Source organism: Adiantum capillus-veneris, chromosome 18 (genome assembly GCF_014529385.1).
Source record: "Adiantum capillus-veneris isolate H3 chromosome 18, ASM1452938v2, whole genome shotgun sequence".
In the NCBI taxonomy this organism is placed as follows: domain Eukaryota; kingdom Viridiplantae; phylum Streptophyta; class Polypodiopsida; order Polypodiales; family Pteridaceae; genus Adiantum; species Adiantum capillus-veneris.
This window is the reverse complement of record NC_140948.1, coordinates 18,783,327-18,898,839: the sequence shown is the minus strand read 5'-3', so window position 1 is coordinate 18,898,839 and position 115,513 is coordinate 18,783,327. Positions and strand designations below refer to the sequence as shown.

Genomic DNA, 115,513 nt, shown 5'->3' with positions numbered 1-115,513 from the left:
GGGGGGAGGAGAGAGAGAGAGAGAGAGAGAGGACATATACCATGCCTCCCCTGTCCTTCCATCATCTGCCCCGCTCTGCTTGTCATGTCCTCCAACACAGTGAACGAATTGTCTCCCACTCCGCTGCTGCTCTTATCACGATCACCCATAGGATGCTCTACCCTCGGACAAACATGAGAGAGTTTAGGCCTCTACCAATACACACACACACACACACACACACACACACACACAAACTCCGTGCCTACCCCTTGGAGACAAACCAAAAAGAGTGCTCTCCTTTATCACCACAAGGTAGAGTGTGTTGTGTGTAGGTAGAGAGAGACCATGCATGCATGTGGTCCTCCACACACACACACACACACACACACACACACACACACATATATATATATATATATATATAGAGAGAGAGAGAGAGAGAGAGAGAGAGAGAGAGAGACTAGGCATGCATGTGGGACGGGCGTGAGAGAGACATATGCATCACCTACACCCCCAAAAGTCCCCAAAATTTTGTCAATCTCTGTGTCTTCCTCTCTCTCTCTCCACCACATGCCAATTCATCCTTTTTCCTTTCATATGTATGGGAGCGTCTCCCTTAGATTCTAGTTAATTAAGAAGGTAAAAAGAAAATCATTTGTGAGACCTAGATCTCCAAAACTTAACTTTGATCCAAACTTGATCTTTTTATTTTCCCTGTCAAATTAACGTTTCCCTTTTTTTTTCTCTTTTCAATCCTAGAATCTCTTGTGATTCCCCTCAATAAAAACTTTTGGCACACTTACTCCCCTCAAAAAAAAAAAGCAAAAATCGTTTGGGGCACATACTACTGGTCTGTTTGCGATTGTATTAATTAATTACATGCCAAGATTCCTTTTGCAATCCTCGGCAATGCAAAGTATTGCGTCTTTGGCCCTATTCCCACGTCCTGTTTTTTCGCACAAGCCTTCACGCAGAACCTCCATGGCCTGACACAGAGCGGCGCCCACACTAGAGACATGGCCGCATGTCTGCTCAGCTGAGACATGCGCTCTGTTCTGCACTCCCTGCGTAGCCTCTCCCTGCTGTCATCCGCCTCTTGTAGTCTCTTCCCAAGCATTGCGATCAAAATCTCCTACTTGCCTTGCCCACCTGCGTAGCCTCTCCCTGCTGTCATCCGCCTCCTGTAGTCCATGCACCTTCACCATCTCTTCCCAAGCATTGCGATCAAAACCTCCTACCTGCTACAGGTGCCGCCCATGCGCAGACTCAAAATTTCCTACCCGCTACAGGTGCCGCCCATGCGCAGACTGCCGCAGAGCGAATGTCGCAGCTCCCTTGGGATCTCCCTCCCTCTCCCCTCCACCTGGTGACTAGCCGCGGCCTGGACCCGAGCTCAGCCCGCTCTCAGACCAAAACAACAGGGAGATTTTAACGTCGTACGAAGCCATCCCGAGAGAAAGAGTGTGACCACCGACAAATATCTCCTTGATCCGCGTTTCTCCCTACTCAACCAAGAGAATCTCCATAGATTTTTGCTAATGAAGAAATGAAAAAGTAGTTTTTGGGTCCTACTGGACCCAACTTTCACTTTTCAATACATAGTATCTTCCCAAGATGCTTCGGCATCTCGAGTTAGCTTTAAAAGCACCCCTAATCTCTAGGATTTGACCTCAGCATGTAGACACTAAAAGGACAAGCTTAACCACTAGGGTATTCGCCTTGGCTGCCCTTAAGGCTCCCTTAAGCATTAAAAAAAAAACAAATTCCCCCCCCCCCCCCCCCCCCCCCAACAACACCCTAGCCTACCCCTAAGCCCCTTTCTCCTTTTGCTTTTTTTCCCACCCTTCCTTTTTCCTTTCTTTCCCCTCCCTCCTCCTCCTCCTCCTCCCCCCCCCCCCCCCCCCCCCCAAAAAACTAATTAATTAATGGTTTGTAAAAAAAATCGTTTTGGCTACCTATGGTTCTACTTCAAATGGTTCAAAAATGAGAGATGTAATTTGCATGGAGCATATTGACTAGGCCCTCAAGGACTAAAGGATTGCTTGTTATGCCATATTAGAGGTAGCACAAATCTCTTTTTTTCTTTTTAATTGCTCTTGAATTGCTTAAAAATAAAAAGTTACAAAAAGCCTTGGCATATCTTTTGCACAAGGTTATCCAAGAAAAAATACATCAAATGTGATCTGACCATCTTTATATCTTTACCTTATTACAATGTAATTTCCACAAGCATGCTTCTAGAACAACATTAGAGTCTAAGGGCTCACACTTTTCTAGAAACAGTAATGCATTCATGGATTGACAAATAGCTCTCAATAATGTGGCTCTTACTAGGCAAATTTCAAGCAAAAGATCCAAACCATCAATGAACCTAGAGCCCATAGAGGTCATGCCTAAAGAAAGGAGTTTCCAGAAGTGGGTGTACCTTCTTGCAAAGAGCGCCCGTGAAATCATTGATTTTTGGACATCCACAAAACAGGTGCACGAGTGATTCATTCGGGTGCTTGCATCTGATGCAAGACCCTTCGGCAAGACCCCTAGCTTTGGCTTTGTCACCGCTCCGGATGAATCCAAACAAAACTCTCTAGAGAAAGACTTTGTCCCTTTCATCATACCTGACCCTCTACATATTCCCAAGAATTTGGCCCCATTTGCTTGCAACCCACTTTTTGGATCAAATCATGTTGAGGGGATCAATCCACTCCTCCTCAAAGCATAGCTTTTTGTAGATAGTCTGTCCTGGGCAAATTAAACAGTCTCTCTCCTGGCCACTTCCATGCTTTCCAATCCCACGGTGTTGAGCAGGGAGAAAGGTCAGGATTGAAAAATTTTCTAGAAGCCTTCCGACGAGGACTTCCTCCTGGAGTGTTAGGTTACAACAAATCTTTAGATGCACTAAGGTTTGCCTATCCCCTTTTTGTTCATTCCATAGAGTATCCAAGGTGCCAAGATCCTTGTTACTCAAATTCCTGGCAATTTCCAACCAGTCGTTATCAAGGCTCAAATCTTCTACAATTGGGTCCCACAGAGACCAGTGCCTAGTAGTCCCTTTCCAGTATCTAATTTCCTCTTTCCACTTGAGCGCACAATAGCTTTACAACATTTATCAATAAACTTTTCCCAATAAAGCCACCTACTTGAGCCTTCACTCCGGAGGGGGGAAGAAGTCTGTTTTGGAGGCTCATATTAGACCATACCCCACCTTTGGATTTCATGCAGGCTTCCATTAGCATCTCCCTTGCCATGATAGCCCAAATTTCATTAGAATTGGCGAAGGTGCAGAAGAATTTAGCACATAGAGTTAGGTCATGAGTAATAGGGTCAAGTATGCCCAGTACACCCTGAGCTCTCGGTTTGGCGATAGCCGTCTATTTACCCCATTGTCAGGGTCTACTAGCAATCAGCTTATTCCTCCATAAGAACTCCTTGATTGGTTTCAAAAATGACCTCCAATTTTAATGATTTTTTATGCACATCAAGATTAGGCTAGTAGGTTTGCTCAATTTTGAGTTTGGGCTTCATTAAAGGGAATCAAACGAGATCCTTTGTTATTTTTTAAAGCAAAAGTAAGAGTGCATAGCGCGCGTGGTGGAAAGACAGGAGGAAAGAGTAAGAGGTAGAGTTTTTGCATGGCTAGGGCCATATTAAGCACATTTAACATCGGGTTGGGCGGATTTTGTCCCTGATGCTCCATTTTGAGCAAGGAGGCACGCGATTGATAGCTGCAAGAAGGGGCTAACTACAGCATAAGCGCCGACGCAATCGGTACTTCATAGAGGGGGATATGTTGCAATCATTGTCGTCACAACAAAAAGGAGGGCGGATAGCATGACTGCAGGGGCCTACTTTTAGAACACACTGCCAACACGAATCGAGCGCAGATCCGACGGTCACGACTATTTTCCAGCTGAGCTAATCATCCAACATGCCGCGTTGAGTTGTGCAAAGACCGGTGTTCATTTGTACTTAAGTTGGAGGTAGACGAGTCCATTCACTGAACCCGTCCCATTACTCGCCCCATTGCTCTAGTGCAAAATTGAAGTGGTAAGGTGCATATAAGAAGGAGGCATTAGTAATTGATAGAGAAATGTCTCCCACTTAGGTAGCTTCTAGCCTTTCCATGAAATACTCCTCAGACACTAGCTGGACTCAGTCACGAATTTGCCTAAAAAGGAAAGCTATTATAAACCTAGTGTTGAGTATCAATCCAAATGGTATGTCACACGCCTCCAACTGAGTGACAACATGACCATGTCATCCAACAATAATACATCATCTTCAATTGATAACATAATAGCATCCAAACCACATCAACCAATCCAAACCAATCAATAACTTTATCATCCAACTTGTAGCATAGTAACCAAAGTACATTAGCCAATCAAAACCAATACTAATTCAAATTAATTTTACAGCTTGCATGGTAACCATCAAACCATATCTAGATCTAACCCAAACCTTAAAATTTATAAATTGGTAAGGAATTCATATCTCATTCAAATACTGTGCTCAAAACATAATCCACAAAGTAAAACCATAGAAGCGGATTCAACATAACCATACTAAGCAGTTCAACCACTTCTACAGGCTTCTAGAGCATGAGGACCATAATTTGACAAGAGAAAATCTGGCTTGATTAACCATGAAACATGATTTGAATTATCAATCCCATCAAGTACAGCTTTCACAATACATGCTTTAACAAGTTTTCATAACAAATCCCAACCATATTAGCCAATTAAAACCAGTAATAGTTTTTGGAACTTGCATTATAACCATCAAACCATAGCTAGCTCTAACCAATCTTACAATTTATAACTTGGTAAGGAATTCGTATCTCATTTAAGTATGCTCAAAACATTATTCTTAAGTATAACCATAGAACGGGTTTCAACACTCAGGGGGTCACTATATGTAATGCTTATATATCGCACAATTTCAAGAACTATTTATAAAAACCCCGTAGCCATGAATTGGTTGCCAATGAAAGTGATCATTTTTCCATTCAATCTGATTTTTAAAAACTTCAATATCATTTTTTCAACATCCTTCTGTATGTAAAAATGTGAAGAAATATAGAATAAAATAATCCCTATTGTTGAACACATGTGATAGGAATTTTTTTATTGTAGTGAATCCCCCCCTCCCCTGCGAGTTTCAATATAACCATACTAAATACTATACTACATATTGGGTCTACTTTAAATATATTAGGTCGAATCTTTTGATATGCCAAGCCAAAAACTCAATAACTTAGCCCTTCCTCCATCGTTCCCTTTGTCCTCTGTGCTCCCTCGTTCCTACACCACACCCTCCCCCCCCCCCGAAACCATGGTCAGCCCTACAGCTCATCCCAGGGCAGAGTGACACAGGAAGGGAGCCTCTACAGGCAGCAACGAGGCCGCACGTAGCTTACGAGAAGGCCTGCAAGCCTACCAACATGCTTGTTTTCCACTACGGCACTATTGCCAATTCCAGATTGAGCGACCTTCTACAGTACTCGCTATTTGATGCTCTTGCTCACAACATTCCTACAACATGATGCCTGGGTGTGGCTGATCAACCCTCTCCATTTGCCTTGCACACACCTCCCATCTAATTGTTCTACTCTTCAACATCTACTGCAATGACCCTCTCCATCTGCCTCATGCACACCTTGCATTTGGATTCTCCCACTCTTTAAGAGAATTTAGAAGCTAACCATAGAGTTAGACGATATTAGGTGGACCCTACCAGAGGTTGCAATCAAAAATATAGAAAGTAAGTGTTGAAACCGTTGGTCGTGGATTTGTCTAACATTAAGGATGATGAAGTGAAAATCATCCAAATGGATTATAAGATAAGAAAACGATGGGAACATTTATCAAGTGTCATACTAGATGGAGAGGCAGGGGTCAATATATTGGAAGAACGTGTTTAAAAAAAATTCCGAATTTAGGAAATGAAGCTAGCGCCATTCAGAATAAGAATGGCTGACCAAAGAGTTCACTAGATTAGTGGGAAACATGCGGATCAGTGTAAAGAAAGAGAAGTTCAAAACCAACATTCTAGTAATTGGACATTCAAGGAGCATATAGTACACTATTGGGTCGGTCGTGGCTCAAGATTATGGGAGTCATTCATGGCTACAAAGTGATCATTCAGGGATCCAATAGGGGTATCCAAGTGAGGACCAACAACACCAAAAGTTGGAAGAAAGCTATGAGACTAGAAGAATTGTATAGGAAGTATGGGACAAGAAAAATTGAATGAATGAATGCTTGCATCAATGAACATATTTACCATATCAAAAGACAAAGGCAACAATATCCTTACAACTTCATTGAGTCTAACCAGGAGAGAGACTAGTGACTTTGGACATGACATTAATAGATACATCACATGCAACGAAGACTTCAGATGAGAGGAGGATTAGAGGTAGACCAATACAAAGAGTTCTAACCAAAGTAGTGAATGGATGGACATGGAAGCAGGTTTAACTAAAAGAAGGAATCCATTTAATGAGTATGCGGTAGGAATATGAACAGATAACGAGGCAAAATTGTTGGCAAAAAGGAAAGGAGGTGGAGCAAATTGGTTATTGCTAGAGGATCAAGAAAATGAAGAATGGAATCTCAGTTTAGAAGAGAATCCCAAAATGGTGAAAATCAATAAGCATTTGAAACCAGAGATTAAAGAGAAGGCCAAGAAACTATTTCAAAAGTATAAGGATGTGTTTGCTTGGGTACATACAAATCTAAAAGGGATAGATCTAGGGGTCTGTCAGCACACAATATCGTTGAAACTAGATGAAAGACCAGTAAGTCTCCTGAGGAGCTCCAGAGGTATAGGATGAATCCTAATTATGCTAAGAAGGTCAAAGAGGATTCATCACCGAAGTGGCAAGTAGTGATTGGTTATAAGGAAACTAAGGGTGTGTCTTGGTTATCAAAAGTTGAAAGCTTAGACAATCAAAGACCCATTCTCGCTTCCATTCACTAACATGATGTTGGACAAATTTGCTCACCATGAAATGTATAGTTTCATGGATGGATACAATGGCTATAATTGTTGAGAATAGCACCAAAAGATAGAGCAAAAATGATGTTCATTACTGAATGGGGAGCATTCATGTACTTAATCATTCCATTTGGATTATATAATTCTCAAGCTACATTTCAATGATGCATGATGGACATATTCATTGAGTTCTTAGATAATTTTTTAGCTATATTTGTGGATGATTTCACAATCTTTTCAATGGAAGATATGCATCTCCTACTTTTGGAAATGGTATTCAAGAGATGCAAGGAGAAACAGATTTGTCTGAACCCCTTATAATAGTCTTTATGGTCTAGAAGGGGCAACTTCTAAGTCATACTATATCCAAAAATGGCATTGGGATGGCCGAAGACAAAGTACAGTGTGTACAGAAAGCTAGAGCACCAACAAACGTGCCTGAATTAAGTTCATTCCTAGAGTACATCAACTTCTATTGAAAATTCATTCATATGTTTGCAATTAAGGCCCTTCCATTGTATGAATTGACCCAGAAGGGAGTGAAGTTCATATGGACCCCGAAATGTGAGGCTAGTTTCTAGTGCTTAAAAAAAGCAATCAGCATGATGCCAATCCTTTGTCAACCAATTTAGGATGTGATATTTCATGTTCATGTGGACGCATCTGGAATGGTGATCGGAGAAATATTATCTTAGCATGATGGGAAGACGGACTACTCAATCTACCAGTCACATGTTCAGTATAACCGAATAGGGATACTCAAGAATGGAAAGGGAAGCACTAGGAATGGTATTCATTGTAACCAAGTTTACACACTATTTGTTGGGAAAGCTATTTCACTTTTATATTGATCATCAAGCACTCCTCATTATAATTAACAAGGTGATAATTCAAAGCTGATTAATCGTGTGGATGATGTTCTTGATGGAGTTTGAGTTCAAAATCTTCTACAAGCCACAAAACACTCATATTGGTGTAGATTTCTTACCCATAAGTACAGAGGAATATCAAAAACATCCATGAGAGATGAGTTGAATTATTCTAGAATATGGCAATGGATGGGCGAGATTGGGAGTGGTAGGATATATAGGACTTCCTCCCATTTGAGGGATGAGTCTAGAGGACTGGTCCCAGTCTAGTAAGAAGGCACTGATTATAAAGAGTCTAAAGTTCAGCATCATAGAAGAATCATTATATAGAGTGGGAACTGATGGGATGCTTAGAGATGTGTGTCTATGCAAGGAAGGATGCAGAGTAACCATCCCCATGGATATTAGGTATTGTCAAAGGCATATTTACAAGTTTGGAATACGCCATAATTCAAAGAAAGGGAAGGAGGAATGTAGACGGTGGGGCCCTAGTACATAGTTAGACCACTTAGTTGGATTTGGAAATTATCGAATATATTTATCACCATAATTGTATAATGTACGATCAGTTAGAGTCCAGCTCGAGTACATATAAATAGAACCCATTACTTCATTTTGGGGATGTCATTCCATAGGCGATCTAGAGTCAGCCCTTTTAATCGTTGAGCAGCTGCTTCTAGTAATCATTGCGCCCTCTTTTAGCTTCATCTGATGCTAATTGTATCATTTTCAATATATGAATACATCAATTCCAATCTCTTGTTCAGTTTTGTCTTTGCATTTCCATTTCAGTCTTTGCTGATTCTCTTACTAACTGAAGTTTGATATGAACAAATCATTAACTCCAATCTTCAACTTGGAATACCTATTAGAAGTGAGCACCTCATTCTAGAGTTCAAAACAAAGGCCATATTGGAGCTCAAAGAGGATGATGGAGAAGGTCACAACCTATACATGGAGCACCCACATGTACGTATGCACACAAACATTTGATAGGCTCTATAGCAGCACAAGGACCTTACAAGAAGAAAAAATGTATCTTTTGTATCTCTAAGCCCCGGGGTTCATACTTTTTCTCAATCTGAATGCTGATCCAAAAGAGTGAGATTACACATTAACAATATCTTTAATGGAAGTAATACATCAAAATTAATAATTTTGAAGTTAAATATACTTATACCGTCCTGTTTAAGGGCTAATACTTAGGAGGATTACTTTTTGATATATGTATGAACCTTAGTCTATTTTTGTGACTTTTCACATCTTGAAAAGTAGAAGGTCGTTTGGTCTTTCATGAGAGGAGGATGATTCAGTTATGTAGTGTGATGGTGCTGGGCAGATTTACTATGTATCCATGGTGGAATTCTAAATGTTAGATGCAATTTGTCAGATTGTCTGTTTTATTGTCTGTCTTGTTCTCTATCTCATTCTCTGTGTAGTCTTTGTCTTTGAGTATGAATCAAAATGCAGCAGTGTTCATTTGCAAAGGCATGAGTACTCGAAGTAATGTTGTGCAAAAGGCAGAATTCTTAGGTTTGTTAGAGTAGAAGTTAGATAGCATTGTCAGATTTTGGGAAGGCAAAAAATTGTTCTTGCTCAAGCACATTAAACATTGGTGATCACGGTGTTGATGGTGAGGCGTTATGGGCGAATTTACTTTTTCCTGTGGGATTGACGAGAGCCAAGAAGATTGTCAAGCAGCAGTTATGATCATGGTTAAGGTGACTAACAAGAAGGCACGGTTTACAATAAAGAGGAGATGAACAAACTCAGAAAGAAGGCAAAGTGTTTGCGAAGCAGAAAGCGGAAGATGATCAGAATACATGGAGAAATCTGATTTGCAGATATGGAATCTGATTTGTAGCCACAATGTAACTTTCTATATCAAGGTTTCCAAGAAGAATCAAAGTATTATCAACTTAAAATATTTCAATCAATTTAAGCAACCAGTTAAATGAACTTTGCGGATCCCGGTATAGCATCCGTGGCTCTCTGTTTAGCAAATTTAATGGGTCTCGGATTGGTGTGGCGAACCTTTCTTGAGGGTTGAATATGATTGTTGTATTTTAATAATGTGATCATAATGGGGGGTAAAAAGAAGAAGAAGAAGAAGTGTGAGATTTGCATGAGTAGGAAGCATCAGGTGGATGATTGTCCATGTGCAATTGATGAGTGTTTGAAGGGAGATGCATGCAAGAAATGGTATATGGTTAATCCATGCACAAAGTTTCATAAATAATTTGTAAAGTGCACAAAGCATCAGATTGGGGGGAAATGAAGAATGCATTACAAAGGTTAATTGATTTTGAGGATGACTTGGAGAATGCATATGAATGGTTGGATAATCATAGAGGGAACATGTGAAAGTCGTGTTCAAGTAGGAAAAGCCTTGGACGGTTACAAAAAGCATGTGAAAAGTTGAGAGATACATCTGAGGATGAGTTTGAGTGTCATTTAAGTGATGATGATGACATTTGGATTGTCATGGAGTTTGAAAGTGACCAAGTGGGAGTAGCAAAGATGGAGGATAAGAAAGTGCAAAACGAGCTTGGCCAAGAGAGCCTCAAAGAGCCCTTAGCTACTCCTAACCTACCACTAGAGTATGCTCATGCAATGACTAAGGAATTTCTACCAAACATATCCACACAGGAGGATTTGCAATCGAACGATGTTGTGGAATGGATACATGAATCCCATAAACAGATCTTGAAATCAAGAACCCAGTGCACTGAACGAACCTTGAAGGAGTTTACATCTGTCGATTGTGATGGTTTGCAAATTCAAGAAAAAAGTCATTTTATTGTGTCTAATATTGTAGTTTGTCAAAAGTCATTTGATAAATCAGAGAAAAAAGATGCAGATCAGAATTCAATTCAGGAGTCAGAAGTCAGTCATAAGTCTAAGATGAAGGAGGATTTCGATTATTCAGAAGGGGAGGTTACACTAGAGGAGGCAATCACTAGAGTTGAGTTATTGTATGATAAGCTGATGGAGAAGGTTTCACGAGTAAAAGAGGATGATTTACAGGATTTGAATATGGGATTTGAAGTTAATCCAAAAGTTGTCAAAGTCAGAGTCAACATAGATGACAGATTTAAGGAGGATCTTAAGTAGTCGCTGCAAGAGTTCATTGATGTATTTGCTTGGGATCCAAGAGTGTATGAACATCAGATCAATTTGAAGGAGGTGTTTGACTACACTAAGGAGCTTTGGAACCAGGCTACAAGACCGTTTCAAGAGCATTTGGCAATGCCCATTGACAAATACAAAGCATGGTTTGAGGCTACAGGACAGCATACAATCAAGGGGGAGAATGTTAAGTTAAAGGCAAGGGTTGCAAAATGGGAAATTCAAGTGGAAGCAGTAAGGAAGGAACGCATAATGCAGAGGACCAATCTATTGTTTGAGGTTCAGGATAAACATGTTGAAGATGATAAAGAGCTCGAAAAGGAATGTGACGGGAAGGCAGTAGAGCTGATTGAAGATACGGATGTAGGGCAGGAGTCAATGGAATGTCGAACTCTTATGTGGGAAGTTACAAAAGTTATCGAGGATCCAAACTCTATTTTTGAAGTATCCAAATCTTTGATGTTGATGAGAAATGTTCAGTCTAACTTTCAAGATGTTTTCATTGTGAAGAAAGTTGGTGATCAAATTGACTACTTGGCAAATTTGAGTTCAGATTTATTTGACAAAAGTTGTTTTGATAGCATTCAACTTGGAGGATGTCAAGTGCAAATATTTGAAGGATGTGAAGCAGTTTTTACAAGTCCAATTATGTCAAGACAGGTGTGGATAATTAAATCCGATTCAAGGAGGAAGCATGAGGTGGAATTTTTGAGTATTTCAAAATTGTTGTCTGATTTGACAATCAAGTTTCTTTCATTCATCTTGACAAGGGAGTATGGTCCGATTTTCAAAATGTGCAAGAAGCATTTTTTTAGTGACAAGGCAAGAAGTCAGATAAGTAAAAAGTCAGCAGTGTGGCAAATCGATGGAAAATTAGTGGAGGATTATGTTGCAGATAGAAAGTCAGAGGATTTGCAAAATTTCAAAGAGGAGGATGTTTTGATGACATTTATGCTGATTTTGTTTTATCTTTGCAAGATTCTTTTCCTATCTAGTTTACGGATCAAGGGATTGTGGGTCCAAAGTAAGCCTTTGGCTCAAGCCACCGAGTTGTGCTAGGTGTTTAAGGGCTAATCCTTAGGAGGATTACTTTTTGACATATGTATGAACCTTAATCTATTTTGGTGACTTTTCACAACTTGAGAAGTAGAAGGTCGTTTTGGTCTTTCATGAGAGGAGGAGGATTCAGTTACGTAGCGTGATGGTGTTGGGCAGATTTACTGTGTATCCATGGTGGAATTTTGAATGTCAGATGCAGTTTGTCATATTGTATGTCTTATTATCAGTCTTCTTCTCTGTCTCATTCTCTGTGTATTTCTTTTCTCTAAGTATGAATCAAAATGCAGTAGTGCTCATTTGCAAAGGCATGAGTACTCAAAGTAATGTTGTGCAAAAGGCAAAATTCTTAGGTTTGTCAAAGTAGAAGTCAGATAGGGGCAGTCAGAGTTTGGGACGGCAAAAAATGTGTTCTTGCTCGAGCATGTCAAACACGTCCCATGAATCACTGCCATCTAATAGGGCAAGCCATGGGATGAACTTGACTTTTTCTCAATCGAAATGTTGATTCAAATCAAAAGAGTAACATTACACACCAGCAATAGCTTTAATGGAAATAATATATCAAAATTAATATTTTTGAAGTTGAATTTACTTGTACCTTCCTATGAATCACTCCCATCTAATAGGGCAAGCCACGGGATGAACTTTACCATTCTAATCTTTAACACTAGATGATCAAGTGCATGGGGTAGGTGGGCTAAGTGACACTCTCATCTTTCCTATTACAAGGAAAAAAAAATCAACAAATATGATACCACAATAATCATTGCCTAGCTGTTTCATGCAAAGAGGTCGTGTTGTGCATCTTCTTCTATATTCCACTTAAAGAAATGCAGCTTATTAAAATTTTCATTGACATATTTATCAATTCACTATTGAGGATGATGTATCACATCTCACCACCAAACCCTCTTGAGAGAAAAAAATTTATATAGTATTATCAAAGAGTTAGATTTTAAATCAAACACGTAAATGTATCACCTTAGATCTTTGAATACTTAGCCCATATACAATTGTATGAAAGTTTTTTCTTAAAGGGCAATACTCACATACTGTGAGTAGATATAATTAACTTAAAAAAGAATTACATAAAAATCCATGGTCCATCAAGTAGCCATGGCATCCACAAAGCATTCATCTGACCAGCTAACAAGGGAGCCACCTATCAAGCAAATGAGACAAACCATTCTAAACCAACATGATGGCTAACAAGGGAGCCACAATGTTGAGAAAAATAGAAAAGACAAATTAGCACGAGGAAGCCACCATACGTGGGGAGCTACCACCCCACCCAAGCATGTCCAGCAAGCCACCAAGATACTCAAGAGCACATCATCAGAGGCATCCACAGAAGCCAAATCCACCCACCACCGTCAAAGACCCAAGGAGCATCATCAACACAGGAGTTGCACCCTCGAGCACCCCTAGAAACACCACTTGGCCACCGTGCGGCAAAGCATGATTAGAGCCCTTCTTTAGAATGTTGCAACCCCTCCCTCTCGATCATGCAACTGCCCATGACAAGCACATCACCTTCATGGAAGTTGCCCCTCCTCTCGGTGATCGTCAAAGCGTCATTCCCATAGATATTTGAATACTTAGCACATATGCAATTCTATGAAAGATTTAATTTTATTATTCTATTCAAAGAAAGACATCACTATTCAGGTGTTAAGCCTCCTACTTTATCCATTTTGCTGGACAAAGAGAAGCCCTTATCCAAGGATAATACTAATGTTTGGTTTCAAAGATTGATCTCTTGCCTACCTTTCTCACATGAGAATTCTCAATCTCAATCTACATATACCCTTCCGTTGGAAACAAGATCCACTTTACGAGCAAGGATACTTAAATATCAAATAAACAAGGAATCAGCTAAAACCAATTTACCTTAAATCATGAGAAGATAACCCCCTAAAACATCATATGATCTTCTTATCATCCTAATTATAAATAAATCATTATGATAGGATAATAAATCCCAAGCATGCAAAATTATATCTACTTGTGTAATTGAGCCACATATCATCGAACCACCCATCCACCTGCGGTTCTAGAGATGCAGACACAACTTGGAGAATATGAATATGCTCAAGGAACACAACAAAAAGTGTATTTCTTAGTGCGCAAATAGAAAGATAAATTACCCCTAGAGTGATGGGCGTATATACAATGCATGGAGAAAAAACCTCCTAATGAGGAAAAGAGTGCTTCGATGGTCCTAAGTGTATTCACATGCATCACTATCACGTATATGGTAACTCCCTATAGACAAAGGGAATCTCACTTTGCTAGGACAACGTTAGTATGCCACTTATCTTGATGAGAGATGGCACTAAGTGTAAGGGCCCTAAGGGCATGATCAATCCACAAAAGGAAGCAAGCTCAAAGCTTTGCAAAAAGCTTCAAACTTCTCACAAGGCAATGCCTTTGTGAATAGATATGTAAAGTTGTCTTGTGTCAGCACATAAGCCAAGCTTATCTCTCCTATTGAGAGTCTCTCTCTGACATAGTGATAATGCACTCAATGTGCTTTGTGAGAGCATAAAAAGTTGGGTCCCTCTCCCAATTGCCAATGCGCTTAGACTATCAATGTAGATGATGCTGGGAGTGTCTTGTCTAATACCCAAATCATCCATAAGACATATGAGCCATACACACTCAACCATAGCTGTGAATATTGCCCTGTACTCAACTTTACAACTAGAAGTGGCCACAAGAGGTTGCTTCTTGCTCAACCATGATATGCATGAACTGTCGAGCATGAAACAAAAACCGCTTGTGGACACTCGTGTGTCATAAAAACCGGCCCAATAAAAGCACACAAATCTGGTGACGATCATCCCCCTTGGGATAAAACAACCCAAGATGTAAAGTGCCACTCAAGTAGTGAAAGATTCTCTTAATAGTCTGCCAATGCGTAGGCCCTGGGCTCATAAATCTACTGACCTATGAGACTGCAAATTGAATATTTGGCCTCATACTGTAGACACAAATAAGGCATCCAACAATAGTCTCATAAAGAGTGAAATCAACAAGATCTCTAGTACCATGAAGACTCAATTTCATATATATTTCCACTAGAGTAGCCATAGGTTTGCAGTTCTCAAGTCCAAACGTACATAGTAATGTTTCTATGTATCTTGCTTGACACAAAGCAATTCCTCCATCACATGCTTAATTTCGCCCAAGTAATGATGCAAAGGCCCCAAGTCTTTCATCTTTAAAGTGGCATTCAATTCAGCCTTAAATTCAGCAATTTACTCTTAATTGGAGTGTTATGAAAGCCTTGTTTGACCAAATGAGTGTAATGTCCTTTCTTAACAAAATTGTGAGGCTTTGTTACATGTACTTCTTCAAATATATCACCATTCAAGAAAGCAGTAACAATGTTTGATTGATGTACATTCCATCCAAAATGAACAGTAGTCATACCACAAGTGAGAGCAAAAGTCTTGTCATAGTCAATGTCTTTAGATTGTGCATAACCTTTTGCAAAAATTCTAGCCTTGTAGCAATCAATCTCACCATCCGGCTTACATTTCAACTTGTAAACCCAATTCAAACCAATGGAAGAAAATCACCATGTGACATTCTCTATAAGTGCATCATATTTTGATTGCTTGGCAGTAATTTAATTTTTTGAATTTTGTGCTTCATTAAACAAAAGAGGTTCCTTTTTGTCACATAAACTAGAAACAGCCAAAGCATAACAATTTGATACATAAGATGCATCGTGAGAACCTGAACGAGTACGAGTAGACATAGGTGCATTTGATTTACTATGAGGCACCATCCATTTTGGCAAACCTCTAGCCTCTTCATTCTCAATCCTTTTCACATCAAGTACATCATTTATATCTGAATCAGTAATCAGATGATCCATAACATCTTTTGAAACCCCCATTGGTTGTACATACACCTCATTGGAAGTTACATTCAAGATTCCACCATTAAAAAAAGGCAACAAAGTGTCATAAATGTCATGTGAGCTTACATTATTGTCTCTGGTATATGAAAACAAGCGCTAAACATAATCTTCCACAAATACACCATCTAATGAAACCAAGATACATTTTATTTGCAAATGTTATAACCTGTAACCTTTCTTTCCAAGACCATAACCAATAAAATTTCATTTGACAGTCTTATCATCCAATGTTTTGTGTTGCATTCGTGGCACCAAGGCATAAGCTAAACGACCAAAAATGTGCATGTGATCAATAGATGGCTTCTTATCACGCCATGCTTCATACAAAGTCATAGACTGCAAGGCTTTTGGTGGGTCACATGTTAAGTACATCAGTAGCACACATGATAGCCTCAACCCAAAACAAATGTGGTAAAGCTTGACCCTTGACCATACATCGTACCATCTCGCTAAGCAATCTATTTTTCCTTTCAACAACACCATTTTGTTGCAGTGTATAGGGGACAATAAATTGGTCTTTTATCCCACGTCAAGCCAAAAATGCATTGAATTCATGATACATATGCTCCTCCCCTTGATCTGAACAAAGGATGCCTATCGTACATTTAGAGGCATTTTCAACCATAACCTAATAAAATTTGGAACACATGAACACTTTGGACTTAGCTTTAAGCAAATACACCCATGCATGCATGGAGTAAACATCAGAACTACGAGTAATTACCCAAGGATGGATTTTGCTTAGGCTCACAAACATCAGTATGCACGGGTTGCAGCCTGCATGTAGCCCTTATTGAGCCATCCTTTGGAAACTTTGAACGCTCCCATCTTACCCAAAATATAACCTTCACAAACATGCTTAGAAGGTGCTTCAAGAGCTGGCAAACAAGCAACCACTTTAGATTTTCGCAAACACAACAAACTCGCAAAATTCAAATGCCCAAAAAGTGCATGCCAAAGGTTGGCATCTGAAATAGCCTTTGAATCCACAAGTGCATTTGCAAAGTTTTTCCCACACTTGCCATACAAAGTGAGATTATACAACCCACAACACAATACATCTCTACATCCACAAATTTGACTACAATACCAAGTCTTGCACGTTTAGATATAAAAAAGGTGCTTTTTGATCCCCGGTACATAAAGTGCATCAACAAGTGTGAACAATTGCGATTCACAGTAGTTAGCACAATCTTCCCAACTCTATTAACTGGATAAGAGGAGTTGTTGGTACAATTGATCGTATTCCCGTGAGGGACAATCTTGAGAGAGGCAAACAAGTCATGATGCGAAGTAATGTGCTTTGTAGCACTGCTACAAAGTACCAAATATGCAACTTTGTAGCGAGTGACATACATGCATCATGGACAGAAGGATCATAAGTACACTATGCGCTAAATTCCCACCACACTATATCATAAGTACACTATGCGCTAAATTCCCACCACACTATATCTACATCAGCATCACCATCTCCATTTCTAGAAAATTGTATAATAGTTGCACTACGAGTAGATCCAGCCTCTTTCTTCTTGGCCTCTTTTGCTTTCAACTTAGGACATTGCTTTATCAAGTGATCACTAGTCTTGCAATGATGGCGATGCATCTTCTTCTTGTCTTTTTCACCAAAATTCCCATACAATTTGATGCCAACAGAAGCATTAAATATAAGTGATTTGCTACTCACTAAAGAACCATGAGAAGTGGATGCATTGCTATTACCACCTTTTCTTTGAGCATCAACAAAAGACTATTCAACTACACACATTCTAGCCATGTTCTTTCTTGAAAGTGACTCCTGTAATAGCAATGTGCATTATGCATCAAACTTGACAGCTTGAGGGTTTCCTTGGGTCATAAGTCTCTAAGCACTCGCAAAATTATGGTAAGAGTCTAGCAACACATCGAGAACAGTCTGCACAAGTGCACTGTCAAAAATAAGTTTTGCTCATTGTTATCCTTAATACCAGCAACATTGTGACTTGCATGAAGACCAGCTAGAGTATTTCAAGCCTGTTATGTAGATTTTGGTGAGTGAATGTGAGGAGTAAAAGTGCCATTTACATATAATGCAATCAATGCATGAGCTTGTGCATCTCTTACATCCCAATGAGATTGCTTAGCCGTAGGCAAAACAACTCCAGAAGCAACCGGCCTGCTAGAACTTGTTGCAACATCCTCGACAGAGCCTCTATCCATAGACAATGGACGTACATCAATGCCTTGCACGACATTCCCAATACCCTTTGACACAAGAATATGTGTCATCATGTACGCCCACGTTGAGTAGTTATCCCCATCCAGTTTCTCCTCGGGAGCAAACAGTTTGAAAACATTTGTGTTGTTGTCATCCATGGTGAGTGACTACACTTGATGTGAAAACTGCTTTGAAAGAGGAAAAACAAAGTAGGAGTGACATATGCTATATAGCACAACCCAAAGAGGATTGTAAGGTGCCTGTTTTGCAAAAAAATTGCATTGACAAAAAATTTGTACAAATGGAAAAAATTGCTAACGCAATACTCCATGTAGTGAAAATGGAGGCTAAAATGAGCCCGAATCAAAATTTTGAGCATGTCTGCTAATGCTCATCGAAGCTCATCCAAATCAGAGAAAGTGAGCAGGAGGATGCTCACAACACTGGCGACTTGCCCGAGAGGACGCAACCTCCTCAGATCAAGTTGTTGGAATTAGGGTTGCAGAGATGCACACGCAACTTTGAGAATATGAAGAAGCTCAAGGCACACCAATAGAGAGTGTATTGCTTAGTGCACAAATAGAAAGATAAGTTAGCCCTAGAGTGATGGGCATATATATATATATACAATGCGGGGGGGGGAACATCCTAGTGAAGGAAAAAGTGCCTCGGTGGTCTTAAGTGTGTTCAGACACATCGCTACCACATATATGGTAACAACTTATGGACAAAGAGAATTTCACTTTGCTAGGACGAAGGTATCATGCGTTTAGGCACCCGCCTCTTTTAGGAGCACCTCGGATCCATACTGCATCCAACTCATGGCCACTTAGCCATAGGATTGGCCCTTGAAATCTTCTTAACTCAGTATATGAGATACCCATGGATTATAGGCCAAACAAATCATGATCTCCCCTCAAAGAGGAAAGCGATCATAAACCATAAGGCATGTGTATTGGGTATAACCCAAAATAATATTCCACTTGCATCCAGCAAGTTGATAATACAACAATATCATTAGATAATTATAGATTATTTGCAACTAGCAGCATAAGAGCCAAACCATAACAACGTCCAAATGAATCAATTTCTTACATTTACCCATAGCTACTTCATATCCGAAACTCGTAGCATAACAACCAAACATAGATATACATAGGAGTTGGATGGGCTAGATCTTGAAAAGTTGCTTATAATCTTCCTATCATAATTTATGAGCATTAAAGAGAGTGAAGAAGCACATAGGTGCACATAGAGAGGGAAGAAGAAGTATATATGAGATGCAAATTTTTTCTGCTTTAGCTATAATAGATAGCCATGAGAAGAGCTATGGTAGTAGAGATAGAAATATGGAACGTACATTCCTTTTGGGCCTTGTTGTTCCTTCTCAAATGCCTTGAATCGATTCAAGAAATTAGGCATGCACGTAGAATGAATCACTGTGCATTGTAGAGACTAACAAAGTAGGAAGAGTCTCACAAGCTATGTATAGACTGTGCACACACCCTCAAAAGGATCTGGAATAGAATGAGGAGTCTTCAAGAAGCAAGAAAACTTAGTTTCTATGTTTGCCAACCCTTATTTATAGTAAAAAATACATCCCAAGGTTCATAATGTACATCCATGCTATTGAAATGACTAACTTTGGGTTAGAAATATGATTAAAAAAAACTTTTTGTGTGATACCTAGCGCAGTTTGCAAAATCTAGTGTTCTTGGGCATGCAGATTTTATGCTTTTTTAACCAATCACGCTTATCATCATGGCCACCAACACATGGGATCTACTCCTTTTAACCTTTCCAATTTGCAACTTTTAACTTCTCACAACATTTTACTCTGATGGAGAGTTTACTTCAAAAATCGATAGAAAATCTCCAAAAACTGAAGAGAGATTTATTAAAAAATCACACAGAGTACGAGTAACATTTGGCAATTTTTAAATGTAAACTAACATTGGATAATAAAAAACCACAAAAGGCATTAAGTATCTTTACAATTGAATTTCTATTTTTGAATACCCATAACATCGCAGATCCTTGAATTTTGATTGGTGTCTTACATGTTCTTGGCTTTTAAGATGTCATTTGTTGGGAAAACTAATAAAAATGAAATATCTAAAATTTTAGATAATAAGAGAGAATTTCATAGCGATGATGTCAAATTGCAATCCTACTCATGAAAGATAAACACTAAGTGCGTGCATTCTTGTGAGAGAGAGAGAGAGAGAGAGAGAGAGAGAGAGAGAGAGAGAGAGAGAGAGAGAATCAATCTTGATTCCACATTTGCTACTACTATATATTGAACGAAATTGCCATAATAAAGTGTGTACCATAGAGTGTAAGAGTGTGGTACTCTTACGTGACCTACTTTCGGACATGGATGTACTAAGGATGTGAATACTTTGCAAAAAGTTTTGTGCAACATTGGTATTGTTGGTTGTTGCATAACATATCCAGAAAGTGAAGTAGGAATAATGCTATGCAATAACAAGTTTCTGTTTATTGATTTCCCTTGCACTGTCATGTGAATATCCCTTTCTTTGTCCACTGAGGAGACCATAATATGCTGAGGAGACAACTAGAGGGGATTACTTTTGCTAGAAAATATATACTTTACATTCATATTTAAGAGTGGTGGGGTCTTTCAAAGACACCCACAGTGTAAATATAGCATGTATATAGAACATGAACTATTTTCATGATCACAACCTCCTTGTGTAGTGCATTTTATGTGCTATTTAGAGGCATGTCTTCATAAGACCTAAGTTTGGTACCTTTTTTTCTTGGCAAAACTCACAATTGTGAGTGAATTATATTAGCAACCCAAAGAATTCAGATACCAGTCATGCTCGTGTCTAGCCATGACGTCTCCCAATGACTATAGTTACATCGGCTGATGGGGGCCCACCCCACAGCAAAGGCAAGACACATGACTAGAGCAAGAGCATATACTTACCCATGTGGGTCACACATTGTGGCACCCATAGCCCTGTTCCAATCATCAAAGTTCCTCCATTTCCCATTGGTGACAATCGCTTCCTTGATTTCTTGTATGATCTCTGTGAACCCTGCAATTTAAGGGCGTTCTCGAAGGGTCGACAATTCCTAGCCTTCCACACGTGTCTGAAGTAGCATAATCTAACAATTTGTGTACTAATAAGAAGCGGTTGGCTCTTGAATACCTTCCCCCCCAGGAAGAGATCGTTCTTGAAGAACCAATCTTCCATGTCTTTTGTACTCTTTTGCAAATCTCTCTTGTTATGCCATAGATCATCGGGCATTCCTTAAATAAGTGAGGGAGGTCTTCACTTGCAGTTCTGCATTACAAGCATTTGTCTAAACCAATACCTCTGGCTAGTGCCTTCACACCAGTCGTTAAGGCTCCCCATAGTACCTTCCATAGAAAAACCTTCATTCCATGCGGCCATTGGGGCACCAGATGTTCTTAACAATTGCCACCCCATCTTGATTCCGGCATTGCTTGCCCCACAGCTTGTTCGGGAGGGGGAGGGGAACGAATCCATCAGGACCATCAAGGTGTTGTAGACATCCTTGGCATACGGTTTCAGGAAGTGTCTATCTGTAGGCCACCGCCATGCTTTCCACTCAAATAGAGACTCATAGATCGGTAGGCAGCAAAGGTCTGACCGTTCTAAGACTCTATTGGCCAACAATCTTTCAGTCCCACAACTAGGAGGCCAATTGGTCCAATCCTTTCTAGCCTCTATTGTCATTGTTCCAAAATTGGCCCAACTGATGAAGTCCTTTGGAAAAAAAAAAAGAGACCTAAGTTTGGTCTCTTGCTTGATTTAGATCGTTGGGAATTGCTCACATGTATAAAGCTTTACGTGTGCTTAGCACTATCGTTAATTAATTGTAGGGACATACTACTCGGTCTATTCTATTCTACATTCATTAATTAATTAAATCCCAATATTTCCCACCCAAGCCTTGTAGAAGCAAAAGTCCTCAGCTTCGACTGTTCCCACGCACTTCGTCCTCCTCTACGTTCCCCCCTTCTTTTGTTTGTCTCTGCGCGGCAAACTTCAACTTCTACCATGCCTCCTCCCTGCACCCTATGCGCCATTGCCATCTCTAGCAACGAGAGCCCTCAAGGAAAGAGAGAGAGAGAGAGAGAGAGAGAGAGAGAGAGAGAGAGAGAGAGAGAGAGAGAGACCAAAGGCAGCTTGCATCTCCTATCCTCGCAAGCTGCCTTCGGGACCCACATATTTGCTAGCTCAAGTTGTCAACACCGCAGCTTGCATTACTGCCCAGACGCAGAGAAACTCGCTTTGCAGCCATCTACTCACATGATCCACTGTCCCCTCTGTGTCCGGATTGTCCCCACACACAATGCAGTGTTAGGATTTGAAGGGCAACCTATTCTTTCAAAAGATGGGTTGTAGAAAAATGCACCCTTCCCTATAGAAGGGTCTATTTTCAATTTGCCCTTCCAATGAGAAAATTTCGCATAATTTACAAGGCAAGATACTATATTCTGTCAATGAGTATAACCAATATACATATAGACATTGTAAATGAGCATTAATATATATATAATGTTTTTTAATTAGCCCTTCCATTGACATGTATTCTATTTTTTCACCCTTCTCTATAGAAGGATAATTTTTGAACAAGCCCTTCCAATGACAGACTAAAAAAAACTTTGGCCTTCATACGACCGGCAAAATGCCTTAAGAAGGGCAGATGGGCGTCAAATCCTATCATTGCACACATGATCGATCTTCCTCTCTTCAGCTGCACCGTACCTGCCAATGGCGTCGCCACATACCATGCTGGACTTGCGGACAGAAGCCCCCGCTTCCCACCTTGAGCCTGGATCGACCTGGACCACCGCACAGAAGCTACCGCTTCCCACCTCCTCCACTAATCTGTCTGCTCATCCCACCTCCCTGAGAAATACAGACGCCAACCTGCTGTCGTTTTTTCTCTCTCTCCAAGCGTCATCATTCTGGCCTCGCAGACGAAAAATCTACACGCAAGCATACAAAATTACTTTCCTTGAATTTGTGGAGAGGAAATTTTATAAAATTAAGTTTATTTTTTTGGGTTTTGAGACGGAGTTTCTCGCCCTCAACTGGCATTTTTGAAATTGAAAACGGCACAATATTTAGCCGAGACAAAATTTTCCCATACATTGGTCCCTCCAAAAAAAACCTCATCCACGTGCTATGTCCATGGAACTCCCTCCCCTTTCCACTTACTTTAGCTTCGATCCAGAAAGGATCTTCAAAGATTCCTACAAAAAGAAATTAAAAAAAGACCACTAGTCCACCTACTCTGCTCTTATTAAGGGGAATCTCGCCAGATCCTTCCCCCTCTCTCTCCTCTCTCTTCCCCCCTCTTCGCCAACGTTGCCCTTTGCGCCCCCGCGTCCTTCGCCATGGCTGGTCGAGCCTTTGCCTACACAGCGAACGGACATCACCTCGTCCAGGTCCATTACGACTGCTCTTTGGTGCGCATGCGGGCAGGGTATTTTGCAAGGGCCATTTTGGTGAGGGTTGTGGGGCTTCCCCCGCTTGCTTCTGAACAGGAGCTCCCTGTAGCTCCATCGCACTCAAATCTGAGAAATGCTCCTACTGTCATTGCCATGAAACCCCGTGCGTAGCCCTACTCAGCCTTCCCATTGCCCCCCTCGCCTTCTTGCCTACATTCATTCATAGCTCTACCTATGCATCTACTGCTTGCGTCCCCTTCTCACACACATTTCCTTATGCCGCCCTGCTTCCGACCTGAACTCGTTCTGCTCTGCGATGCTGGCTGTCGAGTGCGAGATGGAGATGAACTCGCAGCCGCAATGTATGCAACAGGCCCGGAGCATTTCTTCCCAAGCGACAAAGAATCTGAGTTTTTTTCCCCCGTCGACATGACAGATGTGCCCTCGTTCTCTCTCTCCCTCTCTCCTCCATATGTCATAATCCACCTTTTTCACCTCAAGGCCTAACGGAGCATCTCATGAGATTCGCTTAAACCCGACATGCGTACCAACCTATTCTGATCCTTTCCCTTATTCTTACTAGCCCAAAAAAAAATTGGTGAAAAATTTTATTACACTAGCTCAAAAAAAAAAATTTGAGATTTTATTCTACATTAATAAGACCTTGAAAATGCAAGTTTTTCTCACCTCAAAAGGGCAAGAGTCTTTGCAATCAAGAGAATGAAACATGGGAACCAGATGATAAGCAGTAAGAGGATTAGATGGTAGCGCATCCGAGGGTTCTGACAAACAAAGAGAACCGGATGACAGCTCATCACGAGATTCCGGAGCAATAAGAGAATTAGATGGTAGCGCCTCCAAGGGTTCTGACGAACTAAGGGAACCAAATGCAAGTTCATTAGAGGATTTCGAAGAAGAGCAGGGATCAGAAGATAGTGCATTTCAAAGTTCTAACGATTGAGAGTGACCTGCCCAGCAGAGAGAGGAGGCTAGTGAGTCTACCCACAAGTCTCAAGGCACAAGGAAAGAAAGGAAAGGGAATCAATTGGTGGATCAGAGAATTACACAAATTTAGATTGAGGTGCCAAGGACAAGGAGGCTAACAGGGCAGGTAAGTCTAAAATGATTTTGATGAAACTTTTCGATATTAGGCGAGAATAATTATTTTAAAGGCAAGCTTCTAGGCAGAGTGGCTCAAGTATCTTTCTACTATTTCCATTTGAATAGCCAACTTTGAGTAACAAGGGAGAGGAGGACTAGCCTATAAGAGGAGACCATTAGTAAATATAAATTTTGATGTAGTCTAATATTTGCCTCTTGACATGCAAGAAACAAGAGCACTCTAATAAAGGGCCTCTTTTCTTCGTCAACGTCTACAACTCTCAAAGTGGTGCTTAAGCACAAGGAGGTTTTCTCTTGGCACGATGCTCGACAGATCTCTTGCTTGAATGTGTGAAATGTTCCTGTGCAATGTGGTAATGGAACTATCAAACCCTAGCTTAGGCCCCCCTATCACGCTAGGACGGGTGCCAGTTGCCTTTTTGAAAGGTGGCCAACTGTTTTGTGTCACACAAGTGCAAAAGCTTCGATCAAAATCCAACAAATGAGCATTAGCTAGAGGGAAGTGTTCAAATCTAATCAGACGTGATCCCTCGCACCATTTTTGCAGTTGGCCTTCTACTCCAAAAGATGGATGGGCAAACAAGGCTGCCCCTCTGACATACCCTTGTGACCAATATCCACCTTTTGTTGTGGCGAATAAGCGGTTGTCAACTCGACTTGGGTCTCGATCGCTTGTCCCAATGTGACAAAGGCCTTAAGAACATGCATGAGAACTAGAAAACCATTGAAGACCCAAAAGCTAAAGCTTATTGGATTGCCAATGGGTGGGGACCTCATTACTCGGAACCGAGTAACTTAAATGAAGCATGAAAGGGAGGGAGGGATCATGTGTTTCTCTTGATGTTAGCCTACTCCCCCTCCCCGGGCGCCCCCTCTCTCTCTCTCTCTCTCTCTCTCTCACAAGTTTGTCCCACGTTAATTTTTAGTGTATAGTGCGTCACTAAAAACATCACTTTGTCTAGATGCATGCTTTTGTAGCACCTCCCTCGCTCTCTCTCTCTCTCTCTCTCTCTCACTCTCAAAGGGTGTGCATTAGGTCTTCGAAACACAGAAAATTTTCAGCTTGCTAGTGGTTAAGGTGAATGTGTGAGTGCGTAAAGACACATGTCCATGTCCATGCCCGATATCACATGCACATTTGACGGCCCAGATCACCTCAACCATCGATCCCATTAGAGCATGCCGTGCGAGATAGTGTGGAGGCAGCACCATCTTGCAAGCTTCACTATTCTACATGCCACATGGGGGGTCCTTCAAAGAGGTTCTACAGTTTCAATCAATAACTTGATGGTGGGGTAATCTCCATCATTGGAACAATTAGGCCGCCCATAGTTCACGTTCTCAATTCGACTTGCGCACTCAGCGGGCCTGCACTTCATATTTTTATTCCTCATTAAAAATAAAAAAAGTCGATCCCGGACCACATTGATTTGAGGGTTGCAATTGTCTAGCATTGCCCAATTTTAACATCGCAGGTACTTTTGAAGGTCGCTCGAGTCTCCATAGACCACCCTCCTAGCCTATATGTGAGTGTCTCCATCTCATATCTCTCTCTCTCTCTCTCTCTCTATCTATTATGGCTTGATAAGTTGATTGTAGTGTACCTCAAGTTGTCCTCAACTTTCCCTCTCTCCCAACCCGTGCTACTATCACCTTTACACGCACTCTCTCACTAGATGTACCGTGCATGTTCACCAGAGAGAGAGAGAGAGAGAGAGAGAGAGAGAGAGAGAGTGCATGTAAAGGTGATAAGTAGCACGGTACATCTAGGGAGGGGGAGGACTCACATAAGGCCATTCTCTCTCTCTCTCTCTCTCTCTCTCTCACGAGTCACAAGGCAATGGCGCCTGGGTAGGCTAGGGAGGGGGAGGACTCAGGAGCATAACCATCCTTGTCAAGAGCATGATTTGCCTTTCCTGTAGTGCAAATAGTGCTTTTTTTTGCCTTCAAGGGCCTGGCCCCATCCCTCTCTTTTCATCGGCCAAGCAGAGCTTTCAGTCTACTCTCTCTCTCTCTCACACACACACAAGGCTCTCTCTCTCGGCCCCTTACGTTTAAAGAGCCTGTAAAGCCATCACCTTTTTCGAAGTTTCCCATCTTGCTTCTCTCTCTCTCTCTCTCTCTCGCGCGCGCGCGCGCTCGTGGGTAGATCTCTCCCTAATTCTTCCAATTTTTGCGGCTTTTCTTCTGATCCTTGCCAAGCACTGAGCAGCAGCTTTCAAATGACCGCCCATCAGCTAAGGAGGTTCCCCAGGGGGCCTGCCTGCCTTCTAGCAAACCCTGATGGCGGCAGCGACGGAGGTGCCAACATTACTCCTGCACTCACCATCGCAGAAGAGCTTCATCAGCTGATGAGCGACGAAGAGCTCATCCACCTGCACGATCTCGTTCGCCGGTACCATACACACGCATCCACCTGCACAGATCAGTGTGCATCAGTCATTGTCCAGCATGTGCACGCTCGTATCGATCATGTGTGGCCCATGGTGCGGCGGTTCGACAACCCTCAAGCATACAAACAGTTCATCAAGAGATGCTCCATGAGTGGGGATGGGAAGGTGGGGAGCACAAGGGAGGTGGAGGTAGTATCGGGCCTCCCCGCTGCATCAAGCACTGAGAGGCTTGAGATCTTGGATGAGGAACAACACATACTGAGTTTCAAGATTGTAGGGGGGCAACACCGGCTGAGGAACTACCATTCAGTCACTACTCTCCATGAGTCCATGCTTGAAGGCAAGCCATCGACCATCGTCATCGAGTCGTATGTTGTCGACATTCCTCACGGGAACACAATCGACGAAACACGGGTCTTCGTCGACACCATTGTCAAGTACAATTTGCACTCGCTAGCACGCAAGGCCCAGCATCATGAGAGGCGTGGGCAAGGCGAAGCAAGGCACAGCAATGGTGAGTAAGGTTGGGTTATCATGCTCTCATGTAATTTTTTTTTCCAACGAGAGCATGTTTGGTGGTTGTGTACCATCATGATAGGTTGTGGGCTTGGGAGAATTTTTGTTTGGTTATAATGGAATTCTTTTCTACTTAAGAGAGGTCTGGCTATGAAAGTGAGGCTCTTCAAAGGGGTGTCTTTTAGAATAGATAGGGGTAGGCTTCTCTGATCACCTATCCAAAACCTTTGTTTATTTGCCAGGGTTTTTTTACATACTAGGCATTTGAAAGTTGCATTGCAATCCTCATGCTGGACAGATGCATCAATGAATACAAGATTGACATTGCTTTTATTATGTCTTCTCAACTTGGATAGAATTTCTAAATGGGAGATTAATCACACTTGAAGGCTATACGAGTACATTTTTAGCGCATCGCAAACTGACGACGCTCACACAGGATCTAAGTATGTCCCATTAAACTTTTTTTGGTTTATGATGGGGGTGGAGCTCATCAGTGTTCATTGGCCCAATGTTCACAAAAGACATTTTATCCAACAAATGAGGTAAGGATACATTGGGGAATTTTTGCCATTTTGCGCGGCAATATTAGAAGAGTTTTTGTTGGTTTTTCCATTGGGATTTGCCATTCCTTGAAGACAAGCTCAAAATCTAGCTCGGATTTTGGAAATTTGAAGTAGTGGAAACAAAACTAATGGTCGATTTTTTCATGATCACAACAACGGCCCCTTCCTCTTGCCCTTGCCTTGTCTCGTCCTACCCTTGCCAACGATGTTTACATCATGGGAAATTTACCATTTGTTGCTTTTGAAGAGCTTGTTAAAAGGGCCTATCGAAGATTGGCTAATGTAAATGGTCTATCAAAGGCAACCTTGCCTAAAGGATTGTTCAGTTAAACGTTTTCTTTTCATGAATTTGTTCATGTTTGTTGGAAAGAATGAGAAAAAGGGATGTGAGGAATGCATGGGAATCCAAGGAAGGGGTTTGAGAGCAGACAGGCCTGCCGGATACAAAAAAACCCCATACAAGAAAGTATCACCTCAAAACTGTAGTCACCATTGTCATGAAAGACTAGTTATATCCATGCTTTGTTCGGATATTGGTTCTTTGTTTTCAGTGTAGAGCCTATTTTTGGGTTACATTGTTGTAGGAATGTCATGTTTTTGAAGATTTACTTTAATTGTCAGATAGAAGCTCTAGTCTCTAGATGTGAATCTTAAAGATGCATGTTCTGAGGATCAATTTTGAAGGGGTTCAATCCAAGATCCTTGAAAAGTGACATTTCTATCTCATTTTTGACTTAATATTGGCATGTTAAGCTATGCCTTAGAGAAGAAGAAAGGTGTACAAATTTTCGATTTCCTTTGTTTCATTTGTAAATGGGTCCCTTCGTTTAAGGGCCTCCAGGCCTCTTGATTTCCTTTTCAACTTTTTGTTTTGAAATGAGAAGTATCTTGTTGGGCAAGAGCAACAATGCACACGAAGGAATGGGGGATTTGCGGTGTCCAAAAACCCCTCCAAACAGCATTGGAGGGCTTTGTCACCATGAGCTTCAAGATTCAAGTAGCTTCAAATGACTTAAAACTAGCGTATGGATGAATTTTGAAAATTTTGATGATACTACGTGCAAAAAAGTTTTGATTGTTATAATATATACATGCTTATGTGCCCTAGCAAACATGAATCCATTTGTTGGCACTCCCTTTTCCCCGAAAGGGGGGGTAAATGTGAGGGAATTTTAGCCCATGTACAATAGAGCACCCTTCCAATTTTTGGAAGGTTTGTGTTATTTTTCTCCTCTTTAATCTATAGTATCCCTTCTTTGTTTCCTTATCTCTCGTGCCCTCTCCTTCTCTCTCTTTCTTTATTCGGAGTGTAAGACAATGCCAATGTTTGTCTCCATATGCCTTGTTTTGTATACACATCAGTAACCTTGTGGAGTTAGAAACACCAAGGGAATTTTGTGACTTAACATTACTCAAAACGAAGTAAATGACAGAAATTGTTTTCATTAATTTGAACAGAGACTACAAAGGAGACGGATGTCTTATAGATTTGCGTTGTTGGAAGCAAATTTCCTTGCACGAAAAGATGGGGTCCTTTCTCTTGTGCATAGACCTCCCATCTATGAAAACAGTGATAGTCACCTCTCAACTATTTGTGAAGGTTTGCCAAACTTCAATTATCATTTATTAAGATGTCTTGAACATCATCTCCTTGCATGCAATCTAAAGCTCCACCTATTTAGCATTGATCATGTAAAAATTCATAGCCTCACTTTCACCTTGTAAGTTTCTACCGTCTGAAGGGAAGAGGATAATGGAGAGCTGTCGTTCAGCTACTTTCTAGTGAATTGCTACCCTCTCAATCATCACCATAGACATGATGGTGTTAATCTTGTGTTTAACTGCCTTTGATTGCCATGCATTTAAAAGAATGGAGGTTAGTGCTCCACAATCCACATTGTCAACGTGTGATGCACATTACTTGTGTCAAGAAAACCACATTGTAATGGCATGAAGATGATAATGGTTGCATGGTGTGACCCATAAGTAGAGTCCATCACATTTTGGATGTCATTCTCAACCCTTAGATAGTTGAATGTCATTGATGCATGGTTAGGGATTGGCCACTCAAGGCTAGCAAGGCAAGCACAAGCATTGACTTCAACCTCCCCCATCCACTACTTGATGAAGAAACATGGTGTGGTGCAGCATAGAAAAGACCTCTCAATAAGATTTGATGCAATGCACCTTGAGTAGACTTACTTTCCAAAGTCGGTGTGGTGCTCCTCAAAGGTTCTTGTTACAGCTTCCAAAGGCTCCCGTTCTTCAAAGGTCGACATAAATTTTATTGCATAATAAGCATAAGAATCTCCACATAAACATAGACGTACACAAAGATGAGTTATTGATAGAAAGCAAGCTAAACCATTACAAGAAAACCTGTGAGGCTTATATTGACATACACAAAGATGAGTTATTGATACACAATGACAATTCTCCCTTAATGGTGTAGAAGGCCTCAATGCTTGATAGAGATCTAGGATCCATGGTGGTGGCTAGATGGTGGTTTCTTGGACAATGATGAAGGATTGTCTGAAGGATTGTCTAAAGGAGAATCTAAGTCACTATTTGATGTTGGGTGTGATGTGCACAAGAGAGTATTTATGGACCTTGAGCTCTGTTGCAAGCAAGGAGAATCTTGGATAAGGAAGGAAGAGAAGCTGAAAGAAGAAAATGATGGGAGGAAAAGAAACTATGTAGAGAGCATGTGGAATGTAGGTGAAGCTTTCCATAGCTGAATTTTGGTGTGGCATCTTAGATCTAAGCTTGGGAGTGGATGGAGAGGGAGTTGAGACTATATGGAGGGCAAAAAGCTACACTTCCATTTAGAGAGAGAAAAATGAGCTTGGTGTATGGAGAGAGAGAGAGAGAGAGAGAGGCAGAGAAAAAAAAAAGGTCGCTTCAGAAGGTCACTCCAAAAACACTTTTGGAGCAAGCTTTTTTTAAAGATTGCGATGGTTGAGAAATCTTTAAAAAAAGTTCACTCCCAAGCTTGCTCGAAAGGCTCGCTCCATACCAACTCTCTATGTTTGTAACATTTGGAGCTTTCTTTTGTTTGAGCTCCTAATTGGCACTCTTTAGCTGTCCCCTTCGAGAAGAAAGATGACTATGGAGATCACATCTCTAAAGGGTGTGGGAAATTCACTCTGGTAGCACACGTCTAATGTGCTCAGGTCACCTATTGTAGGGGTGGAAAGAGCTGGAGGGGTTCAATGGGTGCGAGCTTATTTTGTAAAAGAGGAAAATTTGCACTTGATCCTACAATGAAGGCCTGCTGAGATAGATCTTCATGGATGGCCACAGTATTAGATTGATAGAAACTGCTATGTTTTTCCAAATTTATGAGATAAGAGCATGTGAATTGGCAGGGAACATTGGAGGACAATCTGCAATGATAGGTTAAGGAGTATGATATCATAGAATTGAGATACATATTCCTGTAGCTGGTGCAATGTTGAGCCACATCTTTCCAAGATTTCACCTTTGGGTCATGAATAGTGTGACCCAACGCATCCTCCAGTATCCTTAAACATGAAAACATTGTTCACAGCAATGCAGTGAGAAAAAAAGATGGCCATACCAACGAAGATTCCGTAGACCTAGCATTACGAAAATTGTGAACCAACATCTATCCTTCATTTTAAATATGTCTGCCAAAAGTGCAAGAAACCCAGCAAACAGTATGCAACTAAAGCAAATAAGAAAACCAAAACTAAGTATCGCATGAACACGCCTTGCAATTACCAAGAAAACTCAAATAAACAGAACCTTCGAGAAGTGAAACTACCAGTCTGTTTCTGGCCTTTACAAGAAAAGAAATGGGTAAACATGACCCTCACTTCCATCAATGTGAAACTCGAAGTCTGACTTCAGTGAGAAAACATGGAACGCAGGAATTCAATTCTTTTATTACTTCTAAGTTGCATCGTTGAAAGCTTAAATCACATTTATAAGAGTCTCAACCATCTGCATTTGAAAAGATGTCGCAAGATCTAGAGGATAAGATGTCGTGAGTTTATTTCTCTGATACAACAGATACAGGACTACCAAACTCTTGAATCATGGGATTAGCAAAAACTTTTGAACTGCAGCCACTGAGAAAAAACATATATTAGGTCATTCTTAATACGGGACACACCCGTTTCTATCTGTGCAGCTTTACATTCTTGTTCGCTTAGCATTTACCGTAACTGCAATGGAGCTTTTACAGGGTAATAACCAGCAGGGATAACCCTTGGACCACCCCTGTCAAAGGACACAGAAGAGGAGAGTAAATTACTTCCACAACTTCACGCACTTGTCATGACTAGCTGATGCAACCATGCCAGTGACAAATGATTGGGCAAGAGCTGCTATCAGCCCATCGTGAGCAGCTACTGTCAAGCTCTTGTTTTCTTGCATTGACCACAACTCAAGCGACTGCAAAATATCACAAAAATCAACCTCATTCAAAATACATTGTAGTTCTCTCTCTCTCTCTCTCTCTCTCTCTCTCTCTCTCTCTCTCTCTCTCTCTCTCTCTCTCTCTCTCTCTCTAGCACACACACACACAATGCCATTTCCCTCTTGAATAACAAGAGGGAAATGGCGCACACGCACACACACACCTCTCTCTCTCTCTCTCTCTCTCACACACACACACACACACACAGCCTGATGAGAGGAGAGGCTAGCCAGTCTCAGAGACACATCACAGACTTCTTTAGAGCAGACACTGGACACCAGAGGAGCTACTACCACAGCAGATCTTGTCGCCTCACACCAAAGGCACATTGATCGATCGAGCGACTGAGCTAGGGTGATCCAGACGCCCACAACTGCGGAGGACTACACAACATCGACGGAAGCTACATCAAAGGATTCGGATCACTTTGGCCCGACATGCACGACGCCCGGTCAGACTATTGTCCATGGAGGAGATTGATGAGATCCGCTAACGACCGATGCTGGATTTCTTGTGACTTGTGATTTAGCTATCCCAGCTAGCTGCTCACACCTACCAATTTAGGATCCCATAGTACCTTTATTTTATCATTTTGTCATTTCATTTTGCTACTCTTGACTTTGTATCAGATCCACCACATTGTAATGCTTCGGTCTCATAGGTCATTTTGGCCTTTTGATGACATTAATATAACATTTCATCTCTCTCTCTCTCTCTCTCTCTCTCTCTCTCTCTCTCTCACACACACACACACACACACACGCCATTTCCCTCTTGAATAACAAGAGGAAAATGGCATGCCCTTGTGTCAATGACCATCTCTTTCCAGTTTGGTGTAGCACACAAGCCACAAGTAGCAGCCCCTACTCGCTACACCTTCACGCAGGAGACGGACTCTGTATACATAGATGGGATCTACAGACGCCTGTGCACTAAGGAGCCAGGGCGACCTCTGAAGGACCTTACTACTATACTGACACAACCATTGCAGGCAACAGCAGGCAGAGATGGCGTTCTGGGAGCATACCCCAGAACAGCTGGTATGATGAGGAATGCCGTGAGGCAAGAGCCAGACTTCAGAGGGAGGTGCTTTTGGGGATATCACTCTGGGGATATCACTCACAGGTAGTCAAGGATTAACCAGACGACGAAAAAAGAGGGCATTTTTGGCTCGTCTAGAGCAGAATCTACAGTCAGGACTCACGTGAGTCATGGCGACTCTTTCATGAGCACTCCCCACCCCCTGCCATTACCTCTACAGAGGCCTGGGGCTAGTACGCATCATCTTTGTAAACAGTTCTAGGACAGCTGCCCCTTCCTGACACCCCCCCCCCCCCCCCCCCCCAACATACTTGGACACTCCAAGTCAAGAATATACCGCAACAGCACCAAATAAGCATTTCAAAACAGTTCACAGTTCACAATTTATTCAACACTGGCCCGGCGGAGTTCCGTGCCTAGAGATATTGGCCCCAAAGACTGGCGCCCCTTTCGGTATTTCTTTTTGTATTAATCTGTGTTCAAAGTACAAGAGTGCGGGCAGGCGCTCACACTTAGACTCTGCATCCAGATACTTTGAGTTGTGAGTGGCCAGCCCACTTATTTAAAGATTACATGGGATGCCAAAAGCAGAGCCCCAAAAGTTGAAAATCAAAAGCCCAAAAGCTTTGTGGAAAAAATAAAGCATATTCCACCTTCTCTCTCTCTAGCTCTCTTGAGCCACAGTAAAGCACAACTTTTTAAAGTAAAGCTCTCTCTCTCTCTCTCTCTCTCTCTCTCTCTCTCATTTTCATGGCGTAAATAAAGCAAGGCCAAAAAGCTGCCAAAAAGCAAAAATTGCCGCAGTCTTTTGCTTCCGCAAATTCCGCCGCAAAACGCGGGCTTCCACGTCAGCACTTGTACGGCATTCCTGCCACGTCACGCACATCACCTTTGAAAGGTTTCAAGAGACTCACATGAAATGCATTGTGAATCTTCCAAGTGTCAGGCAGTTTCAGTCGGAAGGAGACATCATTGATCTTTGAGGAGATCTGGAAAGGTCTGTAGTATCTCATACTAAGCTTTGGAAAAAGCCTCTCCTTTCCCTTTTTCTTTCTCAGGCATGCCTTCTCAAAACGTAAGAGCACCCAATAATCCTCCTTCAATTTCAAATCGCAACGATGGCAATCCGCTGCCTTTTTCTATCTTTCCTGAGATTTCTGCAAAGCCTCGCGGACCTTGGCAAAATCCGTGTCTAAGTCGCGCGTATACTCATCAGCTTCAAAAATCTTGTCTTTCGTGCTTAGGAAGGGTGGAACCTTCGCAGCACTTTCAACAATCTCAAATGGCGCCTTCTCAAATAGTGTATCGTGTTATTGTAGGCAAATTCCACCAAATGTAGATACTTTTCCCATTGAGTCTTCTGATCTGAGATATAAGACTTCAATAAATCTAAAACCACTAAATTGGCAATCTCACATTGCCCGTCAGTCTGCAGGTGGAAAGATGACGAGAACTGCAACCGCGTTTCAATGTTCTCCCAAATTGCCTTCCAAAACAAACTCGTAAATCTAGGGTCCCTGTCGGAGACAATCGTCTCAGACATGCCATGTAATCTGAAAATCTGGGCCACAAACAGTCTCTTTAAGTGATCCGGCTTGACTGTTTTCTTCACTGGAATGAAATGAGCCTCCTTGCTAAATCTGTCAATAACAGACCAGATACCATCGTGACCACTCTGTGTTCTCGGGAAATCAAAACTGAAATCCATTGCAATACTTTCCCAGGGGTGGGTGGGTATGGGCAAAGGCTATAACATCGATGCACATTCTAAAATCGATGCACATTCTCCAAGATACGTCTTTCTTCAAAACCAACAACACTGGAGAGGAATACGGTGAAGTACTAGGCTGGACAAGACCCTTTTCCAAGAGGTCTTTCACTTGGTTCATAATCTCTTCATTCTGTGCTCGGCTCACAAGGTAAGGTGGCCGGTTCGGTGGTGTGCTTCCAGGTATCAGATCAATGGTATGATCTTCAGGACGAGCAAGTGGTAACTCGACTGGCAGGCCCTCTAAGAAGCAATCGGCATGAGAGTGGAGAAAATCTTGGCGTTCTTTATCAAGTACAGACATATTTGTCCTATCCTCATCACTCAACTCTTTCAAAAAGATCGAGTAAACAAAAAGATTGGATTTCATTAATTTAGAAATGGCAGAACCGATACAATAGGGACAGACTCGCCCTTAAGTTTTATATCGAGTACAATGCTTCTGTCCTTCTCTGTAGTCAATGTCGCTTTCCTCGCCCGATAGTCGACCACTGCGTTGTTCTTGTGGTACCAGGGAATTCCCAAGAGAAAATCACAACCTTCCAAAGGCATTATGTAAAAGTCCTCATGCCCCAAATATCCCTGACAATGCAACCGAAGTTTGCCAATGACAGCTGTAATGGCTATATCCCTGCCGGGTGCCGCTAGAACAGCCTCCGCAAGTGGTCCCATCCAATCAAGAGTGATCTCGAGCCGCGCCGCCAATTCGTGAAATGGAGTTGGCCTTGGCTCCTCCATCAAAGAAGATTAGGGGCTCTTGGTCTTTCACTTTGCCCCAAGCTCGGTAAAGTTCTATACTCTCGTCCGTAGTGTTGGGATCGATACCCACACAATCTGGAACCAGTCCTGTTTTCATCTTGCCTTTTCTTCCACGTTCCTCAACTGCTCTCGAACTCTCAGGCCTTTCGTCGTCCTTGTCGTTCTGTTCTTTCTGTGCCTTTTTAGGGTACTTCGTGGAGATATGTCCAGTTTCCCCGCATCCAAAGCACTTCCCTTCCCTGATGTAGCGAGCCTGCTCCTGAGGAGTAAGCTTGGGTCGTGCATCTTTCTTTTCTGGGTTGCTCCTCCTCTTTCTACTTTCATTTGTCGAAGTCTGTTCAGCTCTTTGTGTCGTGATCTCATCGGTGGGGTAGGTCAAACTGCATGAGTGAATGGCAAAACCCCATTTCGCATGACTCATTGACTCCTGAATGGAAGCTTACTTTTGTTTCAAGCAGTGATCTCGGATCTCTGTAGGTAGACCCAAGGTAAACTGCTCAATCTGTTCCTTAAACGAGATCTTCTTACATGAAGAGGCGGGTAGAAAAGAGCTCCAGAATCTCTCGCAATAAGCGTCCATTGTATCATTCTTGGTCATCCGAAGATAGTTCCAAGCAGTTCGTATATCACGTTCATACTCTCGAGTCAGCCGAGAAGAAATAAAAAGCCTCTTGAATTTCAACCATTTAACTAGCGCAGTTTTGTTTAATAGAAGCGTGGACCACCTAGTTCGAGCATTCCCCTTAAAGTAAAAGGCAGCTCTCCGAATCTTAAAGTGCTCTGAGTAACACCCTCCCGCGAAAGCGATGTCAAACTATTGTACAAAAGACAAAGCCTTCTAAGCATCTCTATATCCAGAAAACGTGTCAAATTTAATTGAGTGTCCACCTTCCTTAAACTCTCTGACTTTCTTGCTTTTGTCTTCCAGAAAGTCATACTGGTTGGCTTTGTAAAAATTATTCTTCTTTGCATAAAAGTTGTTGTCATCAGAGTCCGGACTGTCTGTAGACGAGTCCTCTGTAGAACTGTCACTCACGGGGCGAGATTTAGGCTTCTTTGTCTTTTTCTTGCCCTTTCCAAAGCGTTGCTTTTTGCTTCGCTTTTTGCCTTTTCGGTCTTCTTCGCTCGAATCAGATGAGCTAGAAGAACAAAAAGAAGAACAACTGGGTACTCCTTCAAATCTAACACGCTTCTTCTGCTTTCTTGCCTTTTCAAATGTCGACTGACGACCCAAATAACCCGGGAAGTCAGTGTCTTTCTTCTGTTGGGTTAAAGGCCTAAATAACCCTTTTTGTACATTTTTATACTTTGTCCAAGTTCATATTGAACTTGGACACATTTTTTAAAGGTCGCTTATAATAAAAGTGGGAAAACCCAAAACTCACTTATTGAGTTTTCCCCAAAAACGTGAGCTCTCTCTCTCTCCCTCTTCGTTCTGCTAGCGCTTCCCTTCTGCAGCACAATGCCTCCGCTTCAAGCCTCAAGGCATGCACATCTTCGGGTGCTCTATCACTTGCACACACCGCCGCGCGCTCATCAACTGGTATCAGAGCAAGATTAGGGTTTCAGAAGCTTTGCGCAGGAGGCTGGATAGCAAGCGTAAGGCTTCTCTCGCGTCAAATTTCCGCTTTCATAGCGAAGCCCCTTGCTTCCAGTGTCACGTAGGGTGATTAGGGTTCCCAAAACAGCCTAAAACAGACTGAAATTAGGTCAAAACAGGTAAAAACCAGAAAATTACATGTCAAAACAGCAAAACGCAAGTGTTCTAAATCGATTCCCGTGAATGCCCCTTGCTTTTCCCACTCAAAACAGGTCCATTTGATCCCAATTGAAGCGCCAAAACAGTAAATTTGCAGAAAATTCAGAATTGGACTATTTTTATGTACACAAATTGAGGTTTATGTACGCCTCTTGTGGGTTTATGCAAGTACGCATTGGGGATACTTGTTAATTGCTGAAATTTTCAGCACATTGTATGCAACATGCGGTACATTGTGATCACTAGAAATTTTCAGATTTTGTGTAAACACTTTCTGCTGCATTTTTATCCGTGCAAATGGCCTCTACTTCCTCGTCATCTGATGCCAAGAGCACGATTTGACAGTACAGGTTTCGACCTATGGCAGGACAGGATGCAGGGGATTTTGTTCTTCAAGGATTGTGAGAACGCCCTTTTGGCTGTAAAGCCTGAGGATATGCCGGATGAGGATTGGGCCAAGCTCAACAAGAGGGCAAAGGCCTAAGGATTGTGAGGACGCCCTTTTAGCTGTAAAGCCTGAGGATATGCCGGATGAGGATTGGGCCAAGCTCAACAAGAGGGCAAAGGCCTATATCAAAATGGCTGTGACCGATGACATTCTAGTGGACATAAAGGGCTTGGACAGTGCACATGCAATTTGACATAAGTTGAAGGCCACTTATGAGAATGCCACCCCTGTGAATCAGATGCATTTGATGCACAAACTGGTGAACATGATGCTTGACGAAGCCAAGTCGGCTTCTGAGCACTTAAGTGCTTTCACCAGTATTATGAGTCAGCTACAGGATACTGGGCCTCAACCTTTTGATGACAAGTTGAAAGCCATATTTTTGTTGATGACTTTGCCAGACTCTTGGGAAACACTTGTGGTTTCTTTGAGTAATAGCCCCAACCTCACATATGATGGAGTGCGAGGCTCCATCTTAAATGAGGAAATTAGACGCAAGTCTAGTGGTGGGGAAGGTGGCAGTTCTGCTTACAATGCGAGAGGCAGAAGTCATAAGCAAAATACAGGTACCAAGACTCAAAACAGGAGCAAAAGCAAGTCTAGGGATAAGGATGTGACTTGTTACCAGTGTGGCAAAAAAGGCCATAAGAAGCCAGATTGCAGGTATTTCAAGAAAGAGCAGGAAAGAAAGAAGGAATCACAGGAGAAGAAGAAGACAGAGGATAAGAAAGGGGAAAAATCAGCAGGTACCTCCTCCAAGGATTCGGAGACTGTCAGTGTATCCTCTAGTGTGGTTATCACAGAGTTATCCGACACTGAGGAGATCTTGGTTGCAATAACCACAGAGTTATCCGACAGTGAGGAGATCTTGGTTGCAGCTTCATGCCCCTCAGATTTTGTTGTAGCAAATGCAAAAGACATGCTTATCTCACGTAGAGATGTCATTGATGCATTGCTAAGTGCAAATGATGGCCTTACACAGTCTTGGATAGTAGACTCGGGTGCCTCGTTTCATGTGACTCCATTTGTGGAGTGTTTTGCTTCTTATCATGCAGGCAAGTATGGAAAGGTTTACCTTGGGGATAATCATGCTTGTGACATTGAAGGAATGGGCATTGTGTGCTTGGCATTAAACAATGGCCAAGAGTTTATGCTTAAAGATGTAAGGTATGTACGAGGCATCAAGAAGAGTCTATTGTCTGTTGGCCAGATGGATGCACTGGGTTATACAACCATTTTTGTTGGGGGTTCATGGAAGTTGCTTAAGGTATCAATGCTCATTGTCAAGGGATGCAAGAGTGGTACATTGTACTATTTACATGGCAAAGCTTTGCCTAGCAAGTTTCTTGCAGTGACCGAAGTTGCTTCTCATTTGGAGTTGTGGCACAAAAGACTTGGCCATATGAGCCAGAAGGGACTTGATGTGCTCTCCTCTTTGAAGAGGGTTGATGTAAAGGGCACCAAGTTAGATTTTTTAATGATTGTTTGTATGGTAAACAAAAGAAGTCTTCTTATTATTGTGGTGTCTCGCGCAAAGCTAATGCTCTTGATTTAATTCACTCCGATGTATGTTCAATGCCTGTTAAGTCTTTTGGTGGTGCATTATACTTTGTTACATTCATTGATGATTGCACTAGGAAAGGCTGGGCATATTTGTTAAAGAATAAGAGTGAGACATTTAATGCATTTAAGAGGTTTTATGCTTTTGTGAGCACGCAAAAGGGTAGTAAGCTTAAATGCCTGAGATCTCACAATGGGGAGGAGTACACGTCTGCTGAATTTCAGCGTTATTACGAAGAATATGGGATTAAAAGGGAGTTGACAGCCCCTTATAATCCATCTTCTAATGGTGTGGCTGAGAGGTATAACCGTACTTTATGTAAGAGAGTGCGTTGCATGTTGTCCACGGCTAATCTCCCTCATGGGTTTTGGGGAGAGGCTTTGAAAACGTATGCAATCGCTCTCCTAACAGTACGCTGAAAAATGACATTCCAAAGGAGGTTTGGTCTGGCAAACCTGCCTCTTATGATCATTTGAGAGTGTTTGGCTGCGAGGCTTTTGTCCATGTTCGTAATGACTTGAGGACAAAGCTAGATGCAAAGTCCATCCAAGGACTCTTCCTAGATTATGGGGAAGAGGGTGAAATGGGCTACAGGATATGGTTGCCTCAGTTTAAGCGGGTAGTACGCAGCCGAGATGTAGTGTTCAATGAGGCTAAATTGCTGAAAAATGCTACATCTTGTGAAATTGACAAGAAATCGGTCAAATTTCAGCCTCTCTTGCCACCTATTGATGTTGAAAAATAGCCTCAGGATGCATTACCGCAAGCTGAAATAGATAATCAGCCGGTTAACCTTGAGCCAGAAGAGGTAGGACATGATTTAGATGCTCCAAATGAGGATGGACAGCCACCTGTCATGGCTGAAAATGATTTTCAGTAGCATAAGCATGTTGAAAATGAGTTGCCTCCTGATGTAGAACCTGTGCCTGAGAATGTAGATCATTGGGTACGCAGGTCTACTCGTGTCAGAAGGTTGATACAGCGCTTTGACCCCTCTTTGCATCATGTTATGTTGACAGATGAGGGAGAGTCTCTTACATATAAAGAGGCAAAATCATGTGAGTTAAGCAGTAAGTGGGAGCTTGCGATGCAAGATGAAATCAAATCTTTGCATGCAAACAATACTTGGGATCTTGTGCCATTGCCTAAAGGAAGAAAGGCTCTTCCTAACAAATGGGTTTACAAGGTCAAATGTGTTGATGGAAAGCCCAAGTATAAAGCAAGGTTAGTTGCCAAAGGGTATGCACAGAAAGAGGGGATTGACTTTCAAGAGATCTTTTCTCCTGTTGTAAAGCTTACGACATTGGTCCTTTTTGCTCTCATTGCAGTGCTTGACTTAGAATTGAATCAAATGGATGTAAAAACAGCTTTTCTTCATGGTGACATTGATGAAGATATCTACATGAAGCAAACTGAGCGTTTTGTAGTTCCTGATAGAAAGGAACTTGTATGCAAACTAAGAAGGGCACTGTATGGTTTGAAGCAGTCATCACGTCAGTGGTACAAAAAGTTTGATACTTTTATGCTGTCTCAAGGCTTTAAACGCAGCCATTCAGACCATTGTTTGTATACAAAGAACGATAATGATGGAAGTCCTGTAATCCTTGTGCTATATGTAGATGATATGTTGATTGCTGGGAAGCATAAGTCTACCATTGATGCTCTTAGACGTCAGTTGAATTCAGCTTTTGCAATGAAGGATTTAGGTGATGCTGAGCACATCTTGGGCATGAGAATCAAGAGAGATAGAAAGCTGAAATTGCTCTTCTTATCTCAAGAAAAGTACATTGCTAAAGTACTTGACAGGTTTAACATGGATGAAGCTAAGTCACTTGGAGTACCTTTACCTCCACACACAAAACTTAGCAAAGCTGATTGCCCAAAGGATGACGTGGCAATGAATATTATGAAGGGAATCCCTTATGCATCAGCTTGTGGTTCTCTTATGTATGCTATGGTTGCCACTCGTCCTGACATTGCCCATACGGTGGGAGTTGTTAGTAGATACATGTCCAATCCCGGCAAAGCACATTGGGAAGCTGTGAAATGCATTATGAGATACTTGTCAGGTACACAATCTAGGTGTATATGCTATGGCAAACGTGACCTGAAGTTGCAGGGCTATTGTGATGCAGATATGGCAGGTGACTTGGATACCAGGAAGTCCACTAGTGGCTATGTGTTTGCTATTGCTGGTGCTGTCTCTTGGTGTTCACGACTGCAGAAAATTGTGGCATTGAGTACTACTGAGGCTGAATATATTTCAGTCACTAAGGCTTCTAAAGAGGCCATATGGTTGGGCAGACTTGTCAAAGAGCTTGGTATGCCTGCTAGTACTCTTGTCTTGGGATGTGATAGCCAAAGTGTTGTCTATTTGGCCAAAAATGCCATGTTTCATGCATGGACAAAGCACATTGATGTGCAATACCACTTCATACGACAGGTATTGGAGGATAGTCTAGTCACCTTGACTAAGATTCACACACAGGATAACCCTACACATGTTCTCACCAAGAGTCTTGCTAAGGCTAAACATGAGCATTGCATACAGCTGGTGGGAGTTGGTTAACTTAAAGGCGTCATTTATGCCTTTAAGTGGGAGGTTGTTGGGTTAAAGGCCTAAATAACCCCTTTTTGTACATTTTTATACTTTGTCCAGGTTCCACATTTTTTAAAGGTCACTTATAATAAAAGTGGAAAAACCCAAAATTCACTTATTGAGTTTTCCCCAAAAACGTGAGCTCTCTCTCTCTCTCTCCCTCTTCGTTCTGCTGGCGCTTCCCTTCTGCAGCACAGTGCCTCCGCTTCAAGCCTCAAGGCCTGCACATCTTCGCGTGCTCTATCACTTACACACACCGCCGCGCGCTCATCATCTTCTGCTTCTTGCCGTGCTTTTTAGCTTTGTTTTGCACGTCAAAAAGCTGAGAAATTCGTGCATCAACCACCTCTTCTAATTCCTTCTCTATATACTTCTTGGGAGTAGGAGGTTTCTTGAGAGCGGGTTTTGGGGGTGGTTTTGTGGTATTCTGCCACTACGCGTGCACCTCCTCCGACGAAGTCTTGGTCATATATTTTGCCATTTTCGGATCCTTGGCAAAATTAAGCATCATCTTTGTTGCGTCGTCGATCAATCGTTGACACTCCATCTCTTGACGCTCCGCCTGAGTAGGCCGAGGCGGGCCATACTCCTTGCCAGAATCTTCGTTGTGATCCCTTCCCGCATCTCCGGATGCAGAGGGAGTCGACCGATCTTTGCCTGAAGCCATAGGTGCCACGGAAAAAAGAAAAATAGGGATCGGATTTCTCGTAGAAGAGAAATCGGCCGTGCTCTGATACTATTGTAACAGACTTGGACACTCCAAGTCAAGAATCTACCACGACAGCACCAAATAACCACTTCAAAACGGTTCACAGTTCACAATTTATTCGACACTGGTCCAGCGGAGTTCCGTGCCTAGAGATATTGGCCCCAAAGACTGGCGCCCCTTTCGATATTTCTTTTTGTATTAATCTGGGTTCAAAGTACACGAGTGCGGGCAGGCGCTCACACTCAGACTCTACGTGCAGATGCTCTGAGTTGTGAGTGGCCAGCCCACTTATTTAAAGATTACACGGGATGCCAAAAGCAGAGCCCCAAAAGTTGAAAATCAAAAGCCCAAAAGCTCTGTTGAAAAATAAAGCATATTCCATCTTCTCTCTCTCTGGCTCTCTCTTGAGCACAGTAAAGCACAACTTTTTAAAGTAAAGCTCTCTCTCTCTTTCTCATTTTCATGGAGTAAATAAAGCAAGGCCAAAAAGCTGCTAAAAAGCAAAAATTGTCGCAACCTTTTGCTTCCGCAAAATGCGGGCTGCCACGTCAACACTTGTACGGAATTCCTGCCACATCAGCATGTAATGTAATTTTCAGGAATTCAAGCAACGTCAGCCTGCCATTTTTCGGGAGTAGGCAGTAGCAGAGAGTTGTGTGTTGTGGGCACGCCACATCAAAGTTTGTGACACCCCCCCCCCCCCCCCCGATCCATGCCCACACACATTTGCTTTTTTCACCACTAAGATGGTGAAGAAGGCCATTGATAGGATGAGGAATGGGAGAGCATATGATCATGATGGCTTAATGGCTGAGCATTTTATACATGCTAGAGATCTGCTCGTAGAGCTTCTAGCAATTATGTTCAACCGTGCCATGTGTGAGGGCTTGTCTGATACTTGGAGCTTATCTACTATTGTACCTATCTTCAAGTCAGGAGACTGTATGGAGCTTGGGAATTATCGCACTATAATGATTGATCACACATTGGCACGGTTGTACGCATCCATTCTTGAATAGCAGTTGAGTAGATGGGCACAGAGGGAGGGTATACGCGCAGTCGGCCAAGCATGGTTTAGGAGAGGTTTTTCTACTCTTGCCCACATCCTGACACTCAAAAGCCATTATTGAGGAGGGCAGTATCACATGGGAGACGGATCTATTGTAGCTTTGTGGACTTCCGGAAAACATTTGACACAGTACCCAGAGCTAGAATGATGCACAGACTACAAGAGATGGGAGTACCCACAGAGCTGATTTGGGGGATCATGGCATTATACAAGTCAGTAGCGGGGTATGTACGCACTTTAGCGGGGCTATCTACATTAGTTCGCTCCACTATTGGAGTGAAACACGGTTGCCCACTCTCTCCTACTCTATTTGGTATGTATGTGGATAAGGTTTCTGACTATATTGAGAGAGATGGTGATAGAGGTGCACACTTGGCAAGGACATGGATTCTACTATTGTTATATGCTGATGATATTGTATTGATCTCCGACTCTCCGGAGGGGATGTAACATCACTTGGATGCTTTGCATAGATTTGCCCATGAAAGTGGTTTGTGTCACAAACTGTTGACGTGTCAAGCCACTGAAGACCTAAGCCAACTTGCGCATCCCGACCGAGCGGCCTAACCCTAAGTGAAGAAGCAAAAAGCAACAGATTGTGCAGATGCCCGTAGTTCGCCGCTGACATGCTGACAAGGTAGCTGTACAGAATTCCGCGTTTTCTGAACACTGTTGACGTGGCAGAACTGTACGAATTTCCATGATTTACCCTGGCTGATTTTCAGAGCCAGCTTTTGGGCCAGTTGCTTTTGAGTTTAAAGCTTTTCATTGTAACTGCTTTTCAAGGCAAGGGCCTTTAAATATGAGGCTAGGTCTCATTCTTTGACATGCTTTCTGGAGAAGGTGCAGAGTCTGGAGTACCGGCTTGTACTGAGTTGATGCAATGTAAAGAAATACCGAAAGGGGTGCCAAGGTTTGGGGCCAATACTCTCTACGGTGGAATTCCGCCACTCCGTGTCGCGTGTGCTCTCTCTCTTTCAGTTCAGATGTTATTGAAGTGCTAAAAGTTTGTTCAGTCTGTTCTTTTCTATTGACACGTGGTCCCCATCTTGTGACAGTTGTATCAGAGCATCAGGCGTGTGCTTTTCTGAAAGCATACCGGTCCTACAAAAGAGCAGACTGTTGTATCAGAGCATCAAGCGTGTGCTTTTCTAAAAGCATACCGGTCCTACAAAAGAGCAGACAGAGCAAACAAGAGACTATTGGAATTTTATTTGAAGTATCTTCGGGTCCCAAAGCAGACAGAGCAAACCAAAGACTATTGGAATTTTATTTTAAGTATCTTCGGGTCCCGACCCCGGACTTATTAGCGACTCCCACCCTTACTTCATCGCACATCGGGCGCGTTCCCGTCTTCACCGCTCGTGTCTTACAGGGCATAAGCCATAAAGATCACTTGCAAGAGAAGGATCCATCGAGTCACTGTTTTTCTCAAAAGAAATGCCATACAAAGTTTGATGTCTATAGCTACCAAGCCGCAAACCCCAAGGACTTGGCAAGCTTTCAAGAAAATTTTTGCCCGAAGCTATATGGTTTATGGCAGCTTCTGGCAGAGAGGGGTATCCTGAAACGCTTGCCATGGAAACCCTAGCAGAATACGACTTGAAATTTTTGGAAATCTCTCACCAAGTATCTCTCTCAAGCTCATAACCTTGGAGGTCCAATGTGATTCCTATGTCTTAGAACTACCATCGCCGCCAGAGGAAGACTGTCTGTCCAAGAGCTGATAGACCATACTGTGGTCGGCTACGATCTTATGGAAGATACCTAACCCTAGTTTTTGGTGCAAGTTTCAGGATGGAAAGTTAGTCGACTTTTCGAGCTCGACCGATGTCGAGATTGCTTTTTAAGTTTGAGTTTGTGTTTGAGAACTTGTTTGGTGATCCTGTTTGGACTTTGTTTGAAATGGATGGTGTCTGTTTTGAACCTGTCTTGGTGCCGATTTGAATTGTTTGATTCTTGTTTTAATACTGGTTTCATTCATAGGTGATTTTACTCCCGGGTGGAGAAGCGAGAAATATTGTTTTGGTATTGTTTGAACCTCGAAACGACGCATGCCAATGTCTTGGGAGCGTTCCGTTGTATGCTTAAAAACCTCGGAACGAGGTAGGCCGATGTCTAGGGAGCGTTCAGTTGTATGCTAGAAAACCTCCGAACGACGCAGGCCAATGCCTAAGGAGCGTTTGGTTGTATGCTTGAACCTCCAGGCGACGCAGACTGCGGTCTAGGGAGCGTTTGGTTGTACAGTCTTCTGAGCTCATGGCCCGGACCTTTTTAGGTTATTTGCAGGGGGGGGTGACGAGGTAGTCATTGCGTAGCTTCATACTGCAGACCATTTGTCTCGGGGGAGTGCTCAGCAGCGCTATTTATTGTGTCTTGTAACATGCATATGTGAGCATTTGTGTTTCATTGTGATGTGCCAACTACTGAATATTCCTAATTGGATGAGATTGCCTGGGTATGTAATTTTAGTGCATCAAGAGACCCGTGGAAGATCAGTGTGGTCTGGGTGTGATGGCTAATTTTACTACGCCGGGATATCAAGAGTTCCGACCTTGACGAAAGGAGAAGCAAACTCCTTGATCAAAAGAGCCTATAGGAGAAGCCAACTCCTTAATAAAAAAAATGAGCAAATTGATTGTCCCTCAGATTATCCCTCAGAATGACCCTCAGAAATTTTTGAGCTAACTTGAGTTATTTTGGAGATATGCTGTAATCGCGGACGATTACTTTCTTTCAAGAAGAGGGAATGCCACAAACTGCAGAAGTGTCAAGCTACGAAAGACCTAAGCCAACTTGCAAATCCCGACGGAGGGGCTTAAACCCTAAGTGAAGAAGCAAAAAGCAGCAGACTGTACGAACGCCTGCAGTTCACGCTGACATGCTGATGTGGCAACTGTACAAAATTCCGCGTTTTTCGTTGACTGCTAACTTGGCAAAACTGTATGGATTTCCGTGATTTAAGCTGGCTGATTTTCAGTGCCAGCTTTTGGGCCAGTTGCTTTTGAATTTGAAGCTTTTCACTGTAACTGCTTTTCAGACCAAGGGCCTTTAAATATGAGGCTAGGGCTCATTCTTTGACATGCTTCCTGGAGAAGGTGTAGAGTCTAGAGTACCAGCTTGTACTGAGTTAATACAATATAAAGAAATACTGAAAGGAGCGCCAAGGTTTGGGGCCAATACTCTCTGGGGTGGAATTCCACTACTCCGTGTTGCATGTGCTCTCTCTCTTTCAGTTCAGTTGTTATTAAAGTGCTAAAAGTCTGTTCAGTCTGTTCTTTTCTATTGGCACGTGGTCCCCGTCTTGTGACAGCTTGTCTGTCAACCTTGGTAAAACCAAGGTTATGGTGTTTAATACCACCCCACAGTGGATCACAAGGTCAACACCCGTATTCACATACGGCCAAGAGACAGTAGAGTATACAGATTCTTACACTTACCTGCCATCTTGCTACCCAACTCCTGTGTCGGTTGTATCCATATACTCCTGGTATCTAGCTGTAAGGTGCAGCTTGCCCTACCCAGTTCCCAACAAAAGTCACTTAAAAATAATAAGTGAAAAAATGGCTAAAATAGGGAAAATAGGTTCTGTGCACTCGAAAATGCTCCTCATGGATTCTGATGGTAATGCTGATGATCATGCTGTGTGCAACCAGAGGATATGCATCTACTCAGTGTCTGGACATGCAAGGTCTGCGAACAGACTCACAAAAGTGCCAGAACACTTCCTAAGCTAGGCTAACTAACTGAACTGAACTGAACCCATGTCATGAAGTAGCTTGTCAACATGCACATAGGAATAGATGTGCACGTGACATCCCCTCCTTTTCGAAGTAAGGTACTGGGACCGAACTGTATGGCGTCAAGGGAGATCGTCAACAGCGTCTGGAATCCTGGAAAGGACTCTTCGCCGGCCCACTGAGATGCGTGGGTCATGCAATACTTGAACTTCATAAAGGTCTGCAACGCTTGCTTCTTTGGGCCGCGCCGAAAGCGACACAAAGTTATATGTGGCTCCTTCAATGCTTCAACTTTGTCGATAGTCATGCGTCTACCTTCTTCAAGAATCTCCGAGGATGAAAATTCCTGAAATCGCTTCCAACACAAAAACATGAACATACCCATTCCATGTAAAGTGACTGGAAAAATTCTAGTCTTCTTTAAAGACTGTGCAAGCATTGTAGATGAACATAGAGACGGAGTGCCAAACCGTTCATCAAACACACGCAAACAAGGGAATGAAACTCATCTTTTTGATCTAAATCTATCAACGGTGGCAAAACACAATGGAAATGCCGATGCTTGATGCTCAATCCTTCTTGTGTTCTTTCGGATACTGTGTCATGCCAAGGAAGAGACATGGAATGTGAATTCCTTGAAAGCAAACATTTCATCTTTCCATGAGTAATCCGCATACATCCATGCTCATTCATGAGTGAATCGTATTCAGCGTACAATATGTCATGCCTATGAAAAGGGATCACATAAGAACGGTAACTAAACTACAAGAAAGCATCATGAATGAAACACTCGAACAATGCGTGCTGACTAATCATTCAAACACATGATACTTCCTGTGGGGGTTCTTTAGATCTCGACTCGAGAGCCAAGATCGGTTCTTCGTGATCTATCGAATTTGCAATGAGGTTAGCTTCATTAGACAAAGTATCAACTAAACCATTATCCTTGTGAACAATCACGTCATTATCATGCAAATCATCATGCTCGTGAATAATCACATCTTGATCATGCAAATCATCATGCTTATCATTATCATGCAAATCATGTGCGTCGTGCTTTGGAGAAGACAAGACTGAGAGTCTCCTTCTCCTGAATCTCTTTAAGCTACGCCTGTATATTAGAAAAAAATAGGACCAATGTGGCTTTCCTTTCATTGTGCTCACGCTCTTCTTTCTTTGTGTTCACGTGCTATGGCTACCATGCTTTCTTCGTGTTCGCGGGCTATTTCTGCTTTTCTTTCTGCTCTTCTTGCTTCGCGTTCTAGCTTTCTGTCCATCATCATCTTGTCGAAAGCCTCCATAGGAGTTAGTGCAATCCTTGGCGTAGATGGGGAAGGGGAAGGGTCGGAAAAACCTCCTGGTGGGGAAAATTCTTCTTCGCCACTGCCATGCTCATCACCTCCATGCGAAGTATCCATTCCGCTTCGGGTGATGACCATCCACTGAAGTCTTGGGTTCTTAAGTTCACGAGGAACTTGGGTTCTTGTGAGTCTTGTGTTCTTGTGGTTCTTGAGGGTCTTGAGTCTTGAGGTTCTTGCGGTTCTTGAGTCTTGAGGTTCTTCTTTAGCTTGCAATCTGTGTTAGAGAAGGATCTTCTCTTTACCCGAGCTCTTCTCTTTCCCGCAGGCGCACCCCTTGGCGGCCTTGCGCTCACACCGAGGTTGCTTTTTCCCACCTCACGTCGATTGGCCAGCTGCTAAGTGCACGGTCCGCTCTCAATGAGTGAAAAGAGAAACAAGGGGAGGCTGGACAAGCCCTTCTTTCTTGGGTTTCCTGTCACTCTTCAAAAACACGATTAGAAATCGACACACCCAAGTAGACTTGGGTTACGTGCGACCTCAACAAGCAAAAAAAAAATTGTGGTTCTTTCCTTGAGTGATACAAAACACTACCAAAGCTCTGATACCAATGTAAGATGCAGCAGAAGTGAATGTTGAACTTTGCTCAGAATGAGTGCTCCGAACTGTGCTCAAGGGTTCCTGTTACTTGCGGAAGGGAGAGCCTTCCGTTCCTTTAGTAAGAGAGTGCAATGGACACAAACAAAGTAATGAACACTGTGAATGAAGGTGCATGAGACTGAGAGATAGAGAGAGAGAGAGAGAAGAATACGACACCAGAATGTTGTCAAACCCTCTTCCGAAGGCCCCACTCTCTATGGCGAGAGTGGTCCACTATTGATTGCACAAACCTCTACAATGCTTTGGACTTGCTCACGACGAGAACAACGACGAGACGGGCTAAAATCTGAAAACCCTAATGGCTGAAATCTGCAAATCTTTATCTACTGAATTCTGACTCTATGTCGGTGACGACGGCGACAACAACGCACTGAAAACGCAGATGCTGAAATCTGCGTTTTCCGGGCTGAATCTACAAACTACGCGGGATCTGACCGTACGGCGAGGATCTGCAGCAGCGGGAAGGTGAGGTCTACGTGGTTTGGGACTTCTACTGCGATGTCTGACTGCTGAAAATTGAAAACGCTGGTGCTTACCGAGGTTCCGACGCGATGAATCTGAAAACGCCGAGACTGATCTGCAAACCAAAAACGCTAGGGCTAGTTCTGTCCTATTGGAGAAATCTGCTAACGCTAGGGCTGATCTGCTGTGTTGCTGTGGAATCTGCTATGGCTAGGGCTAATCTGCTATCTTGCTGTCGCTGGGGCTGATCTGCAATGCAAACACCAGGGCTGATCTGTCATGCAAAAACGCTAGGCTTTCAGATGGGCTGAAAACGCTAGGTCTGTTGCGAGAAGGTGGTCTCGCTGAGAAAGTTCCTGTTGGACGTGAAGTTCCTGCTGCCTCTTCTGCCAGAAAGTGCTAGCGCTAGGGTTTCTTATGTACTTGGCTTGCTAAATTGCCCTACCCAGTTCCCAACAAAAGTCACTTAAAAATTATTAGCGCAAATGGCTAAAATAGGAAAAATAGGTTTTATGCACTGGAAAATGCTCCTGATGGATTCTGATGGTAATGTTGATGATCATGCTGTGCAACCAGAGGATATGCATCTACTCCAAGTGTCTGGACATGCACGGTCTACGAAGAGACTCACAAAAGTGCCAGAACACTTGCTAAGCTAGTCTAACTGAACTGAACTTAAACCCATGTCATGAAGTAGCTTGTTCACATGCACATAGGGTTAGATGTGCACGTGACACTAGCTGAATCAGATACTGGCATATGAGTTTGTTGATCTCTGTCCGTGTGAGAGATAGGGAGGGTGCATTCAGAGAGTATTGAAACGGAGGCAATCTATCCATACTGAAACCATGTGACTAAAACCATGCTGTCATCTGTCCATACCAACATGCTGTATCGCCTTGTAGCGCTAGTTGTTGAGATGACTCCAGGGCAAGCCGAGCATATATGTCCCTGGGAACATCCCATGAACTGTGTACAAAGGATACTCATCTAGTCAATGCCTCAACTACGAGGGGGGGGGGAGCAATTAGCTGTAACAGACTTGGACACTCCAAGTCAAGAATCTACCGCGACAGCGACAAATAACCACTTCAAAACAATTCACAATTCACAATAGATTTGCACTGCCCGGCAGAGTTCCGTGCCTAGAGATATTGGCCCCAAAGACTGGCACCCTTTTCGGTATTTCTTTTTGTATTAATCTGAGTTCAAAGTACAAGAGTGGTTGGGTCTTACTCTAAGACTCTGCGTCCAGATCCTCTGGAGAGTGTGAGCCCAAACCACGTATTTATCTGTTTACAAAGGATGCCAAAAGCAGAGCCCCAAAAGCTCAAAATCAAAAGCCTAAAAATAAAACAGAGGCTCTTTCTCTCACAAGCTCTCTTGGGCTTACAAAAATAAAGCAAAAGAGCTCTCTCTCTCTCTCAAATTGCGTAGATAAAAGCAATGCTTTTTTTTCCCAACACAAAATCCGAAAATCAGCCGTACAGTCCCGTGAAACGCGCCACAAAATCCGGGATCTGCAGTACGGTGCCACATCATCGTGTCAGCGCATTTTCCAGGATCTTCCCTTGCTGCCTTTAGGGTTAGGGTTAGGGTTTCTACAGTTTAGGGTTTCTGTCAACAAAATTAGGGTTTGCCGGTATTAGAGTTAGGGTTTTCAAAATTAGGGTTTGCAAGTTTTAGGGTTAGGGTTTCTGTAGACTTTAGGGTTTCTGCAAGACGGGTAACCACGTCATCACTTTGTGACATACCCCCCTCTTGAAAGCATTGTAATCGCCCTCGATTACGCCTGCAAAACAAACAGAGACCATAAATCGTCTTAACAGAGACCATAGACCTCGATTCTTTCTTAGGCGTGCCTTCTCAAAACGTAAGAGCACCCAATCATCCTCCTTCAATTTCAAGTCGCGACGATGGCGATCCGCTGTCTTTTTCGATCGTTCTTGAGATTTCTGCAAAGCCTCGCGAACCTTTGCAAAAGCCGTGTCTAAATCTCGCGTATACTCATCCGCTTCAAAAATCTTATCTTTCGTGCTTAGGAAGGATGAAACCTTCGCAACAGCTTCAACAATCTCAAATGGCGCCTTCCCCGTCGAAGAGTGTATCGTGTTATTGTAGGCAAATTCCACCAAAGGTAAGTACTTTTCCCATTGAGTCTTCTGATACGAGATATAAGACTTGAAATAAATATAAAACCACTGAATTGGCAATCTCAGATTGCCCATCAGTCTGCGGGTGGAACGATGACGAGAACTGCAACCACGTGCCAATGTTCTCCCAAATTGCCTTCCAAAACAAGCTCGTAAATCTGGGGTCCGTGTCGGAGACAATCGTCTCAGGCATGCCATGTAATCTGAAAATATGGGCCACAAACAGTCTCACTAAGTGATCCGGCTTGACTGTTTTCTTCACTCGAATGAAATGAGTCTACTTGCTAAATCTGTCGATAACAGTCCAGATACCATCGTGACCACTATGTGTTCTCAGGAGATCAAAAATGAAATCCATTGCAAAATGTCTGCAAAATCTGTATCTCTGGCGTACCAATCGACCATATCCTCGAAGCTCCTATGATATAACGCGGAATTAGCCAGAACCAACGGCTTCCGAGACAAAGCATCTGCCACCACATTCTTCTATCCCTGCACATAGACAATCTGAAAGTGAAACTGTGACAAGATGTTCGCCCACCGCATCTACTTTTCCGATAGCTGCTTCTGTGACAGGAAGTAGCGCAAACTCTGATGGTCTGTAAAGACGGTAAAATCCGCTCCGAGTAGGTAATGCCGCCACTGAGTAAAAGCATGGATAACCGTCAAAAGCTCCTTCTCATAAATCTGGGCTGTCATTTCCGGCCTTGAGAACATTCGGCTCTCGTAAGCAATGACATGGCCTTCTTGCATTAAGACCGCATCCTAGTCAAAGCAATGACATGGCCTTCTTGCATTAAGACCGCACCCAGACTAGGACCACAAGCATCACAATATACTTCAAATGACTTCTGCAAGTCCAACAAAGTCAAAACTCGTCCCGTAGTCAATTTCTCTTTCAAAGTCTGAAAGGCAGTCACCTCTCTCAGTCCCCACGAGAAAGGGACTCCTTTCTGTGTCAAGATGTGCAAAGGGGAAGCAATCGCCTGTAGTATGAACACAGTCCCAAGAAGCTTCTAACTTCATGGACATTCTTCAAATCGGGCCACTCACGGATAGTCTCTATCTTGGCCGGATCCATTTGCACTCCCGCTGCTGAGACAATGTGTCCCAAAAAGTGTATCTCAGGTAGGAAAAATTCACTTTTCTTTGCATTAATCACTAACTTGTGATCTCGTAATGCCTGAAAGACCTGAAGCATATCCTCTAAAAGGCATCAACAAAAACTCAAATAACCCAAAAGTCGTTCGAAAAGCTGTCTTGTAGACGTCTCCCGACGCGATTCTGATTTGATGATATCCACTCTTCAAATCAATCCTACTAAAACACGAGGATCCCTGTAATTTGTCGAGTATATCATCGATCCTAGGAATCAAAAATCTGTTCTTGATGGTGATTTTGTTGAGAACTCTAAAATCGATGCACATTCTCCAAGATACGTCTTTCTTCAAAACCAACAACACTGGAGAGGAATACGGTGAAGTACTAGGCTGGACAAGACCCTTTTCCAAGAGGTCTTTCACTTGGTTCATAATCTCTTCATTCTGTGCTCGGCTCACAAGGTAAGGTGGCCAATTCGGTGGTGTGCTTCCACGTATCAGATCAATGGTATGATCTTCAGAACGAGCAGGTGGTAACTCGCCTGGTAGGCCCTCTGAGAAGCAATCGGCGTGAGAGTGGAGGAAAATCTTAACGTTCTTTATCAAGTTTAGACATATTTGTCCTATCCTTATCACTCAATCCTTTCATAAAGATCGAGTAAACAAACAGACTGGATTTCATTATTTATAGTCGAAGCCGATACAATACGGACAGACTCGCCCTTCAGTTTAATGTCAAGTACAATGGTTCTGCCCTTCTCTGTAGTCAATGTCACTTTCCTCGCCAGATAATCGACCACGGCGTTGTTCTTGTGGTACCAGGGAATTCCCAAGAGAACATCACAACCTTCCAAAGGCATTATGTAAAAGTCCTCATGCCCCAAATACCCCTGACAATGCACCAGAAGTTTGCCAACGACAGGTGTAATGGCTATATCCCTGCCGGGTGCCGCTAGAACAACCTCCGCAAGTGGTCCCATCCAATCAAGAGAGATCTCGAGCCGCGCCGCCAATTCGTGAAATGGAGTTGGCCTTGGCTCCTCCATCAAAGAAGATCAGGGGCTCTTGGTCTTTCACTTTGCCCCAAGCTCGGTAAAGTTCTATACTCTCGTCCATAGTGTTGGGATCGGTACCCACACAATCTGGAACCAGTCCTATTTCACCTTTTCTTCCACGTTCCTCAGCTGCTCTCGAACTCTCAGGCCTTTCGTCGTCCTTGTCATTTTGTTCTTTCTGTGCCTTTTTAGGGCACTTCGCAGAGATATGTCCATGCATGTTACCCGCATCCAAAGCACTTCCCGTCTCTGATGAAGCGAGCTCTCCTGAGGAATAAGCTTAGGTCGTGCATCCTTCTTTTCTCCGTTGCTCTTTCTCTTTCTACTTTCATTCGTTGAAGTCTGTTCGGCTCGTTGTGTCATGACCTCATCGGTGGGGTAGGTCAGACTGCCAGAGTGAATGGCAAAACCCCGTTTCGCATGACTCATCAACTCCTGAATAGAAGCTGACTTCTATTCCAAGCAATGATCTCGGATCTCTGTAGGTAGACCCAAGGTAAACCGCTCAATCTGTTCTCTGAACGAGATCTTTCTGAATGAAGAGGCGGATAGAAAAGAGCTCCAAAATCTCTTGCAATAAGCGTCCACTGTATCTCTCTTGGTCATCCGAAGATGGTTCCAAGCAGCTCGTATATCGCGTTCATACTCTTGAGTTAGCCAAGAAGAAATAAAAAGCTTCTTAAATTTCAGCCATTGAACTGGCTCAGTCTTGTTTAAAAGAAGCGTGGACCACCAAGTTCGAGCATTCCCCTTGAAATAAGAGGCAGCTCTCCGAATCTTGGAGTGCTGTGAGTAGCATCCTCCCGCGAAAGCGATGTCAAACTGCTGTATAAAAGACAAACCCTTCAGAGCATCTTTATATCCTGAAAATGTGTCAAATTTAATTGATTGTTTACCTTCCTTAAACTCTCGGACTTTCTTGCTTTTATCTTCCAGAAAGTCATACTGGTTGGCTTTATAACAATTCTTCTTGTTCGCATAAAAGTTGCCGTCGTCAGAGTCTGAACTATCTGTAGACGAGTCCTCTGTAGAACTGTCACTCACTGGGCGAGATTTAGACTTCTTTTCCTTTTTCTTGCCCTTTCCGAAGCGTTGTTTCTTGCTTCGCTTTTTGCCTTTTCTGTCCTCTTCGCTCGAGTCAGAAGAGCTAGAAGAACTGTCAGAAGAAGAAGAAGAAGAACTGGGTACTCCTTCAATTGGAACACGCAGATTGTGTTTCTTTGCCTTATCAAATGTCGACTGATGACACAAATAACCCGGGAAGTTAGTGCCTTTCTTCTGCTTTTGCTGTGCTTTTTAGCTTTGTTCTGCGCATCAAAAAGCTGAGCAATCCATGTATCAACCACCTCTGCTAAGTCCTTCTCTGAATATTTCTTGTGAGCACAAGGTTTCTTGAGAGCGGGTTTCAAGGGTGGTAGTGTGGTTTTCTGCCACTGCTCGTGCACTTCTTGAAAAGAAGTCTCGCTCATATATTTTGCAAATTTTGGGTCCTTCGCAAAATTGAGCATCATCTTTGTTGCATCGCCGATCAATTGACGATGCTCCATCTCTCGTCGCTCCGCCTGAGTAGGCCGAGGCGGCCATACTCTCTGTCGAAATCTTTGTTGTGATCCCTTCCCACGTCTCCGAATGCAGAGGGAGTCGACTGATCCTTGCATGAAGCCATAGGTGCCGCGGAAAAAAAAAATTGGGATCGGATTTTCCGTAGAAGAGAAATCGGCCGTGCTCTGATACCACTGTAACAGACTTGGACACTCCAAGTCAAGAATCTACCGCGACAGCACCAAATAACCACTTCAAAACAGTTCACAGTTCACAATAGATTTGCACTGGCCCGACGAAGTTCCGAGCCTAGAGATATTGGCCCCAAAGACTGGCGCCCCTTTCGGTATTTCTTTTTGTATTAATCTAAGTTCAAAGTACAAGAGTGGTTGGGTCTCACTCTTAGACTCTGCGTCCAGATGCTCTGAAGAGTGTGAACCCAAACCACGTATTTATCTGTTTACAAGGAATGCCAAAAGAAGAGCCCCAAAAGCTCAAAATCAAAAGCCTAAAAATAAAACAGAGGCTCTTTCTCTCACAGCTCTCTTGGGCTTACAAAAATAAAGCAAAAGAGCTCTCTCTCTCTCTCTGAAATTGCGTAGATAAAAGCAACGCTTTTTCTTCCCAACGCAAAATCCGGAAATCTACCGTACAATCTCGTGAAACGGGCCGCAAAATACGGGATCTGCCCTACGGTGCCACGTCATCATGTCTGCTCATTTTCCGAGATCTTCCCCTGCTGCCTTTAGGGTTAGGGTTTTTGCTATTTAGGGTTTTTGGCAGCAAAATTAGGGTTTGCAGGTTTTAGGGTTAGGGTTTTCAGAATTAGGGTTTCTGCAGACTTTAGGGTTTCTGCAGACGGGTAGCCACGTCATCACTTTGTGACATTAGCTCGGCTCGGATAATCTCATGCGGCATTGAGGCCTTAGCCCGAATCATCCGAGCAATCATAGAGACCAAAGGCCTCTCCATATATATCAATCCATCAATGTTGCTAGATCTCCTATGATGGTCTACTAAGGGTCCCCATACCTGAACTCTGTAGAGCATAGCTGAAGTCACTAGAGTGTCAAAAAGCCACAGCTTTGCTCGCGGTTCCTGAAATTGAACCTACGAACACATCCTTTCCAGTCCTCCCAAGGTTGCATATGCTCTCGTCGATCTAGTTTTTGATGCTCTCCTCAGTGAAAACATCGGTCCACCTAAAACTACCCAAAGATAGGCATATGCATCTGTGTACTCCACAGTCTCCTGGCCATACGTAAATGTGGGTGTTGACCTCTTGACCCACTGTGGTGTGGTGTTGAACACCATAACCTTGGTTTTCCCAAGGTCGACAGACAATCCACTATCACGAGCAAATGTATGCAAAGCATCTAAAAAACGTTGCATCCCCTCTAGAGAGTCAAAAATCAACACAATATCATCAGCATATAGTAACAACGGGAGCCATGTCCCTAATAGCTGAGCCCCTCTGTCTCCTTGACGTTCCACATAGTCTGAAAAAAGTCGGAGATAGGGGGCATCCCAGCTTCACTCCAATAGTAGAGTGAGTGTCACAAAGTGATGACGTGGCGAACAGCAGAAACCCTAAAATTCCTGCAAACCCTAAAAACTGCCAGAAACCCTAATTTGCTGGAAACCCTAACTGCTGGCTGAAACCCTAATTTCTGGCGCCAGTGCCACGTGGCAGGGTTGTACGGATTTTCCGGAAATTGCGCCGCAATTTGCGCTGGCAGCTTTTGGGCGTTGCTTTTTGCATGAAAGAGAGAGAACTTGCTTTTTTTTAAATTAAAAAAAAAGAGACTATCTCTAAGAGAGAGAACTGATGCTTTTGATTTTGAAAGCTTTTGGGGCTCTGCTTTTGGGCATCCCTTGTAACCTTTAAAATAGTGGTGAGGGCCTCACTTCTCAGAGCATCTGGACGCAGAGTCTGAGAGTGAAACCCTAACCGCTCTCTTGTACTTTGATGATTGATTCTTGACTTGGACTGTCCAAGTTTGTTACAGTGGTATCAGAGCACGGCCGATTTCTCTTCTACGGGAAATCCGATCCCCGAATTTTTTTCCGCCGCACCTATGGCTTCAGGCAATGATCAGTCGACTCCCTCTGCATCTGGAGATGCGGGCTGGGATCACAACTAAGATTCACGCAGAGAGTATGGCCCGCCTTGGCCTACTTAGGTGGAGCGGCAAGAGATAGAGCGTCGCCAGTTGATTGGCGATGCAACAAAGATGATGCTCAATTTTGCCAAGGACCCGAAGATGGCAAAATATATGAACCAGACCTCTTTGGAAGAGGTACAGACGGAGTGGCAGAGAACCACAACACCACTCCCGAAACCCGCTCTCAAGAAACCTTCTGCCTCCAAGAAATATACGGAGAAGGAACTGAGAACGTGGTTGATGCACGGATTGCTCAGCTTTTTGACGCGCAAAAGAAAGCCAAAAAGTACGGCAAAAAGCAGAAGAAAAGCACTGACTTTCCAAGGTTATTTGGGTCGTCGGTCGACTTTTGACAAAGCAAAGAAACAGAAGAAGCGTGTTCGATTTGAAGGAGTACCCAGTTCTTCTTCTTCTTCTTCTTCTTCTTCTTCTTCTTCTTCTTCTTCTTCTTTTGACAGTTCTTCTAGCTCTTTAGATTCGAGCGAAGAAGACAAAAGGTTTTAAAAAAAAGCGAAGCAAGAAACAAAGCTTCGGAAAGGCAAGAAAAAAGGCAAGGAAATCTAGGTCTCGCCCAGTGAGTGACACTTCTACAGAGGACTCGTCTACGGACAGTTCAGACTCTGACAACGGAAACTTTTATGCAAACAAGAGGAATTTTTACAAAGCCAACCAGTATGACTTTCTCGAAGATAAAAGCAAGAAAGTCCGAGAGCTTAAGGAAGGTGGCCAAGCACTTAAGTTTGATACTTTTTCGGGATACTCCGATGCTTCAAAGGCTTTGTCTTTTATACAGCAGTTTGACATCGCTTTCGCGGGAGGACGCTATTCAGAGCACTCCAAGATTCGGAGAGCTGCCTCTTATTTAAAGGGGAATGCTCGCACTTGGTGGTCCACGCTTCTATTAAGCAAGACTGTGCCAATTACATGGCTGAAATTCAAGAGGCTTTTTATTTCTTCTTGGTTGACTCAAGAGTTTGAGCGAGATATACGAGCTGCTTGGAACCATCTCCGGATGACCAAGAGCGATACAGTGAATTCTTACTGTGAAAGATTTTGGAACTCTTTTCTACCTGCCTCTTCATTCAAGAAGATCTCGTTCAGAGAACAGACTGAGCGGTTTACATTGGGTCTACCTACAGAGATCCGAGACCACTGCTTGGAACACAAGTCAGCTTCTATTCAGAAGTTGATGAGTCATGCGAAGCGAGGCTTTGCAATTCACTCTGGCAGTCTGACCTACCCCACAGATGAGGTCACGACACAACGAACCGGACAGACTTCTGGGAATGAAAGTAGAAAAAGAAAGAGCAACCCAGAGAAAAAGGAAGCACGACCCAGACTTACTCCTCAGGAGCGGACTCGCTACATCAGGGAGGGGAAGTGCTTTGGATGCGGGGAAACTGGACATATCTCCGCGAAGTGCCCTAAAAAGGCACAGAAAGAACAGAATGATAAAGACGACATGTCTGAGAGTTTGAGAGCAGCTGAGGAATGTGGCAGAAAAGGCCGATAGAAAAGCAGAACTGGTACCACATGACGTGGGACCTGCACCGAATCTAATGAATGAAAGTACAAACTTTGCCGCTTTCGGGGCAAAGTGAAGGATCAGGAAGCTCTTTTAAAGGAGCCAAGGCCAACTTCTTTTCACTTGGAATTGGCAGCTCGATTTGGAACTACGCCCGACAGACTGACGCCACAGGCGGAGGTAGTTCGACTGGCACCCAGATGGGATGTTGCCATTACACCGAGCATTGGCAAACTTCGTTTGCAATGACAGGGGTGTTCAGGGCATGCGAGTGACGTTCTACTCGGGATCCCTTGGTACCACAAGAACTACGCCGTGGTTGACTACCGGGCCGAGAAAGCGACTTTGATAAATGAAGGGCTTAGAGATTGTACTTGATGAACTTCAGTTTTCTTACTCATTCTTTTAGGAGAGCTGAACGATGGATAAAGGTTGAATATGTTTTGACCTGATGAAAAGAACACCAAGATTTTTTCTCCACGCTCATGCCGATTGCTTTTGAGAGGGCCTGAAGATCATACCATTGATCTGATATCTGGAAGCACGCCACCGAATCGGCCACCTTATCGTGTGAGCCGAGTACAGAAAGAAAAGATTATGAACCCAGTGAAAGACCTCCCGGAAAAGGGTCTTGTCTAGCCTAGTACTTCACCGTATTGCTCTCCAGTGTTGTTGGTTTTGAAGAAAGACGAATCTTGGAGAATGTGCATCGATTATAGCACTCTCAACGAAATCACCATCAAGAACAGATTTCCGATTCCTAGGATCGATGATATACTCGACAGGTTACAGGGATCCTCGTGCTTCAACAGGATTGACTTGAAGAGTGGATATCATCAGATCAAGATAGCGCCAGGAGATGTCTACAAGACAGCTTTTCGGACGACTTTTGGGTTATTTGAGTTTTTGGTGATGCCTTTTGGCTTAACCAATGCTCCTACGACATTTAACCGGATGATGGATAGGATTTTTCGAGATTACAGGCTATTTGTTGACACTTTCTTTGACGACATCATTGTTTTCTCGAAGAATGAGACAGAACACAGAGATCATCTGCTTCAAGTCTTTCAGGCATTACGAGATCACACGCTAGTAATTAATGCCAAAAAAAAAAAAAAAAAGTGAATTTTTCCTACCAAAGATACACTTTTTGGGACACATTGTGTCAGCAGCAGGAGTGCAAATAGACCCGGCCAAGATAGAGACTATCCATCATTGGCCCGATTTGAGGAATGTCCATGAAGCTAGAAGCTTCTTGGGACTGTGTTCGTACTACAGGCGGTTCATACGAAAGTTTGCAGAGGTTGCTTCCCCTTTGCATACCTTGACACAGAAAGGAGTACCTTTTTCGTGGGGACCCACAGAGGTGACTGCCTTTCGGACATTGAAAGAGAAATTGACTACGGGACCTATTTTGACTTTGCCGGACTTGCACAAGTCATTTGAAGTATATTGTGATGCTTGTGGTCGTAGTCTGGGTGCGGTCTTGATGCAAGAAGGCCATGTCATAGCTTACGAGAGCCGTTTGTTCTCTAGGCCAGAGATGACAGCACAGATCTATGGGAAAGAGCTTTTGGCGGTTATCCACGCTCTTACTCAGTGGCGGCATTACCTACTCGGAGCGGATTTTACTGTCTTTACAGACCATCAGAGTTTGCGCTACTTCTTGTCACAGAAGCAGCTTTCGGAAAAGCAAATGCGGTGGGTGAACATCTTGTCACAGTTCCACTTCCAGATTGTCCATGTGCAGGGACAGAAGAATGTGGTGGCAGATGCTTTGTCTCGAAAACCGTTGGTTCTGGCTATTTCCGCGATACATCATAGGAGCTTCGAGGATATGGTCGATCAGTGTGCCATAGATACAGATTTTGCAGATATTTTCACACAGATACGGGATGGGGAGACAGTAGCTGGATACTCCCTTCGGGAAGGCTACTTGATGAAAAAGACTATGTTGTGCGTTACACAGCCGTTGAGGGAAAAGGTTATGACTGATTGCCACTGTCCACCTTTTACGGGTCACCGCGGCATTGCTACCACCATGAAAGGGGTAGAGAGAGATTTCTTTTGGCGGAGACTGAAGAAGGATGTGGAAGAGTTTGTGCACAGTTGCTTGGTATGCCAAAAGGTCAAGTTTGACAGGCATAAGGCACAGGGATTGTTACAGCCTTTACCCATACCCACCCGCCCCTGGGAAAATATTGAAATGGATTTCATTTTTTTTAATCTCCCAAGAATACAGAATGATCACGATGATTTTCCAATTACATGGCACGCCTGAGACGATTGTCTCCGACAGAGACCCCAGATTTATGAGTTTGTTTTGGAAGGCAATTTGGGAGAACATTGGCACGCGGTTGCAGTTCTCGTCATCGTTCCACTTGCAGACTGATGGGCAATCCGAGATTGCCAATTCAGTGGTTCTAGATTTATTGAAGTCTTATATCTCAGATCAAAAGGCTCAATGGGAAAGATATTTACCTTTGGTGGAATTTGCCTACAATAACACGATACACTCGTCGACGGGGAAGGCGCCATTTGAGATTGTTGAAGGTGCTGCAAAGGTTCCACCCTTCCTGAGCACGAAAGATAAGATCTTTGAAGGGGATGAATATACGCGAGATCTGGATACGGCTTTTGCCAAGGTTCGCGAGACTTTGCAGAAGTCTCAAGAACGACAGAAAAAGGCAGCGGATCGCCATCGTCGCGACATGAAATTGAAGGAGGATGATTGGGTGCTCTTACGTTTTGAGAAGGCACGCCTACGAAAGAACAAGGGAAAGGAGAGGCTTTTTCCAAAGCTTAGTATGCGATACTACGGCCCTTTCCAGATTACTGAAAAGATAAATGAAGTCTCCTTCCGACTGAAACTGCCAGATACTTGGAGGATTCACAATGCATTTCATGTGAATCTCTTGAAACCTTTTAAAGGTGATGTGCCTGATGGTGGGGAGCCTGATGAGCAACCCGAAGTGGAAGAAAACGAGGAGATCCTTGTTCCTGAACAGATTTTGGCACATAAGGATACGAAGAATAAGGGTAAAGTCCGAAGGCGGTTCTTGGTTAAGTTCAAGAATTATTCTGCACTTGATGCGAAGTGGATGGAGGAGGAGGACCTAGCAGATACTCCTCAGATTGTGAAACTTTACCTCGATGCTTTTGGTTTAGCATAGTCTACTCCAAATGGAACCCAGAATTCAGCTTGGCCGAAGATCTGGTGTAGTGGGATGTGTCACAAAGTGATGACGTGGCGGACAGCAGAAACCCTAATTTCTGTCAAAAACCCTAAAATTCCTGCAAACCCTAATTTCTGCCAAAAACCCTAATTTCCGAAAATTGCGAAGGCGGATTATTATTATAAAAAAAAAATATTTTTTTCTTTTTGAAAAACGATGAGCGACACGAATTTTGCTTTTGCTTTTTTTCATTAAAAAAAGAGAAAAGACTCTCTAAGAGAGAGAGAGAATTGATGCTTTTGATTTTTAAAGCTTTTGGGGCTCTGTTTTTGGGCATCCCTTGTAACCTTTAAATTAGTGGTGAGGGCCTCATTTCTCAGAGCATCTGGACGCAGAGTCTGAGAGTGAAACCCTAACCGCTCTCTTGTACTTTGATGATTGATTAATATAAAAAGAAATACCGAAAGGGGCGCCAGTCTTTGGGGCCAATATCTCTAGGCACGGAACTCCGCCGGGCCAGTGCAAATCTATTGTGATCTGTGAATTGTTTTGAAGTGGTTATTTGGTGCTGTCGCGGTTGATTCTTGACTTGGAGTGTCCAAGTTTGTTACAGTGGTATCAGAGCACGGCCGATTTCTCTTCTACGGGAAATCCGATCCCCGAATTTTTTTCCGCGGCACCTATGGCTTCAAGCAATGATCAGTCGACTCCCTCTGCATCTGGAGATGCGGGCTGGGATCACAACGAAGATTCAGGCAGAGAGTATGGCCCGCCTTGGCCTACTTAGGCGGAGCGGTGAGAGATAGAGCGTCGCCTGTTGATCGGCGATGCAACAAAGATGATGCTCAGTTTTGCCAAGGACCCGAAGATGGCAAAATATATGAACCAGACCTCTTTGGAAGAGGTACAGACGGAGTGGCAGAGAACCACAACACCACTCCCGAAACGTGCTCTCAAGAAACCTTCTGCCTCCAAGAAATATACGGAGAAGGAACTGGAGAACGTGGTTGATGCAAGGATTGCTCAGCTTTTTGACACGCAAAAGAAAGCCAAAAAGCACGGCAAAAAGCAGAAGAAAGGCATTGACTTCCCGGGATATTTGGGTCGTCGGTTGACATTTGACAAGGCAAAGAAAAGGAAGAAGCGTGTTCAAGTTTGAAGACCTACCCAGTTCTTCTTCTTCTTCTTCTGACAGTTCTTCTAGCTCCTCGGATTAGAGCGAAGAAGACAGAAAAAGCAAAAAGCGAAGCAAGACACAAAGCTTCGGAAAGGGCAAGAAAAAGGCAAAGCAGGCTACATCTAGCCCAGAGACCGACAGTTCTACTGAGGACTCATCTACAAACAGCTCAGATTCCGATGACGGAAAGTTTTATGCGAACAAGAAGAATTTTTACAAAGCCAACCAGTATGACTTTCTCGAAGATAAAAGCAAGAAAGTCCGAGAGTTTAAGGAAGGTGGCCACTCGATCAAGTTTGATACTTTTCAGGATACTCGGATGCTTCGAAGGCTTTGTCTTTTATTCAGCAGTTTGACATCGCTTTCGCGGGAGGACGCTATTCAGAGCACTCCAAGATTCGGAGAGCTGACTCTTACTTTAAGGGGAATGCTCGCACTTGGTGGTCTACGCTTCTATTAAGCAAGACTGTGCCAGTTACATGGCTGAAATTCAAGAGGCTTTTTATTTCTTCTTGGTTGACTCAAGAGTTTGAGCGAGATATACGAGCTGCTTGGAACCATCTCCGGATGACCAAGAGCGATACAGTGAATTCTTACTGTGAAAGATTTTGGAGCTCTTTTCTACCCGCCTCTTCATTCAAGAAGATCTCGTTCAGAGAACAGATTAAGCAGTTTACCTTGGGTCTACCTACAGAGATCCGAGATCACTGCTTGGAACAGAAGTCGGCTTCTATTCAGAAGTTGATGAGTCATGCGAAGCGGGGCTTTGCCATTCACTCTGGCAGTCTGACCTACCCCACAGATGAGGCCATGACACAACGAGCCGAACAGACTTCTGGGAATGAAAGTAGAAAGAAAAAGAGCAACCCCGAGAAAAATGATGCACGACCCAAGCTTACTCCTGAGGAGAGAGCTCGCTTCATCAGAGAGGGGAAGTGCTTTGGATGCGGGGAACAGGGACATATCTCCGCGAAGTGCCCTAATAAGGCATAGAAAGAACAGAATAATAAAGACAACAACAGGCTTGAGCGTTCGAGAGCAGCTGAGGAATGTGGGAGAATAGGCAGATAGAAAAGCAGAACTGGTACCACATGGCGTGGGACCTGCACCGAATCTAATGAATGAAAGTACAAACTTTGCCGCTCTTGGGGCAAAGTGAAGGATCAGGAAGCTCTTTTAAAGGAGCCAAGGCCAACTTCTTTTCACTTGGAATTGGCGGCTCGATTTGGAACTACGCCCGACAGACTGACGCCACAGGCGGAGGTAGTTCGACTGGCACCCGGATGGGATGTTGCCATTACACCGAGCATTGGCAAACTTTGTTTGCAATGACAGGGGTGTTCAGGGCACGTGAGTGACGTTCTACTCGGGATCCCTTGGTACCACAAGAACTACGCCGTGGTTGACTACCGGGCCGAGAAAGCGACTTTGATAAATGAAGGGCTTAGAGATTGTACTTGATGAACTTCAGTTTTCTTACTCATTCTTTTGGGAGAACTGAACGATGGATAAAGGTTGAATATGTTTTGACCTGAAGAAAAGAACGCCAAGATTTTTTTTTCTCCACGCTCATGCCGATTGCTTTTGAGAGGGCTTGAAGATCATACCATTGATCTGATATCTGGAAGTACGCCACCGAATCGGCCACCTTATCGTGTGAGCCGAGTACAGAATGGAAGAAATATGAACTCAGTGAAAGACCTCTTGGAAAAGGGTCTTGTCCAGCCTAGTACTTCACCGTATTGCTCTCCAGTGTTGTTGGTTTTGAAGAAAGACGGATCTTGGAGAATGTGCATCGATTATAGCACTCTCAACGAAATCACCATCAAGAACAGATTTCCGATTCCTAGGATCGATGATATACTCGACAGGTTACAGGGATCCTCGTGCTTTAGCAGGATTGACTTGAAGAGTGGATATCATCAGATCAAGATAGCACCAGGAGATGTCTACAAGACAGCTTTTCGGACGACTTTTGGGTTATTTGAGTTTTTGGTGATGCCTTTTGGCTTAACCAATGCTCCTGTGACATTTAACCAGATGATGGACAGGATTTTTCGAGAGTACAGGCTATTTGTTGGCACTTTCTTTGACGACATCATTGTTTTCTCCAAGAATGAGGCAGAACACAGAGATCATCTGCTTCAAGTCTTTCAGGAATTACGAGATCACACGTTAGTGATTAATGCAAAGAAAAGTGAATTTTTCCTACTAGAGATACACTTTTTGGGACACATTGTGTCAGCAGCAGGAGTGCGAATGGACCCGGCCAAGATAGAGACTATCCGTGAAAGGCCCGGTTTGAGAATACAGAATGATCACGATGATTTTCCGATTACATGGCACGTCTGAGACGATTGTCTTCGACAGAGACCCCAGATTTATGAGTTTGTTTTGGAAGGCAATTTGGGAGAACATTGGCACGCGGTTGCAGTTCTCGTCATCGTTCCACTTGCAGACTGACGGGCAATCTGAGATTGCCAATTCAGTGATTTTAGATTTATTGAAGTCTTCTATCTCGCATTAGAAGACTCAATGGGAAAAGAACGTACCTTTGGTGGAATTTGCCTACAATAACACGATACACTCTTCGACGGGGAAGACGCCATGTGAGATTGTTGAAACTGCTGCGAAGGTTCCATCCTTCCTGAGCACGAAAGATTAGAAATTTGAAGCGGATGAATATTCGCGAGATTTGGATACGGCTTTTGCCAAGGTTCGCGAGACTTTGCAGGAGTCTCAAGAACGACAGAAAAAGGCAGCGCATCGCCATTGTCGCGACTGGAAATTGAAGGAGGATGATTGGGTGCTCTTACTTTTGAGAAGGCACGCCTAAGAAAGAAAAAGGGAAAGGAGAGGCTTTTTCCAAAGCTTAGTATGTGATACTACGGACCTTTCCAGATTACTGACAAGATAAATGATGTCTCCTTCCGATTGAAACTGCCAGATACTTGGAGGATTCACAATGCATTGCATGTGAGTCTCTTGAAACCTGTTAAGGGTGATGTGCCTGATGATGGGGAGCCCGATGAGCAACCCAAAGTGGAAGAAAATGAGGAGATCCTTGTTCCTGAAAAGATTTTGGCACATAATGATACGAAGAAAGGTAAAGTCCGAAGGCGGTTCTTGGTTAAGTTCAAGAACTTTCCTGCATTTGATGCGAAGTGGATGGAGGAGGAGGACCTAGCAGATACTCCTCGGATTGTGAAACTTTACCTCGATGTTTTGGTTTAGCATAGTCTACTCCAAACGGAACCCAGAAACTCAGCTTGGCCGAAGATCTGGTGCAATGGGATGCACAAGAGGGGAGTTACTCCGCTCCTTTGTCAACAGATGCCTCGATTTTGATACTAAAGTCACTGATGTCTCTTTGAGCTTCAGGGATACTGAGAGCTGACAGTATTCTGCTGGATGACTTTATGAAATGGAATTCCTGATTATGATACTGATTTGTTCTTGACTTCTTGTGAGTGCAGGAACTGATAGCCGAAATGACTGCAGCATTTTGGTCTGATTGATCTCGAATAGACATGGTTGCAATAGGGGTTAGTCAATCGGACATCGTTGAGGTCCCGATTGGACCTAGATGTGATTGCTAGCTACATTGCCGATAAATCATGGTCTAAGATCCGAATGAATGTTGAATGTCATGTGATGTCCTGTGATGTCTGGTGATGTCCTGTGATGTCGTGTGATGTGACTGTCGTTTTTGTACATGTGCTAGATGTGTGTTCCTAGTATGTAGGTACTAACAGTCAGTGTCTGCTAAGACGGTTTATGGCTTTTGTCGGTTTTGCAAGCGTAATCGCGGTCGATTACAATGCTTTCAAGAGGGGGGTATGTCACAAAGTGATGACGTGGCGGACAGCAGAAACCCTAATTTCTGTCAAAAACCCTAAAATTCCTGCAAACCCTAATTTCTGCCAGAAACCCTAATTTCCGGAAATTGCGGAGGCGCATTATTAAAGAAAAAAAAATTTATTTTTATTTTTTTTGAAAAACGACGAGCGACGCGAATTTTGCTTTTGCTTTTTTTTATTAAAAAAAGAGAAAAGACTCTCTAAGAGAGAGAGAGAATTGATGCTTTTGATTTTTAAAGCTTTTGGGGCTCTGCTTTTGGGCATCCCTTGTAACCTTTAAATTAGTGGTGAGGGCCTCACTTCTCAGAGCATCTGGACGCAGAGTCTGAGAGTGAAACCCTAGCCGCTCTCTTGTACTTTGATGATTGATTAATATAAAAAGAAATACAGAAAGGGGCGCCAGTCTTTGGGGCCAATATCTCTAGGCACGGAACTCCGCCGGGCCAGTGCAAATCTATTGTGATCTGTGAATTGTTTTGAAGTGGTTATTTGGTGCTGTCGCGGTTGATTCTTGACTTGGAGTGTCCAAGTTTGTTACAGGATGCACAAGAGGGGAGTTACTCCACTCCTTTGTCAACAGATGCCTCGATTTTGATACTAAAGTCACTGATGTCTCTTTGAGCTTCAGGGATACTGAGAGCTGACAGTATTCTGCTGGATGACTTTATGAAATAGAATTCCTGATAATGATACTGATTTGTTCTTGACTTCTTATGAGTGCAGGAACTGATAGCCGAAATGACTGTAGCATTTTGGTCTGATTGATCTCGAATAGACATGGTTGCAATAGAGGTTAGTCAATCGGACATCGATGAGGTCCCGATTGGACCTAGATGTGATTGCTAGCTACATTGCCGATAAATCATGGTCTAAGATCCGAATGAATGTTGAATGTCATGTGATGTCTAGTGATGTCCTGTGATGTCGTGTGATGTGACTGTCGATTTTGTACATGTGCTAGATGTGTGTTCCTAGTACGTAGGTACTAACAGTCAGTGTCTGCTAAGACGGTTTATGGCTTTTGTAGGTTTTGCAAGCGTAATCGCGGTCGATTACAATGTTTTCAAGAGGGGGGTATGTCACAAAGTGATGACGTGGCGGATAGCAGAAACCCTAATTTCTGCCAAAAACCCTAAAATTCCTGCAAACCCTAAAAACTACCAAAAACCTTAATTCGCAGCAAACCCTAATTTCTGGAAACCCTAACTGCTGTCTGAAACCCTAATTTCTGGCGCCAGTGCCACGTGGCAGGGTTGTACGGATTTTCCGGAAATTGCGCCGCAATTTGCGCTGGCAGCTTTTGGGCGTTGCTTTTTGCATGAAAGAGAGAGAACTTGCTTTTTTTAAAATTTAAAAAAAAAAAGAGACTCTCTCTAAGAGAGAGAACTGATGCTTTTGATTTTGAAAGCTTTTGGGGCTCTGCTTTTGGGCATCCCTTGTAACCTTTAAATTAGTGGTGAGGGCCTCACTTCTCAGAGCATCTGGACGCAGAGTCTGAGAGTGAAACCCTAACCGCTCTCTTGTACTTTGATGATTGATTCTTGACTTGGAGTGTCCAAGTTTGTTACAGTGAGGATGAAATAATATGTATGAACTTGATAAAGAACGCAAAGATTTTCTCCATTCTCATGCCGATTGCTTCTCAGAAGGCCTGCCAGGCGAGTTACCACCTGCTCGTCCTGAAGATCATACCATTGATCTGATACCTGGAAGCACACCACCAAATTGGCCACCTTACCGTGTGAGCCGAGCACAGAACTAAGAGATTATGAACCAAGTACTAGACTCAAGAAGGATGTGGAAGAGTTTGTGCGCAGTTGCTTGGTATGCCAGAAGGTCAAGCTTGACAGGCATAAAGCACAGGGATTAGTACAGCCTTTGCCCATACCCACCCGCCCCTGGGAAAGTATTGCAATGGATTTCATTTTTTATCTCCCAAGAACACAGAGTGGTCACGATGGTATCTGGACTGTTATTGACAGATTTAGCAAGCAGGCTCATTTCATTCCAGTGAAGAAGACAGTCAAGCCAAATCACTTAGCGACACTATTTGTGGCCGTGTCCCCGACAGGGACCCCAGATTTACGAGTTTGTTTTGAAAGGCAATTTGGGAGAACATTGGCACGCGGTTGCAATTCTCGTCATCTTTCCACCTGCAGACTGACAGGCAATCTGAGATTGTCAATTTAGTGGTTTTAGATTTTATAAAGTCTTATATCTCGGATCAGAAGACTCAATGGGAAAAGTATCTACCTTTGGTGGAATTTGCTTACAATAACACGATACACTCTTTGACGGGGAAGGCGCCATTTAAGATTGTCGAAGGTGCTGCGAAGGTTCCACCCTTCCTAAGCACGAAAGATAAGATTTTTGAAGCTGATGAGTATACGCGCGACTTAGACACTGCTTTTGCCAAGGTCCGCGAGGCTTCGCAGAAATCTCAGGAAAGACAGAAAAAGGCAGCGGGTCGCCATCGACACGTTTTGAAATTGAAGGAGGATGTTGGGTGCTCTTACGTTTTGAGAAGGCACGCCTGAGAAAGAAGAAGGGAAAGGAGAGGCTTTTTCCAAAGCTTAGTATGAGATACTACGGACCTTTCCAGATCTCCGAAAAGATCAATGATGTCTCCTTCCGACTGAAACTGCACGATACTTGGAAGATTCACAATGCATTTCATGTGAGTCTCTTGAAACCTTTCAAAGGTGATGTGCCTGATGATGGGGAGCCCGATGAGCAACCTGAAGTGGAGGAAAATGAGGAGACCTTGTTCCTGAACAGATTTTGGCACATAAGGACACAAAGAATAAGGGTAAAGTAAGAAGGCGGTTCTTGGTTAAATTCAAGAACTATCCTGCATTGGATGCGAAGTAGATGGAGGAGGAGGACCTAGCAGATACTCCTCAGATTGTGAACCTTTACCTTGAAGCTTTTGGTTTAGCATAGTCTATTCCAAATGGAACCCAGAATTCAGCTTGGCCGCAGATCTCGTGCAATGGGATGCACAAGAGGGGAGTTACTCTGCTCCTTTGACAACAGATGCCTTGATTTTTAGAATACTAGAGTCACTGATGTCTCTTTGAGCTTCAGGGACACTGAGAGCTGACAATATTCTGCTATATGACTTTATGAAATGGAATTCCTGAATATAAAACTGATTTGTTCTTGACTTGTTTTAAGTGCAGGAACTGATAGAGAAATGACTACAGCATTTTGGTCTAAATGATCTCAAATAGACATGGTTGCAATAGGGGTTAGTCAATCGGGCATCGATGAGGTCCCGACTGGATCTAGATGTGATTGCTAGCTACATTGCCGATAAATCATGGTCTAAGATCCGAATGAATGTTGATTGTCATATGATGTCCTGTGATGTCGTGTGATGTGACTGTCGATTGGTACATGTGCTAGATGTGTGTTCCTAGTGCGTAGGTACTAACAGTCAGTGTCTGCTAAGACGGTTTATGGATTCTATCTGTTTTGCAGGCGTAATCGAGGGCGATTACAATGCTTTCAAGAGGGGGGTATGTCACAAACTGGTGACATGGCGTGCCAGCACACATCCACATCCCCTGCAAGAAACCCTAAAAGGTGATAGGTGGCATGGCTTGGCTATGGCAGCAATACACACACCCAACTGGTAGGAAACGGTCCCGGAAATTCCGCACAGATGCTGACGAGGCAGGCCAACAGTACGAAATCTTCGCGTTTTGCGGCGCATATGGCGGAAGGCTACAGCTGCGGCATTTCAGCTTTTGGGCAGCTTTTGGACAATGCTTTTGCTGATTTAAAGCCACGCAAGGAAATTAGAGAGAGAGAGAGAGAGAGAGAGAGAGAGAGAGAGAGAGAGAGAGAGAGAGCTTTTCAAAGTTTTGCTTTATTTTGCCATGGTTTGAGAGAAAAAATAGTGTGAATTGCTTTATTTTCAGGAAGCTTTTGATTTTCAGCTTCTAGGGGCTCTGCTTTTGGCATCCCATCTAACCTTTGAATTAACGAGCTTGCCTCTCACAACTCAGAGCATCTGGACGCAGAGTCTGAGTGTGAGCGCCTGCCCGCACTCTTGTACTTTGAACTCAGATTAATACAAAAAGAAATACCGAAAGAGGCGCCAGTCTTGGGGCCAATATCTCTAGGCATGGAACTTCGTTGGGCCAGTGTCGAATAAAATTGTGAACTGTGAACTGTTTTAAAGTGGTTATTTGGTATTGTCGCGGTAGATTCTTGACTTGGAGTTTCCAAGTCTGTTACAACTCCTCCCTGAATAAAACTGCCACTCCTCCTAAGCCCCGTCTTCAATGCTCTGATCTGGTCTCCTGTCTACAGGCTACCTCCCATCTATACCCGCTCACCTATGGCATGGATTGTCCAGGGGCTTGATGCGTCTCAATAGAAAATGATGTCTCTCCCATTGAAACTATCCTCAAAGGCACCTACATCAAGACGGAGTGACCCATTACAATTCCAGACTGCCATCTTTAGTGTGGTCCCATATGTCTCGCATCGTCATGCGGAGCGTCGCTCCAATATCACCATCCTTCCATACCTATAAAAAGCAATCTTCCCTTTCTCCCTTGCTGCTCTAAATTCCGGCATTACCTCTTGCATATGAGCAATCTGCGAGAGGGTGAGGTCATCTCCAAGAAAGATGCCTGCCTTCTTTAGAGTCGGTCTCTTCCTCAAGAAATCCTTCTTCGCTTCCATGGAGGGGAAACAGAGAATGAGTGCCCTTTCCTTCGAGGTTTCCCCATTGCTCCCACTTTTCTTACTGCCCACTCTCCAAGCCCTCGTATGCGTCTGCTCAATAACCCCCACCAAGAGTCATGAGTTCTTTCACCTCTTCATCCACATTATCTTGGTCTCTAAGGCCACATATCCTTACGTGCAAGGCTCGCACACGTCTCCTCTGCTCCTCTTCTAGTGTCCGATCAATGATGGTTGGTGTGGGGGTGGGGGTTATTTCCTTGCCCTTGCCTTTCTTGACAATCTCAATCCATTTCTCAGCCTCTTCTGCTTTTTGTTGGGTCTTTGTGATGACATCTACCCACGAGGTCGTCATTTCTTTTTGTTGCTCCTCGCCTTCTTTGATGGCCCGCACTTGTTCTTTAATTGTGTTAAGCTCTTCAATTACTAAGGGTTGAAGCTATCCCTCTTCCTCGAGGACATTTTGCGATCGCACCTCTGCAAGCTCTTTCTTGAGTAGTGCTGCTGTCGGCAAATTAGTTTTTTTTTAGGCAAGCGCTATTTTTATTGCAAGAATGGCTCGAAAGGAATGCTGAAAAGCAACGTCTTAAAATAGCTTCAAAAAGCCTAAAAATTGTGTACAACATCCCATAGGCACCACGCCTATATCACTCCTTGCAAGCAAGGAGTGCCAACAAGGAGTAGCCTCGTTTGCAATGATTGCAGTTTGATATTTGGATTATCCCTCTGATTTAATCAACGTTTTGTTTCATTTATCCTGGGGTATGTGCCCTCAAGATATTTATCGAGTAGGAGATGTTTTAATTGGTTGTGTGTGTGTGTGTGTGTGTGTGTGTGTGTGTGTGTGTGTGTGTGTGTGTGTGTGTGTGTGTGTGTGTGAGAGAGAGAGAGAGAGAGAGAGAGAGAGAGAGAGAGAGAGATGTAAACCTTACCTCATAGCAACCAACGACCAGAAGCTGTGGGTAGGTTGGATGGAAGACACAAGAATGGAATTTATTGCCACTGCAGCTCAGCTCATGCACACACTCGCCATCTCTAACAGCCCATACTCGGACAGAGTCCTCACTTACTGAGGCAATATAATCTCCAGAAGCATCCCAACACACAGAGTGGACTAGTTTTGTGTGTCTCTGCAATCAAATTTTGAGATCTCTGCAAAAGTTAGAAATGTGCATGCATGTCCACACATAAACAACATGCCTCTATTAATCACCAAATATTAAGAAACGACGTGCCTCTATCGATTGCCAATTTTATTTCTTAACACCTACATCTTCTGTCTTCTCGATTTCTAGAAAAGAACAAGGCAAACACACCTGCAATGAATGCACACGAATCTGGGACTCGATATCAAAAATAGTCACAACATTATCTGCTGCCGCTGCCAGAAGACTTCCAGCCCTTGGTTGAAACCTGACCTGGTTTGTTCCTCCCTGTTGCCACAGAGCAGTTGTCTTAATGTGCAGACACAGACCAGAAAGGAACCTAAAAAGCATCCACTTTCCCTTCTGTATAGATATGTATTAGAGAGGGTAAGCATTGCCTAAGCACTCTTCTTTTCTTAACTTTGGTTTAGTAGGGGTTCTATGTCCTAACCATGGACGTGTCTGAATGAAACATGAAAATTCATAAACAGGCTCCGAACTAAACTGTTATTCAGACAATTTTGCACTTCATATTTCAGGTTAATGGTCTAACAACACTGAAAGGCCAGACTCTCTTTCTCTTTCCTGGTGCCATTTAAAGAACACCTGGCTGTCCTGCCACGTGAGGCACTTCTGGCTGTGTCAAGAAGTAATAGATTTCCTGAATCAAGTCCAGTAGTGTTCATTATAAATTGAGTGCAGAGGACAGATGTTCGTTTAATAGAAAACCCCCTACACAAATGTGCCTGTACCTATGGAACTCTTGCCAGGCCAACTGTTGAAAGCTTTCATTGATTCACAGCTTTTGGCTTGATGTTTTAGTACTACATTAGTCTGTTAATTAAACAACCCTAACATTCTTAAATTTTTGATTTATATGCAAGCTTCAATTCAGAAAAAAATTTGGAGTTTTGATATGAACCTGAAAAACATGAGTGAAGCTGCCCTGGTTTACACTCCAGTAACGAATCTCACTTTCAGCATCACAGGAACAAATTAAGTCCTCATTGTTGGGATGAAAATCCAGTGACATCACAGTTCCAGCATGACCAGAAAAACTCCTCAGGGAATAGCTTGGCTGAAATTAAATACACAGAAAACATTTAACAAGCAAGATTGCAGAAGAACAGTTCATGCACCAAACTACACACATCTAGTACTTGCACAAAGACACCAGTCACTAAACAGTCACATCATATTCACGTCATTATCCCCATTGAGATCTCAGATACGAATCATGATCATTGTGACTTATTTAGCAATCACATCCAGATCTTTTCACAGATATCTTGATCTACTCAATCTCATTACTATCAGTCCATATGTTCAACAGGGGCAGAAACAAGAGGCCAGAGGCATAGCCCCTTGGTAACATCCACCTGAGTGAACGCAGAGATAGAATGGAGCTACGCTTAACACATAAACTACCAAGAAAATGTGAACCAACTTTTCAAAACTCACATTGTCTGCATCCCAAACCCTTACTGTCCTATCAAAAGAGGACGTTGCAAGTCGTGTAGAAGCAGGACTGAAACGCACATCAGTTATTATTTGGCTGTGCTCTTCCAGGGTACTTTTCAGCTTGAAGCTGTCCATACTATATACAAAAGCCTTCATGAAACACACAGCAATCATGTTGCAAATATGGCTTATGATATCAGGTACAAAGAAGCTTTTGTTTCAGTTATATGACTGACCTTCTTTTCATGCCCAGCGCTAGCAAGTAGCTTGCCATCATAAGAAAAATGGCAAGAAACTACCTTATTATTAGTTCCTTGGAGGCATCGAGCCTCCGCAAAAGAAAACCCTGTGAAACACAAAAACTGTGCTTTCAGTGCGCCGTACTATCAGTAAGCAAACACAGATACGGAACACAAAACGCAAAGACCAGAAATTTGTAGCAGGAGAAGACCTTTACTAAGATCCATACTGTGCCCAGAAGGGCTCCTGTTGCCACCACTAAACAGCGGCTCTCTCTGGTCTGCATCTTCATGAGACAAAAATGATTCGACGTTGTCATCCAATGATCCATCCTCAGCAAAGCAATCCATATCGGCCTGTATGAATACACCCAAGCACACATCTTTAGGCCCCTTCTCATCACTATAGAGATTACTACCCAGGAATACGGAAAACTCTGGCATAGGACAGTTAATTAAACTCCAACATTCACTTTGAGCACTATTGACTGAGAATATTCAAAAGCTAATGCTTTCTATGGCGTCACATATATAGGCACAACTTCATGTTTGGATAAAAAGCAACAAACCTTCGCGCTTCACCCTGATATCTGTGGAAAAAACACCACTAAGATTATTCAAAATTTTAAGTACCAGTTGGTCGGATGATGTTGCTAAAGCTCCAGTGCCATCCGAGCCATATACAAGAGATGACTTCGATGTGCTGCCACTGTGTTGCAATGCACCACTGATCATAACATCACTCGGGGTGTAAGTTGAAGGTGTTGGGGTAGAGTTGTAACCAGCAGTGTTTCCCCCCGTTCCAGTACTGTTAGCTGGACCCGATGAGGAAGCTGGCTGCTTTCTTTTCCTTCCAGTCTGACTTTTTAGAACGGACTGCAAAACAGCTCAAGAGAATTAAACATCAGCTTACTGGGGAGGAATTCAAAGAAAACGAAAACCGCTACAACCAAAAGCAAGAAAGCAGGGATTAAAAAAAAAGAACTAGCTAGTGTCCAGAACAAAAGGAAATGAAGACAATAGAAAGAAGACAAAATCATGCACATTTAACTACTACATATGCCAAGACCGGTGTGAATGCTGTGGCCAGTGAATCCTCCAAGATAGCTGCAAAATCAAGCGCTGCATTCAGAAAAGCAGACCCCCCCCCCCCTCCCCTCCCCCAAACAAAAAAAAAAAGGAGGGATGGTTGAAGAGAAAGCAGCCTAGCTAACACCACATCTACATGGCATGTCAACCTTGAAAGGAAAACTGAGGGGCATTGAGCTCTGCAGTCCACACCTGGCAAACCCCAACCTAGCAATACAGCAATAGCAGCTCAATACTAGTCGCAGGAGGTTTTGGATAGTGGCATAACTTCATCCCTAACAACAATGCTACCCTCTTTCATTCTAATCTTGCAGTTTTCCTCCAAGCCCATCTGAACTCTAATCTCTTTACAAACCATAAGCACTTGGCAAACCGAATTAAAACAGCCATAGAATAAGGCACAACAACCACAACAAAGATATATTTACCTGATCTGCAGTTCTGTAAGCATTCGAAAGGTGACCATTCACCAAGTCACCGGCTCCCATGAGCCTATCCTGTTGTTGACCTGCAGTAGAAGCCTGGTGCTGTGGCATCTGTGTCTGCTGAGATGAAGGCTGCTGCAGTTGAATTCCACCTTGCTGCTGCAGCTGCTGTCGCTGGGTTTGCTGAATCAAATACAAACACACAAATTAAATTCTGTAACAACTCTCTCAACCAGTGCTCCACATACACTTCTTTTCTATGTGGTTTGTTTGCCTATTGATCCATATAATGTACTAAATATACCAGGAGCTTTAGTGCCAGGTCACCTGTTTAATATACGCTCACTGGGGATTACATTGTAAAACAAGCTACAAGCCCTTTTCCAAGCTCTAGAGCATTGGATAAAAACAATATCTTGAGCCAATAAGCTAAACAAACTTTTTCTTTTTGGCCATCAATTAGCTTAAATCAATGATATCGAGCAATAAATTGATTTCATCTTTAAAGCAAGAACAAGAAATGTGATAGAAGAGGTGAAAACAGTGAAAAACGCAACTCATGCAATGCAAAAATATATGAGACTTGCCGCGGAGAACTATATAACCAAAACATCTACTCCTTTCAAGGATGAAAACATACTCAAACTGGATAATCTTTACTACAAACACTACTATGCAAGCTCTATATCTATATAAGCATTAATCGCTCAGACTCTGGATACTACAACTCAAGCAGGAACAAGCGGCAATAAAAGAATTACTTTCACGAGAAACTCCTCAATCTGTGGCACTTGCGACACAGCCTGCACAGGGGAACCCATACTTTGAATGAAGCTTCCTGGCTGATCATCTTTCATGGGATTTCTATTCAACATTGTTTTAGAATGTCTGGACTCGATATCTCCGAGAAGAGGAGACCCAGTTGGCCCCAAATTTGCTCGAGTATACTGTGCTTGCAGCAACAGACGTTGCTGATGGATGTTTAGCATTGAAAATTGAGGATATAACTTTGGTGATTGAATAAACGATTTAGTAAGAAGGATGTTAGTACGAAGTTGATCAGCAGGCCCCTGCGTACAGAAAACAAACAGATTTAATCTCCATGATAGTCATCAGTTGGTTGAGTTACACCTGAATACTTACATGTTACAAAAGTAGCAGTCCATTGCACTTACTGTTAATGGCCAGCCTTTCAATGGTAAGCTATTTGCACTTTGAGTCATGCCTGGAAGACACCACAGTATAGAATAAGCAAAGAATACACATTAAAAAAATGGTTGCACTGCAAAACAGAAAACATGAGCCAGAGGAAGAAAATTTTTTGGGCTTTCGTTGGTTAAGATTAAATTACTAGAGACCTACAAACCAGTGGGCCCCTAGGTCAGAATCTTACAGACTCACTCTCAATTACACTTAGTTGTGCACCTGGGCTCAGGAGGCTTGGTTTTGAAGGTCCAACACCAGATATGCCAAACAGAGAAGGATCAGTTGCAGGGGACCTTTGATTCAGTACTCCACTGACTTCACTTTTGCTATCCTGGAAAATCAGATCTTGTAAGCAAACAAAGGGTCAGATACGGTGGAGTGCCTCACGTAAGACTTGAATGTCTGTATGCAGCATAATGGAGAAAAATACTGGCAGCAGAACAAAGAATGGCCTTCTTCTGCTTTATGTTATTGCTTGTTTGCTCAGTGGCTCATACTTGCATCGATGCAAATGAAACCACGATTTGCCAGTTTTACAAGTTTCATTTAATGTAAGGTGTGTCCCTTGAATGACAAAAACTACACAGATGAGTCACTTACTTGTTGGCTTATGCTAGTCAACGGCTGGTTCCGAACTTGTACTTGTTGAAAACTTGCATTCAAAGCACCAGCTCCAGTGTGCAATGTGGGCCTAACAACAGCAAACAAGCAGGCAAAATAAATGAAAAACTCAAGATGACCAAATACAACACGAGCCATCAAGATTCATAAATAGACCTTTAGAAAACCTCAGAGGGCATTGGACATGTCAAGTCGAATGCATGCTAGTAAGCATTAATCAAAACCATAGCTAGAATTCAAACAGCAGACATTTTCAGCCAAGCCACCAATGGCAAGGTGTAAACATTATATTACCCGATACGCTGAACAGGCATAGCAGGATTCTTCAACATAGGCGTTTGACCATCTAATAGTTGGCTTGGGTTCTCAACAAACCTCTGAAACATATAGCAGACAAAACACTATTAGATACTCTAAATGTATGAGTGCGAGAACTTGTGTATACCCTCAAAAAGAAAGAAAAACCTATAGTTGAAACTTCATATTTAACATAGTAATAAGAGTATACTATTGAAAGAAAGCAAGTGAAGTGAACAGTATGAAGACACGTAATGAAGACATTTCAGTAACAGAAAGACAAGTTAATACGCACACCTTGCTAAGGTCCGAAAGGTCTCAACTTAGGAACTAAAAGAGAGTTCAGTAACAGTAAGCAAGTTAAATTGACTAAAAAGAGTATCACCTTCATTGCTGTATCCTCAGGGCCATCTCTTTTCTGAGGATGCGTCAGGCCTTCTTCATAAATTTTTGTGGCCATTGCATTTGCAGAGCTCTGGCCAAGAGCATTGGCCCCTCCATTAAGAGAAAGATTGCTGCTGTCCCTTCGAGGTAGTTGCTGCTGTTGAGTTTGTAAGAACTCCAGCTGAAGTGGGAGTTGGTGGTGGTGGTGGTGGTGGTGGTGTTGTTGTTGTTGTTGTTGTTGTTGTTGTTGTTGTTGTTGCTGTTGCTGTTGCTGTTGCTGTTGCTGTTGCTGTTGCTGTTGCTGTTGCTGTTGGTGGTGTTGTTGTTGTTGTTGTTGTTGTTGTTGTTGTTGTTGCTGCTGCTGCTCCAGTGCTTTGAGCTGCTGAGTCTGTTCGTAAACATACTTGATACATTAACACACAGGAAGATTTACGACCTTTCCTTTTTTGATAGGGTCGAACCCTTCTTTGTAGCAAGATGCATTCATCCCCAAAAATGCTCCATCTTTTGTGTCCACTCATGCTTTCAGATAATGGATACCCTCACATCATTTTGATGTGTTGCATTCTAAGCTATTTCCCTTAAAGCAGACGCAAGGACAGTCTCAAATGACCCAAAAAAAGTGGTGGGTATATGATGTTTCAGCTGTTTGGGATACAAATCTAAGGCCTTGGCATGGCTCTTGCCCAATAATTTGATGAAAGACAAGACACCCTCCTTTGCGGCCACTTGGTGCTTGTGTGTATCAACCACAGAAAATTAACTTCTCATGGCACTAAAAGTAAAATATTTGGGTGGGTGCAATAAGTGTTGCTAATTTTATGATGTGGGGAGTGTCCATTAGTCTTCAATCAAACACTAAGTGTGCCTGAGTGTGTCTCGACTGTTGATTTTCATGCATACAAGAAAGAATACACACCTCAATATAAGAGGCAGCTACATTCGAATGTGTTTCGTCTGTACGAGCAATGAAAATATCCCAAAACACTGACCACCATTCAAACAGAAATCCACCAGGAGCATCTATGGCTGGAAACAGAACAGGAAAATGTCCCCAAGTCAGCATCTGATAAAAGAATACGCTACAAATGCAAAGGTTAAGCTAGAAGAACTTACCAACAGGCTCAGATGACACATCCCCTTCAGCTTGAAAAGCTTTAGCTGAAGCTTGTAAATTTTTCTTCTGAAAATAATCATATATGTACACATCTAGCCTGAGGTCACGGTGTCAAATAAATAATAAGAAACGAGTTACCTACAAAATGGCTGTTCTATACAGACTTATAAGTGCTTTACAACAATTCTTGTGTCTCTGAACTTACATTTTGCCTGCTTCCCATTTGGTCTGTACCATCTTCTACAATCCAAAGGGCTAGAAGTACTTCTAGCAAAAACTGCCAACAGGTCAAGGAGAGATACCCTCAGGGTACATGTAGTTCAATGTCATACGCCCCAATCCACCTGAGTATCACCCTCTGGTTAGGGAAGACATCGAATTCACAAACAAACATTCTTAAACAGCACGCCACAGCAGGCGCAAAAGACAATATTTCTATCACAAGTGTGTTTTACCAAAGGTTTCTTTCAATCCATAATCGAGCTCGAAAAAACATGCTCTCATGCTTCAAGCGTTCATCCAAGAGAAAACCAGCTACTTAAAGGATGGAATTTATTGGCAAATAATGCTAAGCTAGTTCTCATTGGGTGCGCTTGTATGTGTGATTGTGTGTGTGTGTGTGTGTGTGTGTGTGTGTGTGTGTGAGAGAGAGAGAGAGAGAGAGAGAGAGAGATAGAAAGGGGAGGGGGGGGGGGGGGGGGGGGGGGGGGGGGGGGGGGGGTCGGAGAATTCAGAGCACTCTCTATAGCACCCTACTCCGAGATTCATGCATGGCCACAATTCATAGCAACACCGTGTGAGATAAGCAACTCAATCATTCTATGAATTTTCCTGAAGACATCAAAGTTGCAAGCATGCCTCGTCTGCGTTTCATCAACAATGAACATCCAATTTGATGCAGGTGTACGTGAGCGTGCACGCTAGTTAAAGTCTGCACGCTACGAAAAGCGTACCGTGAACAGAACAAGAGCCTCTCGATGCTAGCTGAACAGGTGGACGAGCGATGGCCAATCCGATCGCAGCATGCGAAAACGGGGAAACGGGAGCCCAGCGCAGAAAAAGAGTAATACGAGAGTTATTAGGCGGAGCTACGAAGGTGGAGAGAGAGAGAGAGAGAGAGAGAGAGAGGGCTTTCAGAAATTCAGTGAGCTTCCTCCGCCATAGCCGGAGAGCGATTGTGCCTTCACAAGTGGGACTGGGGGAGAAATTATGTAGGGAAAATTACCAAAATACCCCTCTAATTTGTGGAAATTCCCAAAATACCCCTCAAATTTCAAAAATTCCCAAAATACCCCCGATATTTTGTCATAATTTCCCAAAAAATACCCCTCAAATTTTCCAAAATTCCCAAAATACCCCTGGTTGTGAGATTAAATTTTTCCAAAGATTAAAAAATTTGTACCTTTCATAAGAAGACTATTGGCTATCAATACAAGATACTAAAACTAGAATTTGAGTAGGTTATGTAGGCTTAGGAGATGAATTGCTTCATTATTTTTAGATATAATTTCCCTTTTTTGCGAGGTAATTTGTGACAAATTACATGCTAAGCACTCAAAAACGGATCTTGATTGTCAGAAAAGAATAAAGGAATGATAAGCTTGAATAATTCAACCAAAATAGATACAAGGGTATTTCGGGAATTTCCACAAATTAGAGGGGTATTTTGGTAATTTTCCCAATTATGTAACAACAAGGTCCAAAAATTAAAAAACCCTCAGAAATTGAAATTTGGAAAGGACCAGTAGGGGATACCGGGGCGGGAAAAAAAAACCGAATCTAAATTGATGCCTTTACTAGAAGGGAGGAATGAAGGCAGCGAATGTTTACGGGTGGTGGAGGCAGCCATGAAACACCCGCGCAAAAAACGTAGATTGCTTTACATTCAAGCATTGAGCCAGCACGGTTGTCGCGGCCACAGTCTGAGCCTGCACCTGTATTTTGTCGGGATACAGTCAGGCCTCGTAGGGCGCAAGAAGTGGCGTGCAAGTAGGATGAGGACCTCAAGCAGGACGCAGAAGATGGGAGCAGGTAGTGTGCAGACTGCAGAAGGCAAGGGAGCCGTGCGAGTCGTGTTTTTTTTTAAATCCAACAACGTGTGTCGATGTGCAATGACCTATTGGAGCTCAAGTGGTTACGACTTAGTATTTGAGCTGCCATAAGGGACGAGTTTGGATCTGTCCCTACAATTTTTAAAGGGGAAGCTATGGATGAAAGGGTGGGAGCAGTGAGATTCAATATAGGAATCACTGAAGAAATGAATATAATAATGAAGCTGCGAGTAGGTGGGACTGAGTAGAGAACAGCAAGGTCCAAAAATTAAAAGACCCATAGAGATTGGAAGGACTTAGCAAAATGGACCAAATTCTCACCCCTAATTCTTTGGTCTGATGTATAGGTCAAACTTGGGGTCCGTTCAGACTGCGCAGGAGGAGAAGAACCCTTTTCCACTCAGGAAGTAGACACAAATCGGCTTGTTCAAGCAACTTGTTCACACCTGCCCTAGACCTGTTGCACTCAGGTTCCCTCTACCTGCTCATTGGTTGTGCGTAGCTTCTTCCAACCTACGGGTGGGTTGGACAGTCGGAAGACTATCGCATGCATTTGGGCACTAGTCAGCATGCCAGCTCAGTTGGGTTGAGATTAGGCGCTTTGCAGTCTAAATGGTTCCTTGCTCGGCGTACCCAATGATTGGTCTAGCACAGCAACAAGTGTGTTGTCTGAACCAAGCCTTGGTTTGGGGATTAAAAAAGCAAATCTCGTGGCCCATGGAGATGGAAAGTCGGAAAATTGGATGAATTGAAGCTTGCCATGTGTCAAACTTGGTTTGGGGATTGAAAAAGGAAGTCCCGTGGCCCGTGGAGATGGAAACTCGGCAAATTGGGCAAATTGAAGCTTGCCACATGTCGTGGCAATTTGGCCACTTCGTGACGGGCACATGTACATGATTGGGTGGCAGTTGTTTCTATTTTCTATATATCTTTGTTTTGCAAGGTTTTCTTACACATTGAGGTTTTAGGTTAGTTCTTTGTAGGGGGCAACCTCGACAGCTTTGTAGTCATTTCTGCTTTCGGGATATCTTTGCTTTGCGAGGTTTCCTTACACGTTAACGTTCTAAGCTAGTTCTTTTGTAGGGGACAACCTCGACATCTCTCTCAATATGCCAGTTTGCTTTTCTCTTAATGTAATGTCAGTATCTACCTTTTACTCTCTCTCTCTCTCTCTCTCTCTCTCTCTCTCTCTCTCTCTCTCTCTCTCTCTCTCTCTCTCTCTCTCTCTCTCTCTCTCTCTCTCTCTCTCTCTCTCTCTCAATACTTGGAAACCCCTCACAACCCCAAATGGTGTTGATTCCGAGGGCATGTACACGCCTTTGAAAAATAAAGACTTCCCACCAAAAATGCTCTTTGCACGAGTACATTCTAAAATCCCAAAATAACCAGATAGCATAAGTCCACTAACTAGTATTATCTGCAAGCATGGAGCTAAGGAGGCAAAGAGTAGATATGATTGATGACAAAGATGATGGAGAAGAAGGAACTTGCATCACCAAAGAAATCTAGTGAGAGAAATTTACTCGAGCTGCCAAAGAGGTCTCGGCCAATGTAGAAGACGAACGGTCCACTTGACAAAAGGTGGCTCCATAATTCAAAGTTCGACAGGCCTAACTCCAAGGAGACAATAGACAAAATTCTAGAGTCCGCAAAATGATGTCCATTTAGTAAAAAGCCTGGTGTAGAGAGTAGAGCTACAATCCACACACACCCCAACACTCATCACAAGATAATACAGCCAAAACAAAGAAAAAAAAAACATAAATTAAAAGAGGAAAGAGCCAAAAATAAACGAAAAATAAACAAGACAAGCTTCGCACATTTTTGAGACACCCACACGCACAGTTGGGGTAAAGGAGATATGTTTCACCGGAACACGATATGTAATGGAAATGGCCTATGAACTTTGAGAGTAGCGGAATTAGGAAATTAGGTGAAGCACTTTTGTGAGATTACTTTGTGAGCATAGCGGGTGAACTTGATTGATGGTAGCAACAAGCATGGTACTTAGTTAACTTGGCATGAACAATACTTTTGCAAGAGAGAGAGTTTAGAGAACAACTAGCCGGTCCCCCCTCCAATAGGCATTTGTATTATAGTTTCTCCCATCAAGAGAGACTTGGTACAATACAATCTTTGTGTTCCTTGTGACCTAGGTGATGCAATGAAGATGGAAAGCTTCATGCATCACAAACATAACATAAACTTTGTGAAAGCATTAACTATCCCAAGCCTCAGTCCCAAGGCCTCAAACACCTTCGAAGGTGGAGAGAGCTAGCGGGGGATGAGGGTAGGGAAGAGGAGGAAGAAACATTCCATAGGAGAAAGAAATAGTTCCTCACTTATCATCACTCTTCTTGCTAGCATAGTAATGAAGATGGAGAAGATGGTAAGCTTAAGCATTGAAGCATGGCTCTTGGTTGGATTTGCATTCCATAGCCAAGAGTGTTGGTGTAGGCTCTCACTTCTCACAAGCTTGGAGAAGGAGGTGGTGTTCCTCCACTTTCACCAAGTGAGAATGGATCCACAAAATGAGTGTGTGTGTGTGTGGTGTATATCCCCCTAGCACCCCCCTTGCTTGCTTGGGGCGAGTTGCAACTTTTCCACATGCTGCAAGCTCATTGGACCCCTCTTCCCCTAGCGCAGCATGCAGTCAAGTACATGGGTAGTCTTTTGACAAGTGTCCTTCTTACCCCTCAGAGAGAGAGAGAGAGAGAGAGAGAGAGAGAGAGAGAAAGAGAGCTTGAAATATCTAGATATTTGTTGGATGGAACTAGAAGCTCATTGGACCCCTCTTTAGCCCAACCAATAGCATTCAAGCACACCATGTGGTTAAGCTTAGTGAGAGTCTGACATGTGTCCCATGTGCCCTTTTAGAAAAGGGGTGCCCCTTGGGTGAGTGGAAGGTTAGGTCAAAGATTAACTTTGGGACTTTTATGCATAGGAAGCTTCTCAAGCAACTTCCTCATTAAGTGTGTAGGGTCTCTTTTTGACTCAAGCATCTTACCCCCCATGCATAGGAAGCTTCTCAAGCAACTTCCTCATTAATTTTGTAGGGTCTCTTTTTGACTCAATCACCTTACCCCCCATGTACAGGAAGCTTCTCAAGCAACTTCCTTATTAAGTTTGTAGGGTCTCTTTTTTACTCAAGCACCTTAGGTGGAGTTCCCACCTCAAGCTTTGCCTAAGGTCAAAGGCCAGTTTAGGTCGGGTTCCCACCTCAAGAACAGCCTTAGCTTGCTTAAGGTCAAAGACAAGTTTATGACAGGTTCCCATCAGCCCTAGCTTGCTTAAGGTCAAAGGACTTTTAACACTAACCATTGGAGGTCTTTAATGAAGCTAACCCTAAGGTCTTTTAAGCTCCATTAGATGCACATTGCTCTGTGATAGACTACCTCCTTTTGGACCCTTATTGAGATGTAACCATCTCTCCTCTTGGTCCCCTGCTAAGGTAAGTTTAGAAGCACTTATTACACATTGCTCTTTGATAGACCATCTCCTTTTGGACCCCTATTGAGATGCAACCATCTCTCCTTTTGGTCTCGTGTTGAGATAGGTCTAGAAGCACATGTCTCTATTCTAACTCTTATTCCCGTTTATTCTCTCACATTAAATGATCAGTTTGATAAAATCATTTGGTAAAGTTAGATATTATATTTTATGACACGGTATTCGGACACCCACTTACTTTTTGTCTTTATTCATTGTACATGCATGTGAATAAAGAGCTCTCTCACATCTACTTCCAAGGGAAAGCTCCACCCACACCGGTCTCCTCTTCTCCTTCTTCATTGCATGCATATGGCACACTCCTAGATCTCTATCCCCTTCAACTCGTATTAGAGCTAAGGCGGAAGAACGGTGTTGCAGTCAACACGACTTTGGCAACATCATTCTCATCCGCGACGACTTCGTTGTGCAAGAATTGAGCTCCAATTTATATATGGAAGTTCAGGAAGATTGGGAAAGGAGGTGAGGAGCATCTTCGAAGATGCCCTCACTCCCAACGCATAGAGCCCCTTCAACAGGTGGCTAAGGTTTACTATGAGTAGAGACTAAGGACCCTGCGAGTGGAAAATTGGAGTAGATCAAACAGGTCACTCAGCTTTTGGCAGCTTGATAGCAGTTTAGTATTTTTGCCATAACTTGAGTTAGGAAGATCTAATTTCAAAAGTTTGTTTTATGTGTGGGAAGCTAACTTTGAGATATACAACTTTGTAGAAGAAGTCGTTGGATAATTTGAAGTGGTAGCAGAAAATGCAAAACAAAAAGACTTGCTTTTTTCTAGGCGAGTTTTGTGCACACTTGTGTAGAGAGTGAGTAGAGAGAGTGAAGGCGAGAGAAACTTTGTGTCTCTCTTAGGATGCACATTATGGCATCTCGCTTTCGACACCTGCATTTGTTCCCCTTCGGCATCTGGTCGTCGACATTAGCTCTCAGCTTCGACATCGAGCTTCTGATCGGCATCGACATAGGCTTTAGGATTTCAACTTGTGATCAACATCAACGTTGGCATAGGCTTTGAGATTTGCTCCCCTAGGCATCTTGGCATTAGCATCAGCTCTCGGCTTCCGCATCGAGCTTCAAATATAGGTTCTAACACACATCGACCGCATCCTCCAACACCCACTCTCCTCGATACTTCGACACATAGAGCGAGACGAGGAGTACTTGGAGAGAGAGAGAGAGAGAAAGAGAGAGAGAGAGAGAGAGAGAGAGAGAGAGAGAGAGAGAGAGAGAGAGAGAGAGAGAGAGAGAGAAAGAGAGAAATGAAATGTTATATTAACGTCTTCGAAAGGCCAAAATGACCTATGAGACCAAAAAGTTACAAGTGGTGAATCTGATATCATGTCTGAGTATGGAAATTACAAAAGAACTAACATTAACACTAAAAAACCCAAGGAAAAAAAAGGAAATGAGTCTGAGGCTGATTCTGGATTTAGACGAGATAAAAGGGGGGGGGGGGGGGGGGGGGGGGGGGGGGTCAAATGAAATCTCTTATCAGTCACTGTCGAATCTCATCAACCTCCTCCGTGGTCAATACTCTGGTTGGGCGTCTTGCATGTCGAGCTAGGGTGATCTGTATCTTCTGTTGATTGCAGCCTCCGTCGGTGGTGGGAGACCCCCCGAGGTCGTGGGCGTCTAGATCTGCCTAGCTTAGTGGCTCGATCAAACAGCGTACCTCTAGTGTGGGTGGGCTCTCAGATCTGTTGTGATGACTGCTCCTCTTGCTCTCCCCTAGCTGGTGTAAAGAAATCTGTGATTGGTCTATGAAACCGTCTTTCCCCTGACGTCCTCAGCAAGCTCTTCGTAAGTCTGCACAACTCTAGAAGGAACAATCCGAGACATCTCTGATCCTTGTATCTCATGACTCTAGAGAAAGGTCTAAAACCCTCTCTGAACAGGCAGTGAAAGCGATCGAGTATCTCATAGTACGTCGGATAGGGAGGGTGCATATCCAGGGAGTATTGAAACGAAGGCAAACTATCCATGTTGAAACCATGTGACTGAAACCATGCTGTCATCTGTCCAAACCAACATGTTGTATTGCCTTGTAGCACTAGTTGTTGAGATGACTCCAGGGCAAGTAGAGTGTATCTGTCCCTGGGGAGATCCCATAGACCGTGTATAAAGGATACTAATCTAGTCAATGCCTCCGGCACGAGGGTTGGAGCAGCTAGCTCGGCTTGGATAATCTCATGCGGCACTAAGGCCTTAGCCTGAATCATCCGAGCGATCATAGAGACCAGAGGCCTCTCCATACCTCTCCATCAATCTGTGTTGCCAGATCTCCCATGGTGGTCTACTGAAGGTCCCCATACCTGAACTCCATAGAGCATAGTTGAAGTCACTAGAGTGTCAAAAAGCCAGAGCTTTGTTCACGGTTCCTGAAACTGAACCTGCGACAACACATCCTCTCCGGTCCTCCCAAGGCTGCATATGCTCTCATCAGTCTAGTCTCTGATGCTCTTCTCATTGAAAACACCGGTCCACCGAAGACTACCCCAAGATAAGTATATGCATCTGTGTACTCCACAGTATCCTGGCCATACATAAATGTGGGTACTGACCTCCTGACCCATTGTGGTGTGGTGTTGAACACCATACCTTGGTTTTCCCCAAGTTGACAGACAATCCACTGTCACGAGCAAATGTATGCAAAGCATCCAAATGACGTTGCATCCCTTTTGGAGAGTCAAAAATAAACACAATATCATCAGCATATAGTAACAACAGAATCCATGTCCATGCTAGTTGAGCCCCTCTATCTCCCTGACGCTCTACATAGTCCAAAAACTCATCCACATACATCCCAAAAAGAGTCGGGGATAGGGGGCATCCCTACTTTACTCCAATAGTGGAGTGGACCATGTCAGACATTCCCTCAGTGGTGCGTACCCACCCCATCACTGTCCTATATAGAGCCAGAATACCCCATATCAGCTTTGTAGGCACACCCATGTCCTGTAGTCTGTGTATAAGTCTATCTCTCGGCACTGTGTCAAAAGCTTTGCGAAAATCCACAAAGCTACAATAGATCCTCTTGCCATGGTGTCTACCCTCCTTGATAATAGCTATGAGTGTCAGAATCTGGTCGAGAGTGGAGAAGCCTCTCCTGAATCCTGCTTGCCCTGGTGCTTGTATGCCCTCTCGCTCTGCCCATCTACTCAGCTCCTGCTCAAGAACGGATGCATATAGCCTATCTAATGTGTGACCAACCATGATGGTGCAATAATTCTCGGGAATCATGGGATCTCCTGACTTGAAAATTAGCACAATCGTAGACATACTCCAAGTCATAGGAAAGCCTTCATACATGGCTCGATAAAACATCCGCAAGGAGCTCTGCGAGCATATCCCTGGCATGGATGAAGTGCTCTGCTATCGGACCATCATGATCATGTGCTCTCCTAGTCTTCATCTTGTCAATGGCTTTCCTTACCCTCTCGGCAGTACAAAAAGAACATATCTCTGGGCACGTCTCTAGTGGGTTTGACAAAGGTGGTTGCCCTGATGTTGTATAGAGAGAATGCTCGTGGAATAGGCTCCATGCTTCGCCTGAATCTTGACTCATAAATAGCTGATAAAAATCTTGCTCTCGCTGAGATAGGTAAGCCCTTTTCTTTCGTCACACTACGCGGCGAAAGATAATCCGTGATTGTCTATGTGTGGTAATACCCATGAGCACTTGCCTTTGTAACTTGATCCTCATCTCTCTACACTCCTCATCATACCAACTGTTCTAGGGCATGCTCCCAGATCGTCTTCGTGTAGACTAGCTGTGAGGGTATGCCTCTGAAGCTACAGCGTAGAGCGTCTCTGTCAGTATCTGATTGAGTTCAGCTAGTGGTCGTCTCGGCTCTTGAGTGCATAGCTGCCTTTATATCTCATCCATATACACAAAATCCGTCTCCCTCGTGAAGGTATACCGGGTGTGCGTGAGGACCTCTCCTAATAATGGTGTTGTGCTGAACTCAAATGTCAGGGCGAAAGACAAGATAACATCATCAACTCTACTCCAACTGGCCTAGTGCCCACCATGAAATCCTGAAAGAATGGAATGAGACCTGGCTAGGCCATAACATAATCCACTGTGCTAGCATCATGTCGGTGTGGAAAGCAAGTAAAACCTCCAACTGTCAAAAATCTGTGTAGGCCATTCAAAATGGCCAATATATGTGCAGTTCCCATATTTATCAAGTATCTGCCATACTCAATGTATTCCTTATCTTGTGATAGTCTGGATAGATCCATCTCTTTAACGTCCAGCTCCCTAAGCATCTCCTCGAAAGTAGCATAAAATATTGTCTGGTGGTGGGCAGTCCTAGCATTGAAGTCCCCTAGTATGATAATGTAACCATCGTTGGAAAACTCCCATATGTCATTATCCAAAATAGCAAAGGGGGATTGTCCTCTAGGTGATGCATATACTGACGTACTAGGAGGAAAGTAACAAATAGCAATGTAGAGGTATTTGCATGTCTCTGCCCTGAGCCTCACCCACATGTACCTAGCATGTTCGTCCTTGCGCGCTATATATATCAATGGCTGCAACTCCTCCATGAATATAACTGCCACTCCCCCTGAGCCCCATCCTCGATGCTCCGATCTGGTCTCCTGTCTGCAGACTGTCTCCCATCTATATCCGCTCACCTGTGGCATGGATTGCCTAGGGGCTTGATGCGTCTCAGAGTAGAGAATGATGTCTCTCCATGTGAAGCTATCCTCAAAGGGCCCTACATCAAGACGGAGTGCCCATTACAATACCAGGTTGCCATCTTTAGTGTGGTCCCATAGGTCTCGCATCGTCATGCGGAGCGTCACTCCAATATCACCACCATTCCATCCCTGTAAAAAGCAATCTTCCCTTTTTCCCTTGCTACTCTGATTTCCGACATTAGTGAGATCATCTCCAAGAAAGATGCCAGTCTTCTTTAGAGTCGGTCTCTTCTTCAAGAAGCCCTTCTTCGCTTTCATGGAGGGGAAGTGGAGAATGAGTGCCCTTTCTTTCAAGATTTCTCCGTTGCTCCCACTTTTCTTAGCGCCCACTCTCCAAGCCCTCCTATGCGTCTGCTCGTTAACCCCCACCAAAGTCATGAGTTCTTTCACCTCTTCATCCCCATTATCTTGGTCTCTGAGGCCACATATCCTTACGTGTGAGGCCAGCACACGTCTCCTTTGCTCCTCTTCCAGTCTCAAGTTAATGATGGTTGTTGTGGGGGTGGGGTTATTTCCTTGCCCTTTCCTTTCTTGACAATCTCGATCCATTTTTTGGGCTTTTCTGCTTTTTGTTGGGTCTTTGTGATGACATCTACCCACGAGGTTGTCATTTCTCTTTGTTGCTCCCCACCTTCTTTGATGGCCTGCACTTGTTTCTTAATGATGTTAAGCTCTTCAATTACTGAGGGTTGAAGCTCTCCCTCTTCGAGGACATTTTGTGATTGCACCTCTGCAAGCTCTTTCTTGAGTAGTGCGATTTCCTCCTCTTCGGCCTTCACACGATCCTCGAGTGTATGTATCGTGCTTTCATGTGCTGCCACGCGCTCGTCGAGTGTGTTATAGTACCTAGGAGATGGGGTTGATCTTGTTGATGTCCACTCATTTCTCCTTTGCAATTTTTAATGGCATCCTCCAAAGGGTCATCCTTGGCATTTTGTTTTCTCATGATTGAATGAAGGCCGCAACATGAGAGGGAGAGAGATAGAGAAGTGAACTTCTTTTTTCCTCTCTCTCTCTCTCTCTCTCTCTCTCTCTCTCTCTCTCTCTCTCTCTCTCTCTCTCCCTACACGCTTGTAGACTTTCTCTCTCTACGTGGTTTTTTCCCCTCTCTCTCTCTCTCTCTCTCTCTCTCTCTCTCTCTCTCTCTCTCTCTCTCTCTCTCTCTCTCTCTCTCTCTCTCTCTCTCTCTCTCTCTCTCCTCTCTCTCTCTCTCTCTCTCTCCATGCTTGTACACTTTCTCTCTCTACGTGGTTTTTCCCTCTCTCTCTCTCTCTCTCTCTCTCTCTCTCTCTCTCTCTCTCTCTCTCTCTCTCTCTACACTCGCAAAATTTCTCTCTCTACACCTTCTCTCTCTACTTTTCTAGAGAGAGAGAGATGACTTCATATCTCCTTGGAAGCACGTTCGAGTCTCTTGAGGGACTTGTTTCTCGAGCACAATTCTTGAAGGTGGAGATTCTGCATTTGCATTACTGCTAGAGAGCATTGGAGCACCGACCAACGGACATCTTTTTGATCGAGGCATAAACGATTGCATTGACACCACACATGGGGTTATAGACCGCTTGTGTTTGCATCATCTCTTTGTGCTTGCTTATGCACAGTTTTCGCTTAGTTTAGTGGGTTTTGGGTACTACTTCTATACGTTTTTTGGTTGAGCTACAAGTTGGAGCATCTGATTGATGCATTGATCATGGTTATGATTGTGTAGTGGTTGAGTGGTCTCCCACTTTGATGCATATGCGTTATTCAGTGATTTGACATCATTGGACATTATGTGTGGGAGTCGATACTAATTATTCATGAGAGGCAGTGATTTTGATCGTGCCAATTTATGCGATGTTGGCATTATGGTCACATAGGTTACGTTAGTCATTGCTCCTTTTGACGTGTGAGGTAGCATTAGCAATGTATGCATGATGCAAAAATGGTTTTGACGCATGTAAGAGAGGTAAGTGAATATGCCAATGACGATGATATCACGTTTACCTCTGGCGTTCCTCTTGCTTATATATATGGTATAGGTGACACTTCTACCCATTGGTTATTGGATGAGGATGTGGTTGTCTTTGCATTGCACCATGTCGTGAGTGCTTTAGTGCCTTCTCTAGTGGGAGTCTTGGTAGCGTGCATCTGGTTGATGGTTCAACATATGACATTGCAGGTATAGGAGATGTATGCTTATTGCCCAATGGTGCATCATATACGCCATGAAATGTGCGTCATATATGTTTTGCAACTGAGACAGAGTTTGATCTTAGTGAGATAGTTAGCAAATTGTGGAGGTCGAATACTGCTTAGAGAGCAATTTTTCCAGATGCATTGCAGATTGCTAGCGATTGCAAGGGAAACCAAAAGCGGATTGATCTACCATATGCATGTATCTGAGGTACGAGATGGTTAAGTCTCAATTGTGTTGCAGCAAATGTGTCAGCAAGAGATGAAATGAGTCTCTTTTGTGGATCTCTAGATTGTTATGCACGACATGCTTGTAAATGCAGAGTTACAGTCATGCTCTAGCAGGACACGACAAATTAATTCTCTTAGGATATAGGTGCCTCCTACTATGGAGATAGATGTTATGAAGTTCTTGGCTATGGTCATGCTAGAGGACATGTGGATCATGAAGTTGATGCATTTAGCATTGAGGTGCATGCCACAGATAGATAGGTTGAGGTTGCAATGAGCATTGATATAGATATGAGGGACTAGCTAATAGATATCACACAATTGTCATCGGCTTCTTTGGGAGTATCATTCTAATGTCGAGACTCAAGATAACAGCTACAATGGGAGCAGTTGCAATTGGTGTTGTCAGTTGTGTGTGATTATCACTAGCACGATTCATCATGGAGCTATGTAGGTCATTACGAGATACTTGTGGGATATGCATATGCACCCTAGCTAAGATACGTGCTTTTGCACAGTGCTAGAGCTTGTAGATGGCATGCATGTATTTCAAGATCTAGTGGGCATAGGTTGAGAGCATATTCTCCCTATCTTGTATATTCTACTAGGTCCTATGGTAGGTCCACTTATCGACACACCCAAGGCTTTAAGTTCTTGGGTTAAGGGGTATGCAAACTCACCTTTAAGTGGGAGGTAGTTGGGGTAAAGGCGGTATGCCTCACCCCGAGGCTAAACACAATGTCCAGTTGCCCACTTACTATGTTCTTATTCATTGTACACACATACAAATAAGGAGCTCTCTCACTTCTACTTCTAAGAGAAAGCCCCACCCACACCGGTCTTCTCCTTCTCCATTGCACGCATACCTGCACGCTTCCACATCCCCATCTTCTTTATACACACATACACAAACACAAAAGCAAGGCATGAAAGTACATATGAAAAATAAAACAATGCACTCTTAATCTAAGATCCACTCACCTGCCACACATATACACCAAAGCAGGGGAGATACACAAAGAAAACAAACGAGAAAACCATCAAAACCCAAATCACAAAACAAAAGGACCCACCATAAAGCTGCAAAAAAGGAGTTGTATACTATGTACAAGAGACCTCTATGGATGCTCAATGAAGCCGATTTCATAGAGGAAACACAAGTTGGAGGAGTGTGTGAGTGCTAGCAATACATTTTTTGTAAATGTGTGTCAATATCAAAACGGCTTAAAATTGAACCCAAATTGATAATTCTCATGCCTTGGGAGAACTATAGGGATCGCATAAGTGGCAAACTAACGAGATATATTACTTAAGGCAAGGAATTAGCCTAGCTGATGCCCTAAGCTCTAAACTTGGCTCCAAAATCAATTGTTTATTTCTATTCGTACAACAAGAAGAGGAGGATGCCAAGATAGGTAAACATGGAAACTTTGTATTACAAGTGTAGGAACACAGATAGTTAATAAGGAGAGAGACTCTCATCACATTCACTCATTTTCTCTATAGCAATGATGCTCCTAAGGAGTATGAGGAATTGGGAAGCATCCTAGGCAAATGACCTCAAAACCTTCATTATAGTAGAGCTTTAGAAAATAATCTAGTTTAGGGGATGTATTTAGCTCCCAATATCACATCTCTCACCTTTTTCAAGATTGTTTGGTTCATGTAATGAGATGCCTTTTGAGAGGAGGCTAGGGTTTTAATTGTTTGCTGTAATTTTTTAAGCTTCTAAGACTTGAATTGTGACCTCCGACCAGGGGGGGGGGGGTCATCTTTAATATATGTACCTATCATGTGGATTCAATAGAAGGATATTTTCTATTTCAAATATTGCCACATTTTTGCTTACAAAGCGTATCATTTAAGGAACTTTAAAAAAATATACAGATTGTATAGAAAAAAGGTAAGTTATAATCATGAAAAAAATACAGATAAGGGATTTTTATAATACCCCTGGAAGGCACGTGATAAGATATATTTTACATATAGTGCCCCCCCCCCCCCCCCCCCCCCCCCCCCCCCCCCCTCCCCCAAGAGATTGTGGTTTTAAGAATTCACAAAGAGTCAATCTCTAGATAGCTCTACAATTTTTGTATCTTATTTTTTGCTTCATAAGTCAATGAGAAATTCCTTTTCAATGGGGATTGACAGAAAGGAATCTAGTTCTCCAAATTGTATTATGAGATTATTCATCAATAGTTTTATTTGCCTTATTAGGCATACTTTGCATGGTATAGTAAATGATATAAGTGATCAAGCTTGAGCCCATTTTGGTTTTCTTGGTATTGGAGCTTAAGTTGTGCATTTTTCAAAAGAAGGAGCCAATCAAACAAGGTATGGACACTCCTTGGCTCAAATCTATAATGTTTAGCATTCAAGAAGCCATTATGTATTTGCAAAGCATTCATTTGAATAAAGATGACACGTGCATAAGGAAAACATGCCATTAAATACCTTGCTTGGCATCTACCAAAAGCACAAAATAAGCCAGTAGTCACAATTGAAAACTAGTACTTTGTTCGCTCTTGCAGGATAAGATCAAGCTATGAATAATCAATAGGCTTGAGTGAATTCAAGAAATAAGAGAAGGCTTGCCAAGGAAGAGGAATAAATCCTCTTAAGAGTCTTTGGAATCTTCAAGGAGGAGATCTCAAGACTCTCCTTGATAAAGTCCTCCAAACAAAGAAGAAATTCTCATGATGTGTGTATGGCTAGGAAAGGAAAAACTGCTTTATTTTTTGAATATGAGGAAAATATCAAATGGAAATTCGCTCTTATGACGAGAGAAGTTGATTGATCATAAGGAGTACGCCAATGAGGAAGTACCTCCATGAAGACAATGTCAAAGCATTTTTCTCATGTACATTATGAAAAGTGTATTAGACAAAGCCTTGATTAAAACTCTTCTTCTTAGAGAAGAGCCAAGTGACTGTGGGAAGTCTTATAAAGATGAAAAATTGGGGACACATGTTTCAATCGTCTTTTCCTCTAGCAATCTTAGAACCTAAGTCTTCTTATGAGGAACACGAGCAAGTTCAAGGGCTCACAAAAAAGAGGCCACATATGTGCATATCCAACTTGGAAGCAAGCGAGTCAATTACAAAAGTTCAAAAAAGGAGGAAAAAACTTCACTTTCCTTTGGTAATATTAATGCAATCCTAAATGTCATTTAAAATTTTGATTTATGGCATATATGTTTACAAATATTGAAGCTATGTCTTGTAGCAATGTGCCTCCAAAAAAGTGCTACGTAGTGATGGGCTAGTCTCACAGCTCAAGGGGAGGCATGTCAAATTTGTAAGAGAATTAGACTGGTTATCATGAGTAGGCTCCTTATTGTTTGAGTGTAAGAAGATGTGCTCATGACTTGGAGAAGTCTCAAATTTGAACTAGAAGAAACTAGTCATAAGTGTCTTGACAAATTTTGGCACCTGCCATAAAAGAATATATGTTTGGGAGTAATGAAAATAAATTTTTGGTAACTTCTTGACAATATCCATGCATAAGTCCCTTGAAAATGGAAGTAAACATATAAAAGGATTAGATATCCAACGTGGGTTTTAAAATAACAAGAACAAAAGGTGAGAAGTTCTTCAAAGAGCACGAAAAGTATATAAGGAGTATGTATACTTTATGTGGGAATTGGGTTATATTTGTTGCACATGCCCTACCAAGGGAGTGAAAAGAAAATTCGTAGGTATTAAATGTTTTCTCTCATAACATTCCATCTCCACTAGGATCCCTGCTATGTTATGCTTGGATAATACACTAATCACATTTAGTAGGATGATGGACATAATTTTCTGTAACCATTGACCTTACAAGTAGTGCAATCTTTGATGATATTGTCATCTCTTGTGTAGGACTTTTGAAGAGCTTAAGGATTGTCTAAGACCCTCGAATGGAATCTTTAAAGAACTGAATGATTCTAAGCTTTTAATCAATGGCAAAAAGAGAGTACATTTTCACAGTATTTAGTATTTGGGTATATCATTTCAAACATGGTATGGAGCCTAAGAATCTCAAACTCATTGAGTGGCATCAAATCAAGACCCTTCATGGGTTTAGACGTTCTATAGGAAGGCACTCATTGTATAAAATGTTTATGGATATTTTTTTTGCACTAGCATGACCATCACATGATTCGGCTAGACAAAAGAGAAACCAAAAAGCTTTTGTTGTGCATTCAAAAGGCATGCATGTTTTACAAGACCTCTCAAAACCCTTTGAGGTTCATTGTGATGCTTGTGGTGATTGTGCTTATGCTAGCCTAGGCTCAATCAAGTTCCAATTTGTAGTTTCACATCTTCCAAACTCTACCTACAGTTAGTATCAGACAATATTTGAATAGTGGACAATGTATGTATAGAGGTCACTTTGAAAAGTGTGGAAGGGTTTTTTTTTGCTATCTCTAACCCAATGCTCTATATTTTTCAAGCACTCAAGCCTTTTCAAGATCAAGCTTCCATGGTTTGTGAGCATGATTTCCAAGCTAGACAAAGTAAAATTTCTCTCCATTCCTACTCTCTAGCATTTCCTCTTTTGCTACACAAACGACTGTCTGTAACATTGACATGCTTGTATATGGGTGTACATATATGGTCTCGCATTGTGTCCTTGTGTGTGTGCATGCAATGTTAATATTTTATGTGTAGCTTCTACTGAGCTCCAATGGTTATTAGAGATCTTCAAAGGAAGGTTCAATGTTCCTCCCTTATTGGGGACACATGATAAAATGTCCAATGCAGAGACGAGTGTATGTATGATTTGTAGATAATTTCCCAAAAGGTAAAAGCCACCATAAGCTGCTCTCGGCACAACCAAAATCTATCTACAAGTAAGCGTCACCATGCTTTATTTTTCAAAGATTGGGATTTTTTCAAGTTCCCAAATGCTCTTTCAAGGCAAACCATGAGAAAGATCTAACAAGGTGCACACTGGGCATAAAAAATAGCATGCAAAGCTAGAATGTTAATTTGTTGACCCATTGAAATCAACCTAAGGCCAATGACATGATTTGTTGAAGTGGCCATGTAAAGACACCTTTAATCCTTGATCTCTATTTATTTTATCTTTTATCAACTAATGTGTTGAGCATATTTCTTGGAAAGGATTTATGTTTAGACCTCTTCAGAATTATTGGCAGGGATTTTTTACAAAGGTCCCTTAAAGCCAAAAAGCGGAATTTTTAAGCCTTAAATACCTTGGTAAAAATTCATTTCATCAATTGCACTGATGTAATTGCTGCTATCATAGTGATAAAAATTGTCTTCATATGCCTTATGTGTATATCATTCGATGCAGTCGTTTGCACTGCTATACATGGTGATTGATGGACACTACATCTCATTAAAATTGAAAAATGATACATACCCTAGCATATTGTGAGCCTTAAGGTTGTCTTTCTTTCATTTCCCTCATGTAAGGCAGCCTTGGCCAATAATGCTATACAAGTGTGTATGTGAACATTGAGCACAAGGTGCATGATCAATGAACAATAAGCAATATTGTGATTGCATGCTCTCTCCTTGCTATAAATGGGAGGTACAAAAAATTCCTTAAAGCTCTTGATAGCTAACGACCAAATTTGTAAGAACTCTTGCTTGCTAATTTTAGGAGTAACAATTTTAATAAACACTCTAAAAGTACAATATTAAACAAAACTGAATATTTTTTAAGAGATTATTTGTGAATGGGTGATTAAGGGGATGAACGTGTACTAACTTGCACAATTAGTTAAGTAATTACCAAGCTACTAGGTAAAAGCCACTCTACTTATGGTTGGCATAGCCAACCATCCATACCTAGCCTGACTTACACATTTATTCCTTTTCCTTAGATTTACTAACTTGCACAATTGGTTAAGTAATAACCAAGTTGCTGGGTAAAAGCCACTCTACTTATGGCTAGCATAGCCAACCATCCATACCTAGCCTGCTGACTTACACACTTATTCCCTTTCCTTAAATTTACAAGCCCTAAGAAGCGAATCCTTTTTGTGGTGCTCCATCCCGACTTGTGTGTGGTTCTTCCTTGTTGTCACTCACTTATAGTCCCACCTCAGCTGTTACAATTGGTATAAGAGGTACAAAACATTAAGCTACAAAAAATTATAGGTCTATCGTGCAAAAAGTTTTTCTTCTGTATAGTAAGGTATTTTGAAGTTTCTTCCCTCTAAATCCACCTTTTTTTTAATCATCTTAAACTTTGTAAATGTAATTATTTTCAAATTTTGCATCGATTTTGAGATATTTTGGTCAAACTACCTGCAAATTTTGGGTTGCAAATTTATTTAATTGAGGCAAGCTAAAATATCTCCTTGGGGTAATCAATTTGTCACCAATGAAAATGGTCTTGATGTCTTCTAGGGGTGCTCTACAACTTTGCTGGACAAATATTTCTCAAATTATTGATGAAATTTGAGTTATTTTTGGATAGATTACAATTTTCTCTCAGTGTACCCCCACATAGAGAGCGTTCTAAAGTGGATGCATATACTTTACAAATTTTGAGAGTTGTGACTGCGTTGGTTGTGATTCAGAGACATTGTTGCTCTTTTGATATGATATGTGCATTATTCGATGCCACTTTGTTGTGTTCATGAGCATCTTGATGTACAATTTCTATCATTGATAGTTCTTGGATATCAAATATTTATGTGGTTTGACATTATTTATGGTCCTAGCAATCATGCCTCTACATGCTTGACGTGCTTATGTGTGGTTGATGTTCTTATTTGTCTTAGCACTCCCACATTTATGCATGGAGGTGGTTTTGTGAGTTTGATGCTCTTTGAAATCCTGTTTTATGGTATAGTGGATGTGGTTATATATATGACATTTATGTAGCATTCAATGGTGTTGGGATTAGGGATGATAAGGGAGAGATGAATTCATAGTATTGACATGCTAATGACAATGCTAATTGCACAAGATAATTGGAGTAGTGTGTTGACACAAAATGCTTATTTGATTACTTGGAAAAAGACCACAAGAAGACTCATTATATAAAGCTAGCCATGGAATCTCGTATGGCATCATGTATGACATCACATAGATGTCCAAATCAGCCCAAGCCACTTGCAAAACTCGTGGGTGACCTTTGGAGGCACTTTAGGAGCCTCTTAACTATCTCTAGGTGTATGCACATGACCTAAAAATGTCCCCCATGGTACATGTACCCCTAGGGTACCTTTTCCCATGCTATCACATGGTTTTTGCCACCTAGAGTGCTTAGTAAACAAGAGGTACATCATATGGGTGAAAATCATCGTGTTCCTAAGGAGTGGTTCACAAATTAAAGACGGTCAGATCATAGAACGAAGCCTATTCCCAACAAATGGCATCATCGGATCTCTTGTATGTTGAGAGAGATTTTTTTCTCAATTGGGAGCTTTCCATATATAATTTTGCTTCATGCATTGATTTGGTGTTGTATGCACATGCTCTTATCTTTGGGCATGTGAAACCTGTGGTTATATTTGGTTTGTAGAAATATTGCTACTATGCAATTATGCAATATTTCTTAGTAGTTTGTCTTCAATTGAGTATGTTGCGAGTCTACATAATCTTTGGATGGGTTGTGATGAGGATTTTAAATGCAAGGATGATGGACTGAGTTACCCAATATGATGTGGCTTAGATTCCTTTAGATTCCTTTATTGAAGCCTTGCCATAGGATACATACGGATAGGGCTAGGTGCTTGCTAGCCATGTTGTCTATGGTAGATGAATGTATGCCCACTATAGCCTTTTTGATATTGATACATGTATGGGTCTTTTCCCAAAATTAGCATCTGCTTGTGCATTTCAATTTATTACTTTGGCTAATAATTTGCCATTGTTAATTTTTTTTGAGTTTTGCATAGATATTGTGTCTACTATTTACTACTTTGTATATGGTGAGCATTGCGCTTAATACGTAGAAGCTAGATGGTAAGAAATTCCCATATTGGAAGAAGCTTAAGATATAGCAGATCAAGCATTGAAGCTTAAAGGCGTGAAGCTAGAGGGTGTATTCGCTTAAAAAGGTGGATGATTGTTGTAAGAATGAAGAGATTATTGTTTTCAATTATTCAAACACTTTTCATGAGATTACACTCACTTGATTGCACAAATGGTTCTTCTTAATGTTTCCCTCAAAGCAAAGGCTTTGTTGAGTATGCTGCTTGAAAGCTAGAATATGTTTAGGATAGTAATTAGTGAGAGTACCCCTATTGGTGGCATGAATATATTGATATTGATAGTGCTTTACACACAAAAGAGATGAGTTGTAGGAATACTTGCATATCCAATGATGATCAAGCTCTTGTAGCAAGAGGAAGATTACAATCAAGGGAAAGTTTGTGATTAGAAGAAATTGTGTAGCAAGTTGCCTAGTTGTAGAGATGTTGAATGCTACCATTGCCATGAAAAGAGAGTATACAAAAAGATTATTGCAAATGGCAAAGAGATCAAAAGAAGAAGGATAGGAAGCCCATATGATGAGAAGAAAGCAAATTCTAATGTTGCAAGTAATGCTGAGTCTCAAGCTAATGATGGAGATGGTTTTGTTCTCATTCCTCTCAATTAGTTTTCTATGCTAGAAGCCCTGAACTAGGCTCTCAAACGAGCCCTTAAACACTTTGTTTGGAGTCCCTTAAGATTATTCCTTAGAGGGATTAATTCTATTAACAAGGGTTAAAAACGGTCCGTGTGTGCATGCCAATCTACACAAGCCCAAAGAACCACTATGTTGCACATTAGCACTAGTTTGGTAACCTAAGAGGACATAAAAGTGTCCTTTTTTGGAAAAAGATCAAATACTTCTATCATATGTATGTGTTTATAGAGATCCTTAGTTCAACTCAAAGCTAACACCACACTTTATGTGGGAAAAAGAAGAAACACTTGCAACTCTTCGTTGCATGGTCATGAGGAGCTCGTAAAGCAAAAGGAGTGCTCGATTTGACCACAAACAACATATTTGCTGGGTGAGCCCCATTTTGCACAAGGTACAAAAATCTCCAAGCAACAAGCCGATTTTTCTCATAAGCATCAACGAGTTCTTGACCAAAGCTGTAGGCCCAAAAATTTTCTTTTGAACATAGAATTAAGTACAAAAAGGGCATTACATTGTGCTGACCCATTCTCAATGTTTCTGTACGTACACCTATCATTGCCTTTAATAATACTTCCACTTTACACACTTTGGTTCTTTACTTTCATATTCAAGCACAAAAAGCATCAAACATGTCTTCCTAAGACAATTTGGAACACACATATAAAGTACTAAAAATTGCACGGATGAAAAAAATGGCTTTCACAATGTGGCCTTCAATATGGTATATAAACCTATCCAGTTGGTGCCAGATTTTGAATTGTACGTATATATTTGGACTTGAATTAATACTATGTTGTCTTCAATTTTACCAATTTGAAGACAACATAGTATTAATTGAAAATGAGCCACTTGAAACTCACTCCTGCCTTTATGTTGTCTGCTTTAGGGTATTAGTGCCCCAAAACTCAAAGAAGAAAAGTTACATACTGAGAACCCCTAAACACACTCAAAATTGCCACTTGGTTACAAATCCACTTTCCAAATATTAATCACAAAGTGAATTTTATTAGAAAATCAGCACAAAGAATTTTCCATAAATGGACCATAGCTTCCAATACATAGTCTTTCCATTTTTTAGAAGCATGAAAACACCTATAGAACTACCTATGCTAGCTACATAACACTTTAGAGGTCACTAAGTTGTGTTTTAGGGTGATCTAATGCCAATTTCATGAAAATTGATAAAAAACAGTACACATTTTTTGGCTCAAGTTAGGCTTAAAAATGTTATTCATACCCAACTCTAAAGGATGAAATCGATATATCAACAAAATTCTAAGTCTTTTTAGGTCATAAGCTAGCTTTGTGGATATTGAGCACTTTAGAACCTCCTTGGAATCTCAAGCAATAACTCTAGGAAGTTGCTGAGTTAAGAGGACACAAAAGTGTCCAAGGACATAAAAGTGTCCAAGGACATAAAAGTGTTGTGTTAAGAGGACACAAAAGTGTCCAAGGACATAAAAGTGTTGTGTTATCAATCTAGTGTTACCTAACTTGGGTGGTCAAGTTCGCGAGATCACAATACCTATTTTGGGTAGAGCATCATGAGCAATTTCACTTTTGGAGTAAATTGAGATAATTAACTCTTTGTTAGGTCTGTGCGTGCCAGTTCACACTCCTTGATTGGGAGTCGGACTAATTGTGCATGTTATTAAATACATCCAAATTCTTGGACAAGTATGTTAGGAGGCTATTCATTTGGGATACCACTTTTGAGGTATGATTTTCAGTCAAGCCCATTTGATAAAAGCAAGTTAGTGCATCCAAAGCTTTGAAAGTTCTTGGAAACTTTAGGGCTAGAGCCAAGAAAAGCGAGACGAGTCGATCTATGGAAACAATTGTATGAATTGCGAATGGATGAAGGGACGAAAATTGCAATTCTTGTAAGTAGGCCTGAAAGTATAGTCACCCAAACACACTTGTAGAAAATGTGAAGCACTTGGAGTTGACAAAGTTTGAGTGCATTGCCTAAATATTATGACCATCCAATCAGTGAGGTGTACTTAATTCACTTTAAGAAGAAGAGAGAAAGCAAAAGAAAGAATCACAATCCCTCCAAGGTGAGGTGCATATATCACTATTTTTATTAATAAAAAAGTGCAAATATTAAACTGGTGCTTGGCTAGGATGCCTAACAAAATGTTGCTAGTCATGTCTAACAAATGTACAATATGTTTTGAAAAGAAGGGACATCTAACTACAAGACGTTATTTGGCGATGACAATAGAGGCAACAACTAGAGAGCCTTAAAAAAAAGGGGGATGGATTGATGGATGCCTTGTAAGAACCTTCTAATCCACAACTATTATCATACTCACAAAGTCTCTCTCTCTCTCTCTCTCATGTTTGATTCATATTGCCTTTCGAAGTTTGGATAATGTTCATTCGCATCAGCTAGAATTCTAAAATGCTTGCAAGAGTTCAAGCATATCTTCAAGTGAGCTGGTAAATGTCACACACTTTAGAGCCTCATCTTGCCCAGTGCTTGCAATGGCTACGGGAGCTGGAGCTCATCAGGTATTTTGGTCGTACACAATTGTGTAGGGGTTGTTGGGACTTGACGATGGCCTGCTACCCTCTAAGGTTTTTAAAATTGTAAATGTTTGCAACATCTCACTTTCGAGGGTTGTGCGAGCCATAGTGCTATATGTAGATGCAAGTCATAAAGCTCTTGTAAGGGTGCTTCTGATTTCTTCTCCACTCTTCATCACCTACTTCCCATGCAAGTGTCTAGAAATGCAGTGCGTAAGCTACAATTGTTGTAGCCTATACAACCCAACGGGGCTCTTACTGTAATAACTGGCAGAGTAGAAAAACATAAAGAATTTTATGTGTCCCCCTAATTGGGTTTATAAAATTTGTGTTGTGATTAGTTTAAGGGAAAATTACCAAAATACCCCTCTAATTTGTGGAAATTCCCAAAATGCCCCTCAAATTTTGAAAATCCCCAAAATATCCTTGTACCTTTTTTAGTTGGATTGTTTAAGATTTTCTAATCTTTATTCCTTTTGAATGATTGAGATTTGTTTTTGAGTGCTTAGCATGTAATTTGTCACAAATTACCTCGCAAAAAAAGGCAAATATGTCTAAAAATAATGAATTGTGCAATTCATCTCGAAAGCCTACATAACCAACTCACATTCTAGTTTTAGCATCTTGTACTGATAGACAATCAGCCTCCTTATGAAAAGCTACATATTTTCTTATCTTTGGAGATATTTAATCTCACAACCGCGGGGCGGGTATTTTGGGAATTTTGGAAAATCTGAAGGGCAATTTTGGGAATTTATGACAAAATATTGAGGGTAGCTAGGGAATTTTTGGCATTTGAGGGGTATTTTGAGAATGTCCACAAATAGGAGGGGTATTTTGGTAAATTTTCCTTAATAATTTAATTAAAATCAAGCTTCCAAGCTGGAGGGTTGAATGGTGACGTGACCCCTGGCCCCTGGAAAAAATTTCCGCGTTTTGAGGCGCCGTGGCCGTGAATTCCCGATCCTGAGTGCGGGTCTGTTACGCAGCCAATGCCGCCCTCAACACAGATTCAGCACCAATCTGATGCCGCCCACCGTCAGGCAAGCTGGCCGCACGCACCAGCTGCCCATCTGCGCCCCCCTCCCCCCTCTCTCTCTCTCTCTCTGCCGCCTGCAGCCGGCCATATGGGCTCGATTGTGTACGATTTATCAGCATTATACGGGTAACGTGTGCTATCGTTGGAGAAGTGTCATTCAATAATTCAATGACGTTCAGTGACATTCCAAAGCTTAAAATTTTGCCAATTATGGAATTGCCTGTTCGTGCCAATCGTTTTCCCTCTCTTTAGTACTTGGTTCTACCTCCTCCCAATGCATTCTTCCTCTCAACGCCGTGGTTACGACTACCCTTGGTTCTTTTGTCATCCATGAAAGTCTACAGCTCATGTTTTACCTACACCTTCCAATAAATTAAAACTTATGTCATGCTCAATAGCTTCGACCAACTTAGAGTAAGGACCGCACGTGGATCCTCATGCACATGAGTGCTAGAAGTTTAATGTTGGCTCTCGTTTGTCGACATGACTATCTGAAAGCCAAAAGACAAGGGGCGGGGGGGTGTTGCATTCTACAAGCGTGTCATGCCTCTGTATCATTCCCAAGAGCTATTGGCGCAAAATCTTAGCCTGTATGTTTGGGAATCGCTAGCAGTTGATGCATATAGGAAGCCGGTTTCTCTAACACCGTTGCTCCAGGCATTCCAGTCCACCATCGCAACATCAACATTTAATCATATCATCCAAATTTGCTTATAGATGGATTGTGTTCCAAGGGATTGTAAAGGACATAATGTGGAACCCACTTTCTGTATGTCTTCTATTTTCGTACTTCTCTATTGTTGTAAATATTATCATAGATAGAAGCCTTTTAATGCTTAAAATAGGGTTGAGGGCTACATATATGTATATCTATAAGTCCAAAGTGAACTAAGAAAACTTACAATGAGTGATAGTAATGAGTGCAGCTATATAAATATTGATGAAACATGATAGATTAACAAAGTGAGAAAAATGTAATTCTTTTGTACCTAATTCTATGTTTATGAAAGAAATATGGGGGCTAAGTTAACCTTACCATGTTATCAAAAACCCATTGAGGTTTAGGAAAAAAATACTTTTATGATTTAAAAAAACTTTTTTATTCTTATTATGTGATTGACCTTAATAAATAATTGGTTTGAGTAAAATGTAGTAGCATATCACCTTTGGAGGTGAAAAATATTAAAGATTTCTCATTTTTTTCGTAGATAGTGGTCTTTTTACCTCTAGCTCAAGGAAAGGTTTTGCAAAATAAACAAGTCTACTAGATTTTGCAAAATGAAGAAGTCTACCAGAAGAATCTAACTTTTTTCCAAAACCCTGAAAGGACTCTTTTATGTCATGTTAGGTTTGTTGAGAGAGAGAGAGAGAGAGAGAGAGAGAGAGAGCTCTTGTGCAAGCACGCGCGTGCACACACACACACACACACACACAAACATGGAGACAAAACCTATTATTCTTCGTCTTCACTGACTTAAGATAAAAGGTCTACATAACATAGGGGAAAATAACAACATAAAAGGAAAACTAATACAACGGTTTAGTATGAACCGCTAGTGAGTGAGGTGAATGGATAAGTGTACCATCCCTTCGATAGGCAGACCAACTTGGTGTAGCGCACGTGTAGTATCACTGACGAAGATATGTGTATCCACCAAGGCACACCAGTGATGATGACTTTCAGTGATAGTCATCCAGGAGTCGTGCATGTTGAGCTTGGCATCTCAACACTCCCCCTCAAGCTCAACTCCATATCCCATATGCAAAGCATCACTCGTAATCGCCATAGCTTCTCTGCTCCAAGGGTCTTCATGAAGATATTTGCAACCTGCTCATCCATCGCCACCTACTCAAGCTGGATGTCGCCTGATAAGACCGTCTCTTTGATGAAGTGGTAATGCACCTAAATGTGCTTTGTTCTGGCATGAAACATTGGGTTTTGTGCAATTATATGTTGTTGAGGTTGTCACAATATATGACAATTGGCATCTGTATCTGTACTCCAAAGTCCTAAAGTAGCAACCCCAACCATGCTACCTCACAAAGTTGCAACCGTAGCACCCCTATACTCTGCCTCTAAACTCAAAAGCAACCGTAGGTTGCTTCTTGCTACTCCACATTATAGTAGCACTCCCAAGTGAAAACATGAATGCGTTGGTAGACCTTTAATCGTATGTGCTACCTGCTCAATCCGCATCTATGTAGCCATAGAGATGCAACTCCATAGAGTGCATAATCCAAAGTAGCATTTACATTGTACAACATGCACCTCACTACATCCAAGTGTGGTTTCATGGGAGATTGTATAAACTGACTCACCAATCCAACTGTGTAGCGCAAGTCGGGACATGACATAAACAAGTAGATCAAGCTATCCACAATCTTCCTGTACATGGTAGCATTCCAAGTACTTGACTTCCATCATTTCCCAATTTCAAATTCTGATCTAACGACACTGCAATTGGCTTATAATGACCCATACCAGACTTTTTCAACATGTGCAAAGCATATTGTCTTTGTGATAGCTACACATCCTCTCCTATGCGACCAATTTCAATGCCCAAGAAACACCACAAGTCTCTCAAATCCTTCATCTCAAACTCCTACATAGGTAGAGCTTGTACACCCTCTACTTGAACCACACTACCACCCCCAACAAACAAGTCATCCACATTGATGAAAATCACCACAATTTCTGCTTCATTCTTTCGCATATACAATAAAGGATCTGCATCAAACATTTCAAAGCCCAGCGAAATGAAGAATGCCCCAATTCTCTCATACCAAGCTCTAGGTGCTTGCTTCAGCCCATACAATGCTTTCTTTAGCCTGCATACAAGGTCACATAGACTCATATTTGCATAACCTTGTGGCTGCTCCAATACACAATTTTCTCCAAGTCTCCATTCAAAAAGGCATTTTTTACATCCATTTGTTTCAACACCCATCCTAATGCTGCAGCCACTGCAATAAACACACAAACAGTAGCCATCTTGGCTACGGGTTGAATGTCTCCTCATAATCAATCCCATAAGTTTTTGCATAGCCTTTTGCCACAAGATTGGCCTTATACCTGCTCACTCTACCATCAACATTATGCTTTATTTTGTCAACCCACTTACATCCAATTGCCTTCTTTCCCTTTGGTAATGGCACCAACTCCCATGTTCCGTTTGCATCAAGGGCAGCCATCTCTTCATCCAAAGCTTATCGCCATTTTTCTTCTTTAACATTATCCTCAAAACATGTAGGTTCTAGCTCCTTAGTAATCTTCACCATATATACACAACGACAAGCCACATAAATGTCATAAGTCAATTTCTACACATAATTTCTAACTCTTTTAGACTTGCGTGATCCATGATCATTCCCAGGTGCCTTATTTCTTGCTTGCAACCTTCTTGCACCCGGAGTCTTCAGAGACGGTATGGTAAACTTTGCTCAGAACCATTGTTATCACCATCATCATAACCGACGCTCAATTTGGCAGCTTAGGGACATCATCAACCTTTTCTTTCCCTTTTCTTGATACAATTGAAGAGTTAGCAGGACTCACTCTTTCACACAACCTGCCAGTCCATGGATTCTCACCATGACCCGCACTAGGTGACCCTTGCAGCCCACTCAAAACCTGCAACTATGAAGATGTATTTTCTGCAGTCACATTCTCTCTTACATTAGCCCCTAAACCATCTTTCACATTAGCATACCAACTTTCCATTTCATAAAAAACAACATCTTTCTTCACCCTCACTTTACCTATGATAGGATTGTAAAGTTTGTACCCTTTTGGGTCAAGCTTACTTCTCACTTTATCATGCACATGCACATAAGCAACGCATCCCAACACTTTACAATTTGATACATTTGGCTTTTCACCATAAAACTTCTCTGCTGGTGTCATATCATGTACTACAGTGATAGAGGTCCTACTCTACATAACCAGGACTTTTGCAAAGTCTACATTACCTTAAATCGCTCATCATGACTAGTCATGTGATTTGATGCACTACAATCCACATACCAAACATTATCATGGGATTTTGCCACATTTGTAGACATAGTATTCAGCATGTGTTGCACCACAAATAGTCTCTCAAGATCATCTACATTCCTACTAGTGGTTGCATAGTTATTTTGTTGCCTCCTATCTAGACAATCGTGTTCAAAGTGACCATGTCTTCCACAAACCCAGCTTACAACATTTCCATGTTGACTTGCATTGTTACGTTGCACATTTCCACGACCGCTTGGACTCCCCCTGCCTCAAAAGTTTCCTTAGCTACTTGTATTTTATCTCTCTGATGTTGTTCTTGGTGGTTGCCTCTTCCTCAACCTCCCCCATGACCTATACCGCGTCTTCTTCCTCTGTTGTTGAAAAGGACCTATTCAGAGTTGTTTCTACCTTGCGTAGAGGAATCTTCCTCATGTTCCTTCTGTTCCACAATCCTTAAGGACACGAAATCTGTAAACGAGGGAATGTTCTCTCAAAGATAGATACCAGTTTTAAATTGTTTGTATTATGGACCCAAACCTCGCAGACATACTTCCACTTTATCATCATCATAGACTGTAATACCAATCAATGCAAGTAACTCACATATGTTTTTTAATCTTGAATGAACAGTCGTTGATAGACACGTGTTTCTTCTACATTGTACTTCAATTGTAGCTTCCTTTCCTTTGTGTTGGTCACATCCACCAATGACAGAAAGGTGTCACAAGCCTCCTTAGGGGTGTGAGCATCTTGTATGTGCCCAATTGTTTTGCATACTCACAAAAAGCTAGTACATGACCTTCCGAGCTCGCTGGTTCCAATCTTTAAACATCTTTATTTGCGTGGCACTTGCACCTTTCTTTAGTAACGATGGTGTTGTCTCATGCTCTCCATCAATGTACTCCTGATAACCTTTACCCACAAGAAAATTGGTCATTTCGATCTTCCAAGCATGGAAGTTGTTCTTTACTAGCTTCTCACTAACATTCTAATTAAGTCCATCATTGTTAAACAACATGTTTCAACCCTTCACCAAGTCCCTAAACAACCTGCTAAGAATAGTCAATTACCACATGTAACCACAATATGCGTACATATGCATGTCTCATTAGACCAAACAATATATGTGACCACTACATCCGAGCTAAAGGTTTCTGCACCACCAAAATGTAGATTTGTAGAATCTGGAATCTTAGCATTTCTACATGCGAATGCACTTTTACTCCAAAATGGGGATCAAAACGTGCCCGGAATGTAAATCTAATTGCACAGTTGCTTATCGAATCCTAAGGCACGTAATCTCCAAAAAGAAGTACTTCAATTGAAGATCATTTGATGATGGCTCTCGAGAATCTATGGGCTGCTATCTCTGCTACTCTTGCTTACTGCTCTAAGCTCCTCAGATACAACCAAGCTCTGATACCATGTTGAGAGAGAGAGAGAGAGAGCTTGAGCTATTGAAAGCACGCATGCATACACACACACACACACAAAGATGGCGGCAAAACCTATTCTTCCTCTTCTTCACTAACTCAAGAGGTCTACATAACATAGGGGAAAATAACAACATAAGAGGAAAACTAATACTATGGTCTAGTATGAACCGCTAGTGAGTGAGGTGAATGGATAAGTGTGCCATCACTTCGGTAGGTAGACCAACTCGGTGTAGTGTAACTGTAGTATCACCGACAAAGATATGTGTATCCACCAAGGCGCGCCAGTGAGGATGACTGTCGATGATAGTCATCCACGAGTCGTACATGTTGAGCTTGATATCGTAATAAGGTTACCAAACCTAGTGTAAGGTCATCGTTGATGCAAGTTCTTGGACTTTTAGTGTATTGCATGCTTGGAGACAATAAAGCATGTTGTAGTATGAATTTTGTTGATTTATTGATTTAGATTAGTGAAAGGTGATTTTTAGGTGCAACTCGTTGGTTCCTTTGGATATTCATTGTGAAGATGGTAAAGTTATTATGTTGAAAGTATTCATTGTGAACATGGTGAACATAGTGAACATAGTGAAGACATTTATTGTATGTCATGTTATGTCATAGGATGGAGGGAGGCAACTTCTTCATTTGCCCACATCAAAGGAGTGCAACCATCATACCCTATTCTTCCCACCACCATGGATGACACTATGGAGCATATCCAACTAGAACCTATGGAGCTATCTTGAGTGGAGTCATAACTCTTCGACTTTTAATTCTTTCCTCATGTGGTGTTGCGCTTGCAAACCCACCCGTGGCCTCTTCAGTAATCCCATGAAGTGGTTCCAAATTTGCAAGCATATCCTTAGAGTTTTTTTGTCGTTTGGGAATAGATTCTCCACCCTTCAATTGCTTCTTTATTTAGCCCCCTTTTGGCATATTTGCACTGATTGTTACAGGTCCACCAATAGGAGTAGCTGATGCAATACATACGATCAATTTCTCCCACTACCACAATTGCAAAGGCACAATCTAATGTAACACGAGATATCCAGACATGTTGCCGGATCATGTTTATAGCACTCAATGTAAGAATAAATGTGATAATATGATGATAAAATTTATGAAATGAAAATATAAGGAACCTTGTTTAGGACCAGAGCCGTCTCATTAGGAGTTCTACTCACGGATGGAATACATTCTAGGTAACACACCAAAGGTCAGCGGAGTGGCTGATGGATTCATAAGAGAAAGCTTTGTAAATGTGCAAGTTGTGTATCTCGTGGAGGATGAGGACATGGGTATACCTATTAGGGAAGAAGAAGATGGGTTTGCGATGAGAGGTGAAGGTTACACAGATGGACCTAGCTCAACCTTGATTCTAGACTTCACTCCCTCGAATAATGTTGTAGATGCCTATAAGGAGGACGGGGTGCATGAGTGTACTATGGCACAGGCAATGCGAGGATAGAGGATCAAGAAGCAAAAAACAACAACAACTTTGGAGGGGCTAGAAGTATCTCTAGAGCATGATGTTGGTGCTTTTGTGAAGGCCTTCAAACAAGTAGAAATGCAAAACATAGAGCTTGTGGAGGAGAAGAGTATGAAGATGTAGCTTCAAGTTTCATAGTTACTTTCCCCTCAACGCATGAGTCCTTCCCACCAATCAACTCGTCAAGACTAGTGTTCCCATTATAGGTTCTGGCTAAAAGTAGAGAATTGCTCTTAGTCAGAGATTATGATATTTCTTCGTGTTTAAAGTCATGATGTATTTCTAGTAGCTTCCTAAGACTTTTTTCTTGAAATTTGAAAATCATAGAATGATCACATTGCCAATTGGAATGTGCGATTTATCCTCGATTTATCACAACCTTGATTTAAAGTGAAGTTATCGATTTACAATTTACTCATGTTTTGAAGTCTGATATTGCGGGTCACCAATTGTTTTGAAATCGTTGGTGGTTTCTTTTGTCTCAAACTATTATGGTATTTTATGAACATGTCATTTGAAAGTATTCTCTCATATGGAGCATGTGTTTTCTTCACCACGAGTGGTTCTTCAGACTATCGATGCAAAAAGAGCAACCCATCTCAAAAAATTTGTTGACGTCAATATTCGTTGCATCAATATGTGGGTTGCAAATATCGACACATATATCAATGCTAATAATGATTGTGATATAGATGCTCCACGAGGGGGAAAATTTTTTGAATTAAGTTGCGAGCTCATTTTGAGCTACTTGGGACAAGAAGTAGGTTCACCTTCTTTGAACTTGCTGCAAGTAAGCTTTCTCTCTCTCTCTCTCTCTCTCTCTCTCTCTCTCTCTCTCTCTCTCTCTCTCTCTCTCTCTCGTGCGATTGTGCACAAACAAACACACACACACATACACTGTAGATTCATACATTTATATTGTAGTTCTACATACACATAATCAAATACAAGTACATACGCACACAAAATCCAACAAAATTTGAAAAACAACTCTTTTTATCAATTATATCTTAGATTAGTGAAATAAATTAAAATGTCAAAGTTTTTTAAATTATTTTTCTTAAGTATTTGTAATTACTTTTTCATTTTTAGTTATTTTTTGTAATTGATTGTACTTGACTTTAATATCAATATAAGATTCAAAATGTAAAATTTAAATTCAAATTTATGATGTCTTTTATGTCTAAATTTTAAGATTTAAAACTAAAAAGTAAAAATTGAATTTAAATTTAAAAATCATGCTTGTAATTTAAATTTAAGTTAAGTGCTTGATTCACATTTTTTAATTTCATTGAAAAGGTACTTTTAAATTTATATTTGTAATTTGAAGTTAAGTTTAAATTATGTTTGGTGCTAAGCTTAAGTCTAAACTTTAGATTTTACGTTGTGTTAAGTACAATCATATTTAAGTTTAGTTTAAAGTTACGATTTAGGTTTGATTTAAGTTTAAAAATATAGATCTGTGCTTTCAAGCCATATGCGAAGCGGTTAGTTTATCTTTAGGTATGTGCTTGCAAGTCGTATGCGAAGCGATTAGTACAAGTGGCAAGATGACAAGCTTGTCGCCATTTTTCTTCTTAACAGTATCCTCAAAACACGTAGGTTCTACCTCCTTAGTAATCTTTGCCATATATACACAATGACGAGACACATAACTATCATAAAGCAATCTCTGCACATAATTTTCCAACTCTTTTTGACTTGCGTGGTCCATGATCACCTCTAGGGGCCTTGTTACCTACTTGCATCCTTCTTGCACCTGGAGTCTTCAGAGACGGTATGCTAAACTTTGCTCAGAACCACTGTTGTCGCCATCATCATAATCGACGCTCAATTTGGCAGCTTAGGGACATCATCAACCTTTTCTTTCCCTTTTCTTGATACAGTTGAAGAGTTAGCAGGACTCACTCTTTCACGCAACCTGCCAGTCCATTGATTCTCACCATGACCTTCACTAGGTGACCTTTGCGGCCTACTCAAAACCTACAACTATGAAGCTATATTCTTTGCAGTCACATTCTCTCTTACATTAGCCCCTAAACCATCTTTCACATTAGCATACCAACTTTCCATAAAAAACAATGTCTTTGCTCACCCTCACTTTACCTGTGATAGGATTGTAACATTTGTATCCTTTTTGCTTAAGGGAATAAGCACACATTTTTTTGCTTTTGGGTCAAGCTAACTTCTCTGTTTATCATGCACATGCACATAAGCAATGCATCCCAACACTTTAAAATCTGATACATTCGGTTTTTCACCATAGAACTTCTCTTCAGGTGTCATATCATGTACTGCAGCGATAGGGGTCCTATTCATAATGTAAACACCTATAGCAACAGCTTCAACTCAATAACAATTAGGCTCCCATGAGGCATGTTCTTCTCATTCATCAATGCTCTAGCAACTCCTGCAATTTGCCTATTCTTTTGTTGAGCAACAACGTTTTGTTGCAGAGTATATCTGTATGAAAACTCTCTCTAAATTCCATGCTTTTTCAAAAAACCATGGAATTCATTGGAGAAATATTCTCCCCCTCCATATGACCTCATGCACTTTACATGTTTCCTAGTTTGTTTTTCAACCATAACTTTGAAATTCCAAAAGTTCATAAACACCACACTTTTATGATTCATGAAATAGACCCATACCTTCCTCTTATGTTCACATCAATGACACTTACATAATATGTGCATCCACCCATAGATGCAATCTTTGTCGCACCCCATACATCTGTATGCACTAAATCCAATGCATTCCTGCTTACAT

General features: G+C 42.2%; 2 protein-coding genes across 4 annotated transcripts; one reads left to right on the top strand and one right to left on the bottom strand.

Moving 5' to 3' along the window:
* The first annotated feature begins 26,632 nt into the window (after positions 1-26,632).
* On the top strand, positions 26,633-30,008 carry LOC147435307 (abscisic acid receptor PYL2-like). Of its 2 annotated transcripts, none has more exons than XM_086488387.1 (2): positions 26,633-27,653; positions 28,012-28,752. In XM_086488387.1, exons 1-2 carry the CDS (start codon positions 26,969-26,971, stop codon positions 28,113-28,115), a joined length of 789 nt encoding a protein of 262 aa, XP_086344513.1. In that variant the 5' UTR covers positions 26,633-26,968; the 3' UTR covers positions 28,116-28,752. The 2 variants fall into 2 exon arrangements, with proteins under 2 accessions (XP_086344513.1, XP_086344514.1); XM_086488388.1 differs by lacking the exon at positions 28,012-28,752 and adding an exon at positions 29,680-30,008 and having other exon boundaries at positions 26,638-27,653.
* Positions 30,009-32,106: 2,098 nt separating this feature from the next.
* LOC147435306 (transcriptional corepressor LEUNIG-like) lies at positions 32,107-82,171 on the bottom strand. Of its 2 annotated transcripts, none has more exons than XM_086488385.1 (19): positions 81,927-82,171; positions 81,179-81,317; positions 80,973-81,070; positions 80,776-80,885; positions 79,858-80,244; positions 79,470-79,552; positions 79,155-79,245; positions 78,774-78,885; positions 78,524-78,573; positions 78,110-78,418; positions 77,352-77,531; positions 76,468-76,710; positions 76,047-76,191; positions 75,832-75,941; positions 75,596-75,745; positions 75,057-75,212; positions 74,306-74,422; positions 73,922-74,119; positions 32,107-32,640 (listed from the first exon to the last, which is right to left on the bottom strand). In XM_086488385.1, the coding sequence occupies exons 2-19, from the start codon at positions 81,208-81,210 to the stop codon at positions 32,497-32,499; spliced, it is 2,715 nt and encodes a 904-aa protein (XP_086344511.1). In that variant the 5' UTR covers positions 81,211-81,317; positions 81,927-82,171; the 3' UTR covers positions 32,107-32,496. The 2 variants fall into 2 exon arrangements, with proteins under 2 accessions (XP_086344511.1, XP_086344512.1); XM_086488386.1 differs by having other exon boundaries at positions 80,973-81,039.
* Between the last annotated feature and the right edge of the window lie 33,342 nt (positions 82,172-115,513).

Coding starts and splice junctions, on each gene's coding strand:
- LOC147435307 (XM_086488387.1), top strand. CDS start 26,969: ATGACCGCCCATCAGCTAAGGAGGTTCCCCAGGGGGCCTGCCTGCCTT. Junction 27,654..28,011: donor CGAAGCAAGGCACAGCAATG/GTGAGTAAGGTT, acceptor CAACTTGGATAG/AATTTCTAAATGGGAGATTA.
- LOC147435306 (XM_086488385.1), bottom strand. CDS start 81,210: ATGGTACAGACCAAATGGGAAGCAGGCAAAAT. Junction 80,245..80,775: donor TAGCTGCCTCTTATATTGAG/GTGTGTATTCTT, acceptor GTTTACGAACAG/ACTCAGCAGCTCAAAGCACT. Junction 78,419..78,523: donor TGAAAGGCTGGCCATTAACA/GTAAGTGCAATG, acceptor TTCTGTACGCAG/GGGCCTGCTGATCAACTTCG.